The 141998-nt window shown below is 45.5% G+C and overlaps 4 protein-coding genes and 1 pseudogene across 9 annotated transcripts; 3 read left to right on the plus strand and 2 right to left on the minus strand.

Moving 5' to 3' along the window:
* The first annotated feature begins 229 nt into the window (after positions 1 to 229).
* Phkg2 (phosphorylase kinase catalytic subunit gamma 2) lies at positions 230 to 8281 on the plus strand. Of its 3 annotated transcripts, XM_004671012.2 has the most exons (10): positions 230 to 354; positions 684 to 796; positions 3591 to 3766; positions 4036 to 4090; positions 6301 to 6366; positions 6446 to 6609; positions 7081 to 7171; positions 7257 to 7410; positions 7483 to 7608; positions 7706 to 8281. In XM_004671012.2, the coding sequence occupies exons 2-10, from the start codon at positions 702 to 704 to the stop codon at positions 8006 to 8008; spliced, it is 1230 nt and encodes a 409-aa protein (XP_004671069.1). In that variant the 5' UTR covers positions 230 to 354; positions 684 to 701; the 3' UTR covers positions 8009 to 8281. The 3 variants fall into 3 exon arrangements, with proteins under 3 accessions (XP_004671069.1, XP_044987108.1, XP_044987109.1); XM_045131173.1 differs by lacking the exon at positions 6301 to 6366; XM_045131174.1 differs by lacking the exons at positions 230 to 354; positions 684 to 796 and having other exon boundaries at positions 3585 to 3702.
* Positions 8131 to 16570, minus strand: Cfap119 (cilia and flagella associated protein 119). Of its 2 annotated transcripts, XM_004671065.2 has the most exons (9): positions 16253 to 16570; positions 15876 to 15907; positions 15231 to 15296; positions 14885 to 15054; positions 13553 to 13623; positions 13271 to 13387; positions 13117 to 13177; positions 12949 to 13038; positions 8131 to 8549 (listed from the first exon to the last, which is right to left on the minus strand). In XM_004671065.2, the coding sequence occupies exons 1-9, from the start codon at positions 16463 to 16465 to the stop codon at positions 8371 to 8373; spliced, it is 999 nt and encodes a 332-aa protein (XP_004671122.2). In that variant the 5' UTR covers positions 16466 to 16570; the 3' UTR covers positions 8131 to 8370. The 2 variants fall into 2 exon arrangements, with proteins under 2 accessions (XP_004671122.2, XP_044987110.1); XM_045131175.1 differs by having other exon boundaries at positions 12949 to 13177.
* Positions 16571 to 16782: 212 nt separating this feature from the next.
* On the plus strand, positions 16783 to 37456 carry Rnf40 (ring finger protein 40). Its single transcript, XM_045130712.1, has 20 exons — positions 16783 to 16869; positions 16997 to 17197; positions 17569 to 17736; positions 17853 to 17997; positions 19981 to 20187; positions 20695 to 20816; positions 20919 to 21065; positions 21164 to 21238; positions 22935 to 23054; positions 23137 to 23316; positions 23476 to 23611; positions 27556 to 27677; positions 27754 to 28181; positions 28278 to 28395; positions 28504 to 28653; positions 28844 to 29056; positions 29134 to 29259; positions 32911 to 33051; positions 33154 to 33255; positions 36385 to 37456. The coding sequence occupies exons 2-20, from the start codon at positions 17066 to 17068 to the stop codon at positions 36559 to 36561; spliced, it is 3009 nt and encodes a 1002-aa protein (XP_044986647.1). The 5' UTR covers positions 16783 to 16869; positions 16997 to 17065; the 3' UTR covers positions 36562 to 37456.
* Positions 37457 to 40709: 3253 nt separating this feature from the next.
* Positions 40710 to 49824, minus strand: Znf629 (zinc finger protein 629). Of its 3 annotated transcripts, none has more exons than XM_045130721.1 (3): positions 49563 to 49824; positions 46512 to 46618; positions 40710 to 46356 (listed from the first exon to the last, which is right to left on the minus strand). In XM_045130721.1, the coding sequence occupies exons 2-3, from the start codon at positions 46582 to 46584 to the stop codon at positions 43811 to 43813; spliced, it is 2619 nt and encodes an 872-aa protein (XP_044986656.1). In that variant the 5' UTR covers positions 46585 to 46618; positions 49563 to 49824; the 3' UTR covers positions 40710 to 43810. The 3 variants fall into 3 exon arrangements, with proteins under 3 accessions (XP_044986656.1, XP_004671118.1, XP_044986655.1); XM_004671061.2 differs by lacking the exon at positions 49563 to 49824 and adding an exon at positions 49083 to 49419; XM_045130720.1 differs by lacking the exon at positions 49563 to 49824 and adding an exon at positions 47410 to 47460.
* A 39197-nt stretch (positions 49825 to 89021) lies between these two features.
* Positions 89022 to 95081, plus strand: LOC123453599 (annotated as a pseudogene).
* The last annotated feature ends 46917 nt before the right edge of the window (positions 95082 to 141998 follow it).

Raw genomic sequence — 141998 nt, forward strand, 5'->3', positions numbered from 1 at the left:
CAGGTACACTTCCGGCTAAATCTAACTTCCAGGCCCCAAACACACGGGACAAGCTCCGCCTCCTACAGCATAGGTCATGCACGGATTGGCAGTAGCTGATGCTTTGAGTGTATGGTAACTGCGTCTCAACCAGCCCGGGATTTCCAGCTTCCCATTGGAGCAGCAGCTTCCAATCGGCAGGGCTTCTGAGCTTCAGTCTGGAGACGGCGCTGGCTATTGGCTGCAGTGAGGGGGTGGAGCCTTAGGACCTAGCGAGCTCGTCCCGGGTAAAGCAAAGGATTGACAGGGAAGCACACGGCCGAGGGGCGTCGTGTCTGCTGTGGATACTGTCCACCACCCCCAACCCCGCTGCGGGTGAGCCTGCGCGAGACCCTGCGCCCACTCCCCGCGCTCGCCCAGTGCGCCTGCGCGGTAACAGCCGCCCGCACTTGTGCCATTTTCCCACTCTTCCGGGCCACCTTCTCCCCTCCCTTCCCTGTCCCCCTCCCCACCCTGCCGCCCTTCCTCCCCCTAGGCCCTTCTTTGAGATTTCCCCAGTCCCGATCCTTCCCCGACCCCGATCCCACCCCCCCAAGACCCTGGCGCCCCAGCCGCAGGTGCTGCGCCTCCGGGAGCCGCGATGCGCCTCGTCTCAGAACCTGTGGGCCTCCCTTCCCTCACTGCCCTCCGTTTCCACTGCCCAGGCCCCCACATCCTTCAGAATGACGCTGGACGTGGGGCCAGAGGACGAGCTGCCTGACTGGGCTGCGGCCAAGGAATTTTACCAGAAGTACGACCCTAAGGACGTCATTGGCAGGTGAGCCCAATCTAGGAGTGAGGTCCAGAGAGGTCAGATCCAAGGTTCCCGCTGAGGTCTGCATAGAGGGGAAGTGGTTGACGGTGAACCTTTGGTGACTAGACTCTTATTCTCAGTTAACTCATTTTCCCCATCTCATTCATTCAAGTATCCGACACACTTGTTTGAACTATATGCCGTGTACCAGGCACGAGCCTAAACACGGGAGAGTAGAAAATGTCTATGTTTTGGAAGTACTCCAGAGGAAGTGACCGAAAGCATTATTGGGACATTGAAAAGGTATCAAGTTAAATAGGTAAGAGTAAGCCGGGCATAGTGGCCCACACCTTTAATCCAGCAGAGGTAGAGGTAAGATGATCGTGGGAAGTTCGAGGCCACCATGAGACTCCATAGTGAATTCCAGGTCAGCTAGAACAAGACCCTACCTTAATATATATATATTAAATATATATTTCCAAGCAGAGAGAGAGGGAATGGGCACACCAGGACCTCCTGCCATAATACAACTCCAGATGCATGTGCCATTTTCTACATCTGGGTTTACATGGGTTCTGGGGAATTGAACGCCGGACAGTTAAGACTTTGCAAATAAGCACCTCGAATTGCTGAGCCGTCTCCCCAGCCCTAGACTTTTCTTTATTTTTTTCTAAAACAAAATACTTGTATTGTTTATTTGCATAGAGAGAGAAAATTAATATGACATGCCAGGGCCTCGTTGCAAACAAACTCCAGATTTATGTGTCACTTTGTGCATCTGGTGCATGGGTACTGGGAAATCTTAGTCAGGCCAGCAGGCTTTCCTGAACCATCTCCCCAGTCTTACATTTACTATTTTGTTTTGTTTTGGTTTTGGTTATTTTCAAGGTATGGTCTCATTCTAGCCAGGCTGACCTGGCACTCACTCTGTAGTTCCTAGCTAGTCTCAAATTGACAGCAACCCTCCTACCTCTGTCTCCTGAGTGCTGTGATTATAGGCATGAGCCACCTCCCTATCTAAGACTCACTCTTCAGTAGTTAAGCCTTCCTACTGTGCATCATTACTATGTGGCTACTGTGCATCATTACTATGTGATTGGGAAGCCCAGTTCTTTATAGCCTCAAAGCCCAAATTCTTTCTGCTGATGCAACCAAGTGCCTTGGTCTCTGGCTACTCTTCAAATATCAGAGTTGGGCTAGGAATACAGCTCAGGTAGTATGATTGCTGAGCACAGATTAGAAATGCCAAAAGTAAAAAGGAATCACTAGAGCTAGGTGTGGTATCTCATACCTGAACATACAGCACTCAGCAGAATGAAACAGAAGCACTGAGAGTTCCAGGCTAGCCTGAACTAAAAAAGTGAGACCCTGTCTCAAAAATACCAAATGAAGCCCTGCGTGTTGGTGCATGCCTTAAATCCCAGCACTTGGGAGGCAGAAGTAGGAGGATCACTGTGAGTTCGAGGTCAGCATGAGCTAGACTGAGACCCTGCTTCAGAAAAACAAAAACAAATGAGCTGGGTGTGGTGGCTGCATTTGGTCTGAGGACCTACTAATAATTTGCATTCTGTGGTTTGCTCAGTGTGTGTTCACTTTTTCTGGCAAGGTGAAAGCCAACATCTTGCTTACCACAGATCATCAACAACAGACCAAGTAACAATTCCATGTCCAACCTGGCAGTGAGTTTATTGAGCTTACTTACAGAGTGTGGGTGAGGGGTTGTGACCACAAAACATCATGATAATGACTTCATGGCAGCTGTGTCATGAAATCCCCTTTTCAGTTAACTTTCCACTTCTAGCATCTCCAAGCTACATGGGCTGAGGTGGCAGGAAGCATAATGGTTGGACTCCCAGGTGAGGATCCTTTGTTCTCTCCTACTAGGAAACGTCAGTAGTTCCATTGCCATTACTATAGACCTGGCTATCGCTATATGAAGTTGGTGAGATATCCCAAGCAAGGAATGGAATTTCCTGTTTTTGCCTTATTAATGCTTCTCAGCATCCCTTCATGATGTCTTGGTCACGTTTCAGGGTTACGGAAGCTAAAGCCCACAGACTTATGTCACTGAGTCATTTGGAAGTTAACTAGTGGCAAACTTGGTGTATGCACTAACATCTAAGCCTCAGCTTCCTGGCTCACCCCCCCCCCCCCCCACACACACCCAGGTAGGGTCTCATTCTAGCCCAGATTTGCCTGAAATTCACTATGTAGTCTCAGGCTGGCTTCAAACTCATAATGATCCTTCTGCCTCTGTCTCCTGCTAGGATTAAAGACATGTGCAATCACACCCATCTTTTTAAAAAAATTATTTATTTTCAAGCAGAGAGAGAAGAGAAAATGGGCATGCCAAGGCCTGCAAACAAATTCCAGATGCATGTGCTACTTTGTGCATCTGGCTTTACGTGGGTACTGGAGAATCAAACCTAGGTTGTTAGGCTTTGTAGGCAAGTGTCTTACTGCTGAGCCATCTCTCCAGTCCCTACACCTCAGCTCAATTTTTTTTTTGGGGGGGGTTCGAAGTAGTCCAGACTGACCTGGAATTCACTCTGAAGTTTCAGGGTGGCCTTGAACTCACGGTGATCCTCCTATTTCTTCCTCTTGAGTGCTGGGATTAAGGGCGTGTGCCACCATACCCTGCTATGTGTGTCTTCAGAGTCTGACGTAGCTGGTATAAGGTGCTGAGGCTCCACTCTGTAGAAATGAGAATGGAGAACCTGGGCATGATGCATGCCTATTATTCCAGCACTTGCAAAGCTGAGGCAGGAGTATTGTGTGTCCAAGTGTAGAGACTGATTGTGCTGTTTTGCTCTGGCAGAGGAGTGAGCTCTGTGGTCCGCCGTTGCATTTGTCGAGCTACTGGTGATGAGTTTGCAGTGAAGATCATGGAGGTGACAGCTGAGCGGCTGAGTCTTGAGCAACTGGAGGAGGTGCGGGAAGCCACACGGCGAGAGATGCACATCCTTCGCCAGGTCGCTGGCCACCCCCATATCAGTGAGGCTGCATTCCGTGTTCCTGCTAGCTGACAGCCCGACTCCTGCTGGCCCTGCCCCCAACTTAGACCCCATCATTGCACTAGGCTCTGCCCTTCCTCCTGGCTCTTTTCATCTCCAATAGTGGCAAGCCTTTGGGTTCCTATCCCCTCCTGGGTTCTCTTTCCTTCCCAGGATAATGGCCCCTGCTGCCTTAGGGTGGACAAGCACATGGGGTACATTTTTGCCTCTTTCCATCTCTGTTTCTCTGCCCTCTGCTTCTTTTTCCAGTCACTCTCATCGATTCCTATGAGTCTTCTAGCTTCATGTTCCTGGTGTTTGACCTGTGAGTATCTCCCTGCCTATCTGAGAAGCATCCTCCTGCCTCTGGATGTGGCTCCAGCCTTACAGCTCTGTGGGATGGGGCTCACCCTACCCTGTTCACTTTTCCTCTGCTTCAGCCAGGTCTCTCTCTCAACCAGCCTGCCTAAAAGCCCAAGGTGAAGCTTTCTCCCTAGGTGCCATGATGGGTACACATTCATTCTTCAGAGTAGTAATCACCTGTCAAATACAAAGAGTTGTAGTGACCTCAGGAATCCCTATCTCAGTCTCCCATTACTATAAAATGAGCAGGGTGGGAAAGGTTTTAAGACAAAAGAAGGGGCTGAGAAGATGGCTCAGTTGGAAAGAACATTTGCTATGTAAACATGAGGACCAGAGTTCAACCCTAGTAGCCATGGAAAAACCTAACTATGGACATGCATTCCTGTAACTCCTGTCCTGAGGGAGCAGAGATTTCTGGTGTTCCCTGGTCAGCCAGTCTAAAGGTAGGAAGCTTGAGACACTGTCTCCAGGAAAAGTAATAGAGAAGTACACCCATTGCCCTCCTCTGGCCTCTACACACATGAGCACTGGGCACATGTATCTGTACACATATGTGTATACATCATATACATACCAATAAAAATAAATCAGGAACGTGTTCAACATGAGCTGATGAATATAAAACAAATCCTCACTTAGCAATCTCCTTACCATACTATACTGCTCTGCTGTTTCTGCTCACGTGCTTTTTTTTGGTTCATTTGAATTCAAATTTCATGTTTTACACAATACAGTGTACCCCAATTATGAAGGTATTTCAATAGACAATGATTTAGCCAGGTACCATGCCTATAATCATAATACTCCAGAGGTTGACGCAGGAGTATTGTGAATTTATAGCTAGCTTAGGCTACATACTGAGATGCCATTTCCGATGATAACAGTAATCTGAATACCAATGATTTGTTTTGTCTTTTTCAAGGTAGGGTCTTGCTCTAGCCCAGAGTGACCTGGTATTCACTCTGTAGTCTCAGGGTGGCCTTGAACTCAGTGATCCTCCTATCTCTGCTTCCCAAGTGCTGGGATTAAAGGCCTGCACCACCATGCCTGGCTTGAATACCAAAAATTTAACCGAGGCCCCTTTAGTACATTTACTGAGAGCTGGGGAGGCATCTTAGGTGATAAAGTTCCTTATAAGCATGAGGACCTGCGATCAGTCACCAGATCCTAGCTGGGTGGTGCATGTCTGTAATCCCAGTGCTGGGGAGGCAGAGACAGGAGGATCTCTGGAGCTTGCTGGCTAGCAGTCTAGTCTAAATGGTGAGCTCCAGGCCAATGAGAGAACTGTCTCAAAGGAGATAGATGGCAGTGTTCCTGAGGATGACACCTTAGGTCCTGTGGCCTCCACATGTACCAGCACACACACTCACATTCGTGTGCACTACAGGTGTGTGCATGCATACTTACATACATACATACATACATAAAATTTACAGAAATAGCCCTCTTCCAAAGTCCAGGGGTGAGCTGGCCATTATGTAATCCCAGCACTTGGGAGGCCCTGGTAGGAGGATCACCATGAGTTCCAGGTTAGTCTTGGCTAGAGTGATACCCTGCCAAAAAAAAAAAAAAAAAGCCAGGTGTGGTGGCACATGCATTTAATCCCAGCACTTGTAAGGCTGAGGTAGGAGGATCAATGAGTTTGAGGCTAGCCTGAGACTATATAGTGAATTCCAGGTCAGCTTGGGCTAGATGAGATCCTACCTTAACCCCCATATTCCCCCCAACAAAAAAAAAGTCCAAGGTGGGGCTAGAGAGATGGCTTATTGGTTAAGTTGCTTGCCTGGGAAGTCATAATTACCCAGGTTCCATTCCCCAGTACTCAAGTAAGCCAGATGCACAACATGGTGCATGCATCTGGAGTTATTTGCAGTGGCTGGAGGCCCTGATGAGTCCATTCTCTATCTGCCTTTCTCTCCACCCCCCCACAAAGTAAATAAATACATTTTTTTTTTCCTGTTTTTCAAGGTAGGGCCTCACTCTAGCTCAGACTGACCTGAAATTTATTCTGTTAGTCTGAGTGGCCCCTAACTCATGGCAATACTTCTACCTCTGCCTCCTGAGTGCTGGGATTAAAGATGTGCGCCACCATCTTCCATGGTTTTTAAGAATCCTAGCTTGTTTTCTCTGCATACAGTAGCCTCCATCTATCCCCCCACCCCACGTCCCTAGGATGCGAAAAGGAGAGCTGTTTGACTACCTCACAGAGAAGGTGGCCCTCTCAGAAAAGGAAACCAGGTAATGGTTGAGCATATACCCTTCTGGAGTGAGGGTTAGGGTGGGGGCAGGGTGAATCAGGAGGCTGTGCTCCCCTCAGGTCTATCATGAGGTCTCTGCTGGAAGCAGTGAGTTTTCTCCATGCCAACAACATTGTACACCGAGACCTGAAGCCCGAGAATATTCTCCTAGATGACAATATGCAAATCCGCCTTTCAGACTTTGGGTTCTCCTGTCACTTGGAACCTGGAGAGAGGCTTCGAGGTAAGGGGTCCTGATGCCCCATGAAACTTGGGAAAGAGGGAGATCAAATTGGCTTGGTTGAAAATTGAGTCTTAGGTGCCAAGCATGGCGGCACATGCCTTTAATCCCAGCACTTAGAAGGCGGAAGTAGGAGGATCACTTTGAGTTTGAGACCAGCCTGGGACTATAAATTCCAGGTCAGCCTGGGATAGAGTAAGTCCCTACCTAAAAAAAAAAAAAAAAAAAACAGTGTGTGTGTTGGGGAGACAGCATTTGCTGAATCCTCACTGGATACAAAGGCTTTTGTGCAACTTAATGGGCCTCTTGACATGAAAGACGGATAAGCAAGCAAACAGGTCCATAGCTGACAAAGGTCCATGCCAGGGATACTAGAAGAAAGCAGCACTATCTGAGGAATCCCCAGAGGAGAGGCTCCTAACGGCTTCTTGAGGGACTGGTAGCATACCCTCAATCTCTGCTCCTGCTCCCCAGAGTTGTGTGGTACTCCAGGATATTTGGCACCAGAGATCCTTAAATGCTCCATGGATGAAACCCACCCAGGATATGGCAAGGAAGTTGACCTGTGAGTTTTCAGTTTTGCCCTTCCTCCTTCTGTGTTACCTCCTTGCTGATTACCTCAACCTGCCTAAGTATGGTCTTTCCCTTAGCTGGGCCTGTGGAGTGATCTTGTTCACACTGCTAGCTGGCTCACCACCATTCTGGCACCGGCGCCAGATCTTGATGTTACGCATGATCATGGAGGGTCAGTACCAGTTTAGTTCACCTGAGTGGGATGACCGTTCTAACACCGTCAAAGACTTGGTAAGTTGGGGTCATGATAGGATACTGGCGAAGACCCAAGATCTGCCTTTCATGAGCTGTGCTTTCCTCTAGATCACAAGGCTCCTGCAAGTCAATCCTGAAGAACGCCTGACAGCTCAGCAGGCCCTACAGCACCCCTTCTTTGAGCGTTGTGAAGGCAGCCAGCCCTGGAACCTCACACCTCGCCAGCGGTTCCGGGTAAGCTGAGAGTGGCAGGGTCTACACCTGGGCCTGTTCTGTGACCTTTCCCCTGTGCAGGATGAGTCACTGGAGCTCACATTTTCCCCCTTCCCAGGTGGCAGTGTGGACAATACTGGCTGCTGGGCGAGTGGCCTTAAGCACTCATCGTTTACGACCACTGACCAAGAATGCACTGTTGAGAGACCCATATGCACTGCGGCCAATAAGGCGCCTCATTGACAACTGTGCCTTCCGACTGTATGGCCACTGGGTGAAGAAGGGTGAACAGCAGAATCGGGCGGCCCTTTTCCAACACCGGCCCCCTGGGCCTTTCCCACTTGTGAGCACAGAAGAGGAAGGGGACTGCAGTGCTATCACTCTCACTGATGACGAGACTGCACGAGCAGCACTTGGATAGGACCTCAGCATTGGACAGACCCAGAAAGCAGCACTCTCCAGGAGATTTTTATCATTCCAGCCCCTTGGGGCTCTGGCCTTGGGCCCCCTGGCTTGCTAAGCTTCCCACGAATAATGGCACTGTCATAGAAAGCAGCCCTGAATACCTTCCTGGCTTTTGGGCTTGTAGCACAGAGCTGAGGTGGAAGGAGCCACTCCGGATGCTACACCTGGCCTTGTCAGTGCTGCCTGCGCATCTGAAATAAAACCACCTCCAAGCTGGGGAAAGTCAGTGCCCCCTGTCTGCTGTCTGGCTTCAGGAAAGCCCATAAGGTTCTTGGGAGGCTCTGGTCCAGGTCTTTATTGGGGAAAATGCAAGGGGGATCATTTTGTCTTGTTCTTGCTTTTGCTGGGAGGTAGCTGAGAGGGCCGCTCTAGTGCAGTCAGCTTGCTGCTCAGCCTTTCCTCGCTGGCCTTGAGCTGTTCCTCCACTAGCTGTTGGAGCTGTCCCAACTCCTTGCTCAGTTGGTTCTTGATATAGGTTTGGAGGATGCCAACCTGGCCTGCCAGGGTAGAGAAGGGACAGATAGAAGAAGCATGGTCTGGAGATAAGGGAACACACTGAGGGTGATGTTGCTTTACTCTAGGAAATTCTAGCTAGCCCTTTGAGAGAGGCAGAGTAAGTCTGAAGTCCCGGGCTGGGCATGGTGGAGCATACCTATAGCCTTAACATTCAAGAAGCTAGGGCACAGGGATCTTAGGTTGAAAGCAAGCCTGGACTACATAGGAAGACTTTGTCTCCAAATACACACCCACACCCACGCAGGTTTGGTGGTACAAGCTTGTAATCCCAGGTGCTGCTTTTTATTTGCTTTTTATTGTGTGTCCCCTGAAGCAGGGTCTCACTGTAACCCAGGCTACCTGGAACTCTGTAGCCCTGGACTGGCCTCAAACATGCATGCTCTACCCCCAGCTATTCCAGCTATTATTACTTTATTTTATATTATTTATCTTTTTTTTTATGTAGAGCCTTACTCTAGCCCAGGCTGACCTGGAATTCACTACATAGTCTCAGGCTGCTCTTGAACTCACAGTGATCCTCCCACCTCTGCCTCCCAAGTGCTATGATTAAAGGCGTGTTCCACTATGGCCGTCTATTTCAGCTACTTCTGAGGCTAACAAGTTCCAGGTCAGCCTGGGCTACAGAAGTTCAACACTAACCTGGGCAGCTTCATTAGAACCTGCCTCAAAACAAAAGTGAAAACTGGGAAGAGGGGAAAGCTGGTGATATAGCTTCATTTCTAGTGTTTGCCTGGCATGTGTGAACTCACGGATTGATGCTTACTACATCAACCAAGCATGATGGTTCACACTTGTTAGAGGCAGGAGGATCAGAAGTTCAGTCATCTTAGACTTGAGTGTTCAAGTACAACCTGGGTTATATAAGATCCTGTATTTTAAAAAAGAGGTGCTGGGTGTGGTGGCGCATGCCTTTAATCCCAGCACTCGGGAGGCAGAGGTAGGAGGACTGCCGTGAGTTTGAGGCCACCCTGAGACTCCGTAGTGAATGTGAGACCCTACCTCGAAACACCGGAAAAAAAAAAAAAAAAAAAAAAAGGTGGGGCTGGAGAGATTGCTTAGCGGTTAAGGACCCACATTCTACTCTTCAGATCCCATGTAAGCCAGATGCACAAGGTGACACATGTTCAAGGTTGCACATGCACACAAGGTGGCACATGCATCTGGAGTTTGATAGCATTGGATGAGGCCCTGGTACGCCAATTCTCTCTTGTGCTCTTTTACACTTGCTGTAATTAAAAAGAAAAAAGAAAGAGAGACGCCGGGTATGGTGATGCATGACTTTAATCCCAGCACTTGGGAGGCAGAGGTAGAGGTAGGAGGATTGCTGAGAGCTCAAGGCCACCCTGAGAATACAGAGTGAATTCCAGGTCAGCCTAGACTAGAGTGAAACCCTACCTTGAAAAACCAAAAAAAATAAAAAAAGTGAGAGGTGGCTGGGGAGATAGATGGTTTAGTTGGTAAAGTGCTTACAATGCAAATATGAAGACCTGTGTTCAGATCCCATTCCCATGTAAAAAAATATATATTGCTTCTGTAATCCCAGTGCTGGGAGGCACAGATAAGGATCCCTGGAGCTTTTTGGCTGGTTAGTCTAACCAAACCAGTGAGTTCTGGGTTCAGTGAGAGACTCAAAAAATAGGACTGGAGTGGCTGGATAGATGGCTCAGTGGTTAAAGGCTCCTGTTTGCTAAGCCTGGCATCCCAGGTTTTAACCTCCAGTATTCACATACAACAAGGTGCACAAAGTGGCACATAATATTTGGAGTTTCAAGAAGGCTTGGTGTACCCATTCCCTCTCTCATTCTACTAGCCAATAAATAAATTAATTAAGTTCATTAATTTAAAAAAATAAAAGGAGCCGGGAGTGGTGGCACACGCCTTTAATCCCAGCACGGGAGGCAGAGGTAAGAGGATCACCGTGAGTTCCAGGTCAGCCTGAGCAGCCTGAGCTAAAGTGAGACCCTACCTCGTAAAACCAAAAAAAAAAAAAAAAAAAAAGGCTGGGAGCTGGGCATGATGGCACATGCCTTTAATTTCATCACTCGGGAGGCAAAGTAGGAGGAGTGCCATGAGTTCGAGGCCATCTTAGACTACATAGTGAATACCAGGTCAGCATGAGCTAGAGTGAGACCCTAATTTGAAAAACCAAATAAAATAAAAGGAAGGGGGAGGCTAGAAAGCCAGGCGTCATGGTAGGAGGATTGCTGTGAGTTCAAGGTCACCCTGAGACTACAGTGTGAATTCCAGGTCAGCCTGTGATAGAGCGAGACCCTACCTTAAAAAAAAACAAAAGAAGGGGTTAGAGAGATGGCATAGCAGTTAAGGCACTTGCCTGCAAAGCCAAAGGACCTAGATTCAATTCCCCAGTACCCATGTGAAGCCAGATGCGCAAAGAGGCATGTGCAACTGGATTTCGTTTGTGGTGGCTCAAGATCCTTTCATGCCTATTCTTGCTGTCTCGCTCTGCTTACAAATAATAACTAACTAACTAAATAAATAAATTTTAAAAATAGCTGGGCATGGTGGCCCACACCTTTAATCCCAACACTGAAAGGCAAAGGTAGGTGGATCACTATTAGGTCAAAGGCACCCTCAGACTACATAGTGAAAAACCAAAAAAAAAAAAAAAAAAAAAAAAAAAAATATATATATATATATATATATATATATATATATACATATATATATATATAAAAATAAAGTTTGCTGGACATGGTGGTGCACACCATGCTGTGAGTTTGAGGCCACCCTGTGACTACAGAGTGAACTGCAGGTCAGCCTGGGCTAGAATGAGACCCGCCTTGAACCCTCTGCCCAAAAAATACATATATACACACATATATATGAAAATAAAATAAGGTGGGCTGGGGAGATGGCTCAGTGGTTAAATTACCTATATAAAGCCAGATGCTCCAAGTTGCAAATGTCTAGAGTTTATTTGCCCATACTCTCTTTTTTTTTAAAAAAATTTTTATTTATTTATTTGAGAGTGACAGACACAGAGAGAAAGACAGATAGAGGGAGAGAGAGAGAATGGGCGCGCCAGGGCTTCCAGCCTCTGCAAACGAACACCAGACGCGTGCGCCCCCCTTGTGCATCTGGCTAACATGCCCCCCTTGTGCATCTGGCTAACATGGGACCTGGGGAACCGAGCCTCGAACCGGGGTCCTTAGGCTTCACAGGCAAGCGCTTAACCGCTAAGCCATCTCTCCAGCCCCATACTCTCTCTTTTTAAAAAATATTTTATTTTTATTTACTTATTTGAGAGAGAGGGAATGTGTGTGCCAGGTCCTCCAGCTGCTGGAAATGAGCTCCAGATGCAAATGCATGAGCCTGGCTTACATGGGTCCTGGGGAACTGAACCTGGGTCCTTTGGTTTTGCAAGCCAGCATGTTAACCACTAAACCATCTCTCCAGTCCTCTTTTTGCTTTTTGAGGTAGGGTCTCATTCTAGCCCAGACTGGCCTAGAACTCACAACCCTCCTACCTCTGCCTCCTGACTGCAAGAACGAAAGGCGTGTGCCACCACACTTGGCTTTCTCTCTTGAACAAATAATTTTTTAAAAAAATAAGGTGGAGAGTTATTAAGACTGTCAATGTTGACCTCTGGTCTCCAGACCACACCCCATGTACTTGTACCCCACTCCCACATATGAACGTGCATATAAACATGCATATATACCACATAGACATGCAAAATAAAAAAGTGGGGAGATATAATTCAGTGGTAGAACATTCATGCATATGGCTCTGGGTTCAGTGCATGGTTCTATAAAACAAACTGAAAACCAAACAAAACCAAGAAAAGGGCCAAGCATTGTGGCACATGCCTTTAGCACTTGGGAGGCAGAGGTAGGAGGATTGCTGAGTTTGAGACCAACCTGGGACTACAGAGTGAATTTCATGTCAGGGTAGGAGACCCTACTTCAAAAAATAAACAAACAAGGGCTGGAGGGATGGCTTAGTGGTTAAGGCATTTGCCTGCAAAGCCAAAGGACCCAGGTTCCATTCCCCAGGACCCATGTTAGCCAGGTGCAAAAGGGGGCGAACGCAACTGGAGTTTGTTTGCAGTGGCTAGAGGCCCTGGTGTGCACATTCTCCCTCTCCATCAAATAAATAAATAAGTAAACAAACAAACAAGCCAGTCGCCATGGCACAAAAGCCTTTAATCCTAGCACTCAGGCAGAGGTAAAAGGATTGCCATAAATTCGAGGCCACCCTGAGATTACATAGTGAATTTCAAGTCAGCCTGGGCCAGAGTGAGACCCTATCTCAAAAAACAAAACCAAGAAAAGGGTCTAAGGTCGTAGGGCAGCCCAAGCCCTTCACTTGCCCCTGGCACAGAAGCATAGGGCACCCTAAACCCCTCTAAGTACTCACTTGGTTCTTGCTCTGGCTCAGCCACTATTTCTGGTTCCTCCTCCTGTGGGGTGACTGCCTGTTCAGCTGCCTGCTTGGTGTCTTCTTTCTCTGTATGCCAGAAGCAGGAAGAGGCATTGACCCTAGCCCTGCCCCAGCCCTGCCCTGGCCCTCCCATAACCATCTTACCCTCTGGCTGGAGCTGGGGTGGCTGTAGCCCCATGTAAGTCAAAGACAAATCCAGCCGCACCTAGGAAGAAACAGGAAGAGGGATACTGAGAGGAAGGCACTGCCTAGAAGGAAATTGGGAGATAGGTGGCTGCTCATTGCCCTTGAACAGTACCTGAGGCGTGAAGACATATTTGTAGAGCTTGAAGTGGCGGAAGTAGGTGTTGACCACATAGTCGGCCAATGCTAGCAGTTGTTCCTCTCTAAAGAGGTTGATGCTGAAGGGGGGACGCTGTGATGACAACTAGGAATTAAGAGTACTGGAAGCCTCCAAGAGCTCAGCTAGCTAGAAGCAGGGCAAACCCGTGGTGGCTCTCAGAGGGAGAGGAGGGTGATGATGGGACATCAGGCTAGATCTTGACTAGGGAGGGTAAAGGTTCCTTTCTAAGGTACTGACCCTGACTCCATGGCAAAAAAGAACACTGGTAAAGTAGCGATAGCATTCCTCCACGTTGCCCAAGGGGGTAGCTGGAGGAAAGCAAGGTGCAACAATGAGGCCCTCCCTGTTGGTCTTTTGTCTCACCACTTGGAAAGCATGGGCTCAACATGTAGACAGATCTATGCATGGGGTCTGACTTGTTTCCTTAGTTCATTCAACAAATCCCAAATTCTCACTACATTCTTTTCTAGGTACTAAAGACAGACAAGGTCCTGCCCCTCAGGAAGTTTGTTGTTATCACATTTCAGTTCAGGTTTTGTTGTCATTATTTTGAGACAGTTTCACAGGCCCATGTAAACCAGGCTGGCCTCATTAATATTATTATTTGGAGCCACCACACCTGCTTATTTGTTTTGGGGACAAAGTTTCACTCTGTAGCCCATATGATTTGGAACTCACTGTGTGGCAAATTCATAGCAATACTCCTGCACCAGCAGGGATTATAGGCATGAGCCACTATGCTTGGCTATTTGGAGGCGAGCAATCTGGAGTGGAAGGAGGAGGCAGGGCCTATGTAGTCAATTCAGACTGGCTTCAAGAACTATAACTGAGGATGATCTTAAATTCCTGACCTTCCTACTTTAACTCCCAAGGGCTTCCAAGTACTTGGTTATAGGTGTGTACCACCATGCCCAGCCTTCCTCCTCACCCCACTCTGTGGCTCTGGGAATCAAACCTAAGAGTATGTTAAGCAAATGCTCTACCTCTGAGCTACGGCTATATTTTAAATTTTGATTTATTTGAGTGAGTGTGTATGTGTGCATGCCAGGATCTCTTGCTGCTACAAGCAGATGTCCATCTGACTTTATATGGATGGCTGGCAAATTGAACCCAACTTGGCAGGCTTTACAAGCTGAGCCTTCTCCCCACCAGAAGCTTTTTTTTTTTTTCCCCGAGGTATAGTCTCACTGTAGCCCAGGCTGACCTGTAATTCACTATGTATGTAGTCTCAGGCTGGCCTCAATCTCACAGAGATCCTCCTACCTCTGCCTCCCAAGTGCTGGGATTAAAGACATGCACCACCACAAGTGGCAGAAGCTCTTTTTAAAAGCACAGTGTGCATATGTGTATTACATATCTCTTAGAACAGTCCTGTAATGGTAATGCTGTGCCCTTAATTTATTGATAAGGAAACAGAGTTTCAAAGGTGGCAACTAGGATGTGATAAGACCAATAATGACACAGGAAAGATTCTAGATGACAGTTCCCCCTGATTCTGTTCCCCATAGTCATAGGAGTCCAGCCTCCTTTCCTGGGGCTCAAACCTTTTGGTTGCTGCCTCCCTCTCACCAACACAGGCCTTGTGAAGATCTTGGAGCATAGCACAAGCTGCTGACGTCTGCTCTAGTGAAAAGCCCTGCTGGCGGCAGAAGATAAGCGCATGGGAAAAGAGGTCCAAAACAATGGCATCCCTCAAGCTCTGTTCAGGACCACCAAGGTCCATGAGCTCAGCCAGTACCCTTGAGAAGGAGAGAAAGGAGTGACTTCTTGAACCATTACCCTACATTCACATTCTTACTTGGAGTGACACCTTCATCACCTACATTGGCCTACATTCACCACGTGCTTTAGAGCTGGTCTTTCCTCACATCTTCCCTCCCCAAAAGCTCTTCCCCTCCCGACTCAGGTCCCATACTCCCTCATCTCTTCTACAGTGGCTGTTTTCTCCAGCTGGTGCATAGAATGGATATCCAGGTATTTCCTGTCAGGAAGAGGAGAGACAAAGCACTGATAGTAGGCATTATTTTCATGATGGCCCTGTGCTCACTAGAACATCAGACTAGGAACTAGCAGACCTGAGTTTGAGACTTGGCTCATTAGCTTCCAGTGTAGCCTTTGGCCAGTCACCTCACTCATTTCCAGTGAAAGTGAGTTTCACTTTTACTGTAAATTAGAATATCATAATCAGTGAGCCCTCTGATCCTTTCCATTTACAAAGCCTGCAATTAGAAAACTTGAGTTGTTGTTTTGCTGAGTGACTTTGGTGAAGACCTCCCCCACCCCAGCCTGAAGGGCCATTCATACCATTTTCATAGTGTTCCACGGAAGCTATGACACTTCACTTACATATCTAGACCTTATGTCTCTTCAAAATGGTACACTACCACTTTGGACTGGGAGCCTAGAAAGCTGATGCCTAGTCACCTATAACTGCATCTCTCAGCTTCTTCTCATGTGTAAAATGGGGGTTCCCTGACTGCTGGACAAGACTATTGGGGAGACCTTAAAGAATTCATGCAAATGGAAAGTGTAGCTTTTCTCCAAGGGTCTTCACACTCACCACATGCAGATCCGAGGCTGGGGCAGTGGTGGCTGCAGAAAGAAGGCAGATTGGGGAAAGCTGTGCAGCAGTACGTGGCCCGCAGTAAACCTGCGCGGCCGCGAATCTCCAGCAGCTCTGAGAATACTGTAACTCCCATTCTTTAGGACTATGCACAGCAATGAGGGCGAAGCGGAATTTAAGGAGTCCTTAGATACTATTTATTAGCCTGTTAACAATCTGGGTCACTCCCCCCGCCCCCCGACACACACACACCCTTCTTCGCTAAGGCAGCCCGGGAAAAGTCCCGAAAGTAACTGGCCACAATCAGGGGCAGAACCCGCTGGGTTTTAAAAAAAATATTCATCACTCAGTGGACCACGCAGTCCCACCCTCACCGGGAACAAGCTGGCTCCAGGATCTTCATCCACTTGCACAGAGGCCGAGTCCGCGGTGGTCATATCGGTCCTCACACTTGTTCGCGTCCGTGTGGCCGGACTCACTGAGCTGGGACCCCTCAGCAGTTCCTGCTGCGGTCTGGGGGGCTGATCGAGATCCGCCTGCGCCCCCGCTCCCAATCCCAAGAATTCGCTGGACTTGGGGCTGATCATGTCGGGCGCCTCGGGGTCGCCAGTCGAGCCTGACGCCTGGTAGTGGGTCGGCCGGTTCTCCCTCAGCGACGCCGAGACCTTCCGGGCGCTCGCGGCTGAGGCGGCGTCGACGACTGCAGAACACGCACGCACGCGAGCGGAGAGGAGGCACGGCGCGGGCCCCCGGGTGCGCTTTCCAAGCCGCTCCGCCGCCGCCGCCGAGGGAATGCGTGCCGGCTACCATGGGAACGGCCTGCTGGCCAATCACCGAGAGAAAGCGGGGACGCTCGGGATCGCACCAATAGAAACAGGAAATAAAACGTTTCGCCACATCCGGAGTTGCTGTGGCGCCTGCGCCTTGTGTCAGGCGGCCGGTGACGTCCGGTGAGATCCAAGATGGTGGTGCTTGGCTGGTTCGATCGTTGGTGAGGGCCGAGCGGGCGGCGGGCGGCGGCGGCAGCCGGGCGGGGGCGGGGTCCGGCGGGAAGCGCCGGCGAGGCCGCGGACCGCGGAGCTCCAGCGGTCCCCACATCACCGCTCTGTTTTCTCCAGGTGACAGAAGTGCCGCTCCGCCCACCTGACACCGCCTGAAGACCCGCGCCGCCCCTCGCCATCGCCGCTATGTCTGGTGCCGGCAACAAACGCGCCGCGGGCGACGGGGGCTCTGGGCCGCCGGAGAAGAAGCTGAGCCGCGAAGAGAAGACCACAACCACTCTGATTGAGCCCATTCGTCTTGGGGGCATCTCTTCCACGGTTGGTGGGCCTTTGCTAGCTAGATGCCTTTATCTGGCATCCTCCCAAAGCGATCTGAAATTTGCAGACAGTTCCCCAAACTTAACAAAGTCCAATTTACATCACATTCTGTTGAAAAAATTCCAGAACAGAACATCTGTGTTCCCTTCACAGCTAAACAGGTTCCCATAGGGCGTATGATTTCCCAAAAAGTTCAGTTCGCAAAGGACTGGGGGCAGACACAAAATGTGAGCAACTTTGTCTGTGTCTGAGCCCCTTGGAATAAACCCCACCCCCATCCATTCCAGTTGCTCTCTTCCTCTGTCTCCCTGTGTTGGTTTCTAACTCTGCTTGCTACAGCCTCTGCTTCCTTTTGGTACTCCATTATATAGGAGGAGATGGACTTGAAAGTACTACAGTTCAAGAACAAGAAACTGGCAGAGCGCTTGGAACAGCGACAAGCTTGTGAAGATGAACTCCGAGAACGAATTGAAAAGTTGGAGAAGCGGCAGGCCACTGATGATGCCACACTTCTCATTGTCAATCGCTACTGGGCCCAGGTGAATGTCCCCTACTTCCCAAGACCTGGCATTGATTCATCTGCCAGTCCTCAGATAGCCCTGCTAGGAAAGCACTCAAGTATTCATAACTTTCTTGGTGCTTTTTTTCCCTTGAGCTGGATGAAACAGTTGAAGCTCTTCTTCGATGCCATGAGAGCCAGGGGGAGTTGTCTTCAGGGATAGAGGCACCCGGGAGCCAGGAGGGGCCAATTCGCGATGTGATCCCACCACTGGCAGAACCAGAGACATCAGAACTGAGGGGTAGGTCCAAAGCCCTAGGGTCTGGGAAGCTTAAGTACTGGGAAAGATTCTTGGAAGGAAGTGACATTGAGGCTGGGCCTTGAATGTCCACCTTGTACCTGGCCCCTGAAAATTTGCTTTCATGTTTGGGCAATAATGTGTGGTGAGAAGGCAGTCATTTATAGTGCACTCATATTTTTACCCATTGGAATTCACTATGTAGTCTCAGGCTGGCCTTGAACTCACAGCGATCTTCTTACCTCAGCCTCTCAAGTGAGCACTGGCATTAAAAGTATGCACCACCATGCCGGGTTTGACACCCATTTTAAGTTAAAGTATTGAGTGTTTACTATGTCCATAATACGTTCTAGACTTGGAAGAATTGGAGACAAGCAGAAAGAAGTATCATTTCTGCCATTAAGGATGAATAATAATAAGTTAAATGTACATTGCAAGGCTGGGGATATGGCTCAGCAATTAAAGGTGCTTGCTTGCCAACATGCTGACCATCCAAGTTTAATTCTCCAGTGTTCACATAAAGCTGAATTCAAAGCAGCACATTCGCCTATAATCCCTATGTGTTAAGGGCAGTGAGAGATGAAGCCAGAAAAATCCAGAAGCTTGCAAGCAGCAGTAGCAAGAGAAACTGTGAAAGGAGACACCTTAACCCAAGTAGGCCTGCACCTCATTATGTAGCTCTGTTTGGGGTTCTAGGCCAGATGGCAGCTTGATGTTCACACTTGGGGTGGGGAGGGTTCAGGTGATCCAAGGCTGAAAGCCTCTGAAGGTGGTTCCTCAGACCTTAGGCTTTGAGATCACTGAAGGACAGACCCAACCTGTTTCCCAGGTAACTTTAGACTGGAAAGAGCCATTTCCTCCTGACCAGAGGAACCAAGTACCTCTGATCCTGGGAAAAAACCTGTCAATCACTCACTTGGTCAGGGCATCACTTCTCACCTACAGACATGCTAAGGAGGTGGGAGGAATTCTCCCTTGAATGAATGTACTTGAACCTGCTCAGGTTCCCACCCTCAGTACACTTGCTCACAGAACTTCTGCTGAGCCTGCTTGCTTTTCTGAGTTCTAACTCAGATTATACCTTTTTCTTTTTGTCCCTTTCTTTCTCTTCTTTGGGTGTTAGCCTAAATGAATTCCAGATGCTTGTACCACTTATGTGGCTTATGTAAGAATTGAACCCAGGCTGGCAGCCTTCCACCTTTTTCTCAGTAAATCTCCTTTACCTTACTTGTAACTTAAGGAATCTTTTTTAATGTTTATTTTTATTTATTTATTTGACAAAGAGGGAGAGAGAGAGAATGGGTGCACCAGGGTCTCCAGCCACTGCAAACGTACTCCGGGTACATGTGCCCCTTTGTGCATCTGGCTAACGTGTGTCCTGGGGAATTGAACCTGGGTCCTTTGGCTTTTCAGGAAAACTCCTTGACCTCTAAGCCATCCCTCCAGCCCAGGATTTGTTTCTTTTGAGTTAGGGTCTCACTCTAGTCCAGTGTGACCTGGAACTCACTGTGTAGTCTCAGGGTAGCCTCAAACTCTTGGCAGTTCTCCTACCACTGCCACCCGAGTGCTGGGATTAAAGGCGTGTGCCACCACGCCTGGTGAAAAAAGTTTTTAAAAGGTGGATGGAGAGGATAAACATCCTGAGGTTGTCTTTTGGCCTCCATGTGTACCATGGCACTTCCTGTTCTCATGCACGCACATGCAAATAATAAAAAATTAAAGTATTGAGGTCCCAGAAAGGGATAAATGTGGTACACATGGGTGTGGTTCTAATTATTTAGACTAGGAAGGTAGAGGATTCTTTCCTGGGGAAATTAACATACAAATCTAAACTTAGGTGTCTCTCTATCAAGATGGGGAGAACAGTATACTGTGCAGGGTGTATTGATTGAGCCATGGTGTATTGAAGAGATTATCCTAGAACTTGTGCAGGATGGTTGTCATTCCTGCCTTTATCCTCATGACGCTCTATCTGGTCCCTCTCAGAACCCCTGCCAATGCAGCTCCGACCCCCTCTCAGTGAGCCAGCTCTGGCTTTTGTGGTGGCACTGGGTGCCAGCAGCAATGAGGAAGTGGAGCTGCAACTGCAGGGGCGTATGGAATTCTCCAAGGCAGCCGTGTCCAGGGTGGTTGAGGCCTCTGACCGCCTCCAGCGCCAAGTAGAGGAGCTCTGTCAGCGAGTACACAGCCGAGGTGAGTTCTTTGTACTCCTGCCTTAGAGAAATCAGTTCTTAACCCACATCCTTATTCCCCATCCCCTAAACCCGCTAATTCCATGGGTCCAAGTTTCCCCAAGGAGTAAATTGGCCATGTTCTTACTGGAAAGTGTTAGTCTCTAGATAGGAATTTCAGTTCAATTCCTAAAGTTGAGCTCTAGAGAGAAGACTAGAGTTGTTGATGCTGGTAGGGCCACACCCTGCCAGCGAGAGGACTTTGGAGCATCCCTGTAACTCTCAGTTGCAGCTACTGTCCCTGGACAAACAGGCAAGTGCAGGATGATAGGCTGCTTTCTCTCAGTCTTCATTCTCCCTGGCAGTGGCTTGCTTGGAAAATGGCTGTCTTGGTCTCCTCACTTGGTACAGTGCAACTGTACTTGAGGAATCAGCTGGTGGATCACACTTGGCACACAGAATCCAGAATGAGTTAATACTTTGCCCCCTTACCCAGACTTTGACTCTTACCTGAACTGTACATTCCCAGGAGATAGTGAGCCCCCTGGGGAGGCAGCAAGGGCACGTACCCGGGAGCTGGGTCGAGAGAACCGCCGGCTACAAGACTTGGCTACTCAACTGCAGGAGAAGCACCACCGCATCTCACTGGAGGTGGGGCACTTGCAATGAGACTAGATCCAGGGCAGGGTTTGGGTTGGATGGGTACCCAAGGATCTCAGGAAATCAAGCATCTGTCTTCTTCACTGCTCCCAGTACTCTGAGCTCCAGGATAAAGTGACATCAGCAGAGACCAAGGTGCTGGAGATGGAGACAACGGTGGAAGATCTGCAGTGGGACATCGAGAAACTTCGCAAGAGAGAGCAAAAGCTTAATAAGCACCTAGCAGAGGCCTTGGAGCAGGTGAGGCTGGGATGCATGCAGGGGATGGAGTCAGAGCTCAGTACTTGAAGATCCTGGCTTCTGCCCGTTATATCCATTATGTCTCTTTTTTTCTGTAGCTCAACTCTGGCTACTATGTGTCTGGGAGCTCCTCAGGCTTCCAAGGAGGCCAAATAACACTTAGCATGCAGAAGGTAAGTGGCGACCTTCTAGTCCTTTCTGCACACACCCCTTTTTTTTCCCCAAGGTAAGATTTCACTCTAGCTCAGGCTGGCCTGGAATTCACTACGTAGTCTCCGGGTGGCCTCAAACTCATGGCAATCCTCCTTTTGCCTCCCTAGTGCTGGGATTAAAGGTGTGTGCCACTGCGCCGGCCTTTTTCCCTTTTCTTTTGGGGGTGAGGATGGGGGTGATTTGAGGCAGTCTCACTGTAGTCCAGTCTGACCTGGAACTCACTCTGTAGCCCAATCTGGCCTCAAACTCATAGCAATTCTATCTCAGCTTCCCCAAGCACTGAGATTAAAGGTGTGTGTCTATGCCCAGATACTCTTTTCCCTTTTCTGTCCCTCAAAACTAAGGACAAATATCTATATCTGAGCTGTTTTGCTATCATTACTGCCTAAGTTTCTTTTACTCATTTCTATATTTGTTCAGAAAATTAATTTCTGAACACTTAAGTGCTAAGCATGAAGCAGATTAGAGGACAAGATAGATAAAAATCAAAACCTCAGTTGACTTTCTCTTGACAAACCCTCTATTATACTGGAATGTGAACTACCCATGTCCTCAGTAGTACTCTCCTTTAATGCTTGTGCTTAAAACCTATGCTGAAGCTGGACTTGGTAGCACACACCTTTCATCCCAGCACTCAGGAAGCAGAGGAAGGAGGATTTCTGTGAGTTCAAGGCCACCCTGAGACTACATAGTGAATTCCAAGTCAGCCTGAACTAGAGAGACCCTACTTTGAAAAAAAAAAAAAAATAATCTATGCTAAAAAAAAATTGGGATTGGGGGACACGGTCTCACTTTAGCTCAGGGTGACCTAGAACTCACTCTGTAGCCCCTGCTAGTCTTGAACTCAAGGCAGTTCTCTTACCTTATCCTCCCAAGTCCTGGGATTAAAGGCAGGAATCAGCATGCTCAGCTTTTTTGGGGGGGGTGAGGGGGATTTCAAAATAGGGTCTCACTCTAGCCTAGGCTAACCTGGAATTCAGCATGTAGTTTCCAGGGTGGCCTCAAACTCATGGTAATCCTCCTACCTCTGCCTTCAAGTGCTGGGATTATAGGCGTGTGCCACTACCTGTTTTTGTTTTTGTTTTTTTTCCTTCTTCTTTTGAGATAGGGTCTTACTCTATTATCAGACTGGCCTGGAATTCATTATGAAGCTAGCCCAGGCTCTAGAGTGCTAGGATTATAGATCTTGGGCCCCACACCCAGCTCAATCCTTTTCATAAATTATACCCCTGTTGACTACTGAAAACACCAAAGCTTCCCCAGAGCTTAGGTTCCAATTGAGGGAACAGACAAGTAATAAAATAGTACATTAGTTGGTTATAAATGGTACAAAGAAAAAGCACACGAAAGAGACAAATGTGAGAGTGTTTTAGTGTCCATTGGCACTCTGAGTTCCCTGTATCCCTCAGCTGGTTTCCAGTCTTCTAAGAAATTTCTATCTCTGTTAGTTGAAAGCCTTTGTTCCCAGTGTTCAGTATTCCCATGCAGTACTGGATTTACTTCTGCTTGCCTGGAATCCCTCAGGAAAATCCTTGGTTTGGTGCTTTAGACACATTTGCACTATACAGGAGAGTTTGGGTGGAGTGCATGGTGGGGCATGAGGGGAACATGTTGCCCATCCCAGTCTTGCCTACCACAGCCTCTTCCACTCCTTAGTTTGAGATGTTGAATGCAGAATTGGAAGAAAACCAGGAACTGGCCAACAGCCGCATGGCAGAGCTGGAGAAGCTCCAAGCTGAGCTTCAAGGGGGCGTACGGACCAATGAACGCCTCAAGGTAAGCTTTCATTGGTTTTGAAAGCATCTGGCCTGAGCCTCAAATCTTCTTGCTGATCTCTCTTGGACATCTCTAACCCCAGGTGGCCCTGAGAAGCCTTCCTGAGGAGGTGGTACGAGAGACAGGGGAGTACCGCATGCTGCAGGCCCAGTTCTCACTGCTCTACAATGAGTCTTTACAAGTGAAGACCCAGCTAGATGAGGCTCGAGGGATGCTGCTGGCCTCCAAGAATTCCCACTTGAGACACATTGAGCATATGGAGGTATGCTCTCAGAATGAGTTGGTGCTGGGGGTGAGAGTCAGATCATTAGGATTGAGACATTCCTGGGCTGCCAAGACCCTGTGTACCTGTCAGGGTTCCCTTGGGCATAGACCTGAGGTGAGACTGAGGGTAGTGTGGTTGTAATGCTTCCACCCATAGAGTGACGAGCTGGGGCTGCAGAAGAAGCTTCGCACAGAGGTTATTCAGCTGGAGGACACCCTGGCCCAGGTACGCAAGGAATACGAGATGCTGCGCATCGAGTTTGAACAGAACCTGGCAGCCAACGAGCAGGCCGGTATGTGGTGGGATTGGGTGGAGGTAGGGCTTTAGTTTGGGAGGCTGGACCCTTTTGGAGCTTCTTGTCCTGAGGCCCAAAAGTTCAGTCATGTCCTTTCTCAGCTCCCTATAGAAAACAGGGACTACACTACCTTGCTCATGGGCACAGTGAGTGTCACAACCAGCTGTGGTGTTTGGCGGAAGCAGGCGCAGCCAGAATGTGAGCTATCAGCTTTGTCTGTGGTTCTTTGGCCTTCTAGTATCTCTCTGAGATATTTGTTCTACAAAGATTTATTAAATACTACCTAAGAACCCAGCTTTGTTCTAGGCTTTGGAGATATGGCAGTGAAAAATGGAGAAGAATCCCTGACATTATGGAATAATATTCTTGTAGAAAAGACAGACACACTAGAGGAAAAGTAAAACATGCACGTGACCTAGTGATAAAGAGAGCAATAAAAGTGAAGCAACAAAGGAGAGATAGTTTCAGTTTGGCATGAGGAGGGCATGCACGTGAAGTCAGGAAGTGACACTGGTTTAAATGTCTAAAAATTGAGGTGCCAGAGAGATTTCTCAGTGGTTAAAGACACTTTCTTGCAAAGCCTGAAGGCTCAGGTTCAATTCCCCAATACCTATGTAAAGCCAGATGCACAGAGTGGTGTGTGCATCTGGAGTTCACTTACAAAAGTGGTGTGCCCATTCTTTCTCTCCTCTCTCTGTCTCAAATAAATAAATAGGGCTGGAGAGATAGCTTAGCAGTTAAGGTGTTTGCCTGTGAAGCCTAAGGACCCAGGTTTAGTTACCCACGTAACAGATGTACATGGTGGCACATGCATCTGGAGTACATCTGCAGTAGCTAGAGGCTATGGCATGCCTGTTCTCTCTCTCTCTCTCTCTGCCTCTTTCTCTCTCTCAAATAAATGAATAAATAAAATATATTTAAAAAAATAAATAGGGCTGGAGAGATGGCTTGGCAGTTAAGTGCTTGCCTGTGAAGCCTAAGGACCCTGGTTCGAGGCTCGGTTCCCCAGGACCCACGTTAGCCAGATGCACAAGAGGACACATGCATCTGGAGTTTGATTGCAGTGGCTGGAGGTCCTGGCATGCCCATTCTCTTTCTCTCTATCTGCCTCTTTCTCTCTCTGTCACTTTCAAATAAATAAATAAATACATAAGAGCCAGCCATGGTGGTGCATGCCTTTCATCCCAGCACTCAGGAGGCAGAGGTAGGAGGATCACCGAGAGTTTGAGGCCACCCTAAGACTACATAGTGAATTCCAGGTCTGCCTGAGTTAGAGTGAGACCTTACCTCCATAAACCAAAAAAAAAAAAAATCAAACATGGGCCGGGCTTGGTGGTACAGGCCCTTAATCCCAGCACTCAGGAGGCAGAGGTAGGAGGATCGCCATGAGTTTGAGGTCGCCTTGAGACTACATAGTGAATTTCAGGTCAGCCTGGGCTAGAGTGAGACCCTACCTCAAAAAAAGGGGGGGGGGGCTGGAGGTGGCTTAGTGATTTAGGCGCTTACCTGCTAAGCCTAAGGACCTAGGTTTGATTCTCCAGGTCCCACGTAAGCCAGATGCACAAGGTGGCACATGCGTCTGGAGTTCATTTGTATGGGCTAGAGACCTTGGTGTGCCCATCTTGTGCCCTCCTTTCTCTCCCCCCCCCAACCCCTGTCTTGAATAAAAGAATTTTTAAGTCAAATAAAAATATCAAAGGAGTAAATTGAAGTAACAGCCTACCAGAAAATGTGCCTGGGTTTCAACAGTGCTTCCCAGGTTATGCAATGCTACTCCCAGAAGAACTCACAGCTCCTTTTAGCAAGTAGCTTTTCTAATGTATTTTCTAGATGGAAAGTATCTCTCTCCTCATACCATATTAAATAAATGGCTATCAGTATGTTAAGTGGTGAGGAATAAGAGTATATAATGTGAACATTCTGGAGCTGGTTATTAACTTGTAAAACAAATTTGACTGGACATACAAGGTCAGTGGGAGTCTGATGTGGCTCTTCTCCACGTGTCCTAACGTGGCTGATGTGGCTGGTTCTGATTGGTTTTGAAGTTTTGACATCAACAATTTATCTTGATTTTAGTAGAATTTGGCTTTGTATCCTGTGATTTTTTAGCATATTTCATCCAACTCTTCCTCTGGATACATTTTTAAAGGAATAGAATACTTGCAAATATAGGTTTTTAAACTTTAAAAAATATATATAAATAAATAAATAAAAGTCTAGCTGGAGAGATGGCTTATCAGTTAAGGCACTTGCCTGAGAAGCCTAAGGACCCACGTTTGATTCCCCAGTACCCACATAAGCCAGATATACATGGTGGTGTATGCATCTGGAGTTTGCTTGCAGTGGCTGGAGGATTTGGCATGCCCATTCTCTCTTCCTCTCTCAAATAAATAAAAATAAATAGTCTATGGGCTACAGTGAGACCCTACCACAAAAAAAACAAAACAAAAAAATAAAATAAAAATAAAATGAAAGTCTACAAGTTGAACATTATGATTGTTAGTAACTAACTGCTGCATTGAAAGAGATATAAAAGTATTTAAAAATCTACCTCGAGTGTTGGGGATGCAGTTCATTTGGTAGAGTGCTTGCCTGGCATGCACAAAACCCTGAGTTTGATCCCTGGCACTGCATAAAACCATAGTGCCTCATGCCTGTAATCCAGTACTTGGGAGGTAGAGACAGAAGGATTTGAAGTTTAAGGCCATTCTTGGCTTCCTAGCTTGGGATACAGGAATTACAGTCTCTAAAAACAAAAAAAGGCTTGAAAGATGGTTCAGTGGCCAAGAGTGCTTCCCACACAACCACAGGCATGAGGGTGTCTGAGATGTCAGCACCGACATAAACACTTGGGTATGGCCACTTGTCTCTGACACTTCAGTTCTGTGAGGAGCAGAGGCCAGAGATCTGCTGAAACTTGCAAAAACAGCAGGTTCCAGACTTAGTGAGAGACTTTGTCTCAAGGAAACACGTAGATAAGTAATGGGCTAGGGACACCTGACATTCTCCTCTGGCCTCTGCATGCATGTACATGGGACAACCACAGCTACACACCCACCATACTATACATATTGCATGCATGTAAAGATTTTTGAAAATGGGGTTAGAAGAAAATAACACAGGCTGAAGAAACAGCTTAGTAGTTAAGGCATTTGCCTGTAAAGCCTAAAGATTCATCTTGGCTTCCCCAGAGCCCATATAAGCCAGATACACAAGGTGGTTGCATGCATCTGGAGTTCATTTGCAGTGGCTAGAGGCCCTGGTGCATCCATTCTCTATCTGGCTCTTCTTCTTCCTCCCTCCCCATAAATAAATATTTAAAAACTAAAAGAGCTGGAAAGATGGCTTAGTGGTTAAGGCACTTGCCTAAAAAGCCAAAGGACCCAGGTTCAATTCCCCAGGACACACATAAGCCAGATGCACAGGCGCATGCATCTGGAGTTTGATTGCAGTGGCTGGAAGCCCTGCCTATTTCTGTATCTCTCTCAAATAAGCAAACAAAAATAAAATATTAAGGGCTTGAGAGATGGTTTAGTGGTTAAGCACTTGTCTGTGAAGCCTAAGGACCCCAGTTTGAGGCTGGATTCCCCAGGACTTATGTAAGCCAGAGCACAAGGGGGCGCATGCATCTGGAGTTCCTTTGCAATGGTTGGAGGCCCTGGTGTGCCCTTTCTTTATCTATCTGCCTCTTTGTCTGTCTGTCTGTCACTCTCAAATAAATAAATATTTTTTTAAAATAATAAAAATAAAAAAACAAGTATTATCAAATTATTTTTATATTAATTTCTTCAAAACTATTATATTCTCAAGTGGGATCCCACTCTAAGGCCTTAGTCTTCCTCTTCTACACAAGGGGAATATTGGTTCTGGCTCAGCCTCTTACGCTGCTGAGGGATTGGAAGGGAGCAGCCCAACACCCTTACGTCCTGACCTTTCTGTAGGGCCCATCAACCGTGAGATGCGTCACCTGATTAGCAGTCTCCAGAATCATAACCACCAGCTGAAAGGGGATGCCCAGCGATATAAGCGAAAACTTCGAGAAGTACAGGCTGAAATCGGCAAGGTGAGGAGGGAGCTGCCTGGGGAAGCCTTGGCTGGACTTGAGTGCACACTGGCACACCTCACTCATATCTTTGCAGCTCCGGGCCCAGGCCAGTGGCTCTACCCACTGCATCCCCAACCTGGGCCATCCAGAGGATTCTGGCCTTGGTGTCCCAGCTCCAGGGAAGGAAGAGGGTGGGTCAGGTCCTGGTGGTACCCCTGACAGCAGAAAGGAGATGGCTTCAGTGTCTGGATCCACCACTACTACCTTCTCAGTGAAGAAAGAAGATCTAACCCCTTTTGAAGATGATGCCCAGTCCCTAACTCCTGGGACCCAGGGCCCATCCTCCCGAAACCGAGAACCTGAGGCCAGGCCTAAGCGAGAACTTCGTGAAAGAGAAGGGCCTAGCCTGGGGCCCCAACCTGTAGCTTCAGCTCTCTCACGGGCTGATCGAGAGAAGGCTAAGGTGGAGGAAGCCAAAAGGAAGGAGTCGGAACTGCTCAAGGGTCTCCGAGCAGAGCTCAAGTGAGACCCTATTGTTGTCCCATCTCCTAGTCTGTCAAGTGGCCTCCCGCCTTCCTCTGTATCCAACATTCCTTCTGTACACCCCCCTCCCCCCAGGAAAGCCCAAGAAAGCCAAAAGGAGATGAAGCTGCTGTTGGACATGTACAAGTCAGCACCCAAGGAGCAGCGGGATAAAGTACAGCTCATGGCAGCTGAGCGCAAGGCCAAGGCAGAGGTAAGGGCAGGGGGCCATACTGGGCCTACAGAGTATGGTTTAGGGGCTTGAGAAGAGCAGAGCCTTGGGTCAGCAGGAAGGAATGACAGTTTCTTTCTGTGAATGTAGGTTGATGAGCTTCGGAGCCGCATCCGGGAACTGGAGGAGAGGGACCGAAGGGAAAGCAAGAAAATTGCAGATGAGGATGCCCTGCGGCGCATCCGGCAGGCAGAGGAGCAAATTGAACATCTGCAACGCAAGTTGGGTGCCACCAAGCAGGTGCAGCTCCCTCTGGTCACCTTTCTTCTGAATGCTGGAGTTCCCTTAGTGCTCTCAAGTGCCTCCAGCATAATTGACACCTTGATGACTTGAATCTACTCTGGTTTCTGCTTTGCCATGTTTTCCTGGGGTTCTCCCAACAGTCCTCCTGCCCACCTACTACTTTCCATCTTGCCTTGCCCACTTGCAGGAGGAGGAGGCTCTGCTGTCGGAGATGGATGTGACAGGTCAGGCTTTCGAGGACATGCAGGAGCAGAACGGGCGGCTGCTACAGCAGTTGCGGGAAAAGGATGATGCTAACTTTAAGTTAATGTCAGAGCGGATCAAGGCCAACCAGATTCATAAACTGCTTCGGGAAGAGAAGGATGAGTTGGGCGAGCAGGTTCTTGGCCTCAAGTCCCAGGTATGGTGTCCTAGTTGATGCTTGCAGGGTGAAGCTGGAGAGTCTGAGCTCCCAGCACTGAGGCCTTCCATCCTCAGGTGGACGCCCAGTTGCTGACTGTGCAGAAGCTGGAGGAAAAGGAGCGGGCCTTGCAGGGCAGCCTTGGGGGAGTGGAGAAGGAGTTGACACTGCGCAGCCAGGCCCTGGAGCTTAACAAGAGGAAGGTAAGTCTAGGTCTGATGAGAAAGTTACTGAAGTGGCTGGGTCATGTCTTCCCCTCTGATTCTGCTTGGAGAACTTAATGCCTGGAATGACTAGCTCAGGTATTTGTGCCAGACCTGTGCTCAGCCATCCTACCGTGATTTCTGTTAATCCATTTTATAATTGAGGAAACTGAGGCTCAGGGATGTCAAATGATTTGCTCAAGAAGAATAGAACTGCGATTTGGGTCCATGGCATCTAGGTACCAGAATACCAGTTCAAAACTGCTCATTGGGTAACTGTCAAAAAGGGATGATGCGCTGGGCATGGTAGCACACACCTTTAATCCCAGCACTTGGGAGGCAGAGGTAGGAGGATTGCTATGAGTTCAAAGCCAGTCTGAGAGTACATAGTGAATTCCAGGTCAGCCTAAGCTAGAGTGAGACTGTGCCTCAAAAAAAAAAAAAAAATAAAAACCAAAAACCTACCCCCAAAAAAGATGATGGTTCTTGCCACATAGCTATTTTCTTGTTGGTTTTCTTGTGGTTATTTATTTTGTTGTTGTTGTTGTCTTTTCTTGTTCTTTCACTGGCTAGAGCAGTCTGGACTTACACTGTCATCCTTCCAAAGCCTCCAAGTGCTGGAATTACAGGCACATCTAGCCTACTTGCCACATTAGTTGCATTAAACATAATAAATATGGGCTTATAAATCTGGCATGGTGGTATATGCCTTTAATCCCAGCATTGGGGATGCTGAGGTAGGAGTTTGAGGCCAACCTGAGCTATAGAGAGTGAGTTCTTGGTTAGCCTGGGATAGTGAGACCCTGCTTCCAAAAAAAGGCCAAGCATGGTGGTGCACAACTTTAATCTCAGCATTTGGGAGGCAGGAGGATTGCTGTGAGTTCGAGGCTACCCTGAGACTACATAGTGAATTCCAGGTCAGCCTGAGATACAGCCAAAACTACCACAAAAAAACTAGGCATGGTGACACACGCCTTTAATCCCAGCAATTGGGAGGTCAAGGTAGAAGTACCACTGTGAATTCAAGGCTACCCTGAAACTAAATAGTGAATTCCAGGTCAGCCTGAGCAGGAGCCAGACCATACCTCAAAAAACAATCAAAAAAGGAAGTATGGGATGGGGATGTAGCTCAGTTGATAAGAGTGCTTGCCTAGTGTGCATGAGGCCCTGGGTTCAATCCCCAGTATTCTATAGACAGGGAGTAGTGATATTCTCAGCACTCAGGAGGTAGAAGCAAAGGGATCACAAGACCAAAGTCATTAAGGCTTAAAATTAGCATTGATTTTTTTTTTTTTTAATTTGAGAAAGAGAGGAAGATATAGAAGGAGAGAAAATGGGAGCACTGGGGCCTCTAGCCATTGTAAATGAACTCCCCATGCGTGTGCCACTTTGTGCATATGGTTTTACATGGGTACTGGGGAACAGAACCTAGGTCCTTAGGCTTTGCTGGCAAGTGCCTTAGCCACTGAGCCATCTCTCCAGCCCTCACATTGACTTCCATCTGATTTTCCCTTTTTTCTTCTTTGGTTAATTCATTCCCTGAAACTATACTTTCATGCACATTATACTGACCATGGCCAACAGAGTGGGTGATCCCTGCTTCCAGGCAAGCTTGGAGAAGTCTGCTATCCTACAAATAAGATAATGCTATTACAGATTGCCCATCACACCCGTTTTTGTTTTTGTTTTTTGTTTTTGAAATTGGGTCTCTCCAAGCTGACATAGTATTCATTATGTAGTCTCAAACTCACAGTGATCCTACCTCCTGGCTTTTTTTTTTTTTTTAATTCTCACTGTAGTCCAAGCTGGCCTCGTACTGTCAGCAGTTCTCCTGCTTCAGTTTCTCAATTGTTAGAATTGCAAGCGTAAGTGGCATGGTGGCACATGCGCTTAATCCCAGCACTCAGGAGGTTGAGTGAGAAAGCAAAGGTCAAGACCAGCCTGGAGGTGCAGCGTGAGATCCAGGTCAGCCTGGGCTAGAGTGAGACTCTACCTTGAAAAAGAAAAAGTTACCCTGGGCTGGTGGTACACATCTTTAATCCCAGCACTCTAAAGGCAGAGGTAGGTGGATCATTGAATTTGAGGCCACCCTGAGACTACATAGTGACTTCCAGGTCTGGGCTAGAGTAAAACCCTACATTGAAAAAAAAAAGAGAGGCAGAGGTAGGAGGATCACCATGAGTGTGAGGCCACCCTGAGATTACATAGTGAATTCCAGATCAGCCTGGACTAGAGTGAAACACTACCTTGAAAAACAAACAACAACAAAAAAGTATATTCAACCACATCCAGTTCATAGTTTTATGATGGAAACTAAGTGTGTGAAGTCCCTCAGGAAGTGATGTGTGCTTCAGGGGAAGGTGAATATGTTGAAGAAATTGAGGGGAGCTGAGATAAGAGTCTAGCTAGAGGCTCAAAGACCAAAAGGTGCACTACACTGCTGGAGAACAGTGTCCGGAAGTGGAAGAGTGGGGGAGGTGAGGCTCTGAGGGTCACAAGGCAGGAAGAGCTCCATGCAGGTATAATCCCGATACCTGACCCACGCAGCACAGTGCAGCTCCCCAGGCTCAGGCAAATGGCTCTCTCCTTTCTTTTTATTTTATATTTTCATTTATTTTTGAGGTAGGGTTTCACCACTCAGGCTGACCTGGAATTCATGATGTAGTCTCAGGGTGGCCTCGAACTCATGGCAGTCCTCTAACTTCTGTCCCCTCATGCCCAACTTTTTATTTATTTGTTGTTGATGTTGTTTTTGTTTATTTGAGAGAGAAAGAGAGAGAGAGAGAGAGAGAGAGATGGGCACATCAGGGCTTCAAGCCACTGCAGATGAACTCCAGATGCATGTACCACCTTGTGCATCTGGCCTAAGTGGGTCCATCTCTCCAGCCCTTGCTTTTTTTTTTTAAATTTATTTTTATTTACTTATTTGAGAGCAACAGACAGCGAGAGAAAGAGGCAGAGAGAGAGAGAGAGGGAGAGAATGGGCGCACCAGGGCCTCCAGCCACTGCAAACGAACTCCAGACGCATGCTCCCCTTGTGCATCTGGCTAACATGGGTCCTGGGGAATCCAGCCTCGAACTGGGGTCCTTAGGCTTCACAGGCAAGTGCTTAACCGCTAAGCCATCTCTCCAGCCCATGCTTTTTTTTTTAATATTAATATTTTATTATTCATTTGAGAGAGAGAGAAAGAGGTAGAGAAAGAGAATGGGCATGCCAGGGCCTCTAGCCACTGCAAATGGACTCAGATGCATGCACCACCTTGTGTACCTGGCTTTATGTGGGTACTGGGGAACTGACCCTGGGTCCTTTGCCTTTGTTGGCAAGTGCCTTCATCACTAAGCCATCTTTCCAGCCCAGTTCTCTCCTTTTTTTTTTTTTTCCAGCTCTCTCCTTAAAAAAAAAAATGTGTGTGTGTGTGTGTGTGTGTGTGTGTGTTTGTGTGTGTGTATTTTTTTTCTGAGAGAGAGAATGAGCACACCAGGGCCTTTAGCCACTGCAAACCAACTCCAGGTGTATGCACCACCTTGTGCATCTGGTTTACATGGGTACTGGGGAATCGCACCTGCATCCTTAGGTTTACAAGCAAGTACCTTAACTTCAAAGCCACCTCTCCAGCCCCAGTTCTCTCCTTTCTATCCCACCCACCTCAGGCTGTGGAAGCAGCCCAGTTGGCTGAGGACCTGAAGGTACAGCTGGAGCATGTGCAGACTCGCCTTCGGGAGATCCAGCCTTGTCTGGCAGAGAGCCGGGCTGCTCGGGAAAAAGAGAGTTTCAATCTCAAGAGAGCTCAAGTATGTGCTTGGGGAGGACAGGCTGGTCTGGGGCACAGTGTGTTGGGAGGCATACTGTTCAGGGGGAGGCCCTCATCCTTTGACTGGCCTTTGCTGCTGCAGGAGGACATCTCCCGGCTGCGGCGGAAGCTGGAAAAGCAGAGGAAGGTGGAGGTTTATGCAGATGCTGATGAGATCCTGCAGGAGGAGATCAAGGAGTACAAGGTGGGGCTATGGGCTACACTTGTGTCCTGCCAACCCAGGAATTGTAGGGAGGGGCTGGTAAGATTTGGGTAGTATGTAAAACCTGGAAATAAGATAGTACAGCAAAGAACACTAATTATGGAGTCTGACAACTGGCCAAGAATTTGGAATACATGGCATACAGAGTACCTAACCATGTATGGGAGAGCGCTTAGACTTTGACACCAAAAGTCAGAAGGAATTCTCTGGCATCTCTTATGGCTTGGGTCATTTGCCCACTCCCTCAATATCACTGTCCTTTCTCTCAACCCTCAGACTTCTCTTCCTCTGCCTGTCACTTAAGGAATTCTCTCATCACAATAGTAATCAGCAGTCTAAGGCAGACCCAAAGAATGAGTCAGGTTTGTCTGAAAGGAGTAGGATGCAAGGGCTCAGATAAAGGGAAAGGCGGGTATGGGGTCCCTTAGTTGAGAGAGATGTTGAACAGACAGAAGTGGCCATCATATGTGGAGGACAGTGATGTGTTTGTTGGGCAGTGTCCAGTTCTATAGGATGTGGGTCAGGGTTGGTAGATTGTAGGCAGGGTGGACACACTGAAATGTGTATTTGCTGGGTTTTGGGGGATGGGAGGGGACCACAAGCTGTTCTTAAAATTGAACCCAGGGCCTTATGCATGCTGTGCCACTTAGCTATGTCTTCTTTCTTACCAAATGATTTTTATCCAAGATTCTGATGTCATCAGATGTTGGACTGATTGAGGCCAAAGGAGATAGGATAAGGCTAGTGTCAGTGACCATTGTAGTCACTGAGGCAAAAATTTATGCTAATTCAAGCTAAAGGCATTGGGGACAATAGATAGGCTCAAGAGACACTTTGGACATAGAATTGCTGAACTTGGGCTGGAGAGATGGCTTAGCAGTTAAGTGCTTGCCTGTGAAGCCTAAGGACCCCAGTTTGAGACTCGATTCCGCAGGACCCACGTTAGCCAGATGCACAAGGGGGCACATGCGTCTGGAGTTTACTTGCAGTGGCTGGAGGCCTCTCTCTCTCTCATTCTCTGCCTCTTTCTGTCTCTGTCTGTTGCTCTCAAACAAATAAAAATGAACAAAAAAAAATTAAAAAAAAAAAAAGAATTGCTGAACTCAGGAATGGACTGTAGGGATAGAGGGATGGAAGGGGCATGCTAGGGGATGACTTGGGTAGCTGGATTGAAAAACTGTGGATAATAAGCACCCTCTAGTGGAGCAGAAGCAAGTTGCACACACAGACGCTGAGAATGCCACCTGTGGACCTCTTGTGAGTTTGTGATACCACTTAAGGCAAAGGGCTGAAGAGAAAGAGGTGAGGGAGTATCAACAGAGGCATAAATAGAAGCCACACATGACTCTTTACCCACTGAGGGTTTATGGCATGAGAAGGGACAGAGAACATTCTTCTTCCTCAAGCAACCTCGTAGCTTAAGTGACAGGCAGAGGAAGAGAAGTCTGAGGGTTGAGAGAAAGGAGAGTGGTGATGAGGGAGTAGGCAAATGAACCAAGGAAGATGGCGGCGTAGGTACCACGCCAAAGCAGCCTAGGGGGGAAAAAGACAAAAAAAACTCAGCAAATGAACCAAGGAGAGATGCTCCTGTGTCTTGGTAAACTTGGGAATAGGTTCCTAGGCAGGGTGACAGTGGAGGTCAGATCATATGTTCTCTGAACCACTGGAGTGAAGCGAGGGGAGCACTGGATCAGTAATCAATGACCCTTTGCAGCAATTGGACCTTAAAGAGGCAATCATGGGATAGAGAAGAGACAGACTTGGGAGGCTGTCTAATGTTTCTGTGGCAGGGTCCTGAGGAGGCAAAAGTGATTTGGGGAAGTTGCAGAGATGGCTAGCTAGCATTCTAAGCAAGCCAGAGGAGTGTCATGCAATGCTAAGTCCAGGTAAAGATGAGTTGAAGGTGAGACCCTTCTAGTGGTAGATGGGAGATGTCAGGCTAAGAGAAGGCCCACAGCAGAATCTAGATCTACCAGGACTGAATCCAGCAGAGGGTAGAGGTAGTACATTTATAGTGGCACTGCCATGCCAGGTTGTGACTTAGCAGGTAACAAGAAAAGGGGCTGAGGGGATAGCTCAGTGCATAAAGTGTTGGTCACATAAGCTTGAGGATGACTTCAGGTTTCTAGCATCCAGGTAAATGTTGGGTGATGTGGTGAGCCTGCCTGTAAGCCTGGAACATTGGAGGCAGAGAATGGGATCCCTAGAGCAAGCTGGCTAGCTACACTAGCTGAGAGAGCTCTGGGTTCAACTGAGAGACCCTGCCTTAGTAAATGAAGTGGAGTCCAGATCAAGGAAGACACCTGACATCAGCCTCTGGCCTCCATATGCATACACACACATGCATACACACCACAATACACATGCAAAAGAGAGAGAGAAAAGGGAGACTGGATTCAGCAAGAGCTGAAGCTTGAGCGTGGGAGATCCTTGGCCTTGAGAGATGCCAGCGTCTGATGCTTTCTAGGTTTTTATGTTATTTATTTATTCATTTTTGAGATAGGGTCTCACTGGTCCAGGCTGACCTGGAATTAACTATGTAGTCTCAGGGTGGCCTTGAACTCATGGCAATCATCCTACCTCTGCCTCTGCGAGTGCTGGGATTAAAACCATGCCCGGTTTAGGTTTTTATTTTTGTTTATTTGTTTGCTTTTTGTTTTTATTATTATTTATTTATTTGTTTTTTTGAGGTAGGATCTCACTTTTCTCTAGCCCAGACCTGGAATTCAGTATGTAGTCTCAGGGTGGCCTTGAACTCACAGTGATCATCTTCTGTCTCCCAAGTGCGCAGATTAAAGGTGTGCATCACCACGCCCAGCTACTTTTTGTTTTTTTGAGACTAAGTTCTTTATGATCCAGGCTGTTCTGAAACTCAGTAAGTAGTTGGGCTGGTCTTAAAGCCTTAACCTTCCAAATGCTGGGAGCCACTAGTCCCAGCTACTTCTAGCTTCAGTTTCCTCATTCAGAGAGTCCTAGTTCCCACTTGTAAAGGTTATGGTGAACATTAGATGTATTTCCCATGTGGTAGGTTTAGCCTGGGCCTACTGCTATGAGTTTAGGGTCTAGGCACTGTCAGAGTTGCTCCAAAGCTTATGTCTTTGCTTGATCCAGGCACGGTTGACCTGCCCCTGCTGTAATACACGCAAGAAGGATGCCGTTCTTACCAAGTGCTTCCATGTATTCTGCTTCGAGTGCGTGCGGGGCCGCTATGAGGCCCGCCAGAGGAAGTGCCCCAAGTGCAATGCAGCCTTTGGTGCTCACGACTTCCACCGTGTCTACATCAGCTGAGCCTGAAACCCAAAGGGGCCTTGGAACACCCACATACACTGAGGGCTGTGCCTCTATGTCCCTCCAACAGGTGCAGTGGCCCCAACCTTCATTCCAGACCCCATGGGCCCAGCCCTCTGCCTACCTAGTTGGTTTTGGGCTTCTGGTATATGTTGGTGAGATGGGATCAGCCAGGCTCAGTTGTCTTTTCCTGAAGGTCAGGAAGGTCTGCAGCCTGGAGGGCTTTTCAGGCCCACAAGCATTCATCCACAGCCTTCGATGCTGGCCCTAACCCTGCTTCTGCGGAGACAGACTCATTCTAACCCTACCTGCCTACACATCCACAGTGACAACTTGGGACCCCTTGTGCTTGACACTGGGGCCTGGGCCCCAAGGAGCCTTTCTTCACCATTTATCCCCAGGCCCCTGTAGGGCCTTAACCTTTTAGTGGAGTTCCCTGGGCTCTGGCATGACTCTTGTACTGATTGCTGGAGTGGCTGCTCCCTGGGAGTACTGCCCCTTTCCCCTGGGAAGCTCTACTTGTGCTTCCCAATCTCTACATCTCACCGAGGCCACCCTGTCCATCCCCTGGGTTCCTGTCCCTAGCCCTGTATTTATCCTGGTGGCCTTAACTGCTGCGAAGGTGCACCTTACCAGGAGAGGGACAGCCCAGCACTAGTCCCTGGGCCAACTTCCTATCATTCCAGTGGAGAACTTTGCTCAACACCTCGTGACTGAGCCTGTGCCCAGATGGTTCCTGTGCTACCTATGCGCTATGAAGGTAGCACCGAGAGGAGGCCTGAAGACATACTGACAGTTGCAGACACCTGTTTGGACTCACAGCCTCTGCTCTAAACATGTCTTGTGTGGGGTGTTTTATTGTTATGAATAAACGCCCAGCCCTAGGCATACAGAATAGCTAGACCATTGATCCAAATATAGTCTACAGTTTTTAGGTGCTGCACCTTGCTTAGCATTTCCTGCCTTTGTGCGGACCTCGGGTAGGGGCCGCACATGTGTGAGTATCCGCACCTACTCCAACAGCTAAGTTATATTTGGATCCAACTAAGCCATTAGCGTGTGAGACTGCAGACTACCTGCTTGGAGGAGTAGCCTATCTAACCCCCGCCCCAGGCCATCGGTCACATTCCCAACAGTTATTGGCCAATGGAATGCCGAGAGGACACAGGCTGCATCTTGGGAGTTGTAGTCCCTCATGGCGAAAGTCACCCAGGAGCCGAGTCAAGTTCCTGTTGTCCTGGCTAATTGGCGGGAATGAGCCCAGTCAGACGGGCTGGGCTGTTTCTTTAACCGCCCACCCCTACGACGCATAGATCAGGACACCTCGGCGGGATGACTTCTTTTCATTGTAGCCTGAGGGGGTGTTAGGAGCTGTTCGCCTGAGCCCAGATCCGCCCCGCACTCAGCGCGCCGTCCGCGCTTTGGGCGGACCCTTCACCGATGCCATGCTGGGACTGGCGCCTGGGCCGCTGCCGAGTAGGCCTGGGGTGGGTTCCGGAGCAGCACTCATGGCCATAGCGGTGGTCGAAGGCGAGTCAACGGTTGTTCCTTGGTGGGGCCTTGCGGCTTTTCCCGCCTTGGGACTCCATCTGCTGTCAGCAGGGCCGCAGCGGCTGAGCCAGGTTGGAGTGGAGACAGAGGTGCGGGTTACGGTGACCTCGGGCGTGGAGCTGGAGGCGGTAGGAACGCTGGCGGAGGCACGAGCCGCAGCTGGGGATGACATCAGGCCACCGAGGAAGTGAGACTGCAGCTGGAGTGCCACGGTGGCAAGGGTGGGGGAAATTGGGTATTGCATCATAGAGACGCTACGCTGGGAAGAAGCGTCCGCGCAGGCGCAGCTGCAAGCCAGTCTCTCAGGAGCTTGACTCCGGACTCATTTTTGCATGGGCTCCTTAAGTAAATGCAAGTGATTTCACAGCCCCTCCTAAAGGCTGGTAGCTACACGAATGGGAAGAACTAAAAGCTCCGTATGGGTCCTCGAATCTGAGAGTAAAATAGGCACTACCCCCTACTCACATCAAGCCCAAGAAAAGGTCTCAGGATCTCTGCCTGGAGCAAGCATTCTGTGGCAGGTATAGAGGATACTCAATAAGCCATTAGAAGTCTGTCCATTGGTGAAGGATCTCTCTTAATGGCTGGTCAGGCCTCTCTACTTAGGTTTGATTCCTTAACTGTCCCAGGAGGTCTTAAGTAGCTGTGGGACCCAGGACTACAGGTACAAATTTAATAGCCAACTCTGACTTCTTGGGGGTGAACAGATGGAATCAGTGATGAGCATGCCTATTCAAACCTGAACCAAAGCTGCTGCTTCTGATCAGCCAATAGAACAAAACTTTCTTGAGGGTCTGTGATTTTCCTCCACCTTGGAGCCACTCTCCACTGTGCCTCCTTCCAAGGTGTGTTTATCCGTTGCTGTGGCTACAGCTAAGCTGCTAAAGCTAAACGACATTTATTTCCCAAGTTCCAGACGTGGGAAACCACTACTCAGGGGGCAAGGAATTACACCATTCTTGGTCCCATATGGTACTAACACTCCCATGGGCTCCTCAAGCACGACTTCTAGCCCTGCTCCCTATATCTCCATCAGGTCTCTCTGCCCTAAGCCAATACCCAACTATTTGACCTCTATATCCCCAACCTACTCCTGGTGTCTACACAGCGAATCTTGTCCTGACATTCCTTCCCCTTCCTCCAGTATCATCTGGCAAGCATGACATTAGCCCTTCAGTAAGCCTCTGGATCAATCACTGCTCTGATGCCCTCTCCCTGGAGTTCTCTTGCTCTACTGAGGATTCCTCCAGCATAGAGACTAGTCTTGATGCATTTCACTGAAAGGCAAGTCCTTCCCTTCCCCCATTCCAAGAGCAGAAAGAGAAGAGCCTGCCTTGGGATCTGGAGCAGTGGCACAGGGAAGATAGGGATATACCTTCCTGTCTAAGACAAGAGTCCCCAACAAACCTGGGCAGAGCCAGGCTATGGCCAGTGCTGCTGACTCAGGCAGCTGACTTGTCCACTGGTCAGGGTCAGGAGACAGTACTGAAGCCAGCCTGGGATTGAGGACTTCTAGAAGCAGGCCCACAGTAGAGGGCACATGCCAGGCCCTAGCAGGCACAGCCATAAAGGAGAAAAGGCTTAGCTGGTGTGTAATTGCTTTTCAGACCTCCAGGTCATGCTGGCTTCCCACAGAGTCTTGCTGCATGCAGATCTTGGGCAAGTCGGTTGCCATTCCTCTTCCCAGAGCTTTCCCATGGTGTGGAATAATGTTCTGGGAATGGAATGATCAGCCAGGGTTCCACCCACTTCTCAAAAGAGGAGAGGCTGAGCCAGACCCAAGACCTAAGGGAACCGGGAGCAGTGGCTGCCAGCTCCTGGGATTAGGTCTAGGGGCCTTCTTGTGGTTCACTGGAGAGGTTATGGGTACAACAGTCAGCTTAACAGATGTTTCCCTGTATCTCACAAGGGTTTGGATCTTAAAATTCCACAAACCCCTTACCCTCCACAAACACTGGGTGGGCAGCACTAGGTCCCTAAGAAAGGCATGAGGCTGGGAGTGTACTGAGCTTTATTTTGTTTTTTTTGAGGTAGGGTCTTGCTGTACCTCAGGATGACCTGGAACTCACTATATAGTCTCATGGTGGCCTTAAACTCACAAGCAATCCTAGGTGTGCACAACTACACACCCCCTCGCAGATCTTTTGACATTTTTGTGGACTCTAGTTATGGGAGAGGACAAGTTCTTTGAACTTGCTGTTGGGCAAATTAAAGACAAACACTTGCTGGGCATGGTGGCACATGCCTTTGATCCCAGCACTTGGGAGGCAGAGATAGAAAGACTGCCGTGAGTTTGAGGCCACCCTGAGACCTGAGACTACACAGTGAATTCCAGGTCAGCCTGGACTAGAGTGAAACCCTACCTCAAAAAAAAAAAAAAAAAAAAAAAAAAAGTGCTGGGGAGATGGCTTAGTTGTTAAGGGCTTGCCTATGAAGCCTAAGGATCTGGATTCAATTCTCCAGGTCCCACATAAGCCAGATGCACAAGGTGGCACATGCATCAGGAGTTGATTTGCAGTGGCTAGAGGCCCTGGTATGCACATTCTCTCTCTAATAAATAAATAAATTAAAACTTTAAAAAAAGACAAACACTTGGGAAGTCTTATTCCCTTTATTCTCTTCAACTAATCAACATGACCACCGGTGACATAACACTGTTACTGACACACAACACTCAAAAGTGGGGCTTCCCTTTACTCCACAGGGATGTCAGGCAATGGGGCTTCCTCTCTAGGAGTAAAGGAGACTGAGATTTGGTCACCTCACTGGTAGGAGTCACAGAACCCCACCCCTTAGTTGTGATTTCCTTTCCCCATCCAGAATTCATGCCCAGTTCTTTAGTGTTACCACCATACCTCCACATCCTCATGAGTTTCAAGTTTCATCTTAAGCACAGATCAGTTGCTGACTCCTTGCCTATGGCTGTAGGGATCCTTCCCCCGGGCACTTCCTGAAAGTTCTGGGGCCGGCTGGCTTGGAGCTTGGTTACAATCAGGCCTTCTAAATGCAGTTCAGGTGGGCCTTTTCCTGAGCTGGCCAGAGGGACCTGACCCTGCTAGAGTTCCTCCAGGGTGTAGGGAAGTGGCCAAGAAAACAGGCCACACTCAGAGATCTCTGCCCCTCTCCTACAAGGAAGCCCCAGACTCCACCAATGTCCACATGGTTCATTCAGTACCGGAGTCAAGACCTGTCCCTAAAACATGCGAGCATCCTACTATGTATGCTATATCCTAGTCCTCAATATAGTTAGCCATGACTACACTGACCAACTCCCCTTAGACTGGCCTCTAATCCCCAGAAGCTGCTCCCCAGCACTCTTCTAGGGACAGACTCTCAGATGTATATCTGAGGGACTCTGCTTCTAGCTTCATAAGGGATTGCTAAATTTAGTTTTTACTACAAAAGGGACAAATCAGCCTATATTTAAAGGATTCACCTCCTTTCCATTTTATAAGGACCCTCTTTGTCAACATCTGTCAAAATTTGCAGGCAGGTTCCTCCCCTCCTCCATGGTGCTCTCCAACCTAGCACTTTGGGCTTTAGACAGATGTCAACAAGACTCTCCCCACAATCACATAAAGTCTACCTTGTTCCTCTCCCCAGCAGGCCTGACATTTTTCTCCCACAGTGTTCTGGACTTTGATCCCTTTAAATTTGAGTCATCCCTTTGGGGGCAGGATGGATGAAGGGTGATGGGTTCCCACCTTTTGAATTTTTAAGTAATGGAATTAGAGGTCTCTTCCACAGTGTTGTAGGAATCCAAGCCACTCCTTTTTGAGTACACAACTCCTAAAGGGCCACCTCACCTGGCCTCTTCAGTCCTGCTAACTCCAGAACAGTGTATCACTGGTGCCAACACTGGGTTGGAGGATACTTTCTTTTCAACCCAGCACTGAGCAGAGTCCTCCCTGATTAAGGGTCTCCAGGGTTGGGGGCATCTTTGTTGCAGGTATTTCTCTCAACCATTTTATAGGGCAACCATCTCTCCCCGTCACACAGCCCCAGTAACATGAGCAAGTCTGGCAGAGGAGCATTTCTCGTTCTTCCATTTCCCTCCAAAGGTTTCTGGCTAAGGAAAGGATTCAAGTGGTAGAATATTTCCCTTCCCCAGGTCAACACTGGGTTACGTCACCCCATCTCAAGGCTTCCAGGTGCCAGAGTGAAAAGGTGGTGAAATTTCTTTCCATCGCCTCTTCAGGGACTCTAGTCCAGTCTTGTGTGGTATCAGGGCACCCGCTACTGTGCGGACTGGCTCATCTTGCAGGCAGCCTAGCACCTGCTCACATGAAAGGCTGAGGTTTCAAGTCAGGTTGCTGGTTCATCAACACTGTCTATACTGTTGTCTTGCCAACCTCTGTCACCACTGAGAACCCAGAAGTGGCTCTGGTGGACTGTCTAGGGAAGACAATCACATGCAAACCTTGAATCTCTGAAGGAATTTATTCTTTGGAGGTTGACTAGCAGCAATTGGTTCATTCCACTGAGGACAGAATTCGAGGAAATGGGCTACAACTGCAGCAAGACTTGTGGCAGTTGGATTTCAGGAAAAAACCTGTGAGACCTGAGAATGTGGCAGAGGGCCCCTGCAATCCCAGAAGCCTCTCAGATTAGGTGTCTCCAGCTCAGCTGGAGAAAGAGTGCTCCTGCCTGGTTCAGGAGAGCCCTTGTGGCCTGAGCTGGGACATGCTTGTACTTAAAGTTTAACAAGCTCCAGGAAGGGAAGAAACTGGCCAGGAGTTTGCTGGGTTCCACCTGCAGTTTCTCCACCTTGGTCTACTTCCCTCCAAACAATCTAATGGACATTCTCCCTCATTCGCTAGGTGGTTTCTCAATATTCATACACTCATACACTCAAGATTTTTTGTGCACCCCAAACTCCAGTCTTTAAAATGGCTTGACATGTATTTTTTCTTCTCACTTTTGGACTCTTACTGATAGGGGGTTCCATGGTCCCCCCTTCCCCTAGCACACACAATTTCCCCAAGATTGGCTTTGCACCCCAAAGAATGTCCCAGTGCAATGAACTGGATTTTTTCCTAGTCTTATCACCTCTGTGGGTTTGAAAGCACTTCATCACTTATTTTTTCCCTATTTTTCTTCCTTTTCCAGTTATACCCCCTTCCTACACTATTTCTCAGCTAAGCATTTTCTTCACTGTAACTGTCCATGGGACATTAGAAAGAGTGTGGGAGGTGTTTCCTGCACCATCTGAGGGCCACTCTCCCAGGTCAGCGCCATGCTGTATTCCTTGCTCCTCCCCGGGCCTACAGGATTTTGATAAGAATTTGGATAACAGTTTTAAGGAGCTGTCTAGAGACGTATTTGAACTTCTTCCTACAATAGGGCTTTTATCCACTATGGGTTATAGATTTTTTTTTTTTCTGCTACAGACTTAAAGGACTTTTTATTTTCCTACATATTTATAGGGTTTCTAACCCAAACAGTTTTTCTCTACTGCCTTATAAGTGGTTTCCACCAATAATTTTATAGGGCTTCTCATTACTGATGTAAAAGCACTATTTTTCCCAGGATTCTTCACCCTCTACTTCTCTACATTCTGATAGGTTTGTCTTCCTTTCCCCACATTTTTTTGTGGCTTTTTTTTTTTTTTTTTTTGTGTGTGTGTGTGTGTGTGTGTGTTTGGGGGGTTATCTAGTGTTCCTCTCAGGAGAGTAAGGCCCTAGTCTCCAGACCTATTTCACAGGGACACACTTGGGTGGCAGCTCCGATGGAGGAGGAGAGCTGCAACTTCTGTGAAGCTGTCTCCACACTCAGGACACAAATAGGGTTTTTCCTCTAGGAGGGTTTTGGATTTTTCCCCTTCCCTATGGCTGCTGCTCTTTGTTGGGGTGGAGGCCTCTCTCTCACCTTCCTGGTTTGTGGACTGGGTAGCTGGCTTTGGCAGGGGGTCCTCAGGTGTGGGGGGCTTTTCTGGGGTATGGGTTTCCTGGTGCTGAATAAGGGCCTGTCTGTCGAGGAAGGAGGCCCCACAGTCGGAGCAGCTGTAAGGTCTAGCCCCCAGTGGGCTCCTGAGATGCTCCAGAAGGACAGAGGAGCTTTTCCCCATCTCTGGACCAAATCCCTTCTGGGACTTCTGGGACTTCCCACTCCTGTGGACTTTCTGGTGCTGCAGCAGCTCAGAGCTGAGGCCAAAGCTTTTTTTGCATTCAGGGCATTTAAAGGGCTTTCCAGTTAGGAAGGGGCTAGGTCCTGCCCCTTCCCCAAGGCCAGTCCTGTATTCAGGAAAAAGAAAGGGCTTTTCATTGCCATGGGTGAGCTGATGTTGGAGGAGCACAGCCCGATCCAGGAAGCTTTCCCCACAGTGGGAACAAATGTAGGACTTGGAGAGCAGTCCCAGTCTTTGGCTGAAACCCTCCTGACCCTCGGGCACTTTCAAGGGCTGTCCTGGGGAGTCAGCTCTAACTTCTGCAGCACCTCCACAGGAATTCCCTCCAAAAGGGAGCCTCGGGGAGCGGAACTGGGGCGGTTTGGGGGCTGAGTGTGCTATGAGACTGTCTGCGTTTTTGTAGGGATTTTCTCCAATATGGATCCGCTGGTGCTGCATGAAGATCCCCTCATCGTTGAAGCCCTTTCCACAGACCAGACACTTGTGGGGTTTGGCTCCCGGAGGTGGAGTCAGCAGGGCAGGATCCCCAAGCCCCAACAGGCTGTCATTCTGAGCTCTCCGGGCTGGGGTCTTGCCCCTCTCATGGATCACCCGGTGCTGCTCTAACTCGTGAGCCTCCAGGAAGGCCTTGCCACAGTCGGAGCACACGAAGAGGTTCTCGTCCATGTGCGTGCGGACATGCGTGATGAGGTTAGAGCTCTGGCTGAAGCTCTTGCCGCACTCCGGACACTTGTAGGGCTTCTCACCCGTGTGCGTGCGGCGGTGCTGGATGAGGTGGGAGCTGCGGATGAAGCTCTTGCCGCAGTCGGAGCACTTGTAGGGCTTCTCGCCCGTGTGGATGCGCTGGTGGCGAATGAGAGTGGAGCTCATGATGAAGCTCTTGCCGCAGTCTGCGCAGATGTAGGGCCGCTCTCCACGGTGGATGCGCTGGTGGTTGATGAGATTCGAGCTGACACTAAAGCTCTTGCCGCACTCGGGGCACTTGTAGGGCCGCTCGCCCGTGTGCGTGCGCTGGTGGCGCAGCAGGGTGGCACTCAGTGTGAAGGTCTTGCCACACACGGGGCACTTGAAGGGATCTTCGCGCAGGTGGGTCCGCTGGTGCTTGATGAGCGTGGAGCTGTGACCAAAACTCTTCCCACACTCCAGGCACTCGTAGGGCTTCTCACCAGTGTGCGTGCGCTGGTGCTGCGTCAGCTCCGAGCTCTGGATGAAGCTCTTGCCACACTCGGTGCAGCGGTACGGCTTCTCGCCGGCGTGGATCTTCTGGTGCTTGAGCAGGTTGTGGTTCTGGCCGAAGCGCTTGCCGCACTCGGGGCACTTATAGGGCTTCTCGCCTGTGTGCGTGGCTTGGTGCTGAATGAGGTCCGAGCTGCGGTAGAAAGCCCGCCGGCACTCCCCGCACTTGTAGGGCTTCTCACCCGTGTGCGACCGCTGGTGCTTGATGAGGTTGGTGCTCTGCGTGAAGGCCTTCTCGCACTCTGTGCACTTGTACGGCTTCTCGCCCGTGTGCGTGCGCTGGTGCTGCACGAGGTTGGAGCTCCAGCTAAAGCACTTGCCGCAGTCGGGACACTTGTAGGGCTTCTCGCCCGTGTGTGTGCGCTGGTGCTGCACCAGGTGAGAACTCTGCGTGAAGCTCTTGCCGCACTCCGAGCATGTGTTAGGCCGCTCGCCTGTGTGGATGCGCTGGTGCCGCAGCAGCTTGGACCACTGGCTGAAGCTCTTGCCGCACTCGTTGCAGATGTACGGCTTCTCAGCCCCAGAGGGGCGACCCTGAACCAGCTCCCGCAGGCTGGGCTCACTGGCAGTAACCACTGGGGGACTGTTCCAGGTGGTGAGAGTCCCCCACTGCCAATTGGGCTCACAGGCTTTGGTCCACTCAGATGGGGCACGGACTACCTCAGGGGCTGGAGGGTCCAGAGGGGTCTGATGGTCCAAGGGGCTGGAGGGACCCAGTGGGGCTAGGGGATCCTGGGGAGCTGAGACATCCTGGGAAGGGCTCTCCAGGGGCATCTCTGGTAGGTCCTTGGATTCTGGACTCTGAGCTGGATCTCCCAAGATGATCTCCTCCCCAGAACTTTCCTGCTGGGGGCTCTCCTCTTCATTCCCACTCTCGGCACCTACAGACAGAAAGGGAGTCTCCAGCCCCCATCTCCTTTCAGAACATGGGGTCTGATCTCTCTTCCCTCCCCTGTATTTCCCCTAGAGTCTGGGCCCCTCCCTGAACTGGGTACACTGTTTTGTGAAGACCGCAGTCCCTTCCTGTGCCCCTCACCTCTGTGAGCATCATTCAGGCTCTCTTCAGGACCCTGCAGATCTGGTCCCCACAGCACTGTCTCAGGCTCCATCCCAGAGCTTGGGACTGCAAAGGTTCCAGGGACCCTGGCAGGGAGAGAGATAGGCATACAGTGTACTTTGGTCTACTGGAACCTAGTCAAGTAAACTTAAGTGTCCTGCCACCTGATTTTTTTTTTTTTCCTGGACACCAGATCTTACAGCCCCCCCCCCTTTGCCCCAGAGGCCCAATTCCTGCTCCAGATCTTAAGACCACAATGAAGCCAGCCAGTGAATTTGAGAGTGCAATTAAAAACTCATCAGTCATAACCCTACCAACCCAGGACTGGGGACTAAGTATCTGACACCCACAGGAGGGGGAGGTTCTTGCCCTACACATTTGATGCCCAGAGGCCTGGAAACCTGTTATTTTGCAAATCAGAGGAAGCTCATTAAACCTCCAATTTTCCTCCTTAATGGGGCTGCTAATTGAGACCAATAAACTTTTCCCTTATGAGCCCCAGAGAACAGAGGCTGACACTTACAGGGTTAAAAAAGAAACCACCCAGTTTCTCAGAGCAGACAGGAGCCTTTCAAAAGGACTAGGGCACTTTGCCATTATCCAGAGGCAGAATGAGGGTCAGCCCAGACATGGAGTGGGGGCAGATGAAAGAGAGGGGCTCCTATAGGAAAGGAAAAGGGAAGCCCAGCTTAGTGGTGCACCTATAATCCCAGTACTTGGAAAGAATAAATTGGAGATCAGGAATTTAAGTTTGGCCTCAGCTACCCTCAGCTACATAGGGAGTTCAAGGCCAGCCTGGTCTATATGAGAGCCTATCTCAAAACAAAGCAAAACAAACAACAACAAATAAGACAAGAGTTGTTGAATGTATAAACACCTGGAAGGACATGGTGTCTGCCAGGTCTCTTCATTTCTCTTACCCTGTGAAGAAACTTGAGTATCAGCTTGTCCATTTTATACATTAGTAAATCAACAGTGGGGCAGGGGGAGATTTCTCCAAAGCCTCAGGCTGGGAAGTAGCAGAGCTAAGACTACAAATACAGGGCTCTGTGTTTGGCCTTTCCTAGTGTCTGAAAACATGAGGTGACCTTGACAGTAATAAGACTCATACTTATGGGCTGCTGGCAGGAGACTGGTGAGTAGGAAAGCTCAGACAGTCTGCTGGCCATAACAATGTGCTGCAGAGTTTTCTTGGTTATAAAAGGAGGGGTTGAACCTCCTAAACAATTTGTGTATATGAGCTCCAGGCAATCCTGACCACTACAGCCTTCCATTACCAGTCACACCTTGGGGCCCTTCTTTGTCCTGTTTTGTTGATGCTCTAGTACATGCCTAGCACCATGCCTAAAACAAAATAGGTAAAAATAAAACATAACAAGTGCCCAGGAAATATTTTGTTGGATGCCCTTACTCCTGTAAAACAATTTGGTTCAATGCCTTCAAACAAAAGGAACCAAGTTCTTGGGGAAAATACAGCCAGTTGTCACTCTCAAAATGGCGAGATGATTCCAGAATGAGGGAACAGGGCCCCAGGAGCAAAGTGCCAGGAAGAGCTCTTGTGACATTTAGACCTTTAAGAGAATCAATCCCTGGAAATGGTTTGGGCTCTGGGTGGCAGTGTGGATGGGTACTGTGTGCACAAGGGCAATGGTACAAAGGGGACGCGGCAGGGGCTTATGAGGAGACTGCTGACTATTGCCAAGGAGCAGTAAGGGAGGAGGAAATTAAAAGTTTTACATCCCTGTAGCCTCTGGGCTCCTAGCATGCTCCTCGTCAACCTGTGTCTTTGGGGAGGTGGAAGCAGAGCCTGGCTGTTTAGGTGCCTCCCCAGAGGGGTGAAAGCTGCTTTGCTGTGCTAAGGACAGGTAAGAATTTCGATACCATGACTAGAAAAATTGAAATTCAGGGGCTTAAACTAACAGGTAAAGGGATAATGACAAGACGGCAAAGAATATAAAAGTAGAGAGATTGAGGGAGGCAAGAACTGCTGGGAGCCGGCCCAGGCCCAAGTACATCTGCCTCGGCGGGCCCACGGGACCGACTCCTGAGGCAAGAGGAAGGTGCCCCCGCAGAGATGCGGGCAGCCCAGGGTGACCCTGGGGAGGCTGCGGGACCACCCCCACCCCGCGCCACGCAGAACCCCAGACGAGCCCCCGGCCCTGAGCAACGACCCTCTTCCTGGCTTCTAAACCCTCCCTCGCACCCTCTCCCTTCCCCGCCCCTGGCACCCAGCATTCCCAGCTCTCCGGGCACCCGACTGACTCCTTCCAGAGCAGCAGCGTACGGCGGCGCCCGGCCCGGCCCGGCCCGGCCCGCGTCCCTCGTCCCAGAATGCTCACGCCCTCCCCTCCCCCAAGGCCAGACCCTCGCGCGGCTCCCACAATCCTCCGGCCTCGCCGCCCCGGCCGCCCCGGCCCCGGCCCCGGCCCCGGCCCTGCGCGAGGGGGCGAGGGCGCAGGCGGCACTCGCCGCCTCCCCGGCCCATTGTTCCCCGGCGGCTGTCCCGGGCCTCCAGGCCACCCCGCAGGAACCCAGGAGTCCCCAACTCACGGCTCTGGGGTCTGGGAATGCCGGGAAGCGGAATCCAGCCCCAGGGGACTTAACCCCTTGAGTGCCCTGCCTCGGGGGGCGGGCCAGGGGCCGAGGACTCCAGGGTCCTTCTCAAGGGGTGATTGCAGGCTGAGGACCCGGGGACCAGTTCAGGGTGACTGGGACGGAGCAGGAAGTGACCCCAGCTTCCCGGGCCCCTCTAGCCTGGAGTCAGAGCATCAGCTCTATGGGATTTAACCCTTTGCTTCCCGCAGCCTGGGGGTGGGGAACGTGGGAGCCACCAGGGCCAGGAGGTGGCTCCGAGGATGCCCCGCGCTCTATGGCAAGTAGGAGCCGGCATCTGGGGGCACCCAGAGGCCAGCGTGGAGCTCCTGCTTTCTGGCCGGCTCCATCTCCAGCGGCTCCGCTAGCCGCGTCCACCAGACCCTATCTCAGACTTGGAGACGGCTGTTCCCCCGGGCCGCCTTTGTTTGGACTCACCTTAGGACGGGGCTGATATGCCTGAGGGTGGGGGGCGAGAGGCTGGAAGGGAGTCTAATACTGATGAAGACGACGCCAGTGAAGTAAGTCGTGGCAATAAAAATTGGGTTTGATGGGTCAGCCAGTGCTCCCTCTCATTAGCTCCCCTTACTGGGAGGTAAGGAGGGGGCATTCTCAGCATCTCAAGGGGCACCCAGTTCACAAAAACTGAGGAAGTAGGGCGTGGTGGTACATGCCGATAATACCAGCACTTGGGAGACAGAGGCAGGAAGATCTTAGCAAATTTGAGGCCAACCTGTTCTACATAGTTCCAGGCTAGCCAGGGCTTCATAGTGAGAATCTATCTCAAAAAGCAAAACAAGGCTGGAGAGATGGCTCAGTAGTTTTAAGCACCTGCTTGCAAAGCCTGCCAACATGGGTTCAGCTCTCCAGCCATCCACTAAAGTAAGAGACTCTGGTGTGGGCGTGGGTGCGCGCACACACACCCACACACAGGCAAATAAAAACTAAAACAACAATAAAAAACGCAAAACAACAATTAAAAAAGGTTTAAATAACCCAGATTTTCTAGTTTGTGTTTCATTTCTTCGTCCCCAAAATCCTGTGAGACAGGATTCCATGTTATCCCTATATTACAAGCAAGACAACGAAAGCATGTAACAAGTGAGAAAAAAATGCTTAAGAGAGAGCTGGGCCTGGTGGCACACGCCCTTAATCCCAGCATTTGGGAGGCAGAGGTAGGAGGATTGTTGTGAGTTCAAGGCCACCCTGAGACTACATAGTGAATGCCAGGTTAGCCTGGACCAGAGTGAGACCCTACCTTGAAAAACAAAAATAAATAAATAATACTTAAGATCAAGCCAGGCATGGTGGCACACGCCTTTAATCCCAGCACTTGGGAGACAGGAGGATCAATATGAGTTCAAACCACCCTGAGACTATGTAGTGAATTCCAGGTCAGCCTGGGCTAGAGTGAGACCTACCTTGAAAAACAATTAGAAAAATATTTTTTTTCTTTTTCCAGGTAGAGTCTTGCTCTAACCCAGGCTGACCTGGAATTCATTATGTAGTCGCAGGGTGGCCTTGAACTCATGGAGATCCTTCCACCTCTGCCTCCTGAGTGCTGGGATTAGAGGCGTGCACCACCACGCCCTGCTAGAAAAATAAATTTTGATTGAGTGTAGAAGAATGTGAAAAAGGCCTTCTGTGAAGAGATAGCTGGGGGTGAGACAAAAACGAAGTCTCAGAAGTTGCAGAAAGATATGGTTGCTTGGGCCAGCATGTGGAGTTGAGCATATGGCCCTACCACTTCTCACTTCCCGGTGCCACCTCCCTTCATCCACCTTGCCCTCCAGATACATCTCCATCTTGTGCCTGGCTCCCCTCCCCTTTATCCCTATCCTTAGAGCCTTTGCTGGTCCTGATCCTCTTGCCCACTCTGTTTCTCAAAGCCTGGCACAGGGTTGACTTATCTATTCCAACCTGCCTTTCCACATACATGTTAATGCCAGCTTTGCCTGGGCAGGGCTTTATCTCATACTGCTGTTTCCAGGGCTCACACAAGTGATGTGTAGCAGATGCTCAATTTGTTAAACAGGGTGCAAAAGCTTGACCTAACCCTAGGGTGGGGAGAAGAGGACACAGGAAAGCTGTTAGCTGGAGGTTCACAGCAGAGATTAATTAGACTCAAGTAGATTTTTTTTTTCTTTTCTTTTCTTTTCTTTTCTTTTTTTTTTTTTTTTTTTTTGAGGTAGGCTCTCACTCTAGCCCAGACTAACCTGGAATTCACTAAGTAGTCTTGGGGTGACCTTGAACTCTCGGTAATCTTCCTACCTCTGCTTCCTGAAAACTAGGATTAAAGGTGTGCGCCACCACGCCCGGTATTGTTTTTTTTTTTTTTCCTTTTGTTTTTTCTGAGGTAGGGTCTCACTCTAGCTCAGGCTAACCTGGAATTCACTATGTAGTCTCAGGGTGGCCTCAAACTCATGGCAATACTCCTACCTCTGCCTCCTGAGTGCTGGAATTAAAGGAGTGTGCCACCATGTCCAGCTGAGGCTCTTTTTTTTTTTTTTTTTTAAGCTTTTTGGTTTTTTTGAGGTAGGGTTTCCATATAGCCCAGGCTGACCTGGAATTCCTTCACTAGATAGTCTCAGGCTGGCCTCGAACTCACAGTGATCCTCCTACCTCATCTTCCTGAGTGTGAGTGCTAGGATTAAAGGCTGTGCACCACCATGATTTTTTTTAAATATTTTATTTGTCCGGCATGGGATGCAGAGGTTGGAGGATTGCTGTGAGTTCAAAGGCCACTCTGATATTACATAGTGAATTCCAGGTCAGCCTGGGCTAGAGCAAAAACCTACCTCAACAACCCCCCGCAAGTATTTTATTTATTTGAGAGGAAGAGAGAGAGAGAGAAAAAAAAAATGGGTGCAACAGAGATGCCAGCTGCTCCAAACAAACTCCAGACACATGTGCCACCATGTGCATCTGGCTTGGTGGGTTCTGGGGAGTCAAACCTGGGTCCTTAGGCTTCACAGACAAGTGCCTTAACCGCTAAACCATCTCTCCAGCCCAGTTTTAGTTTTTTTGAATTTTTTTAATTTTTATTTTATTTATTTGAGAGAGACGTAGAAAGAGGGAGAGAGAGGGAAGGAGAGAATGGGCATGCCAGATGAAGCTGCTGCAAATGAACTCCAGACACGTGCCACTTTATGCATGTGGTTTACGTGGGTCCTGGGGAATTGAACTTGGGTCCTTTGGCTTTGCAGGCAAGTGCCTTAACCAGTAAGTCATCTCTCCAGCCCTAAAGTTTATTTTTAAAAAAAAATATTTTATTGTCCAGGAGTGGTGGCACACACAATCCTAGCACTTGGGAGGCAGAGGTAGGAGGATCACTGTGAGTTCAAGGCCACCCTGAGACTGCATAGTGAATACATAGTGAATTCCAGGTCAGCTTGGGCTAGAGCAAGACCCTACCTTGAAAAACAAAAAAAGAAGAAAAAATTATTTATTTGACAGAGAGAGAGAGAGAGAGAGAGAGGGAGAGAATGGCCACGTGAGCCACATGTGGTGGTGCATGCCTTTAATCCCAGCATTTGGGAGGCAGAAGTAGGAGGAGCACCGTGAGTTCAAGGCCACCCTGAGCTACCAAGAGAATTCCAGGTCAGCTTGGGCTACAGTAAGACCCTACTTCAAAAAGAGAGAGAGAGAGAAAGAGAATGGGTGCACCAAGGCCTCTAGCCATTGCAGACAAACTTCAGACTTATGTGCTACTTTATACATCTGGCTTTACATGAGTACTGGGGAACTGAACCCAGGTCCTTAGCCTTTGCAGGCAAGTACCTTAATCACTGAGCCATCTCTCCAGCCCTACTTGCTGTGTTAACTGGTTTACTTGCCACTTTCAACAATCAGTGTATAAAAGCCCAAATAGTGACATGCAACTCTCAGCAAATTGGGAGGCTGAGGCAGGCTGATCACTTGAGTCTAGAAGTTTGAATCAGCCCGGGCAACATAGCATGACACATCAAAAAAAAAAAAAAAAAAAAAAAAAGAAAGAAAGAAAGGAAGGAAGGAAGAAGAGAAATAAAGAAGCTGGGTGTGGTGGCACATGTCTTTAATCTCAACACTTAAACTGAGGAGCAGAGGTAAGAGAATCAGTGTGAACTCGAGGCCAGCCTGAGACTACACAGTGAAATCAGGTCTTCCTGGCCTAGAATGAGACCCTACTTCAATGCCCCCCACCAAAAAAATGTGCTGGGGAGATATTTTAGTGGTTAAATGTCCTTGCTTGCAAAGCCTGACTGCATGCCACCACACCTGGCTTAAAAAATATATATATTATATATAATATACACTTTATATATAATACATATATATATATATATTTTTTTTTTTTTTTGAGGTAGGGTCTCACTCTAGACCAGGCTGACCTGGAATTCACTATGTAATCTCAGGGTGGCCTCAAACTCACTGTGATCCTCCTACCTCTGCCTCTCAAGTGCTGGGATTAAAGGTGTGTGCCACCATGCCCAGCCTTTAAAATATATTTTAAAAATGGCAGCTGGGGGCTGGAGAAATGGCTTAGTGGTTAAGGCACTTGCCTGTGAAACCTAAGGACCCAGGTTCAAATCCCCAGGACCCATGTAAGCCAGATGCACAAAGTAGAGCATGCATCTGGAGTTTATTTGCAGTGGCTATACGCCCTGGTGCTCCCATTCACTTTCTGCTGGGCATAATGGCACATACCTTTAATTCCAGCACTTAGGAGGCAGAGGTAGAAGGATCGCTGTATTTCGAGGCCAGCCTGAGACTATTTAGTGAATTCCAGTTCAGCCTGGATTAGAGTGAAACCCTACCTTGCAAAAAAAAAAAAAAAAAAAAAAAACAACCAAAGAGAGAGAAAGAAAAAAAGAAAAAAACAAAAGACTAAAGGGGTCCTGGGGAGATGGTTCAGTGGTTAAAGGTACTTGCTTGCAAAGACTGTTGGTCTGGGTTCAATTCCCCAATACCAATGTAAAGCCAGAATGCACAAAATAGTGCATGCATCTGGAGTTTGTTTGCAGTGGAAAGAGGCCCTGATGCACTCTCTCTTATTTTCTCTCTTTCTCTCCCTCTCTGCTTGAAAATAAAAAATAGGGCTGGAGAGATGGCTTAGCGGTTAAGCACTTGCCTGTGAAACCTAAGGACCCCGGTTCGAGGCTCGATTCCCCAGGACCCACGTTAGCCAGATGCACAAGAGGGCACACGCGTCTGGGGTTGGTTTGCAGTGGCTGGAGGCCCTGGCGTGCCCATTTTCTCTCTCCCTGTCTCAAAGAAATAAACAAACAAAAAAATAGTTTTACAAAGAAGAAGGAGGATTGGAGAGAGCTCAGCAGTTAAGAGTGCTTGCTGTTTAGGCATGAGGAGCATGAGGGCCTGGCAGGGCTGAGATCACCTCCATTTCAACTTCCAAGAACCCACAGAAAAACCTTGGCATGACCACCAATGTCTATAACCCCAATCCCCAGGGACACACAATACACTACACCACACATACCACACACACACACAAACAAGTTGCAGTGGCTCCTTAAAGACTTCTTACATCTGCATAAAGTCCTACCTTTAGGGTCCTTCCTTATTTCTGATTCCTTTTTATAATTTTTTAAAAATTTATTTATTTATTTGAAAGAGAGAGAGAGAGAATGGGCATGTTAGGTCCTCTGGCTACTGCAAACTCCAGATGCATGTGCCACCTTGTGCATCTGTCTTACTTGGGCAGTGGGGAGGTCCTCTGAATTTACAGGCAAATGCCTTACCCACTAAGCCATCTCTCCAGCTTTTTTTTTTTTTTTTTTTTTTTTTTTTTTTTTTTAAGTTAGGATCCTCTCTGTAGCCTAGGCTGACCTAGGACTCGCTCTACCTCTTGCTGATTTTGAATTCACAATGATCCTCCTACCTCAGCCTCCTGTGTTCTGAGATTAAAGGCATGTGCCACCATGCCTGGCTTAATTTCTGCATTCCTAAGGCTCACATCTAGTTCTTCCCTTATGTACTCTTCCTTCAAAATCTAGTCAGCCAGGCCAGCTTTGTTTAAAAAAAAAAAAAAATCTCCTAGTTAATGCGCTCAATCCAAAAGTCAATGTCAATTGCTAGGCAAAGTCCTCTCCCAGATTTGTTTTGTGTCTCCACTGGCCCCACAGGACTCCACTCATCCCAGAGTTCTCTCTGGTTCTTCACACCAAACCTACTCATTCTGCTTCTTAAGGCCTGGTGTTAGCTGTACTCCCTTAGCCAGCATGTCCTCAGGCCTTTGGCTTCTGAGTCTGCACACTCCCCTCCCACCCTTAGCCGGGACAGCTCCACGTCTCTGGTTCTCCTACCATGTTCCCCTTCAAACACCTCCATGTTCCCTTTTATCAATGAAGGGTTTTAAAGTCTGAGGGAGAAGTTACAGAATTTTTGTTTTGAGGTTTTTAAAAATATATTTTATTTATTTATTTATTAGAGAGAGAGAGGGAGGGAGAGAATGGGCACACCAGAACATCCAGTCACTGCAAATGAACTCCATATGCATGCACCCCTGTACATCTGGCTTACGTGAGTCCTGGAGAATCGAGCCAGGACCTTTTGGGTTTACAGGTAAACACCTTAACCACTAAGTCATCTCTCCAGCCCTGAGGATTTTTCTTTTGCTTGCTTATTTGTTTGTTTTTGTTGTTGTTTGTTTTCTGTTTGAGACAGGGTCTCCCGTAGCCAAGGATGACCTTAAACTCCTGATCCTCTTGCCTACACCTTCCAAGTGCTGGGATTACAGGTATGCACCATCATACCTGACTTTTAAATTTACTTTTTGCATGTGTAGCATATGGTATGTATGTGTGCACATGGTGCATGCTCATGCATGAACAGGTTCACTCACAGGCAGAGGACAACAGAGGAGGATGTCAGGTGTCTTTTCTCTATCACCCTTTCTCATATTTCCTGAGACAGAGTCTCTCTCTGAATGTAGAGTTGCAGTTTTCACTAGCCCCAGAGATTCTCCTGTCTCTGCTCCCCACAGGACTGGGATTATAGACCAGTGTAGTCAGGCCCAGCTGATTTAAGTGGGTCATGAGGAATTGAACACTGGTGGTCTCAGACCTTTTCAGGCCCTCATGCATATATAAATACACCCCCAGCCCCGTTTGTTTGTTTTTTGAGACATGGTTTCCTGGGGTCCAAGCTGGCCTCAAACTCACTATGTAGTCCAGTTTGGCCTTGAACTCCTGATCCTCCTTCTTCCAACAAGTGCTGGGATTATAGGCATGTGCTACCACACCTGGATTTTATTTACTGGGCTATAGCTATTTTTAGCTGATGTTTTTGTTTGTTTTTGTTTCTTGAGGTAGGGTCTTGCTCTAGCCCAGACTGACGTGGAACTCATTGTGTAGTCTCAAGGTGACCTCAAACTCATGACGATCTCCTTACCTCTACATCTGCCTCCCAAGTGCTGGGAGTAAAGGCATGTGCTACCATGGGCCTCACTATGGAACCCTATCCTGGCCTTATACTCACAATCCTGTTAACTGTTGGCAACCAAGACACATACTGACATGCCCAGTTATATTTTCCAATTTTTTTTTTTTCGAGGTAGGGTCTTACTCTAGCACAGGCTGACCTGGAACTCACTCTCCATTCTCAGGGTGGCCTCAAACTCATGGTCATCCTCCTACCTCAGCCTCCCAAGTACTGGGATTAAAGGCATGCGCCACCACGCCATCTTCCAGCCTTTTGCTTTTTTAATATTTTATTTATTTAGTTAGTTAATGGTTCTTTTGAGGTAGGGTCTCGCTGAAGCCCAAGCTGGCCTGGAATTCACTATGTAGCCTCAGGCTGGCCTTGAACTCACAGCAATTCTCCTGCCTCTCTGCCTTCTGAGTGCTGGGATTAAAGGCATGCGCCACCATACCTGGATTAAAATATTTTATTTTTATTTACTTATTTATTTGAGAGAGAAGGAGGCAGAGGGAGTGAGAGAACACACCAAGGCCTCCAACCACTGCAAACAAACTCCAGACACAAGCCACCTTGTACATCTGGCTTACATGGGTTCTGGGAAATCGAACCTGGGTCCTTTGGCTTTGTAGGCAAGTGCCTTAGTACCGCTAAGCCATCTCTCCAGCCCTTGGACTTTTCTTAAAATACAGTTCTAGGGCTGGAGAGATGATTTAGCAGTTAAGGTTCTTGCCTGCAAAGCCAAAGAACCCAGGTTTGATTGCCCAGCACCCAGTAAGCCAGATGCACAAGATAGCACATACATCTGGAGTTCATTTACAGTGTCCAGATGCCCTAGCATGCCCATTCTCTCTCTCTCTTTCTCTCACTCTCTCCTCCTCTGCTGCTCTCTCTCTCTCAAGTAAATTAATAAAAAATATTTGTAAACTTCTGATTCTTTTTTTAAAATTAATTTATTTATTTGAGAGCGACAGACAGAGAGAAGAAGGCATGTAGAGAGAAAGAATGGGTGCACCGGGGCCTCTGCAAAGGTACTCCAGATGCGTGCGCCCCCTTGTGCATCTGGCTAACGTGGGACCTGGGGAATCGAGCCTCGAACTGGGGTCCTTAGGCTTCATAGACAAGCGCTTAACCACTAAGCCACCTCTCCAGCCCAAAAATATTTTTTAAATACAGTTCTAGAGCTGAGCATGTTGACTCACACCTTTAATCCCATCACTCGGGAGGCAGAGGTAGGAGGATCACTGTAAGTTTGATGCCAGCTTGAGACAGTGAATTCCAGGTCAGCCCGGGCCTGCCTCAAAAACAAAACAAAACAAACAAATAAAAAAAAAAAAAAAAACAGTTCTAGAAATAGGAATATTGGGTGGAATCTATGAGCATTTCTTGGGCTTTGGTGGGTTATACATTTGTAATCAGTGGTACGTTAAAGAACATTTAGTTTATGTCTTTCCATTGGGAAAAATTTTATTACATTTTTTCTGAAATCCATAGGCACTAGGTATGTAGACTTTCCTCGGCCACACAGTAGGCATGAGGGCTGGATGTGTGCATATGGAGGCACTTGAATAGTTCTTCCCTATGAGTGTGCACTCAGTCATCAGTGACCATCCCTGTGATCACTCTGTAAAGGACACAAGATGGGTTTGGTGATTTGATTCTTCCTGTACTCCTGCTGCTCATCATGTCCCTTACTGGAGTTTTGAAGTATGAGATTTGTAAGGATATCATCAGACTCCTGGCTTCTGACTACCAAGAGATTTTGATTTGCCTTGGAAATTTCTTTTCAGACATGTATGGAGACATAAGAACATGCAAGAATTGTTAAGTCCAAGATGTGGTGCTTTATTCTAATTTATAAAGGTTTAGATATTGAGATGATACCTTAAAGTGGGTCCCATAGAAGAGGTGAGGGACTTTTCTTTTTCTATAATTGTTTATTTATACCTCACTTGGTTTCCACAAGGATGTTAGGCATTCAGAGGGCCACATATAGGTTGTTGCCATCTAAAAAAACTCAACTTCTCAGTATTGGCCACGGATGATAGCAATAGTGAAGTAAGCAGCATCATTAAATGATGAAAATAATACAGCAAGGCTGGGATATGACTCAGCACTTAAGACACTTGCCTGCAAAGCCAAAGCACCCAGCTTCAATTCCCACGTAAACTAGATGCACAACGTGGCGTGTGCATCTGGAGTTCATTTGCAGTGGCTAGAGGCCCTGGTGTGACTCTTCTCTCTTTCTCTTCTCCTCTTTCTCTAATAAATAAATAAAATATTAAAAAAATAACATAGCAAATGGAACTTAGGTGGGAAAGTCTAAAGCTGACGTGGGTCAGTACACAGCCATAATTGCTGTTACCTTTCCTGGTGTTGCAGTCAGGTTCACATTGCTGGTAGAAATCACCCAACCAACAGCAGCTTGTGGGAAAAGGGTTTATTTTGGTTTATAGGCTCTAGGGGGAAGCTCCATGATGGCAGGGGGAAATGATGGCATGAACAGAGGCTGGACATCACCCCCTGGCCAACATAAGGTGGACCATAGCAACAGGAGAGTGTGCCAAACACCAGCATGGAGAAACTGGCTATAACACCCATAAGCCCACCCCCTACAACACACTCCTTTCAGGAGGCGTTAATTCCCAAATCTCCATCAGCTGGGAATCTAGCATTTAGAACACCTAAGTTTATGGGGAACCCCTGAATCAAACCACCACACCTGGTGAGCCATCCAGGTGACCCTGAACAGGAAGACTTTGTAAGCAAGTGAAGAGGTAGACAATTTGAAGTCCACATTTTCTCCTAGGAGGCAGTGCAGATGTACATTCTTACTCATGTTTGAGAGTGTCTGTTTGTCACATTATATACTAATATAATCATACTATTTCTATTTGATAACCTCAAAGGTTAAAGTGGCATTTCATGGTTGTTTTTATTTGCATTCTGAAGCTTGTATTATAAATAAACATTTGTAAACAAAAATTGAAAACTAACATAGGAGGGATAAAATCCTAGGAAAGAGTCAGCTTCGTTGAAGTGACTGACATTTCCTGAGCTGACTTGGATGAGTGAAATGTACCAGTAACTATTCCAAATACCTGATTCGTCAAGGAAACGTAACTCAACTGGAATTCTAAACTAGACCATCGTGGTGTGATGATTAAACTTGACAGGATTCAGAATCACCTGGGACACAAACTCCTGAGCATGTCTGGGAGGGAGTTTCTAGATTGTGTGAGTTGAAGTGGGAAGACCTATCCCTTACTGTGGGCAGCACCCTTCCATGGTATGGAGTCCTGACTGTGTGAGAAGGTGAGCGGACCACGAGCGTTCATCTCTCTCCTTCCTAACTGCAGATCGAATGTGGCAACTGCCTCACGCTCCTACTGCCTGGCCTTCCACCAGGACGGGCTGGGCCTTCAAACTGTGAGCCCAAAGTAAACCTTCCTTCCTCAAGTTACTCATGTCAGGTATTTTGTTACAGCAAGGAGGGAAGTTGCCAAACAACCATCGAACAATTTATGAACAAGGTAGGGAAAGAGTAAGGTGTGAAGTCCCGCAGGACTGCATTACCTTGCACTTTACAGTAGCAGGTCCCTTGGCCATGCTCCTTCCACATCTCTGAACTTCATTTTCTTCAATGTAAAATAAGGGCAATGATAACCACTTTTGGGGGGCTAGGGCTGTAGCATAGCAGCAGGGTGCTTGCCTATTGTGCATGCAAAGCTCTGAGTTCCAGGAAGGAAGGAAGGGATAGAGAGAAAAAGAAAGGAAGTACTCAGGAGGTTAAGGCAGGAAGATCATGACTTCAAAGCCAGCTTGAGCTTTTTTTTTTTTTAATTTTTATTAACATTTTCCATGATTATAAAATATATCCCATGGTAATTCCCTCCCTCCCACCCCCACACTTTCCCATTTGAAATTCCATTCTCCATCATATTACCTCCCCATTACAATCATTGTAATTACATATATACAATATCAACCTATTAAGTATCCTCCTCCCTTCCTTTCTCCACCCTTTATGTCTCCTTTTCAATTTACTGGCCTCTGCTACTAAGTATTTTCATTCTCACGCAGAAGCCCAGACATCTGTAGCTAGGATCCACATATGAGAGAGAACATGTGGCACTTGGCTTTCTGGGCCTGGGTTACCTGACTTAGTATAATACTTTCCAGGTCCATCCATTTTTCTGCAAATTTCATAACTTCATTTTTCTTTACCGCTGAGTAGAACTCCATTGTATAAATGTGCCACATCTTCATTATCCACTCATCAGTTGAGGGACATCTAGGCTGGTTCCATTTCCCAGCTATTATAAATTGCAGCTTGAGCTTTATAGAGTTCTAGACCAGTCTGGTCCACATAGTAAGACCCTGTCTGAAGAAAAAATAAATAGTGGGAGTCCCAGCTAGGCATGGTGGTGCATGCCTTTAATCCAGTACTTGGGAGGCAGAGGTAGGAGAATTGATGTGAGCTCAAGGCCAGACTGGAACTAGAGTTTGAGGTTAGCCTGGGCTAAAGTGAGATCCTACCTTGAAAAACAAACAAAAAAAGTGGGGAGCAGGGCATGGTGGTGCATGCCTTTAATCCCAACCCTTGGGAGGAAGAGGTAGGAGGATCGTCATGAGTTCAAGGCACCCTGAGAATAAATAGTGAATACCAGGTCAGCCTCAAAAAACCAAAAAAAAAACAAAAAACAAAAAACAAAAAAACAGTGGGGGGATGTTGCAGTCAGGTTTACACTGCTGGTAGAAACCACCTGACCAAGAGCAGCTTGTGGGAAAAAGAGGTTTATTTTGGCTTATAGGCTTGAGGGGGAAGCTCCACGATGGCAGGGAAAATGATGACATGAGCAGAGGGTGGACATCACCCCCTGGCCAACATAAGATGGACCATACCAACAGGAAGGTGTGCCAAACAGTGGCAAGGGGAAACTGGCTATAACACCCATAAGCCCGCCCCCAACAATACACTCCACCAGGAGGCATTAATTTCCAATTGTCATCAGCTGGGGAACCTAACTTCCAAAACACCTAAGTTTATGGGGAACACCTGAATCAAACCACCACATTCTGCCCCTGGCCTGTATAAACTGATATTGATACATGATGTAAAATACAATGTATTCAGTCCAATTTTAAAAGTTCCCATAATTTTTATCAATTCCAATGATGTTTATACGTCCCCATAGTACAAAATCTTTTTTTTTAATTGAAGAGCAACAGAGAGAGAAAGAGGCAGAGAGAGAGAGAGAGAGAGAGAGAGAGAGAAAATAGGCACGCCAGGGCCTCCAGCCACTGCAAACTAACTCCAGATGTGTGCACCCCCTTGTACATCTGGCTTATGTGGGTCCTGGGGAATCAAGCCTTGAACTGGGGTCCTTAGGCTTCACAGGCAAGCGCTTAACCACTAAGCCATCTCTTCAGCCCCCAACAGCTTTTAACTGAACCATAATGCCAAAAAAAATCCCCCCCAAAACCCCATAATGGCACAGAATAAACATTCACACTGCAAAACATGGCATTGGGTATAGCAAAGAAATATTCAACCAATACAAGATTTAAAACAACAAGGGCAAACATCAAACTCTGTAACTTCAAGTCCAACAACTCTAGCCAGTGACAAATCTCCAAGTCCGATAATTCTAACAAGCAACAAGTCTCTGGCATTCCAATTCTGCCCCTCCAGCTAGGCTACTCACAGTCCTGGAAAACTTCACTGGGGCCGGCAACTCTCCTCAGCAGCCATCTCGTGGTCCTGGCATCTCCACTGGGTCTCCACTGCAAGCCACACTCACCCTCATGGCCCCATGGGGTCTCCATGCAGACATCCAGCAAAACCTGTTTCACACCACCCATGACCATTTCCGAAACAGAAGACCATATTGAAAACTCAATAACCCTCTCTTTCCTGCATTTCTTATACTCCACAATACCAGGTAGGGTGCCAATTTGTTCATCCAGGGGGGAATAAAGAAGGTTTTGAAGAACAGGACAGTGTAGCCTCATTGGTGAGCTCCAGGCCAATGAGAGACCCTGTTTCAAAGGAGGGATACCTGCAGCTAGCAGGAGGGTTCTTCTCTGACACAAAGAATTATGGGATAGAAGACAGAAGCAAGATGGAAGTGAGAGTTTATTGATATTCCTTGGGCTTTTTGTGCTGATATTTATTGATATTCCTTGGGCTTTTCTGTGTCCTGCCAATATGGTGAACGTCCCTAAAACTCCCGGGACTTTCTGCTAGAAGTTCGGAAGGGACTTTCTGTATGCCCAGGGAAGCGGCGTTATGACAGAAAGCAGAGTGGCTACAGTGGGCAGACTAAGCCTATATTCCAGAAACAGGCTAAAACTATATAGAAGATTGTGCTGAGGCTTGAGTGTGTTGAGCCCAACTGCAGATCTAAGAGAATGCTGGTTATCAAGAGATACAAGCATTGTGAACTGGGAGGAGATAAGAAGAAAAAGGGCCAAGTGATCCAGTTCTAAGCCAATTTTGCTATGAAGACAATAAAGTGAGATTATATTTGCTTGAAAAATAAAAGTTTCCTTGGACATAGGAAGAAGTCCCCACAGGAAAGAATCGAGCTTTTATTCCTTTCATGTTCCTCCCATCCTCCCCCACCCTCCTCCTTGGATTGGACTTCAGGAGTGCAGGCTCTATTCTGGAGCTGTTTCTGGACTTGCAGTTGGATCCCTGCTTGGTCCTTGTCCTGCCACGGTCCATGAGGGGAAGCCTGGACCTAATGTTATCTTGGGGAAACGAAAACCATGCCAGGAAGATCTGAGTGCTGGGGCCCTAGTGTCATTTTGCCCCCCAGGTTACCAACCAACCTGGATCCTCCAACACTCTGGAGCCATTAGTCGCAGAGGTTGAGGGCATCCTGAGAATGACATCTGAGGTTGTCCTCTGACCTCCACATGCATGTGCACACTTGTCAACCGCTTCAAGGAAATGTAATTCTTTCTTAGGATTTCAACTCTCCTATGTTAGTTTTCAATTTTTGCTTACAGATGTATATTTATAATACAAGCTTCATGATGCAAATAAAAGCAACCATGAAAAGCCGGGCATGGTGGCACATGCCTTTGATCCCAGCACTTGGGAAACAGAGGTAGGAGGATCACCATGAGTTCGAGGCCACCCTGAGACAACATAGTGACTTCCAGGTCAGCCTGGGCTAGAGTGAGACCCTACCTTGAGGAAAAAAAAAAAAAAAAAAAACCAACCAACCATGAAATGCCATTTTAACCTTTGAGGCTATCAAATATAATTTAGGTTTGATTATATTAGTATATAATGTGAAAAACTGGGAATTCTCAATACATTAAGAAGAGTGTACATCTGCACTGCCTCCTTGGAGAAAAATGTGAACTTTAAAATGTCCACCTCTTCATTTGCTTACAAAGTCAGCCTGCCCAGGTTCAACTTCCCCAGTACTCAACTGGGAAATCGAACCTGCCTTCAGGGCTTTACAAGCAACTGCCTTTAACTGCTAAGTCTCTAGTCCTGATTATGGCATTTTCAATATTTTTACTTATTTATGTGAAAGACAGAAAGAGGCAGAAAGAGAGGGAGTAAGGGCACACCAGGGCCTCCTGCTACTGCAAATAAACTCCAGACACATATGACACTTTGTGCATCAGGCTTTATGTGGGTACTGGAGAATCCAACCTGGGCCAGTAGGCTTTGCAAGTGAGTGCCTTTAACCACTGAGCCATTTCTCTAGCCATTATGGCATTTTCTTTACTTCTTTTTTTTGTTTTTGTTCTTTGTTTTTCGAGGTAGGGTCTCACTCTAGCCCAGGCTGACCTGGAATTCACTATGTAGTCTCTCGGTGGCCTCGAACTCATGGCGATCCTCCTACCTATGCCTCCCAAATGCTGGGATTAAAGGTGTGTGCCACCACGCCCAGCTACGTTACTTCTTTTATTTTTTGTTCATTTTTATTTATTTAGTTGAGAGCGACAGAGAGAGAAAGAGGCAGATAGACAGAAAGAATGGGCTTACCAGGGCTTCCAACCACTGCAAAAGAACTCCAGACGCATGCGCCCCTTTGTGCATCTGACTAACGTGGGTCCTGGGGAATCGAGCCTCGAACAGGGGCCCTTAGGCTTCACAGGCAAGCACTTAACCGCTAAGCCATCTCTCCAGCCTATTTTATTTTATTTTATTTTATTTTATTTTATTTTATTTTATTTTATTTTATTTTTTGACATAGAGAGGGAGAAACAGAGAATGGCACACCAGGGCCTCTAGCTATTGTAAAGGAATCCCAGATGCATGTGCTGTCTTGTGCCTCTGGCTTGCTTGAGTTCTGGGGAACAGAACCTAGGTCCTTTGGCTTTGCAGGCAAGTCCCTTGACAACTAAGTCATCTCTCCAGGCCACTTTTATTTTTTTAAATTTTATTTTACTTGGCTTTTCGAGGTGCGGTCTAACTGTAGGCCAGGCTGACCTGGAATTCACTATGTAGTCTCAGGGTGGCCTCTCCGCGATCCTCCTACCTCTGCCTCCCAAGTGCACCACCACTCCCCGCTTCAGTCTTTTAAAATTTTATTTACTTGCAAGCAAAGAGAGATAGGCGCGCCAGGGCATTCAGCCACTGCAAACAGCTCCTTAACGCTAACCCATCTCTCCAGCCCTATTAAGGCATTTTCTCTTCTTTTTCTTTTTTAATTATATTATTTTATTTGAGTGAGAGAGAGAAAAAATGGGCACGCTAGATACATGCACCACCTTGGGCATCTGGCTTTGCGTGGGTACTGGGGAATTAAGCCTGTGTACTTAGGCTTCGTAGGCAAGCGCCTTAACCGCTGAGCCATCTCCCCAGCTCCCATTAAGGCATTTTCAAACTCAATTTGTTTCCGCTGTATCTCCTCCCCTTCATCTTCCCGCCAGACAAGCGCTCCTAGGCCCCACCCCGTCGCGTCCCCGCGTCCCGCCCTCTCCGCACACCCTTTGGCCAGACAGGTGGGCTGGTGGCTCCTCCAGGCATGGTGCGCGGTGCTCTGCGGTGCAGAGGCCAGCCTGCGGTCCCAGAGCTCGGGACAGTGGAGGCCGGAGAGGCGGGGCGGGGCTCGGCCCCACATCTCGGTTCCGCGAGATCAGTGTCAGAACGAAAAAGACAGGAAAGCCTCGGGAGAGGCTCGATATCCGCTTGCGGAGCGCCAGAGAAACGGCGTCCTCGGGCATCTGAGACCGAAGGCCCCGGCCAGCGCCGCCGGCGGGCGGAGGGTTGCTCCCACCGAGACGCGGGCTCCTAGAGCGGCCGGGCGGAGCCGCGCTCCCGGGGCGGGGCTGGGACTCCCGCGGGGGCCGCTCGTCGCCCGAGCCGCTCCGGGCGCCGGGCCGCCGCGTGCCGACGCCGCCTCGCTCAGCCTGGCGGGCGGGGGCCGCTCGGGGCCAGCTCGGGGCCGGGGATTTACTGAGCCGGGGCCTCCCTCCCTCGCCGTCCGCGTTGCGGGGCGCCTACAGTGGGTTTTGTTGTCTTGTTTTTCCAGGAAAGGTCTCGCTCTGGCCAGGCCGACCTGGAATGCCCCTCCCTCCGCCTCCCGAGTGCTGAGAGTACAGGCGTGCAACACCACGCCGGCCTCCACAATTTTAGGAGAAAGTTGGGGTTTTTTTTGGTGGGGGAGGCGGTGACAGGCTTGCTGAACCTCGAGATCCTCCTGCCTCCACAGGGTGCATTCTTTCCTTCTCACTCAAACTGGAACCTCAGTGGCTCTTTCCACCTTTCACTCTCAGCTCACACTCTAGTGTGCATCACCAAGACCAACTCATTTCTAGGAATTTCTTGATTTCCTTTTTCATTTCTTCAACCACCCATTCAATATTCAATAGTGTATTGGGTTTTTTTAATAGTGTATATTTTTTCCTGATTTTTTCTTTTTTTTTTGAGGTAGGGTCTCACTCTAGCCCAGGCTGACCTGGAATTCACTATGGAGTCTCAGGGTGGCCTTGAACTCACGGTGATCCTCCTACCTCTGCCTCCCAAGTGCTGGGATTAAAGGCGTGCACAACCATGCCCAGCCTTCCAAGAACTTTAAAAGAATATTTTATTTTATTTATTTGAGAGAAAAAGAGAGAAAGAGAGAGAATGGGTGTACCAGGGCTTCCAGCTGCTGCAAACAAACTCCACATGCATGTGCCACCTTGTGCATCTGGTTTACATGGGTCCTTGCAAGTTCACCCCCTTACCTGCTAAGCCATCTTTCCAGACCCTGGAGCAGCTCGGGCCTAACACACTGTTGACCCCGTATCACACTGTGTCACTGCAGTAACTTGCAATCCTGGTTGTTTATCATTACAGGAGTCCCAAACCCTTGCAATAAGCATACCATTGCCCGAGTTCGGATCCAAACCCCTCAGTTTAGCATTAAAGGTCATTTGAAATTTGGTATTCCTTACACTTTTCTGACCTTTCTTGATTTCCTAAGCAGATGCCATAATACAAGTGCCACTCAGATATGGGTTTCCGCCGGGCGTGATGGCACATGCCTTTAATCCCAGCACTCAGGAGGCAGAGGTAGGAGGATCACTGAGTTTGAGGCCACACTGAGACTATGTAGTGAATTTCAGGTCAGCCTGTGCTACAGTGAGACCCTACCTCGAAAAACAAAACAAAACAAAACCAAAAAAAATGGGTCTAAACTGGCCAGCAGATTCCTTTTAAAGTTTGAACTAGAGAGTGAATTCCAGGTCAGCCTGGACTACAGTGAAACCCTACCTCGAAAAACCAAAAATCAACCAAACAAATAAAACAATGCCAAACCACCTACCAGTTTCTTTCTCTCTCCCCCCCCCCCCCCGTTATAAAGTGATTTTATGGGCTGGAGAGATGGCTTAGCGGTTAAGCGCTTGCCTGTGAAGCCTAAGGACCCCGGTTCGAGGCTCGGTTCCCCAGGTCCCACGTTAGCCAGATGCACAAGGGGGCGCACGCGTCTGGAGTTCGTTTGCAGAGGCTGGAAGCCCTGGCGCGCCCATTCTCTCTCTCCCTCTATCTGTCTTTCTCTCTGTGTCTGTCACTCTCAAATAAATAAATTAATTAATTAAAAAAAATTTAAAAAAATAAAATAAAAAATAAAGTGATTTTATTAAACTGATTTGGACATACTACAGGTCAGATAATATTTTCTGAAGATAACAATCATGGACTTCAAGGCTTGACAAAATTAGTAGCTTCACAGTTCAGGCATTTGTCTGCAAACCCAAAGGATCCCGGTTCAACTCTCCAGGACCCACGTAAGCCAGATGCACAAGGGGGCACATACATCTGGAGTTAGTTTGCAGCGGCTGGAGGCCCTGGTGTGCCCATTCTTTCTCTCAAATAAGTATAATTTAAAAAAATTAGTAGCTTCAAAAGTGTTAGTCAAAGCCCGGCGTGGTGGCGCACGCCTTTAATCCCAGCCCTTGGGAGGCAGAGGCAGGAGGACCGCTGTGAGTTCGAGGCTACCCTGAGACTCCTTAGTGAATTCCAGGTCAGCCTGGGCTACAGTGAGAACCTACCTAAAAAAAAAAAAAAAAAAAAAAAAAAAGGGAAAGTGGGGGGGAGGGAATTAACATGGGATTTTTTTTATAATCATGGAAAATGCTAATAAAAAATTTTTAAAAAGCTGCAAATGAAATTAGGTAATTTGCAATTATCTTTTTATCAGTGGTTTTGGTTGGACAGAGAAAGATAAAATGATCTCAGTAGGTCAGGATGACAAGACCTAAGAGGGAGGCAAGCTACACTTCTGGACTCATGGGGTAAATAAGCAGTGAGAATGAGACTACATGTAACACAGCAGCATGTGGCCTTCACCTCACCATGGTTTTCATCACCAGGTGAGTACGAGTAAGGAAGGATAGTTTTATGCCACAGGTCTGTGCAAAGCAATGAGCAATAAACCTAATTGTATCCTAAAAAAAAAAAAATGTGTTAGTCATATTCCCATGCAACAGCATAATAAGCTAATTCAACTATGTAGAAATATAGAACTCTAGGACTAACTGAAAATCTGGAAATCATTTAGCCTAATGTCCTCCTTTATTGAGAAAACTAGACTCAAAGATTAAGCAATTTGTCCAAATTCATATACCTAATAGCAATAAAGGTAGAAATCAAACCAATTTTTTCCTATAACTAAAATTCTATCAATGATATTTCCAACCAGCTATCTATGAACTAAAAGTCTAGGCTTAGTGGGGTGCAGTGAGTTCGAGGCCACCCAGAGTACATAGTGAATTCCAGGTCAGCCTGAACTAGAGTGAAACCTCTACCTCGAAAAAGAGAAAAAAAAAAAAAAAAAAAAAAAGTCTAGGCTTTTCTCTAATGTTCCACGCTATGGTGACATGGAAGTGGTAAGAAACTACATTAAATTGTCGTGGCAGACATGAGGCCTGAAGGGGCATCAGTGTTGGCCAGTGGTCCTCTTGGTGTTAAAGCCCATGGTGACAGTCATTCCAAAGAGCCACCTCACATGACCTACTTGAGTTATAAAACCCGCTTCCAGTCAAACAGAAGCAATGAACTCCCACCTGCAAAGAAAACCAGGCAGTCTCAGTCCAGGGACCATCCTGTCAAGTTTCTTTCTAGGCCTCTTAGATGGTTGACAAGGACTGCCAACCAATCATCCACTTCAGAGTTTCCCAGGTTCTCAGTTTCCCCAAAGACTTCCTGAGCAAAGAACTGCATTAGATCCACAAAAACAAGAACAAGGAAAACATAACTGGCTGCTTTTTGTGTCCTTGGGGACTTTTGGTCTTTTTACATCGCTTGAGTTCTTCCACATGGGCTTTAATATCAGTAAGCAGAAACAAAACAGAACAGGCCTATAAAAGGACACCAAGCACATGGCTCAGCTCCTCCCCTCCCCACACGCACTACCTCCATCACCTGCCGCTTCCTGTCCCCACCAGAGCCAGCAGCATCTGCACCATGTGCCAGGATGTCACTCCCCCCACCTGGGCCCCAGCACCCTCAATGCAGCATCCCTGACTCCAGCTAACCGGCCCCCCACCCCCTCTACATGCCACCCTAGTTTATTTCTCATAGTGCTTAATCACTATCGCAAACTACGTTGTTAACTTGCTTATCCTGTCTCCTCCACCATGACTCACTGGCATTCCCAACACACACAGCACAGCACCTGGCCCCCAGGAAGCATTCAATAAATATTTGTTGAATAAAGAATGATGGTCTAACAATACGTGGTCATGCCTTTAAAGAACTGCTACATAATCCATGAATACTATGCTTGAGATGACAGGACCACAAACACATGCTCACTGACTCCCCTAGCTCATGGGGCACACCCCACCACGTCACAGAAGGAGCCTGAGGGACACTGGAGGGAGGCAAGTTTACTCTTTGCTTGCTTCTTCCTCCCTATTTACATTTAGCTATTTAAAAATTTTTTCAAATTAAAGACACATGATGCAGCCACTAGAAAAATCAGCCTAGCCTGGCGTGGTGGTGCATGCCTTTAATCCCAGCACTGGGGAGGCAGAGGTAGGAGGATCACTGTGAGTTCGAGGCCACCCTGAGACTCCATAGTGAATTCTAGGTCAGCCTGGACTAGAGTGAGACCCTACCTCGAAAACCAAAAAAAAAAAAAAAAAAGAAAGGAAGAAAAATCAGTCTAACATAGATACAGTTATCATCAGACTCCATAAAACTCAAGCTCCAGGCCATGCATGTCTGCCAGTGATTTCCTGATAGGCTGTGAGTGGATATTATGATTCACCTAAACTCTAAAATGAAACTCAATGCCATCTAGGAAGGGGTGGGCTTTATGCGTACTCTGAGACTATAAGGTAAAGTGTGTTCAGAAATAACAGGACACATGGAAACTTATGTCAGGACTGTCAAGTGGCAATCTCAGAAGTACCAGAACTCAGTCTTCACAGGAGCTGTCCATCTTCAAATGCATTGAATGACCAGTGGGCTTGAATTGAGAGGAATGGGCATGAGCTCCCAAAGGGGGTGTCTGGGGTCACTTGTAAGCACAGCACAGCACAGGCAGGTGGTGACTCAGGTCAGGCATTGCTCATAGGTTTGGAGAACTATTTCAACTACTGAGGCATAACCAGAATCCCAGGAACCACCATACCCATGACAGACACACCCCAGGATGCATACAGAGGGATTCCATGTTCAGAATCAAGTTGTTGGGTACAGTTGGTGTGAACTGATGAATGAGAACACCAACCTCACCTCACCTGCCTCAGTTCTGCTGGGAACTGCTGTAAACGTTCCTGGGGTCAATGCAGGTGGGTACAGAGTTTTCCTTCCTAGTGGCACTTATGGGTTTGAAGATTTTGTTTGTTTGTTTTCCAAGGTAGGGGGGTCTCACTCTGGCCCAGGCTGACCTGGAATTCACTATGTAGTCTCAGGGTGGCCTCGAACTCACAGCGATCCTCCTACCTCTGCCTCCCGAGTGCTGGGATTAAAGGCATGCGCCACCACACGTGGCTGGGTTTGAAGATTTTTAACTCTTAGTAAAATGTCTTATATAACTGATAGTTTGAGATGGTTTCTGTCCTTGGTGTGTACTCTCTGGTGGATACAGAGGCTTGTACTTTGACTGAAGGCCTTGCCACACTCTTCACCCTTAAAAGGTTTCTCCCCTGTGTGCACTCTCTGGTGGATGCAGAGCTTGAGCTCTGATTGAAGGCCTTCCCACACTCGTAACATTTATAGGGTTTCTCTCCAATGTGGACTCTTTGATGCATGCAGACGCTGGAGGTATGCCTAAGAGCTTTCCCACACTCTTCACATTTGAAGGGCTTCTCCCCAGTGTGATAAACTCTGGTGCAAAGACAGGAACTGTTACTGAAGCCCCTACCATACTCACTGCAGTCTCAGGGCTTCTCTCCAGTATGGACTCTCACATGGATTTGAAGACGGGAGCTTCAATCGAAGGCTTTGCCACACTCGTAACATTTATAGGGCTTCTCCACTGTGTGGGTTTTCTTTGGTCTATTAAGTTTTGTTGTTATGCTAAAATCCTTACCACAATCATCACATTTATAAACCTCTCTTGTGTGGTCTCACCAATGAATATGAAGTTCTGATATGCCGAGGTCCAGCCTCAGCGGGTTGTAGAACACGAAGGGGGCGGGTGGAGTTGGCGTTGTGAGGAAATGATTTGGGCCAGTTGTTCAAGTGAAGCATGCTGGATGCAGAGCAAAACTCTGCTTCTTTATTTATGCATTACATTTTTTTGCAAAAAAGATATAGTAACTTATTCATGTGGCTTCTATTCTCCAAGAAATCTTGCATAATATTCCTCTTCCCTTGTTTTCCCTAGCTACTGCTTAACTCATGAACCTCTTGCCCCATAGACTTTCTGATAACATCTTAAACAAGAAAGTCAAGGATTGCAAGCTGGTTAATATCTTACCCAGGCTCATGGAAACTAGCCCAGAACCCTGGCAGGTAGCTCTTGCAGCTGTAAGGTGATTACTTTTTTTTTTTTTTTTTTTAACCTCAGAAAGGGCAGTGTTATGCAGAGGATGAAATCAGAGAATCACTCCCATTCACAATTGCATCAAAAAAAATAAAGTACCTTGGAATAAACCTAACCAAGAAAGTAAAGAATCTCTACAATGAGAACTTTAAAACACTCAAGTGAGAAATTGCAGAAGACACTAGAAATTGGAGAAACATCCCCTGTTCCTGGATTGGAAGAATCAATATTGTGAAAATGGCAATCTTACCAAAAGCAATCTACACATTTAATGCAATCCCTATCAAAATTCCAAAAGCATTCTTCATGGAAATAGAAAGGGCAGTGTTAGCCACTCTCTACATAGTATTATCTTCTAGCTTCGATAACAGTATGTTTCTCTCTTTTTTTTTTTTTTTTTGAGGTAGGGTCTCACTCTGGCCCAGGCTGACCTGGAATTCACTATGTAGTCTCTGGATGGCCTCGAACTCACGCGATCCTCCTACCTCTGCCTCCTGAGTGCTGGAATTAAAGGCATGCGCCACCATGCCTGGCTTTTGTTTCTCTATTTCTAATCCAGTACTGATTTTATTGTCTGTGACCTTTCTTTGTTGCTCCATTTTAGTTTGGTCTTGACCTTGCAAGTCTACCCATAAAAGGAAGACTTTGATATTTAACACTTTTCCCATCTTTCCAGACCATCCTTACTCCATTAATGTATGCTCCTGTATATGGTAAAGGTTGATGTATCCAACCAGTGTTTTGCATTGCTGTCTTCCCTTTAGGAACCTAGCAAATTCTATTGTTAATTCTGAAAGTTACATATTCTGCTTTACTTCCTTGTGTGGGCCCAACCAGATTATTTGAAAGATGTTTATTTTTGCTCCTTCGCATTTCAGGCTCCTTGTCCAGTAAGTTATCTGTAGGTTCAGGAAATGTGCCCATTAATTCCTATAATCATCTTGACAAGAATTTTCTTGTAAGTAATGTTTCTTGGGAACAATTGGTAAGGCATGTAGCATTGTGAGGAACATATCTCATTAAGTGGAATATACATTTGTGGAGTTGAGAAACTTTGTTCATTCAGATGAGTCATAGTTTCATGATCCATAATCTGTTTAAACATTACAGCCTTATAAATGTCTGCAGAAACATTCTTTTCCTGTATAATCATTGGTGACTGTATAAACACACCTGAATTGGATTCCCTATTACTACTGAGAAGGGGAAAATGAAAGCAAAAATGAGCAACAGTATACTTCTTATACTTCCAAGACAGAGACAGCAGTAGCAGACTGTCGGGCAGCAGGCATCTAGGAGGTCGCTGAAAGACGCCCGGCTTTGCCAAAGGAAGTCTCAGGTTCCGCAGCTTTGCAAGAGTCCCATCAACGTCACACTCCAGAGCTGACTGCTGCAGCTGCCTGGCCACCGCCATTGATATATGAAAGAAGCCCTTATCACACTTTTCACATTTATGGGGCTTCTCAGCTGTGTGAATTTTTCTGATGCATAAAAAGATCTGCTCTTTGCGCTTGCCTGTGAAGCCTAAGGACCCCGGTTCAAGGCTCGGTTCCCCAGGTCCCACGTTAGCCAGATGCACAAGGGGGCGCACGTGTCTGGAGTTCGTTTGCAGAGGCTGGAAGCCCTGGCGCACCCATTCTCTCTCTCCCTCTATCTGTCTTTCTCCCTGTGTCTGTCGCTCTCAAATAAATAAATAAAAAATGAACAAAAAAAAATATTTAAAAAAAAAAGATCTGCTCTAGCCAGGTGTGGTGGCGCACGCCTTTAATCTCAGCACTTGGGAGGCAGAGGTAGGAGAATTGTCGTGAGTTCAAGGTCACCCTGGGAATACAGAGTAAATTCCATGTCAGCCTGGGCTAGAGTGAAACCCTACCTTGAAAAACAAAACAAAACAAAACAAAAAAAGATCTGCTCTCACTGTATGTGGCATGCCTTTAATCTCAGCACTTGGGAGGCAGAGGTAGGAGGATCTCAGGCCACCCTGAGAAAAACCAAAAATAAAAAGATCTGCTTTCTCAGAGAAAAATTACGTGCACATGGGGCACTTGTAGATCATTTTTCCTATTTGGTATTGTGACTTAAGAGGAGAAAATGCACTTACAGCTCCAGGGCAGCTACTTCGAAAAGTCTCTTATTTGGCCATTTTGGCAGTCTATCTCAGGCATGCTCTACTGGATGAGTTTACTGTCAGCCTAAGCTTCTCCCTGCCTAGCTTTCTTTTTTTTTCCTTTTTTTTTTTTTTTTTTTTGATGTAGGGTTTCCAGGCTGACCTGGAATTCACTGTGTAGTCTCAGGGTGGCCTCAAACTCACAGCAATTGTCCTACCTCTGCCTCCCTAGTGCTGGGATTAAAAGCATGTGCCACCACGGTCCAGCTTCCCTGCCTATCTTTCTGTGAAAGGTTTCTTCCTGCATAGTGTTCCTCACTCAGTGTTCTTACTGAGTGCCATTGACTTTCTTATGCATTCCATAACTCCTTAGCATAGAGCTTTCTTTTAGATCCTGAGTGGTCAACATTCCAAGGGTAGCAAGGTCTACGCCTTTATGTTTTCAGTCCCTAGATCATCCTGCCGGGACAGAAGGTGCTGGCTGGTGGTGAGCCCACCCTGGGGGAGTCAGCGTCAGCGGGTCTCTCTGCCTCCTGCCCATCAGATGGAAGACCTTGTCAGCACGCCAGCGACTCGGCTTGGCCAGCCTTGTTCCTGGGGCCTCACTACAAGTGGCACACTGGTCTTCTGCTTTGATCCTAAGGAAGCACTCTTGATTCTTTCCGGGGGATGTATCTCTTGCATTCACAGGTGACAGTGACAGCAGTCGAAGCCCCCAAGACATCCCAGCAGAGGTGGGGTCCACGAAGGCTGAAGGAAGTTGGGATCTTAGAGATCCTGGCCCTGGCGGCGGTCAGACATTGGAGGGGAACGGTGGTGGCAGCCTTCTGTGCTGGGGCCACAAAGTGGTGCTTATCACCTGAGCGGGATACTTGGTGGGCTCCAAGTGCAGATGGGGAGCGCCCCGGGCCACAGGCTCCCTGTGCCCACCAGCCTTCTTCTCCCGGGACACCTCACAGGTGTATCCACCAGTTTCTTTTGAAACCCCAGAGCTAGAAGCACACTTGCACCCAGAGCTGAGCCCTTTAGACCGGGTTGTGTCTCTGTTTGCTCAAGGACCTCCCGGTCTCTAAATATCAGGGACAGCTGGTCTGCTTGCACTATTTTCTCTTTTCATTCTTTTTAAGACAGTGTCTCCCTAAACAGCATACATTGGCCTTAAACTCACATATAGTTTGGTTTAGAGGAGACTTTGGAATGAGTGCTGTTGGATGTACATACCTGGCCCCGATTTTTTATTTTTTCATATAAGTAGTTTTTTCTGAGACCAGGTTTCTTTTTTTTAATTTTTCTTTTCTTTTTTTCTGAGGTAGGGTTTCACTCTAGCCTAGGCTGATCTGGAACTCACTATGTATTCCCTGGGTGGTCTTGAACTCATGGCAATCCTCCTACCTCTGTCTCCTAAACCCTGGGATTAAAGGCGTGCACCACCATTTCTTTTTTCCTTCCTCTTCTTCCTCCTCCTCCTCTTCTTCAATGTATTTTATTTATTTATTTGATACAGAGAAAGAGGCAGTGAGAAAGGGAGAGAATGGACACGTCAGGGCCTTCAGCCACTGTAAACAAACTTCAGATGCATGTGCCCCTTGTGCATATGGTTTATATGGGAACCTAGGAATCAAACCTGGGTTGTCAGGCTTTGCAAGCAAGCATTTTTTTTTTTCAAGGTAGGGTCTCACTCTAGCCCAGGCTGACCTGGAATTCACTATGGAGTCTCAGGGTGGCCTCGAACTCATGGCAATCCACTTACCTTTGCCTCCTGAGTGCTGGGATTAAAGGCGTGCACCACCATGCCCAGCTGCAAACAAGCACTTTTAACCATTAAGCCATCTCTCCAGTCCCCCCCACCACCTTTTTGTGGTTGGGTCTCACTCTAGCCCAGGCTGACTTGGAATTCACTAATTCACTATGCAGTCTCAGCCTGGCCTTGAACTCATAGCAATTAGGGTGCTGGGATTAAAGACATGTGCCACCATGCCCAAGTTTGGAACCAGTTTCTTCTTCAAAAGTTCACTCCTGGGGCTGGAGAGATAATTCAATGGTTAAAAGTGCTTGCTTGAAAAGCCTGATAACCCAGGTTTGATTTCTAGGTTCCCATCTAAAGCCAGATGCATATAGTGGTGCATGGGTCTAGCATTCATTTGCCTTAACTGCTAAGCCATCTCTCCAGCCCCAAAATAAATAAATACTTTAAAAAAAAGTGTAGACCAGGGGGGTGGAGAGATGGCTTAGTAGTTAAGTGCTTGCCTGTGAAGCCTAAGGACCCTGGTTCAAGGCTCAATTCCCCAGGGCCCACGTAAGCTAGATGCATAAGATGGTGCATGCACCTGGAGTTCATTTGCAATGGCTGGAGACCCTGGCACACCCATTCTCTCTTTCTCTCTGCCTCTTTCTCTCTCTGTCTGTTGCTCTCAAGTAAATAAAAATAAACAAAAAAATTTTTAAGTGCACACCTGGGGCTGCAGAGATGGTTTAGCTGTTAAGGCATTTGTCTGCGATATACAAGGTGGCACATATTTCTGGAGCTCATTTGCAGGGCGAGAGGCCCTGGCATGCTTATTCTCATTCTCTCTCTCTCTCTCTCTCTCAAATAAATAAAATAAAATATTAAAAGCCTAAAGGAAGTCGGGTGTGGTGGTACACACCTTTAATCCCAGCACTCGGGAGGCAGAGGTAGGAGGATCACCATGAGTTTGAGGCCACCCTGAGACTACATAGTGAATCCCAGGTCAGCGTAGGCCAGAGTGAGACCCTATCTCAAGAAACAAAACAAACAAACAAACAAAAAAAGGACTCATGTTTGACTCTCCAGTTTCCACATAAACCAGATGCACAGTGATGCAAGTGTGCAAAGTTGCACATGCACACAAGGGGCACACATGTCTGGAGTTCGATTGCCGTGGCTGGAGGCCCTAGTATACCAATTCTCTCTCTGTCTTTCTCTCACATTAAACAAAAAAGTCAATTTGTTGGGCTTGCCTCAAAAAAAAAGTATACACCTGCCAAGCAACCAAGAGGAATATGTGTGTAAATGAATGTGCACCCAAGTCTCAATAACTCATCCACATTCTTTCTTGGGACCCCTAGCTATTTGAGTTGGCCACTTAGGCCCTAGGGAATCCTCATATTCAGGTACATTAAGTGCCTCACAGCTTTTCAAGTGAACCTAGGGACTATTGTCATTGAACTATCATCTATCCAGCAAGATGCAGTGCTACCTCTGCCCTGAAGACTTTCCTGACAACCAAACAACCAGCCAAGCCATTAGCATGGATAAGTTAGTGTAACCAAACCACCATTACTTCTTCCTCCTCTGCATTTATTTATTTATTTATTTATTTATTTATTTATTTTTTGTTTTTTCGAGGTAGGGTCTCATCTAGCTCAGGCTGACCCGGAATTTACTATATAGTCTCAGAGTGGCTTTGAACTTATGGCAATCCTCCTACCTTTGCCTCCCAAGTGCTGGGTTTAAAGGTGTGTGCCACCAAGCCTGGAAATGACAAGAGACACTGGACAGGGCTAAAGAGTGCTGTCATCTACTTGAAGTTCTGGGTTATATGTCAAATGGTAAATCTAAATTGATTGTTAATTCCTAATTTCTTCTTCACAATTTTTGCTAACATCCCTTCCCCCACCAAAGTCAGGTTTCATCTAGTCCAAGCTGACCTGGAATTCACTGTGTAGTCTCAGGGTGGCCTCGAACTCATGGTAATCCTCCTACCACTACCTTCTGTGTGCTAGGATTAAAGGCGTGTGCCATCATGCCCAACTAACATGAAAACTTCAACAGACCACAGAGAAAACTATACATAAATCTCCCAAGTGTTGGGATTAAAGATGTGCATCACATCTTTTTGTTTTGCTCTGACCCAGGCTGACCTGGAATTCACTGTGTAGTCTTAGGCTGGCTTCAAACTCCTAGGGATCCTCTTATCTCTGCCTCCCAAGTGATAGGATTAAAAATGTGCACCATCATGCCTGGCACTTGGCCTGTAATTTAAAAAAAAAAAAAAATATATATATATATGTATATTTGAAACACAGAGAACATGGTTGCAACAGAGCCTCCTGCCACTGTGAACAAACTAGAGGCATGTGCCGCTTTGTGTGTTGGCTTTATGGGGGTACTTAGGAATCAAACATGGGCTGTCAGTCTTTGCAAGTAAGCACCTTAACTGCTGAGCTATCTGCAATTGTTTTCAGCCTGTAATTTTATTTATTTTTTTAAATTTCATCTTAATTTTTTATTATTGACAATTTTCATAATTATAGACAATAAATCATGATAATTCCCTCCCCACTAAATATTTTATTTATATATTACTCGCAAGCAGAGAAAGATAGAAAAGAGAATGCACATGCCAGGGCTTTCAACCACTGCAAATTAACTGCAGATGCATGCGCCACTCTGTGCATCTGGCTTTACATGTGTACTGGGGAATTGAACCCAGGTCATTAGGCTTCGCAGGCAAGCATCTTGACCTCAGAGCCATTTCTCCAGTCCCAATTTCATTAATTTACTTAGTTGTTTTTTTTTCAAGGTAGGGTCTTACTCTAGCTTAGGCTGTCTTCAGACACACAGAAAAAGATATATATTTTTTCCTTTTTTTTTTTTTTTTTTTTTTTTTGAGGTAGAGTCTCGTTGTAGTTCAGGCTGACCTGGAATTCACTATGTAGTCTCAGGGTGGCCTCGAACTCATGGTGATCCTCCTACCTCTGCCTCCTGAGTGCTGGGATTAAAGGCATGTGCCACGACGCCTGGCTATGTTTTGTTTTTCAAGGTAGGGTTTGCTAGACCAAGCTAACCTTCACTGGTGATCTTTCATGTTATTGAGTCTTACATCTCAAAAGATATAAAGTTGCAACTTAGGGGCTGGAGAGATGACTTAGCAGGTAAGCTTGCCTGAAAAACCTAAGGACCCATGTTCTACTCTTCAGGCCAGACACACAAAGGTGAGGCAAGCACAAGGTTGCACATGCTCACTAGGTGTCTCTCTCAAGTGTCTGGAGTTCAACTGCAGTGGATGAGACACTGGCATGCCAGTTTTCTCTCTCTTTCTAAAATGAAAACAAAAAATAAAAAAAGAAAGAAAGACAAAAGTAAAAAGATTTCTGTGTATATGGAGGCAGGCCAAAGTGAGTGGAAGGCCAACCTGGAAAAGAGTTAGATCCTACCTCAAATTTCAACTAGTTTATAGATGGGAACTAGGGAAAGACTGGTGATAAACAAAATTGAGGGCTGCGAGGATGGCTTAGCAATTACGGTACTTGCCTGCAGACCCAAAGGACCCAGGTACAATTACCCAGGACCCATGTAGCCAGATGCACAAGGGGGCACAGGTGTCTGGAGTTCATTTGCAGTGGCTGGAGGACCTGGCATGCCCATTCTCTCTCTCTCTCCCCCTCTGTCAAATAAAAAAAAAAAGTGGATATTGCAAGCCCTAAGACTGGCCACCCAGGCCAAATGAGTCAACAAGTGCAATAGTGGCATGCCTATTATGGAGGAAACCCATCACTCTCTAATTGGACTGAGGGCCCACTCCACAGGAGGGAATACATGCATGGTACTGAAAACCTAGTCAAAAGCTTATGGCGGGGGGGGGGTCATGAGACCTAAGAGTGTAACACCTGCTATTGTCTGGCTAAATGCATGTATTATGTCCACCCAACTGTCCTGTAAGCACTTTTCTTAATGTTATACTCATATATTAATGCTACTCATACTTTTGGTCAGAGAAGCTTCTCTTTTCAGATGGTGGTAACCACTGGGATGACTCAAAAGGCACCATAGTGCTGAGAAGTGACAGAGGCCTGGCTGGTGGTGCACTTGGGAGGCAGAGGTAGGAGTATTGCCATGAGTTTGAGGCCACCCTGAGACTACATAGTGAATTCCAGGTCAGCCTGGGCTAGAGCGAGACCCTACCTCAGAAAACAAAACAAAACAAACAAACAAGCAAAAAAAAAAAAAAAAAGTGACACAAGAGTGAGACATCTCTATCATACCTTCCAAAGCTCAGGGTCCATTGTGGAAGAGGTGGCAGAAAGAATGTAAGAGCCAAAGGGAGGGTAGGAGTGCTCACAATGCAGTGTTCCAGACACAAAATGGCCTGGATATCCATGACCTCACAGTGCCTGGCACTACCTACACAAGACTCTTGTAATAGGAGGAAAAGATGATGAAACCAAAATAAAAAAGACTAATTGAGAGGGGGAGGGGATATGATGGAGGGTAGATTTGTGAATGGAAAAGCAGGGAAGGGAATTATCATGGTTTATTGCCTATAATTATGGAAGTTGTCAATAAAAAAGTTTTAAAACATTACATTTAGGGCTGAAGAGATGGCTCAGTAGTGAAGGCACTTTCCTGCAAAGCCTAAGGACCTGGATTCGATTCCCCACTTCTTCTTTTGTTTTTTAATATTATTTATTTATTAAATACAGAGAGAGAGAGGGAGAGAATGGGCCCACAAGGGCCTCTAGCCAATGCAAATAAGCTCCAGATGCATGTGCCACCTTGTGCATCTGGCTTATGTGGGACTTGGAGAATTTAACCTGGATCCTTAGGCTTCACAGGCAAGCATTTTAGCCGCTAAGCCATCTCTCCAGCCCCCCCCTTTTTTTCGCAAGGTGGTAGGGTCTGCCTCTGGCCCAGGCTGTCCTAGAATTCATGATGTAGTCTCAGGATGGCATTAAACTCACAGCAATTCTCCTCCTACCTCTGTCTCAAGAGTGCTGAGATTAAAGGCATGTGCCACCATGTCTGGCTTCTTTTTCTAAATTTAATTCTTTGGTTTATTTTTATTTATTTATTTGAGAGCGACAGACAGAGAGAGAAAGAGGCAGATAGAGAGAAAGAATGTGCCCGCGAGGGCCTCCAGCCACTGCAAACGAACTCCAGATGTGTGCGCCCCTGTGCATTTGGCTAACGTGGGTCCTGTGGAATCGAGCCTCAAACCGGGGTCCTTAGGCTTCAGAGGCAAGCACTTAACCACTAAGCCATCCCTCCAGCCTTTTTTTTGCTTGTTTGTTTGTTTTTGAGGCAGGGTTTCACTCTAGCTCAGGCTGACCTGCAATTTACTATGTAAATCAAGGGTGGCCTCGAACTCCTACCTCTGCCTCCCTGGGATTAAAGACGTGCACCACCATGCCCAGCTCCTTGATTTCCTAGTACCAACCTGGCACATGTGTGTGGAATTTGCTTGCATTGGCTAGAGACTCTGATGTGCCTAATATCTATCTGCCTCTTTCTTAAATAAAAATGATTATTTAATCTATACATTTTTGGCAAACCATATTAAGTTATTTTTTTCTACTACAGATGTTAGGAACAAACTATCTAAAAGAACCAGATTTAGAAGCATTTTTGTAAAGTACATTATTTCTGTAATTGTATAAAGTATTTATTTGTGGTTTTGAATGATAGGCATATAATTAACAAACATAAAAGATATATACACTGAGCCTGGTGTGGTGGCACACGCCTTTAATCCCAGCACTTGGGAGGCAGATGTAGGAGGATGGCAGTGAGTTCAAGGCCACCCTGAGACTACATAGTGAGTTCCAGGTCAGCCTGGGCTAAAATGAAACCCTACCTCAAAAACAAAAACAAAAACAAAAACAATATACACTGTTTAAAATGTAAATTATTCCTTTTTTTTTTAAACTGGATTACAGTCTACTTTAATGCCCTCATTTTAACTTGATTGTCCCTATAAAAACCTCGTTTCTTTTTTTTTAAATTTTTATTAACATTTTCCATGATTATAAAATATATCCCATGGTAATTCCCTCCCTCACACTTTCCCATTTGAAATTCCATTCTCCATCATATTACCTCCCCATTACAATCATTGTAATTACATATATACAATATCAACCTACTAAGTATCCTCCTCCCTTCCTTTCTCTACCCTTTATGTCTCCTTTTTAACTTACTGGCCTCTGCTACTAAGTATTTTCATTCTCACGCAGAAGCCCAGTCATCTGTAGCTAGGATCCACATATGAGAGAGAACATGTGGCGCTTGGCTTTCTGGGTCTGGGTTACCTCACTTAGTATAATACTTTCCAGGTCCATCCATTTTTCTGCAAATTTCATAACTTCATTTTTCTTTACCGTTGAGTAGAACTCCATTGTATAAATGTGCCACATCTTCATTATCCATTCATCTGTTGAAGGACATCTAGGCTGGTTCCATTTCCCAGCTATTATAAATTGAGCAGCAATAAACATGGTTGAGCATGTACTTTTAAGGAAATGAGATGAGTCCTTAGGATATATGCCTAGGAGTGCTATAGCTGGGTTATATGGTAGATCAATCTTTAGCTGTTTTAGGGACCTCCACACTGATTTCTACAATGGCTGGACCAGATTGCATTCCCACCAGCAGTGCAGAAGGGTTCCTCTTTTTCCACATCCCCGCCAACATTTATGATCATTTGTTTTCATGATGGTGGCCAATCTGACAGGAGTGAGATGGAATCTCAATGTAGTTTTAATCTGCATTTCCCTGATGACTAGTGACATAGAACATTTTTTTAGATGCTTATATGCCATTTGTATTTCTTCCTTTGAGAACTCTCTATTTAGCTCCATAGCCCATTTTTTTTAAATGGTCACAGGAAAAATCAATGTAAAACAAGCAATTATAAAAAGTTGAGAAATCATAAAGTGAAAAACAGGTTATTCAGATATGCCTCCAATTACCTTTGGTGTGGTAATCTGCCGCGGACTGACTCTCGGGGAGATCAGGACCGAGGGAGAACAAGGGCGAAGGCTCAAGGAGAACTCGGGATTCGGCGAGGAAATGACAGACAGACACACTCTAGGTAGAATATGCTGCTGCAATTTACTGAAGGTTTCATGAAGATTTTATACAGATTGAACAGGGAAACTTAGCAAGCCAACAAGTGATCTCAGAAATCATTAATCTAAACAATCTTGAGTATTGTTCTATTGTAAGCATACATGTAATGTTGATCAGGCAGGAAATGTACCCATTTTCTGAGAAGCATGTCTCGCACCATTGACCACAACTTTATACGAACAGAAACTAGGGTAAAGGGTATAAGGTGAATAACAGGTTACTTATTTCTTATACCCCAAGGACTGTATAAACACCAAGGCTTACGCTTTCTTGTTAAGCGTTCCCATAAATGGAAGAGAATGCCATAGCCTCCTTATTTCTTCATAATTCACCCATCTATTACCGAATTCATCATATCCTCCCTCATAGGGGAGTGGATCTAGGTAGTTCCCAGCTCTGGGAGTCTACTATTAGCCCTTGATCAAGTACTGAACATATCCCCCAGGAAGTTTCCTGGTGGGAATGTCTAAGTTTTACAACTCCTTTTCTGTAGAACTGTCATGTTTCTTATGAACACTACCGATCAACATTTCTACTTTCATATTCTCAGGCTCAGTATCGTTCTCAAACATCATAAGCTGTTTCTACTCTACACCATCTAAAAACTGTTTTAGAGTTAATTTTTTATTCCTAGTAGAGTTATACATTCTCTCCATTGCCCTAATCATAGGAGGGGCACATTCAATGCTTAGATTGTTTCTTGTACTCTGATTGCGTGTATGATTACTAATAAGTGTTGAATTAGCTGTTCTTAGACAAACAGCTAGAAGAAAGCAGGAAAGAAACAGCATTGGCGCCAGCAATTAGGTCGTCGTGACTTCATGGGCAGCAGGAACCTTTACAGTAACTGACTGCCAAGGGGTCACCGGGGGCATCCCTCCGAGGAGTGCTGGCCCTCTGTCCTCAGCTCTCATCCAGTACAGAAGTATCTCTGCTTGCTACACAGGCGAGGTCGCCGTGGACGTAGCAGTAATCTATTTTGAAATGTATGAAATTGTTTGGTTTAAAGCTTTGGGCTGTTTGCTTACCAGAAAGTTAAATAAACACCAAGAACAAAATAATAAATATATGTTCATTGTAGATTACATCACATTTTTTGACTAAAAGAAAACAACTTTTGTTTAGATACTAAATTCCTTAAAGGAATTATATGTCAGAGCACACCGGGACCAGGCTGCACTGCGGTCAGAAATACACTATTAATGCAGTTTGGCACTGTGCAGCTTCAGTTATTTGTGGTTGTAATTCCTATGAGAAATTTAAGATAGCATTAGCATCTTTTAAAACATTCATCTCCACAGAATTTATGAGAGAATTTTATAGGATTCTGGGCTTAACCTTGAATTGCATAGCCCATTTTTTGATTGGCTTGTTTGATTCCTTATTATTTAACTTTTTGAGTTCTTTGTATATCCTAGATATTAATCCTTTATCAGATATATAGCTGGCGAAGATTTTTTCCCATTCTGTAGGTTGCCTCTTTGCTTTTTTCACTGTGTCCTTTGCGGTGCAAAATCTTTGTAATTTCATTAGGTCCCAGTGGTTAATCTGTGGTTTTATTGCCTGAGCAATTGGGGTTGTATTCAGAAAGTCTTTGCCAAGACCAATATGTTGAAGGGTTTCCCCTACTTTTTCCTCTAGCAGTTTCAGAGTTTCCGGTCTGATGTTAAGGTCTTTAATCCATTTGGACTTAATTCTTGTGCATGGTGAGAGAGAAGAATCTATTTTCATCCTTCTGCAGATATATATCCAGTTTTCAAAACACCATTTGCTGAAGAGGCTGTCTCTTCTCCAATGAGTATTTTTGGCATTTTTATCGAATATTAGGTGGCTATAGCTACTTGGGCTTACATCTGGGTCCTCTATTCTGTTCCACTGATCTACATGTGTGTTTTTGTGCCAGTACCATGCTGTTTTTGTTACTATGGCTCTGTAGTATAGGTTAAAATCAGGTATGGTGATACCACCAGCCTCTTTTTTGTTGCTCAGTATTATGTTATATATTCGAGGTTTTTTGTGATTCCAAATGAATTTTTTTATTGTTTTTTCTATTTCCATGAAGAAAGCCTTTGGAATTTTGATAGGGATTGCATTAAATGTGTAGATTGCTTTAGGTAAGATTGCCATTTTCACAATATTGATTCTTCCAATCCAGGAACAAGGGATATTTCTCCACTTTCTAGTGTCTTCTGCAATTTCTCACTTGAGAGTTTTAAAGTTCTCATTGTAGAGATTTGTTACTTCCTTAGTTAGGTTTATTCCAAGGTACTTTATTTATTTATTTATTTATTTATTTATTTATTTTTTGATGCAATTGTGAATGGGAGTGATTCTCTGATTTCATCCTCTGTGTGTTTGTTGTTAGCATAGAGGAAGGCTACTGATTTCTGTGTATTTATTTTGTATCCTGCTGCATGGCTGTAGGTGTTTATCAACTCTAACAGTTTGCTGGTAGAGTCTTTAGGGTCCTTTATATATAGAATCATGTCATCTGCAAATAATGATAACTTGATCTCTTCCTTTCCAATTTGTATCCCTTTTATGTGCATCTCTTGCCTTATTGCTATGGCTAAGACTTTCAGTACTATATTAAATAAAAGTGGGGTAAAATAAAATATGTTTTTAAAATTAAAGATCAATTATGTTATCACCAGCCACTTGTTATGCTGCTCTGTTTATATTTCATGTAGTTTGATTTGTGTGTAACTAAATTTATGTCCATTGAATGTTCAAAAGTACATGGATAAACATTAATAACTAAATTGAAGTCAGCTATGGTGGCACACGCCTTTAATCTTAGTACTTGGGAGGCAGAGGTATTGCTGTGAGTTCGAGGCCACCCTGAGACAACAGAGTGAATTCCAGATCATCCTGGGCTAGAGTGAGACACTACCTCAAAAACAAAAACAAACAAAAAACAAAAAAAATTAATAACTAAATTGCTAAGTTCAGGCTTATAATAAATCACTAAAGTTATAACTTTATGCTTGTTCATGCTTATTACAACAACAAAATTTTTTTTTTTTGTTTTTTCAAGGTATGTGCTCACTCTCAGTGCCAAGCTGATCTGAAATTCACTATGTAGTCTCAGGCAGGCCTCAGACTTACAGCAATCTACCTACCTTTGCCTCCTCAGTCCTAAGATTAAAAAAAAACAAGATATGTTTTAGATCAAAAAGGACACATGGATGGTATATTAAAAACTGTTATCCAGGTGTGGTGGCTCATGACACTAATCTCAGCACTTGGGAAGCAGAGGTAAGAAGATCACTGTGAGTTCGAGGCCACCCTGAGACTACATTCCAGGTCGGTCTGGACCAGAGTTTGACCCTACCTCACAACCCCCCCCAAAAAAACCCACCATGTTATTTAAACAAAAAGAAGGGGAGCCGGGCGTGGTGGCGCACGCCTTTAATCCCAGCACTCGGGAGGCAGAGGTAGGAGGATTGCCATGAGTTCAAGGTCACCCTGAGATGACAGAGTTAATTCCAGGTCAGCCTGGACCAGAGTGAGACCCTACCTCGAAAAACCAAAAAAAAAAAAAAAAAGAAGGGGGAATATGGGATAAGGCCAAAGTCACCCATGACTAAAGTGCTGCTATCATTACTATTTTTTTTTATTAACAACTTCCATGATTATAAACAATATCTCATGGTAATGCCCTCCCTCCCTATCATTACTTTTTTTTAATGCATTTTTTTGTTTTTGTTTTTGGAGGTAGGCTCTCACTCTGGCCTGGGCTGACCTGGAATTCACTATGTAGTCTCAGCGTGGCCTTGAACTCATGGCAATCCTCCTACCTCTGCCTCCCCAAGGCTGGGATTAAAGGCATGCACCACCACGCCCGGCCCTATCATTACTTTTAATTATTTTTGTTGTTGTTGTTTTGTTCTTCGAGGTAGGGTCTCACTCTAGCCCAGGCTGACCTGGAATTTACTATGGTGTCTCAGGGTAGCCTCAAACTCACAGCAATCCTCCTACCTCTGCCTCCTGAGTGCTGGGATTAAAGGCGTGCACCATCATGGCCAGCCTTAATTTTTTTAATGTTCAAAAAGATGGTCTCATGGCTGGTCAAACTCCGAGTAACCCAATCCTGACCAGCCTTCCACTCTTGCTGCCGACCAGGAAGGCCCTATTGTGACTGAGGGAGTCTGAAGAAACTTTCCCATCACGCTGAGGTGGTTCTGACTGTGTCAGGACAATCCAAAACCCTTCCACTATGCTGTGGACACGGTGGCAGTCATCTCCTGAGTGGTAATGTATTTACCCAGGTCAAAAGGGAATGTATAGTGGGCTTTCATTGCTGACCTCCCTTTATCTATTACATGGATAGATCTATCTTTCCCAAATTTTTTGTTTTTTCGACATAGATTATGCCACCAAGCCCAGTTTCTTTCCCCATTTTTTAAAAATATATTTAATGTATTTGAGAAAGAGAGAGGTAAACAGAAAGAGAATGAGTGCACCAGGGCCTACAGCCACTGTAAATGAACTCCAGACACATGTGCCACCTTGTGCATCTGGCTTATGTGGGTTCTGGAGAATTGAACCAGGATCCTTTGGCTTTGCAGGTAAATGCCTTAACTGCTAAGCCATCTCTCCAGCCCTCTTTACACATTTTTAATAATGTCACTTCTTCGCTATGAGGCATGAGCCCCCTGAAATTAACAGGCAATTTAATGTTACCCACATTTCACCCTCAGAAGTCAATTATTGGTCCATTCACTTGCCAATATGCATGGATTTATGCCTTACACTCAAGCCACAGGCTTGATTCCACTTAAAAACCAGCCAAGCTGAATTTTGGTTCCCAGTAGTTATGCACATGCAAAGAAACAACCCATTTGTTTCAGCCTCCTTTGCCCCACTCTCTGTTCTTACAGAACCGCATCCTGAGTATCAAAATATCCTATGGGGCCGGGTGTTGTGGTGAACGCTTAATCCCAGCACTCGGAAGGCAGTGGTAGGAGGATCACTGTGAGTTCGAGGCCACCGTGAAATTACATAGTCAGCCTGGGCTAGTGGGAGAGCCTAACTAAAAAAAAAAAAAAAAAAGGAGCCGGAGAGATGGATTAGCAGTTAAGGCATTTGCCAAAGGATCCCAATTTGATTCTCCAGGACCCACGTAAGCCAGATGCGCAAGGCGGCATGTGCATCTAGAGTTCGTTGGAGTTCGTTCGTAGTCGTGGGAGGCCCTAGTGTGTCCATTCTCTCCCTCTCTTCCTCTCTCTCTCTCTCTGCCTCTTTCTCTCAAATAAATAAATAATATTTTTTTTAAAGAGTCTGGCGGCAGGGGGGAGGGCTGGAGAGATGGCTTAGTGGTTAAGGCGCATGCCTGAGAAGCCTAAGGATCCAGATTTGAGTCTCCAGGTCCTATGTAAGCCACATGCACATGGTGGCACATGCATCTGGAATTCATTTGCAGTGGCTAGAGGCCCTGGTGTGCCCATTCTCTCTATCTCCCTCTCTCTGTCTCTAATAAATAAAATCTTAGAAAAATATTTTTAAAAAAGAATCGGGGGGGGGGGCTGGAAAGATGGCTTAGTGGCTAAGGCATTTACCTGAAAAGCCAAAGGACCCAGGTTTGATTCTCCAGGACCCATGTAAGCCAGATGTGCAAGGGGATGCATGCATCTGGAGTTCCTTTGCAGTGGCTGGAGGCCCTGGTGCGCCCATTCTCTCAGATAATAAATAAATAAACAAGGGCTGGAGAAATGGCTTAGCGGTTAAGCGCTCGCCTGTAAAGCCTAAGGACCCCAGTTCGAAGCTCGATTCCCCAGGACCCACACTAGCCAGATGCACAAGGGGTGCACACGTCTGGAGTTCGTTTGCAGTGGCTGGAGGCCCTGGCGCGCCCATTCTCTCTCTTTCTATCCCTCTCTCTCTCTCTCTGTCACTCAAATAAATAAATAAATAAACAAATAAATGTTCCCTTAAAAAAGAATCCAGAGGGCCACCGCGGGGCTCTGAAGGTTCCTGGTCCCCGCCGGCGTCTGCCTCGCGGGAATCAAGCTGTTGCACTCCACGCCTCGGAGCGTGTTCGCGACATGGTGGGCCGGAGGAGGGCGACCCCGGGGCTTCTGCAGGGTGCATCGGAAGTCAGCGAGAGGTCCAGACAGTTTTCCAGAGGATCCACTGAACATAAGATGTTGCCACAAAATCTACCTCCCATATTTTTCTCTTTTACTGACGGGCTGAATAATTGCAGTTTTGATCAGGATACCTGGAGACTGTTGAAAAACTCTGAGGAACCTAATTAACACAGAATGACCTAGCAAAGATTTAAGCCTGCGACAAAATACTCATTAGTGAATTGCCACTTTTGATGACATCAGATATTATTTCTGCAGTATTCATTTGACCTTCCATCAGGACTGACTTTTCAAATCTGCTCTGGGGGATATTAATGGAATATAGTCATGTCCACTCAAGACGAGAAGCAGATCAATTCTGAATATGCTGTGTCCTTGCTGGAACAGTTGAAATTATTCTATGAACAACAGTTGTTTACTGACATAGTGTTAATTGTTGAGGGCACTGAATTCCCTTGTCATAAGATGGCTCTTGCAACATGTAGCTCCTATTTCAGGGCCATGTTCATGAGTGGACTAAGTGAAAGCAAACAGACACATGTACACCTGAGAAATGTGGATGCTGCCACCTTACAGATAATAATAACTTATGCATACACGGGCAACTTGACAATAAATGACAGCACTGTTGAACAGCTTTATGAAACAGCCTGCTTCCTACAGGTAGAAGATGTGTTACAACGTTGTCGGGATTATTTAATCAAAAAAATTAATGCAGAAAATTGTGTGCGATTGTTGAGTTTTGCTGATCTCTTCAGTTGTGAAGAATTGAAACAAAGTGCTAAAAGAATGGTGGAGCATAAATTCACTGCTGTGTACCACCAGGAGGCTTTCATGCAGCTTTCACATGACCTACTGGTAGACATTCTCAGTAGTGACAATTTAAATGTAGAAAAGGAAGAAACCGTTCGAGAAGCTGCTATGCTCTGGCTAGAATACAAAACAGAATCACGGTCCCAGTATTTGTCTTCTGTTCTTAGCCAAATCAGAATTGATGCACTTTCAGAAGTAACACAGAGAGCATGGTTCCAAGGACTCCCACCCAGTGACAAGTCTGTAGTGGTTCAGGGTCTTTATAAGTCCATGCCCAGGTTTTTCAAACCAAGACTTGGGATGATAAAAGAAGAGATGATGATTTTCATTGAAGCCTCTTCAGAAAATCCTTGCAGTCTTTTTTTTTTTTTTTTTTTTTTTTGGTTCATTTTGTATTTATTTATTTGAGAGTGACAGACAGAGAGAGAAAGACACATAGAGGGAAAGAGAGAGAATGGGCGCGCCAGGGCTTCCAGCCACTGCAAACGAACTCCAGACGCGTGCGCCCCCTTGTGCATCTGGCTAAAGTGGGACCTGGGGAACCGAGCCTCGAACCGGGGTCCTTATGCTTCACAGGCAAGCGCTTAACCGCTAAGCCATCTCTCCAGCCCAGTCCTTGCAGTCTTTACTCTTCTGTCTGTTACAGCCCGCAGGCAGAAAAAGTTTATAAGCTATGCAGCCCACCAGCTGACTTGCATAAGGTTGGGACAGTTGTAACTCCTGATAATGACATCTACATTGCAGGGGGCCAAGTTCCTCTGAAAAATACAAAAACTAATCACAGTAAAACAAGCAAACTCCAGACTGCCTTCAGAACTGTGAATTGCTTTTACTGGTTTGATGCACAACAAAATACCTGGTTTCCAAAGACACCAATGCTTTTTGTCCGAGTCAAACCATCTTTGGTTTGCTGTGAAGGCTATATCTATGCAATTGGAGGAGATAGTGTAGGTGGAGAACTTAATCGGAGGACTGTAGAAAGATATGACACTGAGAAGGATGAGTGGACAATGGTGAGCCCTTTGCCTTGTGCTTGGCAGTGGAGTGCAGCAGTTGTGGTCCATGACTGCATTTATGTGATGACACTGAACCTCATGTATTGTTACTTTCCAAGGTCTGACTCATGGGTAGAAATGGCCATGAGACAGACGAACAGATCTTTTGCTTCAGCTGCAGCTTTTGGTGATAAAAATTTTCTATATTGGAGGGCTGCATATTGATACTAATTCTGGCCTAAGACTCCCCTCTGGCACTGTAGATGGGTCTTCAGTAACTGTGGAAATTTATGATGTGAATAAAAATGAATGGAAACTAGCAAAAAAAAAAAAAAAAAAAGAATCCAGAGCTCTTACTATAATTGATAAAGTAGTATATTTCAACAGACCTAAATAATTTTTTTTTTTGAAGTAGGCTCTCACTCTGGCCCTGGGCTGATCTGGAATTCACTATGTAGTCTCAGGGTGGCCTCGACTCACGGTGATCCTCCTACCTCTGCCTCCCGAATGCTGGGATTAAAGGCGTGCGCCACCATGCCTGGCTTCTAAATAATTTTTGGTATGCTTGTAGTCACTTTATTACTGCTATTTTTATCCTGGCTGTTTCTGTCATGACAGTGGCAAAAGTCACCTAATTTACTCAAATGGCTCAATTTGTAGATGAGGCTGTATATAATGTAACTAGTGCCCTTACTATACAACATGTTATTAAAAATAAAGCAAAATGAGCGGGGCGTGGTGGCGCACGCCTTTAATCCCAGCACTCCGGAGGCAGAGGTAGGAGGATCACCATGAGTTTGAGGCCACCCTGAGACTTCATGGTGAATTCCAGGTCAGCCTGGGTTAGAGTGAGACCCTCCCTTGAAGGACCAAACAAAATAAAAAAATAAAATAAAAATAAAAATAAACTGCTAACCTGAGTACAATTAATGGAATTACCTATAATGTGTGTTGGGGACAAATTCAAGTCACTTGGCTTGGCTCCAGACTGATTTTAAGTTGTGATTGGAGACATAAGTATAATGTATCATGACCCCATATATTTAAAATAAATCTAGAAGCCGGGCGTGGTGGCTCATGCCTTTAATCCCAGCACTCGGGAGGCAGAGGTAGGAGGATCACCGTGAGTTCGAGGCCACCCTGAGACTCCATAGTGAATTCCAGGTCAGCCTGGGCTACAGTGAGACCCTACCTCAAAAAAACACCAAAAAAAAAAAAAAAAAAGATAACTTGACACCATTTTTATTATTTATTTTATTTTATTAGAGAGAGAGAGAGATAGAGAGAAAGAAGAGGCACACCAGGGCCTCTAGCCACCACAAACAAACCCCAAACACATGTGCCACCTTGCGCATCAGGTTTACATGGGTACTGGGGAATCAAACCTGTGTGTTCATTTTGCTTTTATCCAAACATCACTGGATGGTGTGTACACTTTGATTAGCTTTTAGAAATCACCCAGTGTGTTTTCTTTAAGTTCCTTAATTAGTTACCTGCTACTTAAACTTTTTAACTATAACCTTGACTGTAAACAGATGTACTTTCCCAATAAAAGATGAGCTAGCCAGGCGTGGTGGCCCATGCCTTTAATCCTAGCACTCTGGAGGCAGAGGTAGGAGTAAACTGTGAGTTCAAGGTACCCTGAGACTACAGAGTGAATTCCAGGTCAGCCTGAGCTAGAGTGAGACCCTACCTCACAAAAAAAAAAAAAAGAGCTCCCCTTTCAGCTGCACACATCTCTAGTCCTGTGAAGTCACTCAGTACAAACCTTGCCTGAGATTGTTTTTATGTTACCATCCCGTAAGTCACTCCCTGATAAATTCCTAGAGCCACTTCTTCAGTAATCTTTAAGATCTTCTTGTCTCATTTTCCCAAGGGTTTCAACATAAGTATGTGTCACCATGACACCTGTCTACCTTCATCTCCCCTTCCCTTCTCCTTTTTCTTTCTTGTAATTTATTTATTTATTTTTATTTGGGAGGGTGAGAGAAAGCATGGGTGTGCTAGGGCCTCCTGCCACTGCAAATGAACTCCAGATGCATGTGCCATTTTGTGTGCCTGGCTTGAAGTGGGTAATGGAAAATTGACCAGGGCTGTTAGGCTTTACAAGCATCTTTTTGTTTTGTTTTGGTTTTACAAAGTAGAGTTTCACTCTACCTCAGGCTGACCTGGAATTTACTATGTAGTCTTAGGGTGGTCTTGAACTCATGGCCATCCTCTTGCTTCTGCCTCCCGAGTGCTGGTTTTAAAGGTGTGTGCCACCATGCCCAGCCTTACAAGCAAGCATCTTTAACCACTTTGGAGTCATCTCACCCCTCCTCCCTTTTCTATCTTCTCTTCCTTTCTTCTCTTTCCTTTGCTTCCCTTTTCTTCCCTCCCCTTCTTCCCTTTTTTGGAAAAGAATGTCATCCATGCTGGCCTTGAATTCACTGTGTGGCCAAGGACGGCCATGAGCTCCTGACATCTTGCCCTTAGTTCCCAAGCACTGGATTATAGGCCTGTGCCACTATGCCTATGCCTGCTTCTTCTTCCTCCTCTTCTTTAACAGAGGCTTGCTATATAGCACAAGATGGCCTCACAATCCTCCTGCCAGCCAAGCATGATGGCACATACCTTTAATTCCAGCACTTGGGAGACAGACGTCGAAGGATAGCTGTGAGTTGAGGCCAGGCTGAGACTACAGAGTAAGTTCCAGGTCATCCTGGGCTATTGTGAGACCCTACCTTATAAAAACCAACCAACCAAGTATGGTGGCACATGTTTTTACTTCCAGCACTTGGGAGGCAGAGGTGGGTAGATTGCCATGAGTTCGAGACCACCCTGAGACGCCATAGTGAATTCCAGGTCAGCCTGGGCTAGAGTGAGACCCCCACCTCGAAAAAAAAAATAGATAACTTGCATTTCTTACTTGATGCTAGGGAATTAATCCAGGACCTAAATTTGGATCCCCAATACTTATGTAAAGGCCAGAAGGCTGTGTAGGCTCCCCTATAAATCCAGTGCTTGGAAGATGGGAACAGGGGATATCCCGGGCAAGGTGACTAGCTGGATATATTCACAATAGTAAGCTCTGAGTTCAAGTGAGATACTCTGTCTCAGTAAAGAAGGTGGAGATAAACTGAGAAAGAAACCTGAGTGATGTACATGTACATGCAGAAAAAAAAAATCACAAAGCAGAGAAACACTTCATTTACCACATGAACTTTCCCCACCTCCTTGTGGTGCTATGGTTAGAATCAAAGGCTTCACTTAGGCTATGCAAGTTCAACCAACTGAGTTAAATGCCTAGCCCCATGTATTGAAATTATATCAAAATTATAAAATATCTTTTACATGTTTAGGTGTGTGTGTGTGTGTGTGTGTGTGTGTGTGTGTGCGCGCGCGCGCTACAGCACTCATATCCTCATCAGAGAGGCAATTTTCAGGTCTTGGTCCTTACCTTCCACCTTGTTTCATGCAGGCTTGTATTCTCTCTCTCACACTCTCATGTTTTTTTATTTTTTCAAGGTAGGGTCTCACTCTATCCCAGGCTGACCTGGAATTCACTATGTAGTCTCAGGGTGGCCTTGAATTTATGGTGATGCTCCACCTCTGCCTCTGAGTGCTGGGATTAAAGGTGTGTACCTCACACTCAGCTGGCATTTTTTAAACATGTCATGTAGGTTGTCTAAATAATAAAGTGTATTTAAACTAAAAAAAATTAAAATGGGGCTGGAGAGATAGCTTATGGTTAAAGGTGTTTGCCTGCAAAGGCTAACGACCAGAGTTTGATTCCCTGATACCCACATAAAGCCAGATGTACAAAATGGTGCATGCCTCTGGAGTTCATTTGCAGTGGCTGGAGGTCCTGGCACTCCCATTATCTCTGTCTGTCTGTCTTCTCTGTATCTCTCTCTCTCTGCTTGCAATAAATAAAAATATGTTTAAAAACTGAAAAAAACAACAACATTGGAAGGCTAGGAGTGGGCCTCAAATCCAATCAGAGTACAAGCAGTTGGTTACTCCATAACAGTCAGGTCACTGTTGCAACTGTTGGCACATTTGGCCTGGTTGGCCAGGTCCACTGCTGGTTAATAACTGTTGATGAGTTTTCCCGCAACAGGCTCCTAGCTCTAGCATCCTGATAGCTACTCAACAGAGAGGAGGCTTCCAGTTCAGCTTCAGCTTGATTTCCAGTGAACTACTGCCCAATTATGTGGAGTCTTGAGCAATAGAGTGTTACCATGTATTCCTCCTGGTGTGAAACCAAGAGCCTTGGTAATAATAGTCTGTACTGTCTTGAGGGCATCATGTCCTCTCTACCAATAACTCATTGAAAGGTATCCCACCCCTGGATTCACTGGTGAATTTTACAGACCTTCATGGAAGAACTAACACCAATGCTTCTTAAACTTTTCCAAAAGATAGGAAAAGAAAGAATCCTGCCAAACTCCTTCCACAAAGCCAGCATCACCCTGATATCAAAACCAGACAAAGACAACAGAAAAAGAAAATTACAAACCAATCTCCCTCATGAACATAGATACAAAAATTCTCAACAAAATATTAGCAAACAGAATACAAGAATATATCAGAAAGATCATCCACCTCAACCAAATAGGCTTTATCCCAGAGATGCAGGGATAGTTCAACGTATGCAAATCGATAAATTTAATACATTATATAAATGGACTGAAGGACAAAAATCACATGATTATCTCATTACATGCAGAAAAAGCACTTGACAAATCCTACAGAAGCTGGGAGTGGTGGCGCATGCCTTTAATCCCAGCTTGAGAGGCAGAGGTAAGAGGATTGCTGTGAGTTTGAGACCACCCTGAAACTCTATAGTGAATTCCAGGTCAGCCTGGGCTAGAGTAAGACCCTATCTCAAAAAAAAAAAAAAAAAAAAAAAGTCCTACAGAGTCTGGGAATAGAAGGAACATATCTCAACATAATAAAGACTATTTATGACAAGCCTCCAGCCAACATAATACTAAATGGAGAAAAACTTGAAGCTTTCCCACTAAAATCAGGAACAAGATAAGGGTGTTCACTGTCCTCACTTTTATTTTTTTAATATATTTTTAAAAATTTTTATTGATTTATTTTATTTATTTATGACAGAGAAAGAGGGAGACAGAATAGGCATACCAGGGCCTCCAGCCACTGCAAATGAACTCCAGACACATGTGCCCCCTTGTGCATCTGGCTAATGTGGGTCCTGGGGAATTGAACCTGGCTCTTTTGGCTTTACAGGCAAATGCCTTAACCACTAAGCCATCCCTCCAGCCCCCCACTTTTATTTAATATAGTACTGTAAGTCTTAAGCATAGCAATATGGCAAGAGACACACATCAAAGGGATACAAACTGAAAAGGAAGAAATCAAGTTATCATTATTTGCAGATGACTTGCTTCTATACATAAATGACCCTAAAGACTCTACCAGCAAACTATTGGAGCTTATAAATACCTATAACCATGTAGCACCATACAAAATAAACACACAAAAATCAGTAGCCTTCCTATATGCTAACAACAAACATACAGAGAAGGAAATCAGCGAATCACTCCCATTCACAACTGCATAAAAAAATTGAAAATGTTTACTTTGTGCCTTTACATGTTGGAAGCATTTAACTTGTTTGATTTTACAGGACTTACTATCTTAAATTGGTCAAGACCATGAGGACCTTTGAAATTGAACTGAATACAATTTACAATGTGTGGTGGTTATAAATGTATTGGGGGCCAGGGGCAGAATGTGGTGGTTTGAATAGATGGCCCCTAATATATTCAATTTTTTATTAGTTTGTAGTTTGCATCTGCAGTCACCTGGCTGGAGGTGGTGGGTTTCAGATTTCAATCGAAAGATATGCAAAGTGTGCCTAGCTGGAGTTCCTGAAGTGTGCTATGCTATGTGGCTTTTGGCTTGTACTTCTCTCTCTGCTTAGTCCTGTGAAAGCAGGCCAGCTTCTTGTACCATTATGGAACTTCCCCTGGATCTGTAACTTTCAATAAATGTCCCTTCCTCCATAAAAAAATAATAAAGTACCTTGGAATAACCCTCACCAAGGAAGTGAAGGATTTTAAAAGGAAAATTTTAAATACACAAATGAGCAATTGCAGAAGACAATAGGAAATGAAAAGACATCCCTTATTCTTGGGTTGGAAGAATCAATATTGTGAAAATGGCAATCTTACCAAAAGCAATCTACACATTTAATGAAATCCCCATCAAATTCCAATGGTATTCTTCATGGAAATAGAAAAAACAATCCAAAAATTCATTTGGAAGCACAAAAATCTCAAATATCTAAAACAATTTTAAGCAACAAAAATAAGGCTGGTAGCTGGGCAGGGTGGTGCATGCCTTTAATCCCAGCACTCAGGAGACACAGGTAGAAGGATTGCCATGACATTGAGGCCACCCTGAGAATACAGACTGAATTCCGAGTCAGCCTGGGCTAGAGTGAGACCCTACCTCGAGAAGAAAAAAAAAAAGGAAAGGGAAAAAAATATAAGGCTGGTGGTATCACCATACCTGATTTTAACCTATACTACAGAGCCATAGTAACAAAAACAGCATGGTACTGGCACAAAAACAGACAAGTAGATCAATGGAGCAGAAGAGAGGACCCAGATGTAAGTCTGAGTAGCTATAGTCACTTGATAATCGACAAATATGCCAAAAATACTCATTGGAGAAAAGGCAACCTCTTCAGCAAATGGTGCTGGGAAAACTGGATATGCATCTGTAGAAGGACAAAAATAGATCCTTATCTCTGTCCATGCACAAGAATTAAGTCCAAAAGGATCAAAGACTTTAATATCAGACCGGAGACTCTGAAACTGCTATAGGAAAAAGTAGGGGAAGCCCTTCAACATATTGGTCTTGGCAAGGACTTTCTGAATATAACCCCAATTGCTCATACAATAAAACCACAGATTAACCACTAGGACCTCATGAAATTACAAAGCTTTTGTACGGCAAAGGACACTGTGAATAGAGCAAAGAGGCAACCTACAGAATGGGAGAAAATCTTTGCCAACTATACATCTGATAGAGGATTAATCCGTAAGATATACAAAGAACACAAAAAAATTAATAAGAAATAAAGCAACCCAATTAAAAATGGGCTATGGAGCTAAATAGAGTTAGAAGAAATAGAAAAGAAATAGAAAAATAAAAGATGGCATATAAACATCTAAAAACATTTCTACATCCCTAGTCACAGGGAAAAACAGATTAAAACTACATTGAGATTCCATCTCACTCCCATCAGATTGGCTACCATCATGAAAACAAATGACCATAAATGCTGGTGAGGATGTGGAAAAAGAGGAACCCTTCTACAGTGTTAGTGGGAATGCAATCTGGTCCAGCCATTATGGAAATCAGTGTGGAGTTTCCTGAGACAGCTAAAATAGAACTACCATATGACCCAGCTATACCACTACTAGGCATATATCCTAAGGACCCTTCTCACTACCTTAGAGATACTTGCTCAAACATGTTTGCTGCTGCTCTATTCATAATAAATAGCTAGGAAATGGAACCAGCCTAGATGTCCCTCAACTGATGAGTGGATTATGAAGATGTGGCACATTTACACAATGGTATCTACTCAGCAGTAAAGAAAAATGAGGTTATGAAATTTCCAGGAAAATGGATGGATCTGGAAAGGATTATACTAAGTGAGGTAACCTAGGCCCAGAAAGCCAAATGTCACATGTTCTCCCTCATATGTGGATCCTAGCTACAAATAACTGGGCTTCTGTGTGAGTAGGGAGAAAACTCAGTAGCAGATGCCAGTAAGATAGAAAGGAGATATAAAGGGAATAGAAAGGAGGGAGGGGGGACTTAATAGGATGGTATTGTATATATGTAAGTAGAAGAACAGATTAATGTGGGTGAAAAGGCCTAAGAGAGGTCAGGGGAAGAGATTGAGTAAAGGAAAGGTGGAGGGAGGGCTAACCAAAATCTAAGAGGATATAATTAAGTCATATGGAAACCTACTTTTTTGGACAATGGAACACACAGGAGCCATAGATTGTTACTAGAAAATTTTCAGTGCCAGAGATGGGATATTTTCCAGTGAGTTGTTGTCCAGGGATGTCCCCAAAAGGCACTTGGTTTCCCAGCAGGATTTGATGGTAAGACCCTATTACTGAAGACTCCACATACTTGGGCTGCAAGGCCACTGAGATATGCTGCTGGAGCTGAGCTCTAAACCTCCTCCATGTAGACCAGCTGACAGAAAGGTAGAAAAAGCAATGCTGCATACAGTTCAATGGGATAAAGATAAATCACCAGTGAAGATACTCAACAGTGGACACTGCAAGCCTTAAATTTGGCCAGCTAGGCCAAATGAGCCAACAGGTACAATAGTGGCATGTCTGTTATGGGGGAAACCAACCTCCCTCTAATTTGACTGGAGAGCTGCTCCATGGGAGGGAATGATCCCTGATACTGAAAACCTCCAACAGGGGTGGTCATAAACCCTAGGGTATAACGTCTGCTGCTGTCTAGCTAAATGTATACACTAAGCTCACCAAACTTCCCAGTAAACAATTCTCTTAATATTCATAACCATATATTAATGCTACTTTCACTTTTGGTTACAGAACCTTCTCTTTTCAGATGGCAGTGACCTTGGGATGACTCAGAAAGCACCATGGTGCTGAGAAGAAGTGACAGAGGAGTGCTCAGCACTGAAATATCTCAATCACACCTTCCATGGCTCAGGGTCCATTGTGGAAAGAATGTAAGAGCCAAAGGAAGGGTAGGACTCCTTACAACATGCTCCTCCACACACAAAGTGGCCTGGATATCTATAACCTCACAGTGCCTGAAACTATTTACACAAGACCATTATATTAGGAAGAAAAGATCATGACATCAAAATAAAAGAGAAACTGAAGCCAGGCATGGTGGCACATGCCTTTAATCCCAGAACTCGGAAAGCAGAGGTAGGAAGATCGCCGTGAGTTTGAGGCCACCCTGAGACTATATAGTGAATTCCAGGTCATCCTGGGCCAGAGTGAGACCCTACCTTGAAAAACAAAAGAAAGACTGTTTGAGAGTGGAAGGGGATATGATGGAGAGTGGAGTTTCAAAGGGGAAAGTGGCGGGAGGGAGGGAATTACCATGGGATATTGTTTACAATTATGGAAGTTGTTAATAAAATAATAAATTTAGAAGACAAAAAAATATTAAAGCCCAGTGTAGTGGTGCACACCTTTAATCCCAGCAATTGGCAGGGAGAGATAGGAGGATCACAGTGAGTTCGAGATCACCCTGAGACTACATAGTGAATTCCAGGACAGCCTGAGCTAGAGGGGGACCCTGCCTTGGAAAAACATAACAATACAAAAATATTCTTTTCTTTTTCTTTTAATTTTTGTTATTATTTATTTATTTATGTGAGAGCAACAGAGAGAGAGAGAGAGAGAGAGAGAGAATGGGCGTGCCAGGGCCTCCAGCCACTGCAAACAAACTCCAGATGTGTGTGGCCCCTTGTACATCTAGCTAACGTGGGTCCTAGGGAATCGAGCCTCAAACCGGGGTTCTTAGGCTTCACAGGCAAGCATTTAACCACTAAGTCATTTCTCCAGCCCCACAAAAAAATTCTTAAGGGGCTGGAGAAATGGCTTAGCTATTAAGGCACTTGTCTGCTAAGACTAAGGACCCAGGTTCAATTCCCCAGTACCCATGTAAAGCCAGATACACAAGGTAGCACATGCATCTGGAGTTCATTTGCAGTGGTTGGAGGACTTGGTGTGCCCATTCACTCACTCACTCTCTCTCAAATAAATAAATTATATATATGGTTTGTTTGTTTTGGTTTTTCGAGGTAGGGTCTCACTATGAAAGGCAGGATGGAAAATTTTAAAGTAAACTTGGTGAAGAAATAGCTGGTTGCTACAGGTAGGGGACAGCCTGAACTGTATATTCAGAAAGGAGTAAATCAAAAATAGGCTAAAAGATAGGCTGCAGGTGGCCCAAGATATGGGTTGGCCGGGTCAACCTAAACTTTGTGTCCAAGGAAGAGGATAAACAAAAATACAGTTTTGAGAAAAACCAAAATAATAAAATAGTTTCCCAAGACAGCCTGACCAAGGACTTAAACTCTGATTATGCACAAATAAGATATGTAGACATAACTGTACAAGGTTGGCAAATACCCTTGTGAAACCCCCTCCCCTTTCCCTTCCTTGCTAAAAGCCCTATAAAAAGAAACACCCAATAGGGCTCAGGGTCGACTCCCCTGTCTCCTGCATAAGATACGTGTCGACCCCAGAGCTCTGGTTTCCTGAATAAAGCCTCATGCTTTTGCAGCAAGTTGGGTCTCCCGTGTGTCTTTGGGTGCGTGCTCTCGAGACTTGAGTGAAGGTCTCCCTCTGGGGGTCTTTCAACTATAGCTTAGGCTGACCTGGAATTCACTATGTAGTCTCAGGGTAGCCTCGAACTCATGGCAATCCTCTTACCTCTGCCTTCTGAGTTCTGGGATTAAAGGCATGTGCCACCTCACCCAGCTAAAAAATATATATATAATTTACAGTAAAAAATGAGGGGCTGAGATGCACAAGGTGGCATATGCATCTGGAGTTTGTTTGCAGTGGCAGAAGACCCTGGTGTGCCCATTATCTCTCTCTCTCTGTCTGTCTCTCTCTCTGCCTCTTTTCCCTCTTTCTCCAATAAATAAAATAAATTAAAAAAAAATTTTAAAAATGAGGTGCTTGAGAGATTGCTTAGTGGTTAAGGTAATTGCCTAGAAAGTCTAACAGCCCAGACTCAATTCTTCAGTACCCTCGTAAAGCCCAGTACAGATAGTAGTGCATGCACCTAGAATTTGTTTGCAGTGGCTGGAGGCCCTGGTGTGCCCATTCTCTCTGTCCGTCTGTGCCAATAAATACATAAAATATTTTTAATTAAAACAATGAAAATAAACAACAGATTTATGAAATAAGATAACACAAGAAAAACACGAGTAACTGTTTTATTAGAAATATTCTAACACATTTTTCTTAATGAGTAATCAAAAAATAAATAAAAACATAGAGGATTCATGTGAATATATAAACTTTTTTACTCTGAAATCAAGCAGTATAACTCTTTTCCAAGTTTCATGGATAATGACAAAGTTCAATAAATAGTAAACTATGACAAACCTTTTGGTAAATTTTGAAAAGTAGAAATTCTAGAAACCATTCTCTGATCAAAATGCAATGCAACTAACAATAATAGAAGGTACACAACTTAGAAAATTAAAAATGCAAATAGCACCTGAAATTATTCTTAGGAAATGTCAAGGATAAAAAACAATGGTACTATAAACCTGTGGCTGGAGAAGTCCTAGGCCCTAGGAAGTAATGTACGATTGTTTTGCTAAATGGACATGTTGTGCCTATCAAGCTGTGCTCTAATATTTATGTTTATGCCCATAGAATAGTTCTCAGCTTTGGTCTGATAACCCTCTTTTCTCAAATTTTTCATTTACTTATTTGACTATGTGGTGTGTCCGGGTCTCTTGCAGCTGCAAATAAATGTCTGCCCAGCTTTACATGGGTGGCTGGGGAATTGAACCCAGCCTGGCAAGCTTTGAGCAAGCAAGAGCCTTTAACCACTGAGCCATCTTCCCAGCCCAGTATGTTTCTTTTTGCAGTAGTTAGCAATTGCTGCAGAGACCCAAAACTCTTCCAAATACAAGAATAAGTGACTGCTGAGTTCTCAGCCTTAAATGGGTCATCTGTATCACCTTCTTCAAGGTTCAGGGAACAAAGAAGAAGGAGGAGGGTGAGGACAAGTGTAAATAATGTAGGAACTGGAGAATGGGGATGAGTACAGGAATGCTGGACATGGCCTGGCTGCTTTATCATGAAGTCACAGCAACTGTGGTTATCTACACAAGACCTGTACAAGATTGGGCCCATTAAGATTCTATCATGGGAAGCTGAAGAGATGGCTCAACAGTTAAAGGCACTTGCTTGCAAAGCCTGATAGCCCGGGTTTGAGTCCTCAGTACCCACATAAAGCCAGATGCACAAAAGTGAAACACGCATCTAGAGTTCATTTGTATCAGGAGGCCCTGGTGCTTACATTCTCTCTCTCTCTCAAATAAATAAATAAAGATAAGAATGATTCTGCCAGGCATGGTGGTACATGCCTTTAAATCCCGCACTTGGGAGGCAGAGGTAGGAGGATCGCTGTGAGTTTGAGTCACCCTGAGACTACATAGTGAATTCCAGGTCAGCCTGGGCTAGAGTTTAACCCTACCTCAAAAAAAAAAAAAAAAAAAAAACCAGAATCTGTCATGGATAGTTGAAGAGTTCATGAGGCCTCATCCCTCCCTAAGGAGCTATTAGCATTTAATGTTTGCTAGAGAGGGGGGACATTTTTTACAACAGATAAACCCAAAGGAGAAATATACTATTAAAATAAAGAGGAAGAATGAATTCTTCAATAATGTCAGTATCATAAAAAGTAAAGAAGAAAGTTTACTCCCAATGAGATGATATTAATGAGAAATAACAACTCAATGCAACATGCCATTCCTTGATGCTATATAAAGGACATAGAAACAAATGAAAATTGACAGCTCCATATTGTATCAAGGATAAATTTAGTGAAGTAGACAAAGTGTTATGGTAGGAAATATATACTGTATTTAAGGGTAAAGGAAAAAGACATGCGCAACTTATTTTCAAATACTTCAGAATAAAAGTCAGATGTTAAAGGTTGAGAACAGGATGTAAAGCAAGTGCAGTAAAATGTTAGTAAGTTTGGGGTCACAGATATTAGATGTGTTCTGTACCATTCTCAGGTCCCTGCCACCATCTCCACTCAACATCCAGCAGATTTAGGTCAAGTTACATAGTCTGCTTTGCATTTTTTTTCAAACATACGGATCCCGCCACCACTTCTATTGCCTGGTATTGCCTTGATAGAGCATTCTCTTCCCCATACTCAAGGCTACTTATTCTCACCTCCTCAAAATACTCCACACTTATTATATCATAGCACTCTGAACTTTTGCTTCACAACATTTGTCACACCTCATGAGTTTGTATTTTGTGTGTTTTTCTCATACAGCCCAGGTAGTGTTGGACTCAATATGTAACCGTAACCAAGAATGACCTTGATCCTCTGATCTTTCCTCCACATCCCAAGTTCTAGGATGCGTTTCACCAAGCCCAGCTAAGAGTTGGAATTTGGAAGGACTGCTTAATATCTGTCCTCCCCAGCAGCCTGGTGAAGATCTCCTGTCTATTTTGTTCATAAACACATTCTCCATAGCTGATGAACCTGGCACATCACTGGGCACTCAGCAGCCAGCTGACTGATTAAACGATGAATTCCCTTCCCCTCCAATTCATCTCTAAAGTGTTATCAGCTCTCTAAGAATTTACCTTGCCCATTTCAAGTCTCATGGACTTAATCAAGAGGCTTTGTCTTTGAAGGCTTCCTAACTTGTCTACTGCCATCTCAATGAGAAACTAAGAGGCCATGGTGAGGGGAGGCATATTAAGAGAATGCTGCTGAATTAGCTGGGAACTTGGACTTCAGGTCATCTGAGGGGTCATCAAGAAGGTGAGTGATAGAGACCCTACCTCAAGGGGGGAAAAAAAAAAGGCAAGTGGCTGAGCAACACTGTGTTGAGAGGCAGCTTGGATTAGAATGAGAGATATTTGGACTGGAGAGATGGCTTAGTGGTTAAGGTGCTTGCCTGCAAAGCCAAAGGACCCAGGTTTGATTCCCTAGGACCCACATAAAGCCAACTGTACAAGGTGGTGCATGCATCTGAGTTCATTTGCAGCAGCTAGAGGCCAGCCTGGTGTGCTCATTCTCTCTCCCTCTATCTGTCCCTCTCTCTCTCTTTCAAATAAATAAATAATTTATTTTAAAAAGAAGATGAGAAAGCTAGACGTGGTGGCACACACCTTTAATCCTAGCACTCAGGAGGCAGAGGTAGGAGGATTGCCATGAGTTGGAGGTCACCCTGAGACTACACAGTGTATTTCGGGTCAACCTGGGCTAGAGTGAAACCCTACCTCGAAAAAACAAAATAATTAATTAATCAAAAAAAAGAAAAAAAAAGTGGGTATGGTGGTGCACACCTTTAGTCCCAGCACTTGGGAGGCAGAGGTAGGAGTATCGCTGTGAGTTTGAGTTCAGCCTGAGATTACATAGTGAATTCCAGGTCAGCCTGAGCTGTAGCAAAACCCTACCTCAAAAAAACAAAGAGAGGGCTGGAGAAATGGCTTAGCAGTTAAGGCGCTTGCTTGCAAAGCCAAAGGACCCAGGCTAAATTCCTCAGGGCCCACATAAGAGAGATGTACAAGGTGGCACATGTCTCTGGAGTTCCCTTGCAGTGGCTGGAGGCCCTGTTGCACTCAGTCTTTCTCAAATAAATCAATAAAATTTTTTTTAAAAGAGAAAAGGAAAGAACGAGAGATACTTCACCCAGGTAAAAGAAAAAGTCCACAGATATGGCTCAGAGGACTGACTTAAGGGCTAAGCAAAGAAGCAGTGTCCAGAGAAGTAGGAGTCATCTTAGGACAGAGTTGTTGCTGAAGTAGAGAGAGGAGGACACTTGGTGTTAAATCTTATTCATTTGGATTTTCTTCATCCTTATTCAAGATCAGTGATCTGGCACTGGTGGCTGAGGCAGTGCCCTGCAGATGAAAGGTGCAGGTTGTGTCCTGATAGAAGCTGTGTGGCCTTGGGCATCGTATTTAACTTTCCCAGACCCCATGCCCTCATCTGCAAAGTGAGAGTAATGCTAAGATTTTCTTTACGAAGCTGCTGTCAGAATCACATGAGCGGTCTTTTGCAGGCCCTTTAAGCATGCTTGATCTACCCCAGGGGATGAATGTGTATTCATAGCAGGAAGGCATGTATAGGAAATGGCTAATACAAATGTTTCCTCAATTCAGACTCAACAGAAGTAGTTCCAGAAAACAGAGAGTGCCTTTTGCTTCTCATCACCTTTTCTATACATGATTTCTTCCTGTAATCCAATTCCTACTAAAAAACAAATAGTGGATAAATTCCACTGAGCACTTTCCTTTTTCCAAAGCCTTCTTCAGCATGAAATCTTTTGTTTTCCTGAGGCGCTGGCAATGGAATTCAGGGCTTTGGATATGACAGGCAAACACTACTACTGAGCTAAAGCCACAGCTAGCTTCCTTCTTAAAAATGAATCCACTTTCTCCCTGCTCCCAAGAGTACAAGTGGAATTAACTCTCACCTACAGCACCTGCCCCTTGTTGCCCAGCTAAGCACTGTGGCAGCTCCTCTTTGAAAGAGCCACGTTGTGTGAGTGTTCAGTGTTCTCAGGCTCTCCCCTTGTTTCTAACGCTGATGTCTGCCTATAGCTTCTGACCACTTCATATCCAAAGGAAAGAGAAGTGTGTAGATAGCCTCTCACGTTTAGAAGCTTTTTCCCAGAATACTCCTCTACTTCATCCTCACAACTGCCTTGTGAGGCAGAAAGTGACTATACTGGACCACACCAATCAAGCATTTACAATGCACCATACTCTGTGCTAAACATTTCCACGTATGATCTCATTTAAACTCACCACAATCCTATAAGATAGATTCACTCAGTGCCTCCACTTTTTTTTTTTTTTTTTTAAAGCAGGGACTCATTGTAGTCCAGGCTGACATGGAACTCACCCTGTAGTCCACACTGGTCTTAAATTCATGGCAATCTTCCTACCTTAGACTCCAAGTGCTAGGATTAAAGGTCCACCACATATGGCCAGTGTTCCCATTTTATTTTTATCTTATTTTATTTTTTGAGGTAGGGTCTCATTCTAGCCCAGGCTGACCTGGAATTCACTATGTAGTCTCAGGGTGGCCTCAGATTCTCGGCGATCCTCCTACCTCTGCCTCCAGAGTGTTGGGAGTAAAGACGTGCGCCACCACATGTGGCTCAGGGTTCCCATTTTAAAGGAGAGGAAAATGAAGTGGTAATAGCTTGTCCCAAAGAGGTAGTAAATAATGGAGCTAGGATTTGAATCTCAAACTGTTTGGCTCCAAAATCGCTTTTTTTGTATTATTATTTTTGTTTGTTTTTTCAAGGTAGTGGCTTGCTCTTGCTCAGGCTGACCTGGAGCTAACTATGTAGTCTCAGGGTGGCATCAAATTCACTGCAATCCTCCTACCTTTGCCTCCAGAGTGCTGGGATTAAAGGCATGCACCACCACGCCTGGCTAAAATCACATTTTTTAAAAAACCCTTCTAAAATATTACCTCACAAAGCAAACATATTATTTCCCAAATATTATTCTTCTCATGAAATTGAAGCCCAGGAAGGTAAAATGATTTGTTTAAGTTCTTACAAGCAGGAACTGAAGGAGCTGGGGGCCATACTTAGATCCTCTGGCTCTGATGCTCTGCAGACATGCCTTGCCAATCCTGGTCAGCCCAAAGGAGCACTTCTATGCAAAACTACTTCCTGGCAATTATTAGGAGATTGAGGAAATATGTTCTAGTTCTCTGAGTTTTCACACTCAACAAAACAAAGGATTTCTTATCTTGAAAGAATCCATTGTCAGGTTAAGACAAGTGAAGGAAATGCTGATACATGGAATATGAAGTTCAGGTAGATGGATCTGGAGCTGGGATGGGTCATGATGTAGAAGTTCAGGTAGGGCTGGAAGGATGGCTTAGTGGTTAAGGCATTTGCCTGAAAAGCCAAAGGACCCAAGTTGGATTCCCCAGGATCCATGTTAGCCAGATGCACAAGGGGGCACACACATCTGGAGTTCATTTGCAGTGGCTGGAGGCCCTGGTGCACCCATTCTCTCTCTCTCTCTCCTTATCTCCCTCCCTCTTTCTCTGTCAAATTAAAAAAAAAAGTAACTAGAAGTTCAGGTAGATGGATCTGGAACTGGGATGGGCCACAGTCTAGAAGTTCGGGTAGATGGATCTGGAACTGGGATGGGCCACAGTCTAGAAGTTCAGATAGATGGATCTGGAACTGGGATGGGCCACAGTCTAGAAGTTCAGATAGATGGATCTGGAACTGGGATGGGCCACAGTCTAGAAGTTCAGATAGATGGATCTGGAACTGGGATGGGCCACAGTCTAGAAGTTCAGATAGATGGATCTGGAAGTGGGATGGACCACAGTCTAGAAGTTCAGGAACATGGATCTGGAACTGGGATGGGTACACAGTCTAGAAGTTCAGGAACATGGATCTGGAACTGCGTTAGGTGAACAGTCTGGAAGTTCAGGTAGATGGATGTGGAACTGGGATGGGTCACAGTCTAAGAGTTCAGGTAGATGGGTCTGGAACTGGGGTGGGTCACAGTCTAGAAGTTCAGGTAGATGGATCTGGACTGGGATGGATCACAGTCTAAGAGTTCAGGTAGATGGATCTAGAGCTGGAATGGGTCACAGTCTAGAAGTTCAGGTAGATGGATCTGGAACTGGGTTGGGTGCACAGTCTAGAAGTTCAGGGTAGATGGATGTAGAACTGGGATGGATCACAGTCTAGAAGTTCAGGTAGATGATCTGGAAGTGGGATGGGTGCACAGTTTCAAAGTTCTGATAGATGGATCTGGAGCTTGGACTGGTGCACACTCTACTCAGTTCTTTTGTAGTTTGACATTCACAGTGCATTGCAGGCCTTGCCTGCTGATAGTGAGCCACTTTCACCAATATTTTATACAAATACTAAGGTGTTCTGAGGAAGAATATGCTTGGAAACAAGTCCTTATATATTGGCAATTTCAACGTAAGATTGGTAGTGGTAGTAATCTAGTTGTATATTTAAACATGTTGTTCTTCAAATACTACCCAATAATGTTTGCTGACAGTTTCCAGTTTTTGAAAATTTGCTAAGGCCTGTAGTTCTTTGTAACTACCATTCAACATGGATTTCTTATTTGTTTCCTTAAAAAAGTACAGCTATGAAAAATACAGAATATTATTTCAGGAACTCCCCAAAATTCCTAAATCCTGAAGATTAATATCTGTTGGGAATAAGAAAATTTTAGCCCTATCTTAATTGATAAGTCTTTGTTACTTGAACTTCCTAAGCAACCCATTAGGATAGCAAATGGTACAGTGGTCACCTTCCACGAAGCCTCTACACAGGAGCTGGCCCTGAAGTGGCACTTCTTGCATCAGTATCACTTTAGAGAGGTACAAAAAGAGGTTACCCCAAAGATCCATGGGCTAAGCCTACATCACATCTCAAATTTCATCTCAGTCATTGGTACAAAGTTTTCCTCCCACACAGCATCTATCTACTCACTTTAGTGTATATATAAAGTTGCCACTGAGAAAAGTGGCTGCTCCATAGATGGGTGCCTTGTTGAGTTCACAGCTGCCTCACTCCTGCTACGAGTGTACAGCACGAGAAGTAATAACTAGAATGGGCTGTGGAGTCAGGCAGGTAGACTTGGGTCCTGGTTCTACTACAGACAGGCTATGTGACTCTGGGTAAGTCCTTTAATCTCTTGGAAACTAGCTTCTCCATTTGTAAAATGCAACATTATCAATATTTATGCCACAGGGATGCTGTGAGTATTAAATGAGATAATTCATATAGATTGTAATACGAGCCACAGAGGCACATTTCCTAGTACTACAGTTAGGCTCAACAGTTAGGTCAGGAGGCAAGGTTGGTGAAAGCCCTTAGAACCACTCAAATGGCTCATTTGCCATGGGTTTCTTGAGGTGGGTATTTTCCAGATAGGGTAGGCAGGCTCAAGCCTACACCAGAAGTCTCCATCCATCCCTTCCATGGTTTTGCAACAGGAGGCAGATGCTGGGGCTGAAAGGCTACTGGACCATGAGGGTCCCCAGGTTGACTGGTGAAGTTGGTGCCCAGGTAGAAACTGTGGCCACTGCATTTTCTGCACCAAAGATCAACCCATTAATAGGCCTGGAGTCCAAAGGCCTTGGAGAATGTCTCCACACACATGCATTCATCAACACATGTGTGAATTTTGATACCAAAGCATATGTGGCTGCAGGCTCCAGCCATGGTGTCCTGTGTGTTGCCAGAGGCTCAAGAGCCTGCATATACACTTTGTACTAGTAAGGCTCCTGACCAATGGGGACCCTGTGGATGCAGCACCTGGAGAATTCAGCTCCTCTCTGAGCGTCGAAGGTGCAGTCCCCTGGTGAACATATTTGATCCTTTGGCAGGTGGCTGTGCTGGTGTGTGAGGAGATGGGCAAGTCAGCCGAGTGTTCACTCTTCTCTGTGTGTCTCAGGTGCTCTGTGTGGTCTGTGTCCTGGTCTAAAACCCACATTTTTGGTCCAGTAGTGAGCAAGATGGGCACTATGACCTCGGGTTAAGGACAGGTGGAGGGCTACTCACCCTCATTCCTATCGTGGATGTCCAGCTGGGCTCTATCCACCCTCAGGGGTGTGGGGAGTTGGCTGGATCTTGGGGCTGCCAAGGAAGACCTAAGGCCTTGCTTTGCCTGAAGGGCCGGCTCACCTCCCTTTCCCTTGGGGGATCATCCTGGGTGCCCGCTGCACTTTACTTCCTCCCCCCGGAGCTCTGGAATCTGGCACCATGGAACTAGGCCGTACATTTGTCCGGAGGCCTCTCCTGGGAAGGAGCCTCCGGAGGGGCTCTGTTTTCAAGCCTTTCTCCTGGAGGGCTCTTCTTGTCATCCTCACTCCTGAATCCTGCAGGGAGAAAAGAAAAGAAAGAAAAGGTTTCCTCCTCGCTCAACCCAAGGCTAGGAACACCATGCCTTGAGAGTCCTAAAGGAGGAAATGAGGAAGAAAGTATTTGCAAATAGGTCACTTTTTTTTCCTTTCTTTTTTGTTTTTTCGAGGTAGGGCCTCACTCTAGCCCAGGCTGACCTGGAATTCACTATGTAGTCTCAAGGTGGCCTCAAACTTATGGTGACCCTCCTACCTCTGCTTCCCAAGTGCTGGGATTAAAGGCATGCACAGCCACTGGTTTCTTTCTTTCTATCTCTTTTTTTTTTTTTGGTTTTTCAAGGTAGGGTCTCACTTTAGCTCAGGCTGACCTGGAATTCTCAGGGTGACCTCGAACTCATGGTGATCCTCCTACCTCTGCCTCCTGAGTGGTGGGATTAAAGGCATGCACCATCACACCGACTCTTTTATTTTTTTATGCCTTTATTTACTTACTTATTTATTTATGAGAGAGAAAGGGCATGTCAGGGCTTCTAGCCATTGCAAACAAACTCCAGGTGCTTATGCTACCTTGTGCATCTGTCTTACATGGGTATTGGGGAATTGAACCTGGGTCCTTAGGCCTCTCAGGCAAGCACCTTAACCACTAAGCCATCTCTCCAGCCCTCACGTCTATATTTCTGACAGTGAGCCAAATGAAGCAGAGCCTCATGGGTAAATCTGCAGAGGCTCAGATTCTGACAACAGACACTGCTGAGTTGGAATCCCAACTTCCCTACAGTCTAACCCTAGACAGTGACATGCATTTTGTCCAGTCTTACTTTGACTGTAAAATAGAGATGGTTAGCTGGAGAAATGGCTTAGTAGTTAAGGTGTTTGCCTGTGAAGCCAAAGAACCCAGGTTCAATTCCCCAGGACCCACATAAGTGATATGCAGAAGGGAAACATGCATCTGGAGTTCATTTGCAGTGGCTAAAGGCCCTGGCATGCCCATTCTGTCTGTTTCTCTCTTCTATCTCTCTCTCCTTGAAAATAAATTAAATTAAAATGGAGATGGTAACAGCAGCAGCCATGTGGTAGATGACCTCAAGGTCATCAGGAAGCAGGGCTAACTTTTACCTTAAGGAAAACTTTTTCCCTCTCCATCATCATTTGAAGTTATGTGCTTTACCACCTGACTAGACATTAATATTTACTATTTAAATAAGCAGAAGTCTTTTTTTTTGTGGTTTTATTTATTTATTTATTTATTTTGAAGTAGGGTCTCACTCTAGTCCAGGCTGACCTGGAATTTACAATGTAGTCTCAGGGTGGCCTCGAACTTACCATGTTCCTCCTCCCTCTGCCTCCCAAGGGCTGGGATTAAAGGTGTGCACCACCATGCCTGGCTCCTCACTCTTTTTTTTTTTTAATTTTAATTTAATTTTTTTTCTTTTCACAATTTTTATTAACATTTTCCATGATTATAAAAAATATCCCATGGTGGGCTGGAGAGATGGCTTAGCAGTTAAGTGCTTGCCTGTGAAGCCTAAGGACCCCGGTTCAAGGCTTGACTCCCCAGGACCCACGTTAGCCAGATGCACAAGGGGGCGCACCTGTCTGGAGTTCATTTGCAGTGGCTGGAAGCCCTGGCGCACCCATTCTCTCTATCTGCCTCTTTCTCAATCTCTCTCTCTCAAATAAATAAATAAAAATTTTTAAAAAATTTAAAAAAAATATCCCATGGTAATACTTCCCCCCCCACACTTTCCACTTTGAAATTCATTCTCCATCACATTACCTCCCCATCTCAATCATTGTACTTACATATATACAATATCAACCTATTAAGTACCCTCCTCCCTTCCTTTCTCTTCCCTTTATATCTCCTTTTTAACTTACTGGCCTCTGCTACTAAGTATTTTCCTTCTAACGCAGAAGCCCAATCATCTGTAGCTAGGATCCACATATGAGAGAGAACATGTGGCGCTTGGCTTTCTGGGCCTGGGTTACCTGACTTAGTATAATACTTTCCAGGTCCATCCATTTTTCTGCAAATTTCATAACTTCATTTTTCTTTACCGCTGAGTAGAACTCCATTGTATAAATGTACCACATCTTCATTATCCACTCATCAGTTGAGGGACATCTAGGCTGGTTCCATTTCCCAGCTATTATAAATTGAGCAGCAATAAACATGGTTGAGCACGTACTTTTAAGGAAATGAGATGAGTCCTTAGGATATATGCCTAGGAGTGCTATAGCTGGGTCATATGGTAGATCAATCTTTAGCTGTTTTAGGGACCTCCACACTGATTTCTACAATGGCTGGACCAGATTGCATTCCCACCAGCAGTGCAGAAGGGTTCCTCTTTTTCCACATCCCCGCCAACATTTATGATCATTTGTTTTCATGATGGTAGCCAATCTGACAGGAATGAGATGGAATCTCAATATAGTTTTAATCTGCATTTCCTTAATAACTAGTGACAGAACATCTTTTAGATGCTTATAAAGCAGGAGTCTTTAGAGAGTAGCTGATTCAATTTTGTAAGAAAGAAAAAATGGGTCTACAGTATCCTATTGATAACAGAAAGCAAAGGCATTTTCTTTTTTGTTTTTTTAAAAAAAGTATTTTGGGGGATGGAGAGACAGCTTAGCCATCAAGGCTCTTGCCTGCCAAGCCAAAGGACCCAGGCTCAATTCCTCAGGACCCACATAGGCCAGATGCACAAGGTGGTGCAAGTGTCTGATGTTCATTTGGAATTTGTTTGCAGTGGCCATTCTCTCTCTCTCTGCCTCTTTCTCTCTCTCAAGTAAATAAATAAAAATAAAAACAAATTAATTTTTTTTTTCTGAGTGCAGTGACACATGCTTTAATCCCAGCATTTAGAAGGCTGAGGTAGGAGGATTGCTGTGAATTTGAGGCCACCCTGAGACTACATAGTGAATTCCAGATCCGCCTGGGCTAGAGCAAGACCCTATCTCAAAACAAAACAAAAAAATTATTTGCCAACAGAGAAATGGAGAGAGAGGAAGAGAGAAAGGGAAGGGTATGGGTACATCAGGGCTTCTTACCACTGCAAATAAATTCCAGATGTGTGGGCCACTTTGTGCATCTGGCTTTATGGAGGTAATGGGGAATCAAACCCAGGCTGTCAGGCTTTACAAGCAAGAATTTTAAAAAAATATATTTAATTAATTAATTAATTTGACAGCAAAAGAGGCAGGAAGAGGGAAAGAGAGAATGGATACACCAGGGCCTCTAGCAACTGCAAACAAACTCCAGACACATGCACTTCCTTGTGCATCTGGATGACATGGGTCCTGGGGGATCAAACCAGGGTTCTTAGGCTTCTCAGGCAAATGCCTTAACCGCTAAGACATTTCCCCAGCCCACAAGCAAGGATTTTTTAACTACTGAGTCATCTTCCCAGCCCAACATTAAAATTTTTTTTAACTTATTTATTTGCGAGCAGAGAATGAAAGCAAGAGAGGGTATATGTATGTGTGTGCTAGGGCCTCTTGCCACTGTCAGTGAACTCAGATGCATGCGCTACTTTGTGCATCTGGCTTTATATGGGTACTGGAGAACTGAACCTGGGCCATTAGGCTTTGCAAGCAAGTGCCGTTAACTCCAAGCCATCTCGCCATCCCTTCCTTTATATGTGCCAGCTCTCCAGCCCCTAAATTTTTATTTATTTATTTGCAAGGAGAGAGAGAGAATAGGTGTGCCAGGGCCTCTACCCACTCTAAAAGAACTCTAGATGCATGTGCCAGCTTTTGTATCTGGCTTTATGTGGATACTAGGGAATTGAACCTGGGTCCTTGGGCTTTGCATGCAAATGTCTTAACTGCTAAAACAACTCTCCAGCTCCTTTTATCTTTTTTTTTGGTTTTTCAAGGTAGGATCTCACTCAAGCTCCGGCTGACCTAGAAATCATTATGTAGTCTCAGGGTGGCCTCGAACTCACAGCAATCCTGCTACCTTGACCTCCTGAGTGCTGAGATTAAAAGCATGTGCTACCACACCTGGATATTTTATTTGTTTTTTTGAGGTAGGGTCTTGCTCTAGCCCAGGCTGACCTAGAATTCACCATGTAGTCTCAGGTTGGCCACAGACTCACAGTGATCCTTCTACCTTGGTCTCCCAAATGCTGGAATTAAAGGTATGTGCCACCACGCCTGGCTCTAAGTTATTTTTCTCTTAATTAAAAAAAATTGTATTTATTTGCAAGGGGAGAGCGAATGAATGAATGAATGAACGAATGAATGAATATGGGCATGCCAGGATCTCTAGCCATTGTGACCTAACTCCAGATGAATGTGCCACTTTTTGCATCTGGCTTTACATGGGCACTAAGAAGTCAAACCCAGGTAATTAGTCTTTGCAGGCAAGTGCCTTAACGACTCAGCCATCTCCCAGCCCTAAATTATTATTATTATTATTATTTTAACATATTTTTATTTATTTGAGAGAAAGAGGGGGAGAGAGAGAGAGATAAATGGTTATTCCAGGGCCTCCAGCCACTGCAAACAAACTCCAAACACATGTGCCACCTTGTGCATCTGGCTTATGTGGGTCCTGGGGAACTGAACCTAGGTTTTTTGGCTTTGCAGGCAAATGCCTTAACCACTAAGTCAGCTCTCCAGCCCAATTATTTATTTATTTATTTATTTTGGTTTTTCGAGGTAGGGTCTCACTCTGGCTCAGGCTGACCTGGAATTCACTATGTAGTCTCAGGGTGGCCTCGAACTCTCGGAGATCCTCCTACCTCTGCCTCCCGAGTGCTGGGATTAAAGGCGTGCGCCACCACGCCCGGCCCAATTATTTTTTTTAAAGCAGTTAGGCCAAGAAAAGTGGTGGTCATAAAATGTAACATTTTAGCCTAACATGGGGGAGCACTCAAAGGCTGAGGCAAGAAGATTGTGAGTTCTGAGCTATGTAATAAGATTCTGTCCTCAAAGAAAGGTAAAGAAAAGATATACCATTTTGCTAATAATTGTCATTAGAATGTCAACATATGGGTATTGTGTTTCTTCTCTGTTCTCCTCCATCATAAATAAACATAAGTTTGCATTTGTGCAAGGAGGAAAGAATCGAACTGAAGAACTGTGAGTCTGATAACTCTGAAAGCAAGGCCCCTACCATGACTGGATAGCACTGATAAAGTTAGGAAAATATTTCTAAATGTTGTTTTCTGAGAAAATGGCTTTTTCCTCTTACCACTACTCTCTCCCCTTCAATGTGTTGTTGTGAGATAATAAAGTATCCATGTCGGGCTGGAGAGATAGCTTAGTGGTTAATGTGCTTACCTGAAAAGTTAAAGGACCCAGGTTCAATCCCCCAGGACCTACATAAAGCCAGATGCACAAAGTGGAACATGCATCAAGAGTTCATTTGCAGTGGTGTGAGGTGCACTTGCAACCATTCTCTAACTCTATCTGCCTCTTTCTCTCTCAAGTAAATAAATACTTAAGCCCAGTGTGGTGGCACATGCCTTTAATCCCAGCACTTGGGAGACAGAGGTAGTAGGATCACCATGAGTTCAAGGCCACCCTGAGACTACATAGTAAATTCCAGGTCAGCCTGAGCTAGAGTGAGACCTTACCTCAAAAAAACAAACAAAAATTTAAAATATAGCCAGGTGTGGTAGTGCACGCCTTTAATCCCAGCACTTGGGAGGCAGGGGTAGGAAGATCGCAGTGAGTTCAAGGCCACCCTGAGACTACATAGTGAGTTCCAGGTCAGCCTGGGCTAGAGTGAAACCCTACCTTGAAAAAAAAATTTAAAAAAAAAAATGGGGCTGGAGAGATGGATTAGCAGTTAAGGCACTTGCCTACTAAGCCAAAATACCCAGGTTCAATTCCCCAGGACCCAGGTAAGCCAGATGCATAAGGTGTTGCATCCATCTAGATTTTGTGTGCAGTGGCTAGAGGCCCTAGAGTGCCCATTCTCTCTCTCAAAGAAATAAAAATTTTAAAAAATCTTCTTAAAACTTAATAAATAGGGCTGGAGAGATTTCTCAGTGGTTAAGGAAGTTGCCTGCAAAGCCTAACAACCCTGGTTCACTTCCCCAGTATCCACATAGAAAAGTGGCTAGAAGCTCTGGTGTGTCCATTCTCTCTGCCTTTCTTCTACCTCACTCTGCTTGCAAATAAATAAAATATTAAATAAATAAGTAAAAAGAATTAAGATTTCACTCCCGAGTAGGCACATCCAAAAAAAAAAAAGTGGTACACACCTTTATTCCCAGCACTCAGGAGGCAGAGGTAGGAGGATTGCTGTGAGTTCAAGGCCACCCTGAGACTATATAGTGAGTTCCAGGCCAGCCTGGGCTAGACTGAGACCTTGCCTCCTAAGAACAAAAAAGAGAGAATTGGCGTGAATCACATTGAAGATATCAACATAAGAGGGACTAGGGAGCCGGGCGTGGTGGCGCACACCTTTATTCCTAGCACTCGGGAGGCAGAGGTAGGTGGATTGCCGTGAGTTCAAGGCCACCCTGAGACTACATAGTGAATTCCAGGTTAGCTTTGACTAGAGCAAGACCCTACCTCAAAAAAAAAAAAAAAAAATCCCAAGAGGGACTAAGGAGGTAGGGCATGAATTTGGATCCCCAGCACCCACGTAAAATGGTGAGCATTGTAATTCCAGTGCTGGGGAGGTGGTGACAGGGATCACTGGCTAGCTAGTATAGCTAAATCTGTGAGCTGTAGGTTCAGGGAGAGGTGACCTTTGTATGGAGGGGAAGTTATCAACATTTCCACTGAACTCTACCCACATACCTCTTAGCCTTCAATCTATGGGTGCCAGAGCCTCTGTGGGGATTCTGCCACTATGCTAATTTTTTAAAATATTTTATTTATTTGACACAAAGAGGGAGAGAGAGAGAGAGAGAGAGAGAGAGAGAGGGAGCGAGCACGGCAGGGCTTTCAGCCATTGTAAATGAACTTCAGATGCGCGAGCTTCCTTGTTCATCTGGCTTACATGGGTCCTGGAGAATCAAACCTGGACCCTTTGGCTTTGCAGGCAAATGCCTTAACCTCTAAGCCCTCTCTCCAACCCCTAATTTTTAATTTATTGTTTCTCCAAGTTCACCTTTCACTAAACTGTTGTAAGATCATAGGCTTAAGTCGATGTTAATCTTTGTCAGTAGGGGGCGCTGGAGGGACAGTATAAGGGGAAGGGGGCGCTACATAGTTCTGGTCCTACTAAGGTTTCATTTTTCTTGCCCTGGCTAGAGTTTTGCTGGAGTGGGTAGGTGGGGGCATCTCAGTGGTCCTCTGTCCTAGATGTATGTCCAAACAAAGAGCCTTTGGGACCTTCTTTACAACCTTCTTACTCTGGCCCCCAACACCACACGCTTCATTTGCATAGATGGACTTCCGACGCTTGGACACTACAAGCGTTGGCCTTCGTTTAGCTTTCTCTGGTACTTAACTGTGGTACAGCAGCTCTGTAGTCATCGGGCTTTGTTTTGCTTTGCTTTGCTTCTCATCACCGGACTAGCTGTCTTAGTGCCTGTACTCTCCAGTACCCAGGGTCCAGTGCTTGACTCCAGTAATGACAGGACACTCTACAGTACTTGATCCATTCTGACAAGTAAGCAGACAGCTCCAATGCCACCAGAGCAGATCTCACCAGGAATGTCAGTCTGCTTTTGCTAGAGTGCTGGTCTCCTGCACAGCCCACCGGCTACAGTTCTTGGTTCCAGAAGTACTCACTGGCTATTACCTTTGCCTGACACTCCAGAAAGAAGACTGCTAAGGAAGTTTTGTTGGTGAGGCACATTGGTGGCTCCTCTGCCCTGCTGGTTCAGATGGGGTCAGGACCTAGACCCTGTTGGGAAGACTCTTCCTGAACGTTCTCAGCTCTGGGGATACTGGCTGATTTTTATTTATTTATTTGAGAGAGAGAGGCAGATAGAGAATGGACATGCCAGGGCTGCTAGCTACTGCAAACGAACTCCAGACACGTTCTGCCTTGTGCATCTGGCTTCACGTGGGTCCTGGACAATCGAACCCATGTTCTTTGACTTTGCAAACAAGCACTTTAACTGCTAAGCTATCTCTCCAGCCTGTGGCTCATCTTTATATCTGCAACTTCTGCATTTTTATCTTTAGCTAATTCTAATATCTTAATACGTCTTTGCTGGTTTGTTTGAGACAGAACTGTACATTCTAGGCTGACTTCAACTTGTGATCCACCTGCCTCATCCTCCCAAGTGGTGGGATTATAGGAGTGCATTCTGACACCCAGCTACGCACTTGCTCCTACACTCACTTGCAGAGGCTGCAGGAAGACATACAATAACCTCTTTTTCCACTCTTCTCCCTTTATTCCTCCAAGACACTCTTTCATTGAACCTGGAGCTCCTGTTTTCTGCTTAGGCTGGCTGATCAGGGAGCCCGGTGATCCTCCTGACTCTGCCCCCCAAACCTTGGGTGTTGGGGATTGAATTTAGGTCCAAGTCTTCATGCTAGCACAGAAAATGTTCTTACCCACTGAGCCATCTCCATAGCCTGTCAGCATTTTGTGTGTGTGTGTGGGGGGGTGGCCTCGAACACACAGCAATCCTCCTGGGATTAAAGGCATGCACCACCACACCAGGCTGCATATCCTGCTTCAGCCCCTCAAATTCTGAGATTATAGGCATGCTCCATCATACCAAGCTTCAACTTACCTGTTGGCTTCCTTAAGTATAAATGCAGCATATAATTGAATAATTTTTTAAAATTTTGGTGGATGTGATGACATATGTCTCTAATCCTAGCATTTGGGAAGTAGAGGCAAGAGGCTCTGGAGTCCAAGGTCAGCCTCAGCTACATATTAACTTTGTGGCCAGCCTCAATGAAACACTATTTAAAAAAAAATAGGGCTGGAGAAATGGCTTAGAGGTTAAGGTACTTACCAGCAAAGCCAAAGGACCCAGGCTTGATTCCCCAGGACCCACATAAGACAGATGCACAAGGGAACACATGCATCTGAAGTTCGTTTACAGCAGCTAAAGGCCCTGGCACGCCAATTTTCTATCTGTCTCTTTTTCTAATAAATAAAATAAAATAAAAATAAATAAAATAAAATAGAGCCAGGCATGGTGGTGCACGCCTTTAATCCCAGCACTTGAGAGGCAGAGGTAGAAGGAGCACCTTGAATTTAAGACTATGCTGAGACTACATAGTAAATTCCACATCAGTCTGGGCTAGAGTGAAACCCTACCTTGAAAAAACAAATATAATAAATAAATAAATTTAAAAAAGAGCCAGGTGTGGTGATGAACACCTTTAATCCCAGGAGGCAGAGGTAGAAGGATTTCCAAGTGTTCAAGGCCACCCTGAGACTACATAGTGAATTCCATGTCAGCCTGAGCTAGTGCAAGACCCTATCTCAAAAAAAAAAAAAAAAAAAAAAATTAAAAAACATAAAAAACTTATCCTGGACTTCCAGTTAAGGTGGTGGCACAGGAACCACACCAAAGCAGCCTAGGGGACAAAAAGAAAAAAAAAAAAAAACACACCACCCAGCAAAATACATTCTTCTCCTAAAAACTGAAGTGTATAAGAAAGTATAAGAAATTATCAACTGCAACACAGAAGTAGGAGAGATTCAAAGCATCAAGAGCCCTCAGAAGCAATCAGAAACAGCTCCAGCAGCAGCGGAATCAGGTCCACTTGGCCACAGCTTCAAGCCGCAGGAAGAACCAGGTGAGGGGATTCTCCACTCACACTGGCCTACTCGCAAACTTAAGAAACATGGAGGGAGGACAGCAGAGACCAACGGAACAGCAGCTCATGAGGAAGAGGATTGCAAAGACCAGCAGGAGAACTTCAGCCACCATCCACAGCCTCTACTCCCCAACCACAAGCACAAGCGCTAGCAAAAACCAGAGACCTGGGGAAGGGAGCTCACCTACACAGCACCCAGCACAGGTGATCAGAGCTATAACCCAGTGACCCACCCAGAGTACCTGAGCCCACAGCACAACAAAGAGGGACCCAAGCAGGAGCGCAGCATAATTGGGACCAAAATTATCCCAAAAGGTAACTGGGATTACACCAGGTCAGTACCCACCAAATAAACCTGGCATATAGGCTTAAACTAGAAGTGCTAATTGCACCTTCCATGTCCGATGGATGGTTGGATTTGCCATTCTTAAGGAAGCTATATTTTGGGCTTGTCATTTGTTGCTTTCTGATTACAGTGCCTTTGATTCCTTTCCTCTTCTGTTGTTCATTAGGGAAGGGTCTCACTTGGTCACGAGCTGACTTGGAACCCTCAACAGACCAGAAATCTTAGCCTCCTAGTTGACAGGATTAAGGGTGGGGGCAACACACATCCTAAGGGACTGTGACTTTGTTAGAGGATCTGGTTGTCATAATACCTACTCTTGCAGAAATGTTCTGTGCTGTTTTTCATTGAATGTGTACATTGTTTAGTTAAATTTTAGAATCTGCCTGTATTTTGTACTACTCAGCTTGCTTGAATACTCTCATAGCAGGCAAACCCAATATGTAGGGTCACTTTTGTAGTTACTCTGAGAGTCTTAAGAGCCACACCTAGCACCTTAAGCTCCTACCCTTAAAATATATAACATTACATTGATTGATACATCTAATAATACTGAAGATAATTAGAAAATCCAAGCATTAAAGTAATCCAAGATGCAAAAATATGTACATTATAACACAAGAAACACAAAAAATCAAGACAATATAAATCCACCAAAAAGTATTAATGCATCAGAACTGACCTCTAGTGAGGCTGAATTAGAAGAAATGCCTGAGAAAGATTTCAAAAGAATGATTATAAATATGTTCAAAGAAATCAAACAGGAAATCAAAGAAGACACAGGACACCAATTTAATGAAATAAGGTCAATACAAGACATAAATAAGAAAAGAGAAATAATAAAGAAAAAAACAGCCAGGCATGGTGCCACACACCTTCAATCCCAGCACTCCAGAGGCAGAGGTAGGAAGATCACCATGAGTTCAAGGCCACCCTGAGACTAGATAGTGAATTTCAGGTCAGCCTGGACTGGAGCGAGACAACCAGCATCAAAATAAATAAATAAAAGAAAGGAAGGAAGAAAAAGAAAAAAAAAACAAAACAAAACAGAATTACTAGCAGTGAAGAACACAGTTAATGAAATAATAATAATAAAAAAAACTCTGTAGAAAATCTCACCAGTAGAATGGATGAAGGAGAGGACAGAATATCTAAACTAGAAGACCAGGTGGCCGATCTAATACAGTCCAACAAAGAGAAAGGAAAACTAATAGGAAAGTATGAACGGGAATTTTAAGATATTCGGCACAACATGAAAAGATCAAGCATAAGAATTCAGGGTATAGTAGAAGGAGAATTTCACTCCAAAGGCATAGTAGGTGTTTTCAACAAAATCATAGAAAAAATTTTTCCCAAATTGGCAAAGAGACGCCAGTGCAGATACAGGAAACCTTCAAAACACCAAACAGACAAAACCTGGAAAAAAACCTCTCCTCACCATATTATAATTAAACTACCAAACATACAAACCAAAGAAAATATATTGAAAGCAGTTAGAGAGAAAAAGCAAGTCACATACAAAGACAAGCCCATCAGAATCACAGCATATTACTGAACACAAAGGTTAAAAGCCAGAAGGGCTTGGAGAGATGTATTCCAAATTCTGAAAGATAACAACTGTCAATCAAGGTTACTTTATCCTGCAAAGCTATCCATTCAAATACATGAAAATAAGGACATTCCACAACAAAAGCAGGCTAAAGGAATATTTGAAGGTAAAACCAGCTCTACAGAAAATACTTGAAGCCAGGCATGCCTTTAATTCCAGCACTGGGGAAGCAGAGATAGGAGGATCGCCATGAGTTTGAGGCCACCCTAAGAATATAGAGTGAATTCCAGGTCATCCTAGACTAGAGTGAAAACTTACCTGAAAAAGAACAAAAAACAAAAAAAAAACTTGAAAAGATCAGCCCATGCTGAAGAGAAAGAAAAACACATATAAGGAACCTAGAAAAAATAAATCATACTCAAATACTAGTTAATACAGGAGAGCAAAGGTAAAACTAGAAGAAATACAAAACAAGAGAACTAGCAAAAATAAACACACACCTTTCAATAATAACTCTTAATATAAGCATCCTCAGTGCCCCAACCAAAAGACACAGGTTTAAAGAGTGGGTTTTAAAAAAGCAGGATCCTTGGAGGGTATTATCAGAGAATATTGTTTACAATCATGGAAGTTGTTAATAAAAATAATAATAAATAAATAAATTTAAATATAAATAATTAAATAAATTAAAAGTAGGATCCTTCAATTTGTTGCCTCCAAGAAATTCACCTTTCTACAAAGGATGGACACTATCTTAGAGTGAAAGGTTGGAAAACAGTGTTTCAAGAAAATAGGTGTAGAAAACAAGCAGAGGTCACTATCCTAATATCTGACAGGGTACACTTCAGTCCAATATTAGTTAGGAAAGATAAGGAAGGTCACTTTATATTGATTAAAGGCACACTCCAACAGGAGGACATTACAATCTTAAACATATGTGCACCTAACATGAGGGCTCCCAACTTCATCAAACACTATTAGAACTAAGGTCGCAGATTAACACCAAACACAGTTGTAGTGGGTGACCAATGTTTCTTAAAATTTTCCATAAAATAGAAAAAGAATGCAAGTTGGTATTTGAAATATGGCATTTATTTGTCTATAGCTTTGGTGTTTGTATATAGCTACAACTTCATAAAATGATTAAATAATAAGCTGTTTCAGGTTTGTAAAAAAAAAAAGAAGAAGAAGAAGAAGAAAGAAAGAAAAAGAAGCAATACTACCAAACGCCTTCAATGAAGCCAGCATCACCCTGGTACCAAAACCAGGCAAAGTCAGAACGAAAAAAGAAAATTACAGACCAATTTCCCCCACCAACATAGATGCAAAAATTCTCAACAAAATATTGGCAAAAAGAATACAAGAATAGGGCTGGAGAGATGGCTTAGTGGTTAAGCGCTTGTCTGTGAAGCCTAAGGACCCTGGTTCGAGGCTCAGTTCCCCAGGTCCCACGTTAGCCAGATGCACAAGGGGGCGCACGCATCTGGAGTTCATTTGCAGAGGCTGGAAGCCCTGGCGCTCCCATTCTCTCTCTCTCCCTCTATCTGTCTTTCTCTCTGTGTCTGTCGCTCTCAAATAAATAAGTTAAAAAAAAAAATTAAAAAAAAAAAACGAATACAAGAATATATCAGAAAGCCAGGCATGGTGGCATACGCCTTTAATCCCAGTACTTGAGAGGCAGAGGCAGGAGTATTGCTGAGAGTTTGAGGCCACTCTGAGACTATATAGTAAGTTCCAGGTCAGTCTGGACTAGTGTGAGACTCTACTTTAAAAAAACAAAAACAAACAAAAAAAGAATATACCAGAAAGATCATTCACCCAGACCAACTTGGCTTTATCCCAGAGATGCAGGGATGGTTCAACATATGCAAATCGAACAATGTAATATATAAATGGACTGAGGGACAAAAATCACATGATCATCTCATTAGATGTAGAAAAAGCATTTGGCAAAATCCAACATCCCTTCATGATAAAAGTCCTACAGTTATTGCTGAAGACTCCACATACTTGGCCTGCAAGGCCACTGAGAAATCCTGCTGGAACTGAGCTGATAACCTCCTCCATGTAGTCCAGCTGACAGAAAGCTGAAAGAAGCCATTCTACATGTAGTTCAATGGGAGAAAGAGATACCACCAGTGAAGATACTTAACAGTGGACACTGCAAGTCTTATAATTGGCCAGCCAGGCCAAGTGAGCTAATGGGTGCAATAGTGGCACATATGTCATGGTGGAAACCAATTGCCCTCCAACTGGAGTGGAGGCCTGCTCCATGGGAGGGAATACATCCCTGAAACTGAAAAATTAAAACAGGGGTAGTCATGAGCCCTAGGTGATGTCTGGATAAATGTACATACTATGCTTATCAAACATAGTAAGCACTTCTCTTAATATTCATACCCTTATATTAATGCTACTCTCACTTTGGGTAGAGAAACTTCTCTTTTCAGATGGCAGTGACTTTGGGATGATTCAGAAGGTATCATAGTGCTGGAAAGAAGTGACTGGAGTACTGAGTAACATCTCGATCACACCTTCCAAGGCTCAGAGTCTAATGCAGAGGAGGTGGCGGAAAGAATGTAAGAGCAAAAATAAGGGTAGGACTCCTTACAACGTGCTCCCTCCAGACATAAAATGGCCTGGATATCCATGACCTCACAGTGCCTGACACTACCTACACAAGACCATCATGAGAGGAGCAAAAGATCATGACATCAAAATAAAAGAGAGACTGATGGAGATCGGGAGGGGATATGATGGAGAGTGGAGTTTCAAAGGGGAAAGTGGGAGGAGGGAGGGTATTACCATGGGATATGTTTTATAATCATGGAAAATGTTAATCAAAATTGAGAAAAAAAAAAAAAAAAAACGTTGCCTCCTGCAGAGGAAGGAGGACCCTGAGTCTACATAGTGAATTCCAGGTAGCCTGGGATAGAGTAAGACCCTACCTTGAAAACAGAGCAAACAAAAATAAACAACAAAAAAACCTTTTAACTTATCTATTTATAGCATTTGTATACATTCCAAGGTCTCTTATCACTGTTAACAAATGCCCATTTGGCTTTATATGAGTTACTACGAAATTGAACAAGAGCCAGCAGATTTTATAAGCAAGTGCCTTTATCCTCTGAGCCATCTCCTCAGCCCTCCCTATATTTCTTTCTTTTTGACTTTTTTTGTTGTTGTTTATATTATATTTTCATTTATTTATGAGAGAGGGAAGGAGGGAGAAGGAGAGAATGGGCACACCAGGGCCTCCAGCCATTGTAAACGAACTCAAGATGCATGTAACACCTTGTGCATCTGGCTTACATGGGCCCTGAGAATTGAACCTGGGTCCTTTGGCTTTGTAGGCAAGTGCCTTAAACACTAAGCCATTTCTTCAGCCCTCCTTGTTTTTTTGTTTTGTTTTTTTTTGTTTTTCAAGGTAGGGTCTCACTCTAGCCCAGGACGACCTGGAATTCACTATGTAGTCTCAGAGTAGCCTTAAAGTGATGGTGATCCTCCTACCTCTGCCTCCTGAGTGCTGGGATTAAAGATGTGCGCCACCATGCCTGGCTCAGAAATTCAGTCTTTAAATGTCTTTAAAAAGGACCTCTTTTGAGCTGTATGTGGTGGCATATGCCTTTAATCCCAGGATTTGGGAGGCAGAGGTAGGAGGATCACTGTGACTTTAAAGCTACCCTGAGACTACATAGTGAATTCCAGGTCTTCCTGGGCTAGAGTGAGACCCTACCTCGAAAAACAAACAAACAAACAAAAACTCCAAAAACCCCCTGAATTTCTGGGCTGAAGAGATGACTTAGCAGTCAAGGCGCTTGCCTGTGAAGCCTAAGGACCCAGGTTTGACTCCCCAGTACCCACGTAAGCCAGATGCACATAGTGGTGCATGCGTCTGGAGTTTGTTTACAGTGACTGGAGGCCCTGGCATGTCCATTCTTTCTCTGTCTCTATTTGCCTCTTTTTCTCTCTCAAATAAATGAATAAAAATAAAATATTTTTAAGACACAAAAAAAAATTGAGAAAAAAAATAACAAAAAAAAAGTCCTATACAGACTGGGAATAGAAGGGACATTTCTCAATATAATAAAGGCTATTTATGATAAACCTACAGCCAACATAATACTAAATGGAGAAAAACTTAAAGCTTTTCCACTAAAATTGGGAACAAGACAAGGGTGTCTACTGTCCCCACTTTTATTTAATATAGTACTAGAAGTCTTAGCCATAGCAATAAGGCAAGAGACACACATAAAAGGGATACAAATTGGAAAGGAGGAGATCAAGTTATCATTATTTCAGATCCTAAAGACTCTACTAGCAAACTGTTAGAGCTGATAAACACCTATAGCATGTAGCAGGATACAAAATAAACACACAGAAATCAGTAGTCTTCCAATATGCTAACAACAAACATGCAGAGGATGAAATCAGAGAATCACTCCCATTCACAATTGCATCAAAAAAAATAATTAATTAAAGTACCTTGGAATAAACCTAACCAAAAAAGTGAAGGATCTCTACAATGAAAAGTTAAAAACACTCAAGTGAGAAATTGCAGAAGACACTAGGAAATGGAAAGTCATCCCTTGCTCTTGGGTTGGAAGAATCAATACTGTGAAAACAGCAATCTTACCGAAAGCAATCTTCACATTTAAAGCAATCCCCATCAAAATTCCAATAGCATTCTTTAGGGAAATAGAAAAAACAATGCAAAAATTCATTTGGAAGCACAAACCTGGAATAACTGAAACAATTTTGAGCAATAAAAATAAGGCTAGTGGTGTCACTATGCCTAATTTTAACCTATACTACAGAGCCATAGTAACAAAGACAGCATGGTACTGGCACAAAAACAGACATGTAGATCAGTGGAACAAAACAGAGGACCCAGATGTAAGCCCATGTAGCTATAGCCACTTGATTCAACAAAAATGGCAAAAATACTCATTGGAGAAAAGACAGCCTCTTTAGCAAATGGTGCTGGGAAAACTGGATATGTATCTGTAGAAGAATGAAAATAGATTCTTCTCTCTCTCCATGCACAAGAATTAAATCCAAATGGATCAAAGACTTTAATATCAGACCTGAAACTCTGAAACTGCTAGAGAAAAAAGTAGAGGAAACCCTTCAACGTATTGGTCTTAGCAAAGACTTACTGAACATAACTCCAATTGTTCATGCAATAAAACCACAGATTAACTGCTGGGACCTCATGAAATTATAAAGCTTTTGTATGGCAAAAGACACTGTGAATATATATATCTGATAAAGGATTAATACCTAGGATATACAAAGAACTCAAAAAATTAAATAATAAGAAATCAAACAACCCAATTAAGAAATGGGCTATGGAACTAAATAGAGAGCTCTCAAAAGAAGAAATACAGATGGCATATAAACATCTAAAAAAAAGTTCTACATCCCTAGCTATCAGGGAAATGCAGATTAAAACTAAATTGAGATTCCATCTCACTCCTGTCAGACTGGCTACCATAAATGACCATAAATGCTGGTGAAGATGCAGAAAAAGAGGAACGCTTGTACACTGTTGGTAGGAATGCAATCTGGTCCAGCCATTGTGGAAATCAGTGTGGAGTTTCCTGAGATAGCTAAAATTGATCTACCATATGACCCAGCTATAGCACTCCTAGGCATATATCCTAAGGAGTCGTCTCAATACCTTAGAGATACTTGCTGAATCATGTTTATTGCTGCTCAATTCACAATAGCTGGGAAATGGAGCCAGCCTAGATGTCCCTCAACTGATGAGTGGATAATGAAGATATGGCAGAGTTACACAATGGAGTTCTACTCAGCAGTAAAGAAAAATGAAGTTATGAAATTTTCAGGAAAATGGATGGATCTGGAAGGGATTATAATAAGTGAGCTAATCCAGGCCCAGAAAACCAAGTGTCACATGTTCTCTCTGATATGTGGATCATAGCTACAGATGATTGGACTTCTGTGGTGCAAGCATCTGGAGTTCAATTGCAGTGGCTAAGGCCAATTCTCTCTCTCTTTAAAATAAAATTAAATAAAAAAGAATTTTACTACCTTACTAAGGGCTACAATCTTACCTGGCATGGTATCTATGTCATCCTAACTAACACTCTCACCCCAGATAAATTTAAGTGTGCCTACGTGGCTGCCCAGGCCCACATCCACACTGGCAATATCCATTTAACTGAGCCAACCTATCCAGTTGGCACTGTGGCAGTTCCCAGGGAAGATCCAAATTGGTACTACCAAGTCCCTGCCCCTAGCACTCAAGATCCACATCCCCCATCCATAGGGAGGGTGGCCTTGAACTCACAGTGATGATCCTTCTACCCCTCTGCCTCCTGAGTGCTGGGATTAAAGGCGAGCGCCACCACGCCCGGCTACATCTTGATTCTTTTTTTTTTTTAATATATTATTTATTTATTTGAAAGAGGCAGTGGAGTGTGGGGAGGGGGAGAATGAGAATGAGTGTGCCAGGACCTCTAGCCCTTGGAAATGAACTCCAGAGGCATGGGTCACCTTGTGCATCTGGTTTACGTAGGTTCTGGGGAATTGAACTTGGGTCCTTTGGCTTCTCAGGCAAATGCCTTAACCACTAAGCCATCTCTCCAGCCCTACATCTTGATTCTTAAACCCACTTCTTATCTCAATTTGGCCCTGTCATTCGGGGGTGGGGAGAAAACCTTAAATGCCTTGAAAAGGAGCCTCAGCCCCCGCCCCCAACGCACACACACCCAGAGATCTGCTTGAAATGGTCTTAAAGGTGTTTTTTTGTTGTTGCTGCTGCTGTTGTTTTTTTGAGGAAAGGTCCCGCTCTAACCCAGGCTGACCTGCAATTCACTATGTAGTCTCAGGGTATCCTCAAACTCATGGTGATATTCCTACCTCTGCCTACGGAGTGCTGGGATAAAGGCGTGTGCCATCACGCCTGGCTGGTCTTTAAGGTTTTTAACAGCCCAGAGGAACAGGAGCAGACCTGTAGGCTGACCAGAGACAAATAAAAATACCAGCTCCTGGATGCCACTCCCTGGGCTCCACCAAAGAAAGTATTGGGACTTCAACAATCACCACCAGGACCTTGCTTCAAGTGTGTCACCACTGGCCACTGGGCCAGCGCTTGCCCCAAACCCACTGCCACTGCCAGGCCCCTGCCCTCACTGCAGACTCCCGGGACACTGGAAGGTCGACTGTCCCTGTCTGTCTCCCAAGGTAGGTCAGCCCCTTCCCCTCAGTACCTACAGGAGCTGCTCAGTGCTCTCCTTGGCCTGGCAGCTAATGATTGATGGTGCCCTGGGACCTTGGTCTCTGGGGACAAGACGTTCCACATCACTATGGTAACACTGCAGGTGGCAGGTGGGCCTGTCTCATGTATATTAGATACGGGGGCCACATGGTCAGTCCTGCCATCCTACTCTGGCCAGACTTCTCCCTCACAAATCTCCACAGTGGATGTAGATGGCATTACTGCTCCTCTGCCCTGCAATATTTGGAACACTCTGCTCTCCCATTCCTTTCTTGTGATTCTTTATCCTGCTCCACTTCCAGGCGGAGACCTCATGCAAAAACTCTCTATCTGACCCCTACTCACCATCCATTTTCACTCTCACCCCTGCTCCCTCCCTTCTATTATAAAAAAAAAAAAAAAAACCTACCAAAGGGAATCTATTTCTAGTGCAATTCCACTCTGTACACCTGCATCCCCCGCCCCCCAGCTCTCTGTCCCATCACTCTGGTGCTCTGCCTCACTGTATATCCAGAAGAGGAACTGATGCTGCTCCTCCCCAAGCAGGCTAACTGGTGTATCAGGGCTGCTCATCTGCCTGTGATGGGAGGGGTGAGCATAGACGTCTCCATGGCAGCTGTGGGGATGGCGGCGGGAGGGCTCGGTCACAGCTTACTTTCCTATGAGAAACTGCAGAACTAAGCATCACAGTCCAGGGGTCCACTGATGCCCTATGACTGCTACAGGAACAACTTACCTCTGTAGTATCAGTTGTCCTACAGAACTACCGAGCCCTAGACCTCTTGACAGCCAACAAAGGAGGGACTTGCCTCTTCTTAAACAAAGAAATATGCTATTACGTTCATCAATCAGGCAAGGTGGAATTGGAAATTAAAAAAAAAAAACAAAAAACTTAAAAATCTGGCAGATCAACTTCAGGTAGGACCACCACCTACTGAAGGGTCATGGAATATTTTCGGAACTGTGTGGCCCTGCTCTTGCCACTGATCGGACCTCTGACTAGAATAGGCCTACTGCTCCTCCTGGCCCCCTGCCTGCTGAGCTGCATCCAAAATCAGGTAGACCAACTTATCAATCAAAAGTTTAACCACAAATGCTGGGGAAGAAAGGCAACATGGATGAAACCTACATAGACCAGGTGACGCAAAAGGCCTTGAAAGAAGAGATTGTCTGGCAAGACAGAAGCTTCAGAACCCAGGAAGTGGATGGGAACCCAGTTTGGTCAGTAGGATACTGCTGGAATAGAAACTGAAATTTCTCAAACTGATGGGTGGCTTTAAGCATCTTTCCCCTTCATTCAACCGCACCCCCCCCCCCCAACATGACTGGGAGACCCAACATGGCCCTCAGCAAGAAGGCCGCGGACACACGACAGCAGAACTTGCAGCAGGACTACGACCGAGCCATGGGCTGGAAATACAGCCGTGGAGCTGGCCTTGGATTCTCCACCACCACAAACAAACTCTTCTATAGCGATAGGAACGCCTCCAAGTCTGTCAAGTTTGATGATTAAATTCTAGGGTCTTCCCTCCCCAAGCAACCCAAATTACATCTTGTTTGATTTTGTAGATGAAAGCCATTTGGAAAGTTGTCTTGAGTTAAACAAGAAGAATAAGGAAACTCATGATGGTTTTTGGACTAATGGGTAGGATAGCTTGTGAGTCAGGACTAGAATATGTGTGGCTAAAACTTCTATTTTCTATGTTAAGTTCAATTCCTGCTTGGTGACATTGGTGTGTAAGTAATGGTAGCTAACATCTGTTAGGTTTTAGCATGTACAGAGCACATACTGAAGGGTTTTTTTTGCATTAGTGTAAATAATCATGATTATGAAACGGATGCTATTCTTATCTCTATCTTATAGATGTGGCAACTGAAGTTCAGGGATAAAGTAACAAAACTGTCCAGGGTCACCTAGCAATAAAATTTAGGGCTGGAGAAATAAATGGCTTAGTGGCTAAGGTGCTTGCCTGCAAAGCCAAAGGATCCTGGTTCGATTCTCCAGGACCCACATAAGCCAGATGCACAAGGTGACACATGCATCTGGAGTTTGTTAAAATAAAAAAAAAGAAAAAAGAAAGAAAATTAAAAAAAAGTTTAACCACAAAAAACACACACAAAATAAATAAATAAATAAAAGCTTAACCAACTATTACTGACCTCTCCCTTTCCTATTCTATATCAGCCTCTAGCCACCACCGTGCCATCTTCCCACTGCCAGCTCCAAGGGGACCCAACAACCCTAACTAGCATCCCCAAGAATACATATCTCCCCCACTCAGCAGGAAGTAGATATGAAAGGCCAAATAGCACCCCATTATCATTAATAAAAGGCTGGCATGTTAGGTCAGACGAGGATGCAAGATGGAGTCACTGTAAATGACAAAATGGTGATGGTGAGGAGAAGAGGCCTTACAGGAAAATATAAGAACCAAGCTGACTACATTTCTCAGAAACCATTTGACCCATTGTTTCCTCTTGCCCCTAGGCCACAGTTTTCTGTTTACCTTATCTCAAGAGTCACCTGACCTCGGTTTTGGTGACACCTTAATTACCTGACCATAATCTTGTGATTAACAGGAAAATTCCCCTGAAGAAACTCAGCTACCTAACTTCACAAACAAGCCCCATTCCCCTATTCCCCACCCAGCACACAGACCTTATAAAACCTAACCTTTGCAAACCCAAAGGTGGTGTGCTCTTCCCTCACAGGACAGCCTGGCAGCTCATCTGTTTCCCAAATAAAACTTTTACTTTGCTTCAGAGCAGTCTTGCGAGGTCTAGTCATTATCAAACCTTCCATTAAGACAGCTATGGAGTTCCAGGCCACCCTAAGACTACCTAGTGCATTTCAAGTCAGCTCCAGCTAGGGCAAGACCCAACCTGGAAGAAAAAAAATTCCAATTGGTTTTTCACAATGCTGGGATTAAAGCCATGCGCCACCATGCCCAGCTCTTATATTTCTTTATTTTTGTCTCTTGTAGTAAATATTTTCTAGTATTTCATTATAATTCCCTTGCTGCTTTTCTTTTTTAGAGAAAGAGAGAGAAACAGAGAGGAGAAGAATTGGCACACCAGGGCCTCAGCCATTGACATCAAACCCAGACGCTTGCACCACCTAGTAGGCATGGGCAACCTTGTGCTTGCCTCACCTTTGTGCATTTGGTTTATGTGGGATCTGGAGAGTAGAACATGGGTCCTTAGACTTCACAGGCAAGCTCATTAACCGCTAAGCCATCTCTCCAGCCCATTCTTCTTCCTTTCTTTTTCTCCTTCCTTCTCTCCTCCTTTCTTTCTCTCTTCTCTATTTGTTTTGTTTTTGTTTTTTTGAGGAAGGGTCTTGCTCTAGCCCAGGCTGACCTGGAATTCTCTATGCATGTAGTCTCAGGGTAGCCTTGAACTCATGGCAATTCTCCTACTTCTGACTCCCAAGTGCTGGGATTAAAGGCATACACCATCATGCCCAGCTTCTTTGTTTTAATTTTTTAAATTTTATTTACTATTTATTTGCAAGCAGAGAGAGAAAGAGATAGTGATAGAGAATGGAACTGCCAGGGCCTCTTGTCCCTGCAAACAAATTCCAGATTCATGCACCTCTTTGTACATTTGGCGTTACGTGGATACTGGGACTCAAGGGAGACCCTACCTTGAAAAACCAAAAAGAAAAAATTTAGATTTTACCTTTTCCTTAGTTAATGATATGTGGCACAATAAAGTCTTGTGAATTTGGCACAGCTCCCAGTCACCCGTACAATCCCAAGGGTAAACAATGACACTCTACAGTTTGCTGTGTGGCTAGATGATGATGCCACGTGGCTGGCATATCAAATGTGCAGAACTCACCTACCATGGTGAAAGCCCTGAACTCTGAAAAGTGCAACAGGCTTTTTTATTTTTTTATTTTTTGGTTTTTTTGGGGTTTTTTTTGAGGTAGGGTCTCACTCTGGTCCAGGCTGACCTGGAATTAACTCTGTCATCTCAGGGTGGCCTTGAACTCATGACAATCCTCCTTCCTCTGCCTCCCAAGTGCTGGGATTAAAGGCGTGCACCACCACGCCCAGCTGCAACAGGCTTTTTAAAAAACAATTTTTATTGTTGCTGTTTGTTTGGTAAATTGTGTGGTCAGCTAATGATTGGACTGGATTGCTTTTCTGAGGGGTTCTGTGTACAGGGTCTTTCCCTGGACGTGTTCACAGGTGGCATTTTAAGAATTCCTAAATTCCCAGAAACATGTCAGTTTTTCTGTGAGTGTATGTGTGTCTGGCTTTATGTGGGTGCTGGGGATTCAAACCCAGGCTGACAGGCTTGGCAAGCAGGCATCTTTACTGAACCACCTCCCCAGCCCAATGTCAATGTAAGTTTCTCTGTAGTGCACACTCTCTTCTTATTTTTTTGTTTTTTGTTTTTTCAAGGTAGGGTCTCACTCTAGCCCAGGCTGACCTGGAATTCACTGTGTAGTCTCAAGGTGGCCTCGAACTCTCAGTGTTCCTACTACCTCTACCTCCCCAGTGCCAGGACTAAAGGCATGGACACAGACAAGAGACATAGAGAAGAGAGAGAGAGGGACAAATGGGCATGCCAGGGCCTCCAGCTGCTGCAAACAAAATCTAGACGTGTGCACCACTTTGTGTATCTGGTTGAATGTGGGTACTGAAGAATCAAACCCAGGTTGTTAGCCTTTGCAGTCCCTCAGTATCTTTATTTATTCACTTATGAGAGAGTATGGATATACCAGGGCCTACTGCTGCGAACACTGACGCACGGGCCACTTTGTGCAGCTTTACATGGGTATTAGGGAATTGAACCCAGACCTACAGGCTTCACAAGCAAGCCCTTTTAACCTCAAGGCATTTCCCAAGCCTTCAGTGTTAGGTGCAGACAAGCACTTCACTGCTGAGCCATCTCTTCAGCCACTTTCAGTGTTCTTTTTAAGTTGTAAGCCTCTTCTTACCCACAATTGGTATGGAGACCTCAGACAGCTGTTATGCTAAATAGTTGCAAATTGACACTAATTGTTTTTAATAAATGCCTTAGGCTGTTAACATGAGGGAAAGCTCTCAATCATATCAAATAAAGGTAACCATTGCCAGGTGTGGTGGCTTTAATGCCAGCAAGGTTGGGGGGGGCGATCGGCAAAGGAGGGACACAGTGAGTTCGAGGCTACCCTGAGACTACATAGTGAATTTCAGGTCAGCCTGGGCTAGAGTGAAACCCTACCTCAAAAAAAAGGTAAAGAAGGTAAATATTGAGTGCCTGAGGTTTACAGGGAACTTGTTTTCAGTCACCTCAAGGATTAAAGAGATGGCTCAGGGTTAAAGGCACTTGCCTGAAAGCCTGATGACCTCGGTTTGATTCCCCAGTACCCATGTAAAGTCAGATGCACGAAGTGGTAGAGGCATCTGGAGATCATTTGCAGTGACAAGAGGCCCTGGTGCAGCTATTCTCATTCTCTCTCTCCTCTCGTCTCCTTGCAAATAAATGATAAATATTTAGTGACTGTTTTCTGAGGGTGGAGTTTTTGGAGAGCTGCGGGAGAGTAATGCCCCACCCCCTCCAGCTGGCTGCTAGACTACTCCTTCCACCCAAGTCTAATTAGGAGGCTTACTTTTCTTTCTTTTTCTTGTTATGGTTGTTTGAGGTAGGGTTTCACTCTAGCTCAGGCTCTCCTGGAATTCACTATGTAGTCTCAGGGTGGCCTTAAATTCATGATGATCCTCCTACCTCTGCCTCCCAAGTGCTGAGATTAAAGGCATGTGCCACCATGCCTGGCTCCAAATATTTTTATTTGTTTATTTGAAAGACAGAGACAGAGAGAAAGGGGCATACAGAGAGAATAAGTTTGTGGTTTTATGTGGATATTGAACAGGGGGCCAGCATGCTTTGCAAGCAAGTGCCTTTAACCATCCAGCCATCTCTCCAGCCCCATTACTTTTCAAGGTTACTATGAATGTCTAGTTAAAATATCCCAAAGTATTGGGTGGCTCCATGGTACAGTGTTTGTCTTAGTATGCTTGAGCCCCTGGGTTTGATCCCCCAGAGGCTAAGTCTTTTCACTAGGATACAGATGTTTTTTCTTTTTTTTTTTTTAAAGAATATATTTTATTCATTTGTTTGCACGGGGCGGGAGGGGGGGGAGAGAGAGAGACAGACAGACAGACAGACAGAATGAGAATGGGAGCACCAGGGCCTCCAGCTGATGCAAACTCCAGATGCATATGCCACTCTGTGCATCTGGTTTTACATGGGTACTAGGGAATCGAACTTGGGTGGTTAACCTTTGCAAGAAAAGTGTCTTAATTGCAGAACCATATCTGCCACTCATCAGCTGTTTTTCTTTTCTTTTCTTTTTGGTTTTTCGAGGCAGGGTCTCACTCTAGCTCAGGCTGATCTGGAATTCACTATGCAGTCTCAGGGTGGCCTTGAACTCACAGCCATCCTCCTACCTCTGCCTCCCAAGTGCTGGGATTGAAGGCATGTGCCACTGTGCCTGGCTTACTTGCTTTTTTTTTTTTTTTTTTTTTGAGGGAGGGTCTCACTCTGGTCCAGGCTGACCTGGAATTAACTCTGTACTCTCAGGGTGGCCTTGAACTCATGGCGATCCTCCTACCTCTGCCTCCTGAGTGCTGGGATTAAAGGCGTGCACCACCACGCCCGGCTTTGCTTGCTTTTTAACATTTTATTTATGTATTTGGTTTTTTGTTTCAGCTGTTTTTCTTAAATCAACATGCCTTACTATGGCTTACTTTGGTTAATTTCCAAAGTTCTGGGGGAAAAAAAGCTGATTTTCATTATTTCCTCCAGGATTCTCATTGCTTTTATGGAGGAGTATTCTCAGGGGTACCTATTCCTCTCTTCAGAAATTGCTGAAAGGGGGTAGAGTTAGGGTGACAGGACCCATGAAGGTAAAAAGGGCAGAAAGTTTTCATCTCTTGCCTATTTCCAAATAACTTTTTCCACAGTCAGGATCCCCTCTGGTTTTAATCTTGAACTTCTGATCTTCTTGCCTCAACCTCCCCAATGCTGGGATTAAAGGTGTTGGACACCATGCTCATTTTTTTTTTTTTTTCCGAGGTAGTCTCACTGGCCCAGGCTGGCCTGGATTTCACGATGTACTCTCAGGGTGGCCTTGAACTCATGGTGATCCTCCTACCTCTGCCTCCGGAGTGCTGGGATTAAAGATGTGCACCACACCTGGCTTGACCATGCTGGGGAATTAAATCCAGAGCTTTGAGCATGCTAAATCAGCATCTCACCAACTGAGCTACATCTCCAGCCTTTCTCCTTTTCCCTTGGGGGGGGGGGATGTGGAGGGGCAAGCAATCAGTTTTATTGGGAAGCAAATGTAGGGCTAGGAAATAGCTCAAGTTAAGTGTTTCCTTGCAAAGTCTTATGACCTGTGTTTGATTCCCCAACACCCACATAAACTCAGATGCACAAAGTGGCAAATGCGTTTTAAGGTGGCAAGAGAAGTGAAAGTAAAAAGCTCCCTGCTTTAAAACAAACAAAAAAACCCACAACTCCACACTAAAAGTGCCTGCCTTGAAATGCAGTCTAGGCTGAGCTTGAATTCATTATGTAGCTAAGGGACTTTAAAGTTTTTTTTTTTAATTATTCTGTTTATTGAGGGAAATTTAGAGCCTGGGAAAGACACTCACGTGGATAGAGCTATTACGAGGAAGACCTGGAAAAATTGTAGAAAGAAAAGAGAAAACAATATTCAAGGAACTCCTGCCATGTGGGGAGCTAGAGGGCTGGGGGGTCCTCCCGGCTAGGCCTGGCCTTTAAACTTGTGATTCTCCTGCCTCTACCTTGGAAGTGCTAGGATCACGGCATGCTGGGTTTATGCAATGCTGGGGATGGAACACTGGGCTTCATGCATGCTAGGCGAAGCCCTTCCCCGACTGAGCTACATCCTAGGCAAGCAGAGGGGTAGGGAAAGGAGAAAGGGGGACCGGGCTTGGTCTCCATAGCAGGGTTAGCAAACCAGGGCTGTGGTTTTTGACCTAAGCTTCAGCCAATCAGAGAAGGAGATGGAAGGGAAGGTTTTGACTGCTCCAAAGACACTTTCTCCTAGATCTCGCCTCCCGTGAGTGCACAGTGCGATCAAGAGAACCAAGCTGAAGAATCCGACTGTTCTCAGCGAGCCCCGGGATCTCAAGCCATCACATGCTCACAGGCCGGGAAACCAAGGTCCAGAAGTGGCGAAAGTGCCCAAGCCCACGGCAGCCGGCGCCAATTCAGGCCAGGGCTGCGCGGAGCGGGGCCTGGACGCCAGTCTCCTGCCCCGGCTGAGCGACGAGGACCTCCGCCGAGGCCCAGCTCCGCCGGCCCGCTCCCGCCGGGCACCCGCGCCGCCCCGCCCCGCCCCGCCCCGCCCCGCGCCGCGCCGCGCCGCCGGAAGTCCGCCGCGGCCTCTCTAGCACGCGCGCCGCGTCGCTGGCCTTAACTCTTCCGGCCTCGGGGCCGCGCGGCGCCCGGCTCTTTTGTTTCCGCGAAGATCCACCGAGCGGTGCGGGGGCAGGCTTGGGCCTCCCACTCTCCCGGTGAAGTGACTGGAAGCCTTCGGCCACTGGTACATCCCCCGAGGCTCGCATAAACCCGGCGCTTCTCTCCAGCCCCAAACAGATTTCTTAAAATACACCAAAACCTCAGCCAGGAACATTACAGATGACATTTCCTAAATTCCCTAGAGTAGATGTACGACTACCAGGAATGCCGGGGAGATGGTTCAACAGTTACATGCGTTTGCTTGCAAAGTCTGCCCACCCGTAAAGGCAGACAGGCATTTGTTTGCAGTGACAGGAGACCTTGGCTTGCAGACGCACAACTACGTGAAATAAATTACAAATGTTAAAAAGTAAACACCGAAGGGGGGGCGTCTTCATGCACGCCTTTAATCCCAGCACTCAGGCAGAGGAGGAAGGCCATCCTGAGAGTACATAGTGAATTCCAGGTCAGCTTGGGCTACAGCAAGACCCTACCTCGAAAAGCCAAAAATAAAAAAGGGAAACACTAGAATAGTCTACAAAATCTTAAACCAGGCATGGAGCCACAGACCTTTAATAACCAACACTGTGAAGGCTGAATGTGGAGGACCTAGATTTGTAGACCAGCTTTTGCTACATATAAAACCCTGCCTCAAAAAGGTGGAAACAAACTGGGCGTGGTGGCGCACGCCTTTAATCCCAGCACTGGGGAGGCAGAGGTAGGAGGATCGCCATGAGTTCGAGGCCACCCTGAGACTACACAGTGAATTCCAGGTCAGCCTGGGCTAGAGACAGGACTGGCAGACATTACAACTCGAAAACCCATAGACAAAAAGAATGCAAGTAGGTTATCGTGCTCTCCTGTGTTGTGTGGGGTCTGGGATTCACTGGCCGCCCCAGCCTTGCAGACACTGTTAGTTAAACTGATGTTGGGCTTCTGCCTGTTAAGGACTGAACACATTCTGACCTGGGGAAGTGTCCACAGAATGAGGTGAGATAAACCTGCGCTAACACTCCATCCTCAGGGATGTTTTGGGTCTCAAGGAGAACACTATGTTAGAACACTATATTAGTTCGAGGCCACCCTGAGACTACATAGTGAATTCCAGGTCAGCCTGAGTTAGAGTGAAATCCTACCTCAGAAAACCAAAAAAAAAAAAAAAAAGGGGGGGGGGAGAAAGAAAGAAATGTACCCTGAAACTGACTGTATAGGCTTTTGCCAGTGAGGAAAGGGAGATTTATCATTAATGCACTTACCATTAATAAGAAGTGATGCACCACATATAGCACAAGGCCAGGAGGACAGGTGTGGCAGAGAAAGTGAGAAGTCTAATAGAAGGGGAAAGAGCGACTTGGCAGGGACCTAACGTAATTGAAAGGATAAGGAACCTTCCTGGAAAAAGCTAAATGAACCCAAGGCCTGATAGATAAGTACTGGCCAGAATAAGGGAGGACAGGAAGATCTTTCCAGGCAGAGTCAGCAAGAGCTAAGTGGGATCAACCCAGACAGCTTTAATGTTTTGTTTTTAATTATTTTTTGAGACAGTGTCTCACATAGCCCAGGCTAACCTTAAACTCATGATGTAGGATGACCCTGAACTCCTAATCCTCCTGCTTCTACCTCCCAAGGGCTGGAAGTACAGATATACACCATCATACCCAGCTCAGCGTCAATGTTAGAAGAGTGGGGCTGGAGAAATGGCCTAGCTGTTAAGGCACTTGCCAGCAAAGCCAAAGGACCCAGGTTTGATTCCCGAGGACCCACATAAGCCAGATGCACAAGGGGACACATGTGTCTGGAGTTCTTTTGCAGCATCCATTCTCTGTCTGTCTCTCTCTCTCAAAATAATAAATAGGTAAATATCCACAATAAGAATGGGGCTGGGGACTGGGGTGGTGGCTCCACAGTTAAAGGCACTTGCTTACAAAGCCTGCTGCCCCAGGTTCCATTCCTTAGTACCCAAATAAAGCCAAACAGAAAATGGCACATGTGTCTCGAGTTCATTTGCTACAGCAAGAGGTGCTGGTGCACTCATTCTCTCTCTCACTCCATCCCTCCCCTACCTCTCTCCCTTTGCAAATAAATAATACATATGAAATGAGATGGGGAACAGCGACACACACCTTTAATCTCAGCTCTTGGGAGGCTGGGGTAGAAGGATCACTATGAGTATGCAGCAAGTCTAGGGCTACAGAATGAATTTCAGGTTAGCCTAGGTTAGAGTGAGACCTTACCTTGAAACAAAAGCAAACCAAAAAAGGAATGGGGAGGTGGATCAGTGAATAAAGTGAATAAAATGTGAGGACCTGTTTGACTCGCCAGGCCCCAAATAAAGCTGGACACTGTAACAGGTGTCTATGATCTAAGTGTGCCTGCTGTGAGATGGGAGGCAAACACAGAAGTCCTCAGAAGCTAAAGGCTAGCTAGACAGGTGGACACAGTGGTGAACAAGAGACTGCCTCAAACAAGGTGGAAGACAAGGACCAATCCCAAAATTTCTGTCTGACTCCCCCACATGCATGCCTGCACTCACATACATGAACATGAGCACACAACAAAAACAGAGTTAGAATTTTAGAAGGTAGCGATCTGGGTAGAAAGGGTCAAGAGGGGTGGGCAGGCCAAATTGAACAGGGCCCAGTTTGCCCTGGTAAGAGAACTCTAGCGGCAAAGGCAGGTGTGAAAGGGCATCAAGAGAAGCTCAAATAACTAGAGAGGAGTTGGTGATTTATCTCAGTGGAAGGCCCTGGGTTCCAGTCCCCAGTACTTGGGGTTTAGGGTAGGGAATCACAAAAAGACCAAACAACAAAATATAAAAACAAAAGATTCAAGTGTCTGGAGAACAAGAACTGAGTTATTACTAGAACACCAAGTCAGGAGGCCAAGGTTGCAGAAGCTGAGCCTCCAGCCTGAGGCCATGCAAGGGGACATGCCCAGAAAGTGACAGACACCAGCAGAGGTAGGGCTGTGGACCACTTGAGATTCCATGCTTAATGCTGCCCCAGAGCAGATCTAGTGATGACCACTCTGGGAATTGCACTCAATATGTCAGAATCTCTGCTTTCAAGGGCACCCAAGAGTACAGACTTTATATTAAATCATTTGATTTTAAATGTTGGCAGCCTATTCAACACTATGTAAACCAAGCAAAGCACATCCCTAGGCTGGTTCACAGCAGGTATTACCTGGGGACTATCAAATTCCTAATGGTCAAAGTGTGTGACATCTAAAAGAAGTGCCTGGCGTAGAAGCCAGACTTCCTTTTTTTTTTTCAAGGTAGGGTCTCACTTTAGCCCAGGCTGACCTGGAACTCACTCTGTAGTCTCAGGCTGGCTTTGAATTCACAGCAATCCTCCTAGCTCTGCCTCACAAGTGCTGGGATTAAAGGTATGCACCACCACACCAGGCTGATGTCAGAGTTTTTTTTTTTTTTTTTTTAAGTTTTTATTTATTATTTGAGAGTGACAGACACAGAGAGAAAGACAGATAGAGGGAGAGAGAGAATGGGCGTGCCAGGGCTTCCAGCCTCTGCAAACGAACTCCAGACGCATGCGCCCCCTTGTGCATCTGGCTAACGTGGGACCTGGGGAACCGAGCCTCGAACCGGGGTCCTTAGGCTTCACAGGCAAGCACTTAACCGCTAAGCCATCTCTCCAGCCCCAGAGTTTTTAAAAACATTTTATTTATTTATTTGCAAGCAGAAAGAGATGGAGAAGGGAAACAGCAACTAGACACCCCGGGCCTCTAGCCACTGAAAACAAATTCCAGATGCATATGCCACCTTATGCATCTAGCTTACGTGGGCACTGGGAAATCAAACCTGGGTCCTTAGGCTTTGCAGGAAAGTGCCGCAACCAGTAAGCCATCTCTCCAGCCACTGACATTGGACTTAAAAAAATTTATATATATATATATATATATATATATATATATATATATATATATATATATGATTTATATGTATATGTATATATGAAGATAGATAGATATAGATATAGATATGTTTGTTTGTTTTTGTTTTTTGAGGTAGGATTTCACTCTAGCTCAGGCTGACCTGGAATTCACTATGTAGTTTCAGGGTGGCCTTGAACCTCATGGTGATCTTCCTACCTCTGCCTCCCAAGTGCTGGAATTAAAGGTATGCACCACCATGCCCAGCTTCTTA

This window comes from Jaculus jaculus, chromosome 12 (genome assembly GCF_020740685.1).
Source record: "Jaculus jaculus isolate mJacJac1 chromosome 12, mJacJac1.mat.Y.cur, whole genome shotgun sequence".
In the NCBI taxonomy this organism is placed as follows: domain Eukaryota; kingdom Metazoa; phylum Chordata; class Mammalia; order Rodentia; family Dipodidae; genus Jaculus; species Jaculus jaculus.

Excerpts from the sequence above, each read along its gene's own strand:
- Phkg2 (XM_004671012.2), top strand. The coding sequence starts at position 702 with ATGACGCTGGACGTGGGGCCAGAGGACGAGCTGCCTGACTGGGCTGCG. Across the intron at positions 7,172-7,256 it reads TATGGCAAGGAAGTTGACCT|CTGGGCCTGTGGAGTGATCT; the intron begins GTGAGTTTTCAG and ends TCTTTCCCTTAG. Across the intron at positions 7,411-7,482 it reads CTAACACCGTCAAAGACTTG|ATCACAAGGCTCCTGCAAGT; the intron begins GTAAGTTGGGGT and ends GCTTTCCTCTAG.
- Cfap119 (XM_045131175.1), bottom strand. The coding sequence starts at position 16,465 with ATGATCAGCCCCAAGTCCAGCGAATTCTTGGGATTGGGAGCGGGGGCG. Across the intron at positions 15,055-15,230 it reads ACTGTAGAAGAGATGAGGGA|GGTACTGGCTGAGCTCATGG; the intron begins GTATGGGACCTG and ends CTCCTTCTCAAG. Across the intron at positions 13,388-13,552 it reads TTTTTTGCCATGGAGTCAGG|CGTCCCCCCTTCAGCATCAA; the intron begins GTCAGTACCTTA and ends TTGTCATCACAG.
- Rnf40 (XM_045130712.1), top strand. The coding sequence starts at position 17,066 with ATGTCTGGTGCCGGCAACAAACGCGCCGCGGGCGACGGGGGCTCTGGG. Across the intron at positions 17,998-19,980 it reads AGAGACATCAGAACTGAGGG|AACCCCTGCCAATGCAGCTC; the intron begins GTAGGTCCAAAG and ends GGTCCCTCTCAG. Across the intron at positions 28,182-28,277 it reads GGTCTCCGAGCAGAGCTCAA|GAAAGCCCAAGAAAGCCAAA; the intron begins GTGAGACCCTAT and ends CCCTCCCCCCAG.
- Znf629 (XM_045130721.1), bottom strand. The coding sequence starts at position 46,584 with ATGGAGCCTGAGACAGTGCTGTGGGGACCAGATCTGCAGGGTCCTGAA. Across the intron at positions 46,357-46,511 it reads CCTGAATGATGCTCACAGAG|GTGCCGAGAGTGGGAATGAA; the intron begins GTGAGGGGCACA and ends TTCTGTCTGTAG.